General features: G+C 40.4%; 5 protein-coding genes across 19 annotated transcripts; 3 read left to right on the forward strand and 2 right to left on the reverse strand.

Annotated features, from left to right (window-relative positions):
* Positions 1 to 8,851: 8,851 nt before the first annotated feature.
* Positions 8,852 to 55,907, reverse strand: LOC102237661 (nuclear receptor coactivator 3-like). 2 transcript variants are annotated; one of them, XM_023325082.1, is made up of 23 exons: positions 55,830 to 55,907; positions 28,918 to 28,978; positions 26,823 to 26,927; positions 26,530 to 26,690; positions 23,666 to 23,766; positions 23,370 to 23,544; positions 23,080 to 23,271; positions 21,587 to 21,673; positions 21,351 to 21,494; positions 20,053 to 20,200; positions 19,424 to 19,953; positions 18,039 to 18,991; positions 17,841 to 17,964; positions 16,669 to 16,911; positions 15,626 to 15,832; positions 15,289 to 15,406; positions 14,994 to 15,165; positions 13,356 to 13,709; positions 13,132 to 13,242; positions 12,090 to 12,333; positions 11,823 to 12,015; positions 11,549 to 11,735; positions 8,852 to 10,681 (listed from the first exon to the last, which is right to left on the reverse strand). In XM_023325082.1, the coding sequence occupies exons 3-23, from the start codon at positions 26,906 to 26,908 to the stop codon at positions 10,670 to 10,672; spliced, it is 4,542 nt and encodes a 1,513-aa protein (XP_023180850.1). In that variant the 5' UTR covers positions 26,909 to 26,927; positions 28,918 to 28,978; positions 55,830 to 55,907; the 3' UTR covers positions 8,852 to 10,669. The 2 variants fall into 2 exon arrangements, with proteins under 2 accessions (XP_023180850.1, XP_023180851.1); XM_023325083.1 differs by lacking the exon at positions 28,918 to 28,978.
* Positions 55,908 to 57,935: 2,028 nt separating this feature from the next.
* LOC102232803 (protein kinase C-binding protein 1-like) lies at positions 57,936 to 81,355 on the forward strand. 7 transcript variants are annotated; one of them, XM_023325240.1, is made up of 21 exons: positions 57,936 to 58,014; positions 67,192 to 67,265; positions 67,536 to 67,681; positions 69,552 to 69,773; positions 70,891 to 71,004; positions 71,322 to 71,387; positions 71,608 to 71,700; positions 71,862 to 71,949; positions 72,859 to 72,914; positions 73,022 to 73,099; positions 73,191 to 73,306; positions 74,256 to 74,749; positions 75,860 to 75,961; positions 76,154 to 76,309; positions 76,407 to 76,934; positions 77,775 to 78,293; positions 78,368 to 78,561; positions 79,351 to 79,431; positions 79,586 to 79,664; positions 79,775 to 80,014; positions 80,657 to 81,355. In XM_023325240.1, exons 2-21 carry the CDS (start codon positions 67,241 to 67,243, stop codon positions 80,830 to 80,832), a joined length of 3,573 nt encoding a protein of 1,190 aa, XP_023181008.1. In that variant the 5' UTR covers positions 57,936 to 58,014; positions 67,192 to 67,240; the 3' UTR covers positions 80,833 to 81,355. The 7 variants fall into 7 exon arrangements, with proteins under 7 accessions (XP_023181008.1, XP_023181006.1, XP_023181010.1 ...); XM_023325238.1 differs by lacking the exon at positions 57,936 to 58,014 and adding an exon at positions 61,278 to 61,384; XM_023325242.1 differs by lacking the exon at positions 57,936 to 58,014 and adding an exon at positions 61,278 to 61,384 and having other exon boundaries at positions 69,630 to 69,773.
* A 70-nt stretch (positions 81,356 to 81,425) lies between these two features.
* Positions 81,426 to 103,216, forward strand: dido1 (death inducer-obliterator 1). 7 transcript variants are annotated; one of them, XM_023325236.1, is made up of 17 exons: positions 81,426 to 81,512; positions 82,902 to 82,975; positions 84,598 to 85,621; positions 87,270 to 87,669; positions 88,550 to 88,909; positions 92,026 to 92,242; positions 94,433 to 94,979; positions 95,065 to 95,224; positions 95,328 to 95,444; positions 95,926 to 96,075; positions 96,338 to 96,497; positions 96,586 to 96,633; positions 96,727 to 97,108; positions 97,227 to 97,374; positions 97,495 to 97,584; positions 97,682 to 97,877; positions 99,201 to 103,216. In XM_023325236.1, the coding sequence occupies exons 3-17, from the start codon at positions 84,762 to 84,764 to the stop codon at positions 102,638 to 102,640; spliced, it is 7,275 nt and encodes a 2,424-aa protein (XP_023181004.1). In that variant the 5' UTR covers positions 81,426 to 81,512; positions 82,902 to 82,975; positions 84,598 to 84,761; the 3' UTR covers positions 102,641 to 103,216. The 7 variants fall into 7 exon arrangements, with proteins under 7 accessions (XP_023181004.1, XP_023180998.1, XP_023181003.1 ...); XM_023325230.1 differs by having other exon boundaries at positions 96,586 to 97,108; XM_023325235.1 differs by having other exon boundaries at positions 95,926 to 96,027; positions 96,586 to 97,108.
* Positions 103,217 to 104,139: 923 nt separating this feature from the next.
* LOC102233065 (opioid growth factor receptor-like) lies at positions 104,140 to 107,902 on the reverse strand. 2 transcript variants are annotated; one of them, XM_023324540.1, is made up of 9 exons: positions 107,659 to 107,902; positions 107,206 to 107,584; positions 105,928 to 105,990; positions 105,814 to 105,849; positions 105,663 to 105,717; positions 105,343 to 105,421; positions 105,201 to 105,267; positions 104,977 to 105,125; positions 104,140 to 104,878 (listed from the first exon to the last, which is right to left on the reverse strand). In XM_023324540.1, exons 1-9 carry the CDS (start codon positions 107,715 to 107,717, stop codon positions 104,545 to 104,547), a joined length of 1,221 nt encoding a protein of 406 aa, XP_023180308.1. In that variant the 5' UTR covers positions 107,718 to 107,902; the 3' UTR covers positions 104,140 to 104,544. The 2 variants fall into 2 exon arrangements, with proteins under 2 accessions (XP_023180308.1, XP_005800722.2); XM_005800665.3 differs by having other exon boundaries at positions 107,206 to 107,898.
* A 4,495-nt stretch (positions 107,903 to 112,397) lies between these two features.
* Positions 112,398 to 115,308, forward strand: LOC102229718 (potassium channel subfamily K member 15-like). The gene is made up of 2 exons (XM_005816461.2): positions 112,398 to 112,680; positions 113,436 to 115,308. The coding sequence occupies exons 1-2, from the start codon at positions 112,398 to 112,400 to the stop codon at positions 114,341 to 114,343; spliced, it is 1,191 nt and encodes a 396-aa protein (XP_005816518.1). The 3' UTR covers positions 114,344 to 115,308.
* The last annotated feature ends 28,409 nt before the right edge of the window (positions 115,309 to 143,717 follow it).

The raw sequence follows: 143,717 nt of genomic DNA on the forward strand, positions 1-143,717 counted from the left end.
ATACGGCCAATAAGAGCAATTACGTCATGTAAAATATTCAAGGCTTTTATTTTGAAATTATTATTATGCTCCATTTTAAAGTTCCAAACTAATCCCATGTGTAACATTGCTTTGGATGAAAAAGTCATATACGGCCAAAAAGAGCAATTACGTCATGTAAAATATTCAAGGCTTTTATTTTGAAATTTTCAGTATGCTTAATTTTAAAGTTCCAAACTAATCCCATGTGTAACAGTTACTGAGTTCAATCAGTTATATACAGCCCATAGCAGCAGGTAGTTCTAAAGGCCAGTTCTCAGTCCTGATCTGTTTCAACTGAGGATAGATAGAACTACAGCGATGCGTATCTGTAGTCCAAATCAGCAGCCAATAGCCTCTTGAGTTCCGTTGCTATGGTAAATAATGGTCTCAGCAGGTGTGAGCTCTGAGCGCTGAGCTCTCAAACACACAATTGTGTGTTTGAGCAAACACATTTTACTGACAAAAAAGCATTGTAAACAAATCCTTCTTGTTCGGGAACCGTAATACATATTCGAAAAGCGTTTGCAGCGTATGACAGTTCAATGTGTCTTCTGCGATAGTCCCGAGATTCATATCTGTACCTCACTCAGAACATTTACAGCGATGAGAGAAAGAAATGTTGTGCCCAGATCTGAAATTCTATTCAAATACATGGGAGAGAGCCTCAGACAGCCTCAGAAAATCCTGTCGCATGACTTTGCTCTGAAGCACCGTGACAGAAAACCGTACGGTCTAGATAAATTTCGAAAACATTTTACCGGAGCAGACAGGCGTATCAATGTCAGGACCGATTTTGATACTAATCGTGCGATATTTGTGGGCGTGATGGCGATTTCAAAAATGATTTGGGTTGAAAAAGTTGTCTTCATCTCTCACTCTAAGCAGCCAGAAACGCACTCTAACTTGAGCAAAAATGAGAAACTTTGGGTCGCTTAGAGGCAAATTGTGGACAAACCGTAACTGGTATCGACGAGCCGTCTTCACTTTCGAAGAGATCACAGACGTATCTACAAAATGAAATTTGAATGGCATTTCTAGGTGAATTTGTGACGACACAGCAAATCCTCAAAAATAGGGTATTTCTAGGATTTTTCCCATTGAGTTATAATGGGGTTTTTTTCGCAGTTTTTTGCGAATTATGTCGCCACGTTAAGCCCAAATCCCACCAAAAATAATAGCTCCAATGGCGTGAATTTTCTGCACGTTTTGATACCTCATTTGTAGGTGTGCACCCAGCGGTATGAGCCGCATTAACGGTTACGGAAGAAAAATAAAGAATAATACTTAAAGAGACGCTTCTCTCCGACAATAGTAATAGGTTCCTGCCATTGCTTTGCATGGCAGGCCCCAATACTTAAAGAGACGCTTCTCTCCGACAATAGTAATAGGTTCCTGCCATTGCTTTGCATGGCAGGCCCCAACTAGAAAATTTCGGAAGAAATTTAGCAGGGGCCTGCCAAGGCGCGCCCGTCGGGCATGGGCCCGGCGTCGTCGCGCCACAAATCGGCGTCGACGCCAAAGGACGCCGCGACGTGATCAGTGGCACGCGGAGAACCGCAAGAACGTTAAGCGAGGCGGACGTGCACCGTTCGGTACAATTTAAAATGTTGTCAAGGCTTTTATTTTGGAAGTTTTGTTAACCTTCATTTCAAAGGGCCAAACTAATCCCATGCGTAATAGTCCTTGGGTTAAAATAGTTATATAATGCTCAAAACACAAGTAGCTGATGTAAAAATATTCAAGGCTTTTATTTTGAAATTTTCAGTATGCTTCATTTCAAAGGGCCAAACTAATACCACGTGTAACAGTGCTTTGGATGAAAAAGTCAAATAAAGCCAAAAAGAGCAATTACGTCATGTAAAATTATTCAAGGCTTTTATTTTGAAATTTTCAGAATGCTTCATTTCAAAGGGCCAAACTAATACCACGTGTAACAGTGCTTTGGATGAAAAAGTCAAATAAAGCCAAAAAGAGCAATTACCTGATGTAAAAATATTCAAGGCTTTTATTTTGAAATTATTATTATGCTCCATTTTAAAGTTCCAAACTAATCCCATGTGTAACAGTGCTTTGGATGAAAAAGTCATATAAAGCCAAAAACAGCAATTACCTGATGTAAAAATATTCAAGGCTTTTATTTTGAAATTATTATTATTCTCCATTTTAAAGTTCCAAAGTAATCCCATGTGTAACAGTGCTTTGGATGAAAACGTCAAATAAAGCCAAAAACAGCAATTACCTGATGTAAAAATATTCAAGGCTTTTATTTTGAAATTATTATTATGCTCCATTTTAAAGTTCCGAACTAATCCCATGTGTAACATTGCTTTGGATGAAAAAGTCATATACGGCCAAAAAGAGCAATTACTTCATGTAAAATATTCAAGGCTTTTATTTTGAAATTTTCAGTATGCTTCATTTTAAAGTTCTGAACTAATACCACGTGTAAGAGTGCTTTGGATGAAAAAGTCAAATAAAGCCAAAAAGAGCAATTACGTCATGTAAAAATATTCAAGGCTTTTATTTTGAAACTTTTGTTAAGCTTCATTTCAAAGGGCCAAACTAATACCACGTGTAACAGTGCTTTGGATGAAAAAGTCAAATAAAGCCAAAAAGAGCAATTACATGATGTAAAAATATTCAAGGCTTTTATTTTGAAATTTTTGTTAATATTCATTTCAAAGGGCCAAACTAATACCATGTGTAACAGTGCTTTGGATGAAAAAGTCAAATAAAGCCAAAAAGAGCAATTACGTCATGTAAAAATATTCAAGGCTTTTATTTTGAAATTTGCAGGATGCTTCATTTCAAAGGGCCAAACTAATCCCATGCGTAATAGTCCTTCGGTTAAAATAGTTATATAATGCTCAAAACACAAGTAGCTGATGTAAAAATATTCAAGGCTTTTATTTTGAAATTTTCAGTATGCTTCATTTTAAAGGGCCAAACTAATACCATGTGTAACAGTGCTTTGGATGAAAAAGTCAAATAAAGCCAAAAAAGAGCAATTACGTCATGTAAAAATATTCAGGGCTTTTATTGTGAAATTTTCAATATGCTTAATTTTAAAGTGTAAAACTAATCCCATGTGTAACAGTTACTGAGTTAAATCAGTTATATACAGCCCAAAGCAGCAAGTAGTTGTAAAGGCCAGTTCTCAGTCCTGATCTGTTTCAACTGAGGATAGATAGAACTACAACGATGCGTATTCGTAGTCCTAACCAGCAGCCAATAGCCTCTTGAGTTCCGTTGCTATGGCAAATAATGGTCTCAGCAGGTGTGAGCTCTGAGCTGTGAGCTCTCAAACACACAAGTGTGTTTGAGCAAACACACTTTACTGAAAAAAAGCATTGGAAACAAATCCTTCTTGTTCGGGAACCGTAATACATATTCGAAAAGCGTTTTAAGCGTATGACAGTTCAATGTGTCTTCTGCGATAGTCCCGAGATTCATATCTGTACCTCACTCAGAGCATTTACAGTGATGAGAGAAAGAAATGTTGTGCCCAGATATGAACCGAGGTCGGCTGTCACTCTAATATGAGCAAAAATGAGAAACTTTGGGTCGCTTAGAGGCAAATTGTGGACAAACCATAACTGGTATCGACGAGCTGTCTTCACTTTCGAAGAGATCACAGACGTATCTACAAAATGAAATTTGAATGGCATTTCTAGGTGAATTTGTGACGACACAGCAAATCCTCAAAAATAGGGTATTTCTAGGATTTTTCCCATTGAGTTATAATGGGGTTTTTTTCGTAGTTTTTTGCGAATTATGTCGCCACGTTAAGCCCAAATCCCACCACAAATAATAGCTCCAATGGCGTGAATTTTCTGCACGTTTTGATACCTCATTTGTAGGTGTGCACCCAGCGGTACGAGCCGCATTAACGGTTACGGAAGAATAAAGAATATTAAAGAGACGCTTCTCTCCGACAATAGTAATAGGTTCCTGCCATTGCTTTGCATGGCAGGCCCCAATTACCTTTCTCTGGTAATGCTTGTGTTAACTCCCAAACTAACTGTCTAGTTAGTTCTATTCAGTATATTGTATTTTATAATATAAAGATTATATATATTATATTTAGCTTAATTTTATTTTAGCAAAAAAGCACAATGAATTAATTATAATATTTTAAATGGAGAATTAGAAATTTTACAGCCAGGTACAGCTGTGAGCAATGACCAGAAGTATTTGTGTCTAAGTCAAGAGGACTGGAATTCCAGCATGAGAAATATACAAAACAACTGTTATTTGTTTAAATGCTTTTTATTTTTGTCATTAAAAACGATACAAAAAATACAAGAAATAAAACAATTCCACACATATTTACACTAGGCACAGTGGGGGGCTGCGTGTGTGTGTGTATGAGTGGCATGTCCTTGTGTGACTGGCATTTCAGCACTAACTCAGCAGTCTGCACTGTCGGAACATACCTGGCACTGCCAGGGTATGACCCTGGTGCATTTGCCACATGTGTACCTGTAGCAGTCAACGCATCTCACAGTCGCATTATTGGTCTTGCATCGATGGTTGACCTGACACTTCGCCCTTTTGCCTGGGCTGGGTGTGGAGCCGCTTTGCCCCGAACGCGGAAGCTGAGGTGCAAAGAGCTCAACAGTTCAGAGTTTCTCATAAATCCTCTATTGTCACTATTTAAATATCATATTCATTGTTCCAGGTAGGGGAAGCCATGCTTTGCTGCATTTTACAATAAACTTAAGTTTTATATCCAGACTATCAAAGACAGAAAATAGCTATTAAAACAATTGAACTCTGTACTGCTTTGAATGAACAGTTGGGAACCGAAGCCCCGTAACTTTTTCTTCATCTTGAATATATTTATCTGTATTTGTTTTTTTTCTGGAGGCAGAACAAATGTTTCACTCTGTCGTTGTACAGTGTGTCTGTGAATAAAGTTTTAAAAAAAAACATCCCCCCCTCCCCCACACCCAGCAGACTTCTTGTGGCTTTGATGTCATAGTGATGTCACTCATCCTGTCTATGACATCACTGGCGGCTGCCTTTGTCTTGCCAGATTCCACAGAGAAATTCATTTGCAGTCTGAACCAGAGAGCAAAGATGGAAGAGGATAATTTTTTGTTGGCGAAAATAAACAATTTACAGAAGAACCGCAGCAAGCTGCAGGAGGAGAACCAAGAGCTTCAGAAAACCGTAGAAAGTCTGAAGATTAAACTAGAGCGACTTAACAGATCGGACAAGACAATCAACTGGCATGAGGAAAATTGCTTACTTCTAAAATCAAATGCATTTTACAAAAAACAAATCAGAAAAATTAATCTGGACCTGGAGGAAGAAAATGCAACTATACGCCAGCTAAGATGTGATAATGAAGCCAAATTAAGAATAACACTTAAACTGGAAGAGGACCGGAAAAAACAGAGAAACACTGCAGCGGACAAGTTAAGAGCAAAAACAGAAAAACTCGAGTGGCTAGAGAGAGAAAATGAAGAGTTAAATAAACAGATTGTATCTCTGAAGATTAAAAACGACAGAATCGAATCCAGGCTGGCGGAAAAAAGCAAAGATGTCCAGCAAAGGGAAGAACCAGTCAGGGAAAATATCCAGGAAGAGGAACTTTCAGTATGTCAGAAAGTAGGGAGAATTTTTATGCATATGTACGATTCAACGGTGGCGTATTGGGTGCCACCCTGGGCTTTTTTTTAACAGTAAAGGATATTTTGGGTTGCTGGAAACAGGATGTTTGTGGGATAGAGATGCGTTTAAATTAATTACAAATATAAATACTCTTGTTTGCTTTTGGAATTTGTGCCTAGTGAGAGATGCTTGCAGGAAGACATCTAAACGGGTCAAACTGGAAGCTGACACCAGATGGTCTGCAGCAAGAGTGATGACTGACGGATGATTAAGGGTCGAAGTTTATGGACCAGAAACAGAGGAACTGTACATGAGACACGGATGCACAAGACACCTCCTTGTTCTGTGGGTTCATCAGTTCCTGCATCGTTTCTACAGAAGGAAATAAACAAGAACTCTGAATTTTGCATTCTACATTACGGCAGCTTGCAGGTGCAACACACCTGTGACTCAAGAGAACAGAAGAAGCAGCTGCTATGTGATTAACTCAAGATAACCAAATCCAGGGATCTCAAACTCCAGGCCTCGAGGGCCGCAGTCCTGCAGTTTTTAGATGTGCCACAGGTACAAAACACTGGATTGAAATGACTTGATGACCTCCTCCTTGTGTAGATCAGTTCTCCAGAGCCTTAATGACCTAATTATTCTGTTCAGGTGTGGTGCAGCAGAGGCACATCTAAAAGTTGCAGGACTGCGGCCCTCGAGGACTGGAGTTTGAGACCCCTGAATAGGCTCTGTAACTAGGACCGCCCTAAGGAAATAAAAAGAAAGTCTCTGGGAGGAGCTGTTTTAGAGCGGGTAGATTGTAACTAAAGCACGCTGCTGTCCGTTCTCCTTGCAAGTAAATCTAAAACTCACTTGTCTCTCTCTTCTTTTTCAGTTTGAGAATGCTTAGGTAGATGAACCTGACATTAATTTGGTCCTTCCAAGCCGGATCCCAAGATCCTGAAGGAATCCAGCGGGTGAGACCGAATCCAGAAGGACCGTGCGCACGGCTAAACTCTTCAGAATGAGTTTAGATCTTTTTCCGGGACTGGTATTTGGTTTACCAGCTGGAATCTGACGCTTGACGGGACTCCGTTTACTGAGAGTAAATTGTCTTTTAAAAGAAAAGCGTGAATGAGTTGATGGCGTTCGCGTTAAAAGAAATCCTGTGTAAGAAACGCTGTGAATCCTGGGCTCTAACAGCTGAAACTAAACGGCTTTAACTTTATGCTGTTGTGGTGATAATTGGATGGCGGAGTCCAGCGAGCAGCCGCTTAAATCCGTCTTAAAAGTTTCATTCCGTAAAAAAACAGGGCGGCGGAGTCCTGCGTGAAGACGCTTCAGCTCCGGAACTGAAGTGTGACTGGAGGTATAAACACCTTTAGGTATTTTATCTCATTTAAAGTAGCGGGTTTGGAAGGAGCAAACCAATTGTGGATGCAGAGGCAAGAATCCTCCACTCGTAAGAGTCCAAGAAAGGATTACCACGATTGGTATTTTTAATTGTTACCCACTATAAAAAAGAAACCAGTTTTTAGAACAGCCTAGGTGTTGACAAACTGGTCTAAATTGTTTAAAATGGGTAAAAATAGCAGGAAGTGGAGAGAAGTGTTTCAATATGTGTTCGTTTAATTACTTTTATAAATGAATTCATTTAAATTGTCCGCAAAATAACTGCAGTACTGGAGAATACACAGCAGATGGCGGCATAGCAAACTCGCCATTAACAACCATTGAACGAATTACTGCTTTATATTTCAACATTAAATGTAAATCAAAAGATTAACAGCAGTGAAAATATTGGGAGTGTGTTGAAGGGCAGGACCCTGATAAAATAGAAAATATCTGAATAAATGGATCGTAAATTACAGGTTAAAAGGTTAATTAAATACTAAAATAGAACTAGAACTATAGGATAAAATAAAAAACTAAAGAAAGAGCCAAGAGATTAAGGAAACAGAAGATTGTGATAACAGTGTGTTGGCAAATAAATAGATGACTAAATGAAACACTAACTAAATAAATAAATACAGGAATAAGTAGATGAATATAATAAATAAAAAAATATCTGAAAACTGGAACAAAAGTCGTAAAGGAAAACAAGTAACAGACAGGAATGTGAAACACAAGAAAGGGGAATATGAAAGTGTTTTTAAGAAGGAAAAGGATGAGGAAACTTTAAACAGTTAAAGTTTCATAGAAAGAAAAATAATGATGAAAACTACTAGCTCATGGTTTGCAGGAATTAATAAACTGAGTAGTAGGTTTGGTAAGTAGGCATATGTGGTGATTTAGAAATAAGGAGAAAGGCAAGGAGCAAGTGAGTCAAAGTAAGAGAATGGAAAGATGATTTGAACAAATATCAAATAAAATGATTGTTGTGTTCAAGTTGCTCTCATAGCAGTTTGGAAAAATGTAATAACTGGAAATAGAAAATAGATCTTATAGAGAAACAGCTAAAATGCTTTGCATGGTCCAAAGGATGTTTATAAAAATCTGAGTAATAATTATATAGAATTATAAGAATTAAAATATTAGATAAGAATGTTAATTATTCTTTGCGCAGATTAAAAAAAACAAGCTGCAGCTGATTCTGGACATCTTAACATTCTTTTAATAATGAATTGTTTGATTTTTCATTTTATGCAGGATTTAAAAAAAAAAAATTTTTTTGTTGCAGACATCATCATATCTCAAGTTTTGAAAAATACGGCTATACTCAACATAACCATACATGAAGTGCTTAAAAAAACACTCAATGCCTCTTGTCTTAACCACATTATGATTTATTTTTTTCAGTGAAGCGCTTCAGAAAATGCTCCAGAAAGTATTTTTTTTTATATTTTGTCGTCTTGACATCTTAATCAACTGTGTTATTTTTCTTTGAATGTTTATTCAGGACATGAAAATAATGGGTTTGACTAATGAAATGAGAGTAAAAAACTGCTTTTGTAGCTGGGGATAAAATGAACAGATTCAGATTTTTAATATCATTGAAAATAACTCACCATGCTGTCTGGGGAAAAAAGATCATCAATAGGGTTTTAGTTTAGTTTAGTTTTTTTTAATAGACATGGAAGTCACTTTTAATGTGCGGTTTGGCCTCTGAGTCCTACAGACAATCCTAAATCAGCAAAGTTCTCCAAATGTTAGATATTTTACTGTTGTGACACAGGAAGAATAAAAGCAGCAGAGTTCTTCTTTTAAAACAATATTAGACTAACAATGAGAAGGAAACACGTTTTTATTAGATGCACACTAATAAAAACAGATGATTTGCACGCAAATACGAACGCAGAGTCGAGAATGTTTAAATATAAATTTGTATTTACAACAATATCAACATCAACAGAAAAATTTGTAATATACATCCCGTAAAATGTCAGCTTATTCCACCTCCAAACGAAGAAAAACTAAAAACGTTTTGTCTCTTTTGCACTTCATTCGACTCGAAAAGTTCCTTTTTTTTTTTCTTGAAGTAACAAAGTCTGGACAGCTTAAACAAACGCTGCTTCCTGAAAAGTAGAAGAAATATTGATATGTTTCAAAGTGGATGTCATTCCATTGGTATTTCTTGAACACAGCAAATACATGCGTTTTGTTTCATGGAAGGGGGGGGGGAACCAAACAAACGTCCAGCAAGTTCAAAGTTTCAGGTCCTCTTCACTCTGATGAGCCGAGCATTTTCCTCCATTTCCAGAACCGTCCTATGTTGTGTTTTTCCTTTTATTTATTTATTTTTTTATTTATTTAAAACAGATCCATGATATGTACCCATTTACCATTCCAATAATAGATAACACATCTCATAAAAAAATGTACATCAAAAACCTCAAACTATACACAGATGTGGAAAAATATCTTTGGATTGCGCGTGTTGAAAAGGTAGATCCTGCCGGTCGATAACAGTCGAAACAAAGATGGCGTGAACTGAAAAACAAACACACTGCAGCTTGAAGGAGACGGGAGGGGCGGGGGTGTCCTAACCAAATCGACGAACTTGCTCTAACGAGTTCGTGTCTTTTTGTTCCTTCACTTTAACCAACCCTCCGACCGTGTCCGAACCCAGACCTTCAACACAGCAGACGCTCCTCGTTTATTTAAAAAAAGTGCCTTGCTAATAGATGAGAAACACACCCAATAAAGGGGGAAATTAAAATCATTCAGGAAACGACAAGGACAGGAACCCAAATGTGTTGCAAATAGTAAAAAAAACCAACAAAACAAATAAAAATCAACCAAATCAGCTTTGACCTATGGGAGACAAAAATACAACCAGGTCTCTTTTTTTTTTGTGTGTGTGCAAGAACGGGCCTATAAAAAGCAGGGCTGATATATATTTCTCCACTATTTACAATTCATATTCACAGAAGACAGACGAGACATCTAATACTGCAGTACCATTCGTTTTTTTGTTGGGTTTTTTTCTCTTAAAAACATGGATTATGATGCTCAGTTACAGTCGAAAGCTTAGAGGCAAGAATTATTGCTCCAATCTGCATAACATTATTAGTAAACTGTGTGCTTATAAGCTTCCAATGACTTAAGAATGAGGTGCATTTAAAGGCTAAGGAAAAAAAGCAAACAAAACAAACTAAAACTGTTGTAAAGGCATTGAATCTCTAGTAAGGCTGCAAAGATGAAGGAATATTGCATCCACCTTTTTTTTTTTTTTCCACCTCTCGCCCGCCTCCAGAAACAAAAGGGCTTCCTGGTAAAGTGCAGCCGCAGCCAGTCGTACCGTAGTCCTATTCTGTATCCTGGCTGCGGCGCTGAATACTGCCGCCCAAACAGACACGGGTCGATTTTGTGCTTCCAAGGCTCCGACTTGGAATAAAAAGTTTGCACAAAGCAGTCTCTGTGGCCCACTTCCTTTATTGCAGTACAGTCCCAGGTTACCTGACTGTACCCAGGCTTCTGAGTCATCGTTTCTTACTTTCTTTAGCAAGAAGAGGGAGTAGGGGCCGATGGGGGGGATATCTACCGTCTGGGGCGTCCTGGTCCAGCCCACGCTGTCCCAGCTGGAAGAGTCCGCCAGAGGTCCTCAGCAGAACTTCTGCAGAGACAGAGGTCCATCATGACACCATTGTTCATGTCGTAAAGGTGAATACAGTACCGTGTGAAACTTTTTTCTTTTTACCCTTTGTACTGTCATTTGTGCAAACTACAATGACATTGAAATTTTAAAATTGAACACTCCATTAAATCTGACGTTTTGATTTTGAAGAGAGGAATGGGCAAAGAAGTCTGTGTAAAGGCCAGACAACAGATTGCAACAAAAAGTGTCCCTAATGTTAACTGCATGAAAACTCCAAAAGACGCAAACACCCACAAAACAAATGCAACAGAAAAATGCTAGAGTCAAAACACGCTGCAGTTACAGAAAAAAACTCCAATCAATGACAGAAATGCAAATTAAAAATGTTGCAACAAGAAATAAAAGAAGAAAAAATGCAGCAGGTAGCAAAAGAAAAAAAAAGAAGCATAAAACACATCAAACTCGCACCATAAATGGAAGTCCTCCAGGCCACTAGGTGGCGACAAACAGCAAACTGTACTCAGTAAAGCTGGGGTGTTGTATTTTAATGGGATGCCAAGTCAGGGGAAGAAAGAATATTATAAAACAGCAGCATATTTAAGGCGGTAATGTTACCTGCTCTAAACTCCCCCTAGTGGTCTGGAGGATTTTCATTTTGTGGAAAGAGTTTCCAGTGTTTCATATTTGCAGTTGTTTCAGCCATTTGTAGCATTTTATTTTTTTTCTTCTTATTTTCTGTGATTGAGGCATTTTTTTTGAAGGGTTTTTCTGTTGCATTTGTATCTGTTACATTGAAACCCAATAAAATCCACTAAATTCTGTGGTTGCATCAGGATAAAATGTCTAAATGTTTAGAGTTTTGTAGTACTGCAACATCTTATCTACCGGATCGGGTCCCATTGGCAGTCTGTTCATCCCCATTGGGTTCATCCCCATCTGGCCTTGCATCTGAGCCATCTGTCCTGCTGCTGGGCCACTGACTGGTCCGGGTCCACTCATTGTGGGGTTCATCATCATGGGCCCAAACTGGCCCTGGTTGGCCTGCTGTGGGAACTGTTGCTGAGAATAAGGGCTGGATAGAAACAGAAATAGAGTCAAATACAGCAACAAAAAAAAGCAACAACCTTGGAATATCCAATGAATGGATGATGGTACACACTTATTTCTCTGCATTCCTCCCTGTGGCCAGCCTTTCATGTCTCCAGACGGGTACATGTGCCCTCCCTGGGGATTCCCCTGTATCCCCGCCATCATGGCGTTCTGTGGAGGCCCTCCCATTCGGCTTTGCATCATATTTCCTGGCGGGCTGCTGCCGGGAGCCATGAATGTCGAGTCCCCCTGCTGGTTCATCCCTGTAACAACACCAGATATGAAGCTGAAACCTGAGAATCGTTGCAGACGACCGTCTCTGCCTCACTCAGCTCACCGTAGCTACTTCCGTAGTTAAATCCCTGCTGTCCGGGTTGATTCATCGGGGGTCCTCCCATGGGACTCTCCATGCCCCCTGGTGCTGTGACGTTAGGAGGAGGACTGAAGCCTCCTGCCGCCGCTTGACTCTGTTGCTGCTGCTGTTGCTGCTGCTGCTGCTGCATTATCATCATCATCCTCTGCCTCCTCATCATGTTCTCCCTGTTGCGCTGAGCCATCATCTGGGCACTCAGGAAACCCGGCTGCAGACACACAACGACCCATGCAGTCACTGGTTTAAGTAACCGATTAACTCATCCGACTGATTGTGATTCGTTATCATCAAATAATTTAGTAATCGATTAATTGTCAACTAAGCACACAGACTCAAAAAAAAAGGCAATTTGCTGAAAGAGCAACATATTCAGAGCAGTACTTAAGTCAAAACTGTGGGGAAAAAAAGAAAACATTTTCATCTAAGCTAACAATATGTAAATATGTTCTACCCAAAACTCATGTTGATGTTATAAGTATTTTTTAGCTGCAAGTGCTCCCTTTGCTACAAATGACGAAGCATTCACTAAAATGCTTCGTCATTTTGGACAGAACAATATGTTAGTTTTTTCTGTTTGCTTGAATTATTTGGATCTTTGCATCTACTACAAACCTCAAGTAGTTACATAAAAAATCTGCAGAATGTGAAAACTTCTAAAATCCAATTAATCATCAAAATAAATAATTAATCATCAGCGTAATCAATTAATCGTCAGAGTAATTAATTAATCATCAGAGTAATGAATTAATCAATCACCAAAGTAATCAATTAATCATCAGGGTAATCAGTTAATTGTCAGAATAATCGACAGATTAATCGATTAATCGTAAGAGTAACCAATTAGTTGTCAGAGTAATCAATTAATCATCAGAGTAATCAATTAATCGTCAGAATAATCAGTTAATTGTCAGAATGATCGACAGATTAATGGTTTACTAGAATCACTGTTAGTTGCAGCCCTGTAGATCAGTAACCTGAAGCGATATGCATGGTGTTGACTGCATACCTGACCAGTCATCCCTGCTGACTGCATGCCGGGCTGCATGGCTGAGCGCATGGCGGGGTTTCCTCCAGGGACGTTTTCCATTTTCATGCCTTGTCGTGCCTGGTTCATAAACTGCCAAAGAAGACACAAAAACGCTTTTCAATGCGCCTGATGGAAATTTAAGGTTAATGGAAACACAGAAGAAGAATTAATGAAAGACGATTCTCAGGGTTCTGAGTGTTCACCTGCTGTCCCTGTAGTCTCTGCTGCAGCTGCAGTCGGAGAGGCTTGGTGGCGGTCATCATGCGAGGCCGCTGCATGTTTGCGCGGGGGTTGCCCATGGCCCCCATGCCAGGGAAGCCTCCGGTCTGGCCCATCTGATTCATCATGGGGTTGAAGCCGCCAGGCGACTGGGCCTGCATCGAGTTACCTGCATAACCAGGCTGCATTCCCATCGACTGGGGGCCCGGGTAAGCCTGGCCATACATTGGCTTCTGGTCCAAGCTCATCGAGGAGTCAAGGCCTGGAAAGGGTTCTGACGGGAGGCATGGACCCTGGACCGGATCCGGGCACTGCTGGGGGCCTTCGGGTCCCTGGGCCTGCAGGAGATGAAGACAGAAGTTATGGAGGAAAAACTTTACTGGAGCAGCAGGGCAGCATAGCAACACAAAGCAACACTGTTTGCTAGCAGGCTTGCAATGATAACTCATTTTACTAGGCAATAAATTGTTCCAGAAATGAATGCGATAAATGATAATAAGACTGTTATTTTGAAACTATTTTCAAGTGATATACTGATAAAAGCATAATAACGCAGGTTCGCTCTCTCAAAGACTAATGCATTTTTGTCATTTTGTAAAGAACGCAGAACAATGCAACAGGAAGATATTTTAAAGATCCTGTAACACTTTATTTGAAGGGGTGTGCATAAGAATGGCATTACATGAAGGAGTCCACATGACTGCTATGACTGACACTTCTAAAGCAAATTTGCATTAAAAGTTGCATTAAAGGTCCATTAAAAGTGCATTATCTGGGATTATTTTGTAAATAACTACATTTTTATACAAATTTGCATTAAAACGTACATTAAAAATCAAGAAAAAGAGTCAACTTTGCATTAAAAGTGTCATTATTTACTGAATGACACCCAATGACAAGTCATAAACATTCATAAAGACTCCTTCATGTTTATGACAGTGTAATGTCAGTCTTATGCACACCCCTTCAAATAAAGTATTACTGTAATATCCAAAGTAAAATCAGCACAAAACAGTAAATAAAACAGAAATAAAAACCACACACAACTAAAACCATAAATAAAATGGACTATCATTCCCATCAGAATGGAAATGATCAAGCTCGCTTTATTGATTCGTTGCTTATTGTGACAGGCTTTCTTGTATGGTCAGTCTAGTCAAAGCATCAGTTTTATTTATTCACGTCACAAAGACCGTGCTTACTGCTTCGACGTCAGTAGAGTTTCTGTACATGACATTCTTCTCAAGATGGTTCATAGAAACTTTTTAAAATAAAATCTCAAGACTTACAACGCTATAAATGAAAGGTTTTGCTGCACAAACGTTTGGGTCCAATTTCGTTTAATTTGAAGAAAGTGGGGGGGAGGGGCAACTTCACTCAGGTATCCAACATCAGTATCTGACCTCACATATGCATTTCTAGAAAAATAGTTTGAAAATTCCCAAAAATGCCTTCCTAGAAGAGTTGAAACTGTTATAGCAGCAAATCTGATGAAGAGTTGGATGTGTTGATGGATTATGTGTCAAATGGATAAACAATAAAATGGATGTGTGACAAACTACGGGCACGAACATCCAGTAAGTGAATGCAATGCAGATTTTTTGCTCCAAGTTAATCTATACCTGGCCCACTATTTCAGGGATCCCCAGGGCTCGATCTATTTCCTGCAGAGCAATGACATCGGTGGTCTTGAGCAGAGAGTCCAGCTGGTCCAGTAGAGCTCTTTCATCAGTCGGACCATCGTTACTGGGCAGAGTCCCCAGGAGCTCCTCCAGGGGATGAACAAACGTGTCCCTAAGTCAACCAATGACACGAAAACGATTAGGTCTCTGTCAGAGACTACAAAGTGGACAACTTATTAGTGACTTAACTGAACCTGAAAAACCCAAAGGTGTGAAAAAGCAGCAGAATATTCACCTGTTTGTACAATTTTGCGGTCTGTCCATTCCCATGGCGGGGTCAGGCCAGGAGGGAGACTGAGGAGGAGGGCCATTTCCACCAAACGGACTCATGGCCATACCGCCTTCATTATTACCTGCATAAGAGATAGTGGATGTTCTATGAATAAAAAAAACCTAGTGAAACATCCACCATAAAACAGTTTTGATCCACTTCAGTATCTTGAATCTGGTATAATAATGTGCCACGTAAGAGATTTCTGCAACAGCAGTCTGGCTTTCATATTTCTATGTTGCTTTTTTATTTTATTTTTTTACTTCATAAAACCAAACTGATCACTGATCACACGTCATACCCATGTCCATGAGTTGCTGCTGCAGCATCGATCTGGGGTTCGCAGGGACACTGTTGCTGCGGTTCATCATGGGTAACCCCATTTGGCCCGGACGAGCCATGCCCAGGTGTCCCGGTCCGGTCACAGGGTTGCTGTTGGGCCTCTGCATCCCCCACTCCCCTGGAACCGCCATCGGAGGGCGCTGATGGATACCTCTGCCCATTCCTCCTGAACAACAAAGGCCAAATAGTTTCTGGGGCTGCAACGATTGTTTTAATTGATTAATCGCATAAAACAATTCAGACATTCTGTAAATTTTTCATTTAACCACTTAAGCTTATTTTATAGAATATTAGGAATAGTTTAAAAAATGCAAACAAACATAATTTTGTTATTTTTTTAAATAAGAAAATAGAGTTCTTATTGCCTAAAATGAAACAGCATAACATCCCTTTAAAGTATGTTTGATCATTTGTAGCAAAGGATGAATCTGCAGCTAAAAAAAATACTTCTGACATCAATATGTGAAAAGCTCAGCCCTTTCTACTGGACTTATTAATACAGTATAGGATTAATATGTTGAGTATTTTTATATTAATCAATAAATAACTGGATAGAAAAATGTGCTTAACAAGAGATTTTTTTTAAATATATTTTGAACCAGTGAAGCTAAGACAGTGGTATTTGAGGAGTTCTGGGTAGAACATATTTAGAGAAAATGATGGTTTTTCATTTTAAATGCAAAATGTATATCATTTCTGTCCAGTTTTGGCTTGATTATTTCTCTGATTATGTTTTTCAGCAAGTTACCTTTTACTCAGTCCATATACTAATGGTTAACAATTGATCGATTACAAAATTAATAGACGATTATATTAATAAATCAATCACAATTAATTTGACTAATCATTTCAGCCCTAATGGTTTCGAATACAAGCTTTTTCAACTCTGCCAACACAGCACCCTGAAAGTCCCATCTATTTAAGTATTTCGCATTCATTTTTGCACGGTGACTGTCTTGTTTTTATTGTGCGTGTGTAAAGGTTTTGGTGTTTTAAAATTACTTGTTGCGTTTCCTCGGGGTGGACACACGCCCATGCCTCCGGGAAAGCCGTTGGGCACTGGTCCGGCTCGGATGGAAGGATCCATGTTCTCCTGTTTAACCAGCGACGGACAGGGGACGTTCTGTCTCGTTGCCAGTCCTCCACCTCCAGCTGCCGTCTCTCCATCCATGGGCTTAGCATCCAGGGACAAAGCTCTCTGAAAAGGCACGCGCTGCGCTGCCAGGCCTGGGACTCTTTCCCCATCTGAGACACAAATGTCAACAAGATCAGCTCGCATTCAAACACTTAAACTGAGAAAACAATTAACTCTCAGAGGAAACAGAAAAACCCAGCAACAACTAAACAACACTACAAATGGCAGAGCTGGAGTTAACGATTATTTTAGTTGTTGATTAACCTGTTGATTATTCAGATGATTAATTGATTAATTGGATAAAAAATGACTACATTCCTCTGATTTTTCAATTAAACCGTTTTTATACATTATTAGAAATAATTGAAAAGATGCAAATAAACAAATTATGCAAAACACATAACTAAATAAAATTTTCCTTTTGAATATGAAAATGGACATCTTATTGCTGAATTTTGTGAGCTGCATCTGCAGCTTAAGCAGTAATTCTCACATCAACTTTCTGTGAGACTTATTAGTACAGAGTAGAGCTAATGTGTTGAACACTTCATGGAATAACTGATTATTGACTGCATAGCTAAAGCTAAAACTACGTCACTTGGGTACAACATATTTACAAACAAAGTTGTTTTTTTTTTTACCCTAAATAAAAATATGTGTGTATTTTTGTACAGATTTTTCTCAATTACTCCCCTGACTCTGGCTTATTCAATAAATTGCTTTTTTTTTAGTCTGAATACTCTGGTTGACAATTAATCGATTACTAAATTAGTTGACGAATATTTAAATTAATCACAATTAATCGCTTCAGCCCAGATAAATTGATCTGCACAGCCAGATCTCCAAGGGAATCGGCAGCTTAAAAACTGATATTCATAGTTTCTTTGTGTCCTATCTGATGGAGCTCAAATCATTTTACAACATAGAACTAGAAACATTTTCAGTCATGTGCAACGCTGTTAGGGAAGCACCAGAACACCTACATGCATGAATACGTTTTCACGGCACAGAATAATTGTGTTTAATTAAGGTGCCTCACCAAGTAGCGCGTCAGACATGGCCCCCTGCTTGTGTCCCATTTCCTTCCCAGCTCTGGAGTCTGGCTCAGGATAGAATCCGGAGTTGCTCCGCGGAACGCCCAAGATGGTCTCCAGAGTCTCCGTCTGAAGAAAGAGAAATTATTAATTACACTGATTCATTGATTAAATACGTAGGAATGGAACATTCAAAGTCCTACCTCATCAGTCGGCTCCAGCTTCACCTTCCCATCCATGGTGTGAGGGCCCGAGCTGCTGACTCCACCCGCCTTGCTTCCTCTCCTGTCCAAATCCTCCAGCTTTGGTTTGACGTCACCTCCTTCCTTAGAGTCGTCTTTATTGAGAAGGTACTGAAGGAGGGGACGGGGCTTCTCCTTTTTGGGGCTGTGCTGCTCCTTCTTGGGTTCGGGTCCCTTCCCGCCCGCGGCTCCGGCGGCGGGCCCCGGCTCCGGCGTCCCCGCGTCCAAGCTGCCCTTGCCCGTGGCCTCGGCCGTGATGCGGGCCACGTCGTCGGGCGTGTTCCCGTTCTGCAGCAGCTTGTGAAGGATTTTGTGTTTTTCCTGCAGCGACTGGCTTGTTGCCCCGGACGACGTTACGGCGCCGTGATTCCCGTTGGTGGAGGACGACACTCCCGTCGTCGAGGACGGGCTGGTAACTCCGGGGGCCCCGTCCTTGGCGTCGGGCATGGAAGCGGGCGCTGAGCCGAGCGTCTGACTGGGCTGCACCAGTTCGTCTGTTGGAGAGGTCAGAAGCTGCAGGAGCTTCTTGTTGCACTTGTCGGGGGCCCGCCGGTTGGAGTCTCCGGCTCCAAGGCACGCCTGGCTGTCCGGCCGGTCCGGAGGGCCCTCTGCGGTCGGGGTGTGTGGGTGCTGCTGCGACTGCTGATCTCCCCCCAACGAGCTACCTGGGCTCTTGGATTCTGAATAAGGCGGAGGGCCTGCTTTACAGGGGCCGCCTGCTGCCTGATTGGTGGAGTTTATGCTCGGGGAGCTGTCGGGCCTCTGTGGCGGCGATGTGAGAGATGGGGGCATCGGGTTCCCGACGCCCTCGCTGATGGCTTGGAGGGCATTTAAGGAGCTGCTGGAGTAGCTGGCTCCTCCTGTTCCGCCTCCAGAGTTCCCAGTATGGCTGGAGCTCATGGGGGAGTTTAAAGCTGCAACATAGTACAAGACAAATAAACACAAGAAAGCACAACATACTTAAAAGTTGACCCATTATGCATCCTTGAATAGGTTAGGATAGGTCTATGAGCTATACAAAATATTCAGTAAAAAATAATTCTCAGATAATTTAGTCTGAGTAGTTCTGCTTATTTTGTGCTCCTTTCATAAGAACTCAAGGCTCTGTCACTTTTATGCAAATAAGCTGCTACTGGCCACGCCCAAACTCAATGTTTAAACTCACACTTTTCCATCTCCCCTTTGTGCAAATTGACTGTTTTTGAAAAAGCCAGACACCCGAGTGTATAATTAATTTTTTTTGCCAGAGGAAGTTACTTTGAATTTTGCCATTTAAATCGCATAACATTAAAATCCATATTTAGCAAATGTATTAAGTTACAGTTTACTGAAAGTTTCACCGATACCTCCAGGAGAGAAGGGACTGGCGCCCATCTTGGGGCTTCCTCGGACTCTGGGTGAACCCATGACGTTGTGTGGCCCGTTGATCCCTGGACTGGCTTGAGTGGGGCTGGTCATACCCATCCCGAACGCCGCACCTCCATGGAACTGGCTCATCTGTTGCTGCTGGTGCTGCTGCTGGTGCTGCTGCTGCTGCCTGCTGTGATGGCCCATCGCATTCACCTGGTTCACGGACCCCATTTGGTTCATCGTGTTCATCGAATGCATGGAATTCATCTGATTCATCTGACCCATGTTGTTCATCTGGTGCATGGGATTCATGTGGTTCATGTGGTTCATGGGATTCATGCGGCCGCCGACGGAGTAAGGGGGGCCTGCTCTTTGCGGCATGTTGCCGTGCTCCGCCATGCCGTAGCCCCTGTTCATGCCCATGTTCCCCCCTGGACCCATGTTCATCTGCTGGCTGGGGTTGTTCACGCCCATGTTTTGAGGCCTCATGGGGCCGCTCTGTGTTCCGCGATAAGCACTGTGCTCCCTGCAGAGAACCGGCAAATAAAATGAGGAACGAATGTTTTAAGAATATCAACGCTCGGTGCAATTGTGGTTTTCTTTTCCATTGTTAAAGCATTTCTACCTTTGCAGCAGGTGAGTGGAGAGGAAAGAGAGTGGCTCATTCGTGTTGGGATTCCTGCAGAGCTCGGTCCGTGTCCGGGCCGTGACTGGCGTCCCGTCAGAGAGGGAGAAGCGATAGAGAGGCGTCTCTGAGTGTCCGTTATGGAAAGCTAGAGCAGGAAAAAAAAGTGATTAAAAGTCCCATTAAAAAAAAAAAAAAAAAAAAACAGTAACCAAATTTTAAACAGAATGTTAATTTCATGAATCAACAACTACAGTGCCTGACAAAGGTAGATTTGAAGATCTCCTATATTTTGTTACTGTAACACGACAAATGTTTTTGTAAAGTCTTTAATGATGTTTTTGCAAATAGATTGCTTCCAGGCTGTGCATAATTATGAAGAATAGTGATGAATGGGGAATGAAAGCAAGATCAGCATATTTGCAGATTTCAGCAAGTCAAATTTAAGACTTTAAAAAAAAAATTTAATGCCTGTATGAATTATATTTAAGACCATAAAATCTATAAATATAGGGGATGGTTGAGGTATTCTGTTGTATTACAATGAAGCACAGCGGCAGCCTCAACTGCCTTGAGTTGCAGAAAGCAATGAAGATGTCTGTGTGCAACTCAAACTTTTACCTGACAGAAAAGTCCCATGAGAAAAATACCTACATGTACCAGTTTAAATAGTCATTTCACGGCAAAATTTAAGATCTGTGATTAACGTATTAAAGGCTAATTCACATTTTGTAATTTATGTAAGACTTTTTAAGGATCTAATTTTAGATATATTAATTTAAGACTTTTTAAGGTGTTGCAGACACCCTGAGGATGCTTTATACTTTAGTTTTTCTAAATTCAACTTTAAACAGGTGTTCTCACGGTTTTCTCTCAACAATGGCTGGATTCTTCCAGTTCTTCTGCCAACAAGTTTTCCCACCTGACCTTTATTTTATTCCACACCTTTTTCCTCTGGCCCTTCTTGTAAATTCCAGCATACCTGAGGCATCCAAAGATGAATATTCATATCACTAAGGACTAATGGAGTGCTAATGTGGCCCACGTGACAAAAGGTTTTCACACCTCAGTTTAAGCTTTTAAAATGCGAAAAAAAAAGGTTCAAAGTATATAAGAACCATTGGAAAGACATAGATACATATAAGGTATGAAATGTATTGGTCCTCTGTAGAAAAACCCTGCCAACTGCTGTTAAGTTTCAGATTGTAAGCAACATGTAGGCAGCCTTGTTTCGCAAATGCAAAAACATGGAAACATTTTACGTTGATTGCCAATGAGCCAGGAGCCTAAGAACATACCGTCTTGATAGTGGCGTTTGTACGACCACGGCTGTCCTTCACTTCTGTTAAGGAACATTTGCATGCAGCGCCTCACCAGGTCTTCCCACCCTGGAAGCATCGAGGTGTGCAGAGCGCTCTGATGTTCAATTTCAATCAGCTTACCTGCAACAGAAAACACATAGTTAAAAGTTAAACTCTGGCTCGACTTTCAGCAGACGCACGCATGTGTTCGACGCAATACTGTGCACGCTTACCAGAGAGCTCGTGGCGAGTGCTGAACCTCTCCGTCCGCTCAACCGCCGTGATTCGTCGCGCTACGCAGATCATACACGACTGTAAATCTGAGGAAAGAGGCAAGCAAGGTTAGAACCGATTGGACTGAACTGCACCTTGGGGTTCGATGATAACTCCAGGATACGACACAATTTAGATTCCGCAAAAACAGAGCGCCAAAAAGAACAACGCCAAAATTCAGTAATTGAACAAAAATATATGGGTCTAAATAGAAAAGGGTTTCCTCTACATGTAATTGATCGTGGCGTATTGCAACGGCAAAATTAAAGACGACGCACCTTAAGAATGAAGTTTTATTTTTTAAATATATGTTAAAACAATGTAAAGCACATGAGATATACAGCTCTATAAAAATTTAAGAGACCACTTGAACTGATCAGTTTCTATGATTTTACTCTTTACAGGTAAATGTTTGAGTAAAATGAACATTGTTCTTTTATTCTTTGAACTACTGACAACATGCCTCTGAAATTCCAAGCAAAGATTTAGTATTTATTTGCAGAAAATGAGAAATGGACAAAATAACAACAAAGATGCAGCACTTTCAGACATTAAATAATGCAAAAAAACAAGTTCATATTCATATTCATTTAGAAACAACAATACTAATGTTTCAAATTGAAACATTAGTATTGTCGTATTAGTATTTAAAACTTTTAACTAAGGAAGAGTTCAGAAATCAATATTTGGTGGAATAACCATGAGGCTTTCAAAGGGGTTCAGTGCAGTGGGCTCTACATTTTTTCCAGACCTTTTTATAAACACATATTTGTAGCCTGTATTTGCAGACTTATATTAAATATGATCAGTGCTTTAAATTAATTTAAGTATCATGAAATGTTAATTTTGAAGCTGGCTACTGTGCAAAGAGCTGTTCTCTAGAGTGAAGGAAGAATAGAAGTATAGAGACAACAGAAAGGTGAAAGAATAATACCCAAGAAATATTTTTAGCTCAAGCCTTTGAAAACGAACCTAATGTCAACATCTGTTACAAATTTGAACGCCTGTAATAGTTAATTAATACAGTTTAGCCTTCATCGGATATAATATCTGAAATATGATTTAAAGGCTGCATTTGATCATTATTACTTCTTTTTTAAAATTTCTCTTATTTGACATTTATTTATACAGGCTGTCTCATTGCGATCCAAGATTTCATTTGCAAGAGAGACCTGTTTTGATAAAACAAACCAGAAAAGAAATGGCAAACACAGCAACAAGATACACAAGTTAAAAAATTTGGCTTATTTAAACAAAAACATATGACCTAAGAACAAGAGCAAGTTTAATGAGAAGATTTCTCTTTTTGTCTTAAAGGAAATTTGAATTGTCCAGAGTGATGTCAAGAGTTCAGACAGCCCACCACCACTGCTTAAAAAATAAATCCTAGAGGAAACCCTGCAATGCATACTGAATCCACCCTTAGATATTCAAAGCTGGGAACAATAATTACCATCTCCCTCCTCCATCATGGCTCGAGGCTGAGTGAGAGCAAAACACTGCATCGTCTCGTAACGCTGGCTGCCTGGTCTCTCTTCAGGCAACCCATGACTCTGACCATAAACCAGGTTCACCAGCATACGACAGCTAAAGGTTCTGCTTTTCTGTTGGGGCACATCTCCACCCCAAGGTGCCCCGTTTGGTGCTTTGAAGAGAGAGAAAGAGGCAGAAAGTAAAGCGGGTGAGCGTCACTGATCAGGCAACATCCTGCATCCAGCGTCTTCGTGTTGGTAGGTGCCTCACCACTAGACTTGGGCAGGTTCCGGCGAAACTCGTCCCTGTCCTCATCGTGGATGATGTTGTACACGCTGGTGTTGATCAGCTCCTCCTGCTTGTACTGCAGGTATTGCGTCACGTTGTCAGACACGAACACGATGCTGCCCTCTCGGTTGACCACAAACAGAAAGCCGTCCAGCGCCTGAGAACAGCGACGACGAGAACATTTATTCTCAATGACCGCAACTTATTTTAAAACGTGTTGAGCGGGGATCAGCGAGCCCGCCCGTTGCCTCGGGGGGGGATTATCAGCGTCAACTGACCTGCAAGAGCAGGGGCCCCAGATGGTCCTTGTCAATGACCCCCTGACCAGTAGAGGACACATCTGCTTTCTGCACGTCGTCGTCATTGCAAGAGCTCTTTCCTAGAGAGACAGGAGACCCACAAGGAGAACGGTAAAGGTACGATGTTCAATGTCAACCTTTCAAACTAATCATTTGTATTGTTCATCTTGAATGGAACGGTGGGAACTACTTTAATTATTTTATGAAATCCCAAAAGTGGCCACCAGAGGGAAGCACAAGTCCTCTGTGCATGGTCGGCCTGCATGCCTTTCTATTTTTAAAATCACCACATGCTTGAGTCTTTAATAGATACCACCCCATATAGCAGGGTCATCTGTAGAGCATGACTCTACAGCAGATGTGAAGCAGAGCAACACTGCATGTGTCTACATACACACATGCATACATACATATATACATATACATTTGTAGATCTTCCAAAGAGCTAGGATGTGAGCACAGGTGTGTTGAAGAGTCGATAACAAAAATAATACATTTGAAAGAAAAGGGGAGAAATGTCAGCCTGCTTTATTCGGTCACTATGGCAACCTGACTGCACAACAAATTGAGCCTCCGGATGCGATTGCTCACCTTTATCTCCACAGATTCAACCCTAATCAGGGCAATACGTTTAAAAGAGAAGACTTGTCTGTCAATAACGATTTGATGAATTCAGACAAGAAATCAAGATCGGGTCAGTGGCGTATGCTGAGGTTTTGAACCAATACTATTTCTATACCAGCTCCGACACGTGTTCCTATGTTTAAGGTGCCAGAAAGAGTATTCAAGGAACTTTTGTTTGTTTTTCTGGCTGCCCCTTCCTCACTTGTTATTGCACACTGCTGGCCAGCGGGCTGAAAGGTTTCCCTGTCTCACAAGACAAAAACCAAAACAAATAAAAAGTTGCTTGTTATATACACGATAAATTACATTTGTTAAGAATTTCATACTGGCCTGGGTTAACTAGAACTAAAAGCTTTATTGTCCTTGACCAGTAACAAGGTAAATACTGGTCAATACTCTCTTTTTGAGAGGTAACTCTCTCAAAAAGAGAGAGAGAAAGAACTCTCTTTTTTGAGAGAACTGTCTCTTAAAAAAAGTAAATAAATAAATAAAAATCATTGTTCACATCAGTGGACACACCACACTAAGCCCTTCCAGGATGCACATGCAAGCCATGCAGTGTGCTGACCCTGTGGTTGGAAGTGAGGTATTCTTAGCATTTCTGCATAAGAATGAAATACGAGGAAAGATGTAGAAAGCTTCTGAATTTTCTACGATCTGTTGAGATATCTTCATCAGGTTGTATTAGGGAGTTCAGAGTCCTGCAAAGTTGCTCAATTTAATCCCTTTTAGGTTCCAGACTGTCTGCCGTGTAATATGCTGGATTTTTGGAAATCCTACAGTAGAAGTAAGGCTCCACATTCTTGAGAGAACACATACTGAGAATGATGCATCAGCAATGCTAACAGTAGAGTCCTGTGACATGGCCTCTGGTCGCCAAGATAAATAACTAATGATGGCAGGAAAGCTCGAGAATATTTTGAATGCTATCCTTATAGCTTCTTCTAGCATACGAAAAATTAAGATCACCAGGTCAAAGTTGGACAAAAACCAGAGATAAAAAAATGAGTGACAAAGTTCATTTCTAATTCCTAAAATGAAAACAAAATAACATTTGGGTTAAAACAACATATTAGCGTCTCTGTTGTCATTGGTTTTAAAGCGAGAGGCACAGCTTGGCACTACCAGATGCACGCTGTCACCAACAACAGCCTCGGGCCATGACCACCAAGGACTGGTTTCAATTACTGGTGTTCATTTACCCCAGGCAACACAAACAGCCCGACTGGACGCTGCAGTGAAGTGCCCCGGCCATCAACCTCGCACCGCACTTCATCACCGGCGTCATCTGTCCTTAAGCCTAACTTTATCCACTGTTTACAAATCAACTTTTTTCCCTCAGGGTGACTGGCTGGAGACGGCTGTTAAATTCCTCAGACCCGATTTGAAGCCAGAGGAGACCAACTGCACAACGCGCTGCCCTCGCCGTCAAGTTATATTGACAATTTAGATTCTGGAAAGAGGCAGCCGAAGACTGTTTTATTGTTTTTATTATATATTACTAGCTTTGACTTTCTTTCTTCCATTTTTAGTCGTTCACCGATTGCAGTTTTCTGACCAATCCCTAATCTTTAAAAAGCCTAGTCTGCCAATACCAATTTTTTTGTCCAAAAAGTCACTAAAAATAGTGACAAGGTTAATAGTGACAACGTTGCTTAGTCTGCAACATTGCAGTGACCATATCTAACCTCCCATCCCCTATTGACCTTTGCAGAGGTGGATAAGATCAGCTTCACATGCATCAGTATCAGTCGATCGCCCAAAACAAAGGAAATCGGTGCACTGCTGCATATTTATTTTGAACAAACTTCCAGAAAACTGCAATAATGCCGAAACACTGAGTTCCTTTAAATCAAGGCTAAAAACCCACCTGTTTCGAATTGCCTTTGATTAGGCACATCAATACACTTGATGTGAATTTACTTGATGATTTTGATGGTGGCATTTGACAAAATGTAATGTTTATTGCCTGTGTCCTAATTGGTAATTGTCTTATGTCTTTATGGTCTAAACTAAAGCATTTTAAACTACATTGTTGCTGAAATATGTGATACAAATAAACTGGATTTGCCTAAATACACTGTTCTCCCTTGAAATGATACAAAATAAAAACAAAATTTTAAAGAAGAGGGGAAATAAAAGCAAATCACACTTTCTTCATGCGTTTTCTCTCGCTTAAAATGTATATATGCGACTGATTTGTGCAGAGGCGTCTGTACCTTGCTCTTTTATTTGCCTGATCTGCCTCACGGTCTCCTTGAGAATGGCACATTTGTCAGGCTTGACGTTGAAGCTGTCGATGTTGGAGAGGTTGGCGGAGATGAGCTCTGCCAGCTCTTCGATGTATTTGCTCTCCTGCTCCCTCCGACGCTTGTCACACCTGCCGGGGAGGGGAAGGGAGGTTTAGACACATTGCCATGGCGACCTCACCTCCATGTGATGGGGGGGGGGACGACGTTCCGAGAGCGGCGGGCGTTTGGAGCCGTTGCAACGCCGGGGATCTCGCACTCACCCCAGACCCGGCGTGTCGCAGCTGGACAGTTTGCGTTTGCGGTCGGAGCACAGCGGCTCTAACAAGTTGTCTCCTACGCCACTCATCTTCAGCACATATCAGCACCTGGAACGCACACAAACCATGCAATGTGATCAATGAAAACACAAACCAAGCGTGCCGACATGTTTGTTTCACGTGTGGTGCCGTCCAATCACCGTAAATTGGTTGAGATTACTTAGATGTGGTTTTATTTCGGAACATATTGCCTATCAATCAGCTGATTTGTCATGGGAACATTAGATGGTAGTTTTCTACGGTGTTATCCAGACAGACTATCCGTTTAGCAGAGCAGCCTCTCACTCTGTGCTTCCATGTTTGAGGGGAGTGAAATCTCATCTGTTCCACTGTGCGGAGGGACTGATGATGATGTAGTGATTTGAAGCCTCGGGGGAGATGGGTCATCCTGCGTTCAGCCAGCCTACCCGCTACCTCTCTGTTAGCAACAGCGGCGGTGGAGGCACACGTACACTCACACTGCTCACAACAACCACACTCGCAAGAGTCGCTTGCTCAGACATGTCGCTGTACTATGAGGGGGTAGAGAAAACAAAACAAGAAAAAAAAAGAAGAGAAGGCCAGCAACACACACATATTCACCAGCTAGCTTCTTTGTCCAACTTGCTGAGCAATGAACGAGATGTGAAGACTTGAAAGTACCCATAGAGACACTCCAGTTACTAACAAGAAAATATCCCTGCAGTCTGCTTCTACTTTTCCTCCAATAATTTTAACTTCCCTCTCAACTCCTCCCTGCTTCAGGACCCTGCCCTTGTTTTCTTTCTCTGGCATTGCCCTGTGTCTGACCCCACAGAGTTCACATTAGAGGAAACCCCTGTAGCCAGCTACTAAGGTCACCGCTCTTTCCGATTCCCACCCTGAACAGCACACGCACTGCAAAAACACAAGAGTCTTACCAAGTATTTTTGTGGAGTTTCTTGTGCAAATGTTTATGAAACAGAACTAACTTGCAAGAAACTTTTCAGCAAGATATAGGAGCTTGTTTTTGGTCAATTATTCCTTAATATTGATGGAAAATACCAATTTCACCAGCAGATTATTTCACTTATCACATCATTTTCTCATGATATATGGAACTATTGCTTTTTCGTCAACATTAAGGAATTATTGAGTTAAATTAAGCTCCTATATATTTCCTACAGAAAGTAAACAAAAATACTCAGCAAGATTCTGTGTTTTTGCAGTGCAGGGTTGTTGCGTGACACTTTACAAACCCATCGTTCGACATAAAAAAAGAAAAAGAAAGCCTTCCAAAGGTGGATTTCTTTCCGTCTTCGGTGAGTGAGCTCATTCCGGAGAGGAATACTGTAGGATGGATAGGAACTATTATGCAACGCCAGCTCTGTATTTGCAGGCTAGGACATGCCGCCCAGTCACCTACCAGTGCTGCAAATACAACAACTACACCAAGTCTGTCAGACGTGCGCTCCGCGTCATAAATCTGCATCTCCTGCTGCGCGTCTCGTCTACCTTTCAGCGCCCCCACCTCTCTCCCTCTTTCTCTTTCTCTCTAAAAGTCTTTGTCATGTTTTTTGTCTGTGACTCTCGCTGCCCTGCTTTCCGGCCCTCAGCCCACCGATCTTCTCCCTTCCTGGTTTCTGCAGCAGCAGAAAGAGACGACGGCAGCCCTCGGTCAGGCTCACGCGTTCGGGCTTTGACGGCGAGCGTTTCGGAGCGGCGCTATAAGGAAGCGGACTTTGAAAACAGGGTCATGTTTATGAAACAAGTGCAGTCACGGGATCTTGTGTAGGAGATTGTTTGACGTAAAAATAGATCAATTTGCAGCCTCAAGAAAAAGAGAGACAGTGCATGAAAAAAACTTCAACTGGGTCTAAATAGCCTTAACAAGATGGCAGCAATTTTTCTTTTCTTTTTTTTTAACCTAACAGGAATAAAATCTGCTGCATGACAAGCTTCGGGTTAACATAAATCTGGTGCAGATAACGAGTGGATGATCAAAATGGTTTGAAACTCTCATGGGGGCCGAGATCAGAGGTGAGTGATTTGCTCAGTTCAGTACTGACTACAGGCTCACCTCAGGCAGAATGAGTCCCAGTCAAACTCCATTCAGGGCCTGCGTGACTTCTCAACATCTCCTGAGAACAGAAGAACAGATTAAAGTCATGAACTGTGGCGCTATGCGAAGGCCTGGATGCCTCAGTACGTCAGCAGGGCTACAGCTCCACATATATTTATCCATTCAGAGATTCATGGGAAAGCACTCATTTCTAAAATTGCACAGGAAGTCGCAGCAGATAGCATCCTGTTTGCGTTCTCCCCTCAGTGTGTTCCACAGCGTCATCACTTCCCTTTCCTGGAAATGCTGCCACCCATCCACCCCATTTACATATTCTCTTTATCAGTCTGCTTCCCTGCCATTCCTGACCAATACTCCTGCCTAATGTAAAGTGCATTGAAAACGTATTTAAACCCCAACAGTTCTCACACATGCTGTCCTGTAGAAAACCATAAACTTTAATGCATATAATAGTTTCAATATTTTCTCTGTGGGATTAAATTACATACAGATACTTTCTTACTTGCCAGTTAGGTGCCAAGAGCCTACATGCAATTAGTTAAAGTGAATTTTATTAAGGTGCATCAAAGTGAGGCTACATAGATATTTTTATTTTTAAATCATTTACAAACCTAAAATTATTTTTGCTTCCATTTGTTAATTAGTTGCAAGTTTGTGCAAGTCTATCACAACGAAACAAACTGAAACGTGCGGCTGTAGCATTCCTAATGAATATCTGTAAATGTTAATACTTTCACAATGCATTGTGATTCCTATTGGCTGATAATCGGCCCTCATCAGCCAATAGGCCTTGGTGAATGAAGGCCAATCAGCCAGTTGCTTATGATTGGCCCTCATCAGTTAAAAAAAACCCCAAAACAAAACAAAACAACTTTTATGATTTATCTGCCAAAAATAGTTGATAGTTATCTGATTATCAAAACATCATCATTAGACTTTCTGGATATTTTTGAATACATAAAGTTAGAACATTAAAGAGTACTAGAACAAATTAAATATGGTTTTTTGTTTCTGATACAATTTTATTTTATAAGAGCTTTTCAGTGTAACTAATCTCATAGGAAAAGTATAACCATACAATTTTTTGAAAAATCGTAAAGTGGGCGGAGCCACGGAACATTCCCCAAATGTGGGGATGAGAGGAGAAGGTTGAACAGGGGAGTGGTCAAGAAGAGGGACACCACTGTTGCCAACGTAGACTCTGCAGTGCTTTTCAAACCCCTCTAGCTATTTTTCTTCCCCCAAAATAAGAGACCAGCGACAAATCTAGCAACTTCCTTCTCTGTTGTTGGAGAGTTTGGCAAAAACACGTGAGATCACTAACTGCTCTGCAGGTACGGTCCTGACTGAGCGAGAAGCGAATGCTGATGTGAGCACCTTCTGCTTCCTTCGCACGGTAGTCAGTCTCAACGCTGACATCTACTCATCTGTGCAGTTTGTACTCTGAAAGAAAATTCAGCTGCAGTAGTCACCCTTGAACCTGAAGAGGGCAGCACTAAGACAGTTTTAGGTAAAATATTGCAGAATTAAGCTTAAATGAAAATTTGCATAGACAAAGTAAAGGTAGCGCCCACAAGGACCAATTCACGCAGTTTTTCTGTGAAAAAAAGTTGATTTGGGGCTTAGCTACTCTTTAAAGTTGAAAGTCAAGTGCTGGCATAAAACGTGCATCCCAAACTGGTGTCACTTAATTATAGATGTGCCAGGAAATTGGCTAGTGACCAGAACTGGTCAATTATCTACATAAAAAAAAAAATCATTTTCTCTCCCCATCAGTCAATTCTCCACTTTACACTGTTAATGAAGGAAGAAGACTCAATATATATCTGTATCTAGATGTAAACAGAAAGGAAGATGAGGTTAAAGTTGCTCTGTATTATCCCTTTTACCTTTCAACCTGTTAAGGAACATTCTGGAGTTAAGGTAAAGCTTTATAATTCTCTACAATACACAAAAAGAGAATTTTTTGCAATGCTAGTGATGCAAAGTACAAAGGTTGCTAATATAGAATGCTAAATTTATCAATCAAGCTCAATTATTTAATTGTCCTTTGGGATTAAATGAAGTATTTTCGAAGTGAATAGAATTAACTCACTTTAAAATTGTCAACACTTATCTTTTGTCTGTTCTACCACAGTAAAATCCCGTTTAAACAGCGACTGCTCTTTCCCACAAATGGAATGGCATCCCTCTGCTCCAAATCTAAATGATTAATGACTGCTTACCAAAGGACGCCAAGGAAAATATGTTCAATTATGTTTTCAAATTATATTTATTGAAACAAAATATGCATTAGCTTAGATCAGTAGGTTTAAGCTTTTTCTAAAGAACAAAGATCATAAAATGGCGCGCAAAATTCCAAATATGCATCTCCGCTTTGGGTTGTTACTTTAAACCTTAGATGAAACCAAAATAGTTGGGTTTCATCATGAACTTGAATAATTTTGACCTAAAGGCAGAGTTCTAAAAATATACCTACAATAGAGTCACTTTAACAATGCAAGTACAAAAATAAGACAATGACCTTTTAACATTCCTGCCAAAGTAACAGCTATATATAAATTACAGTAGGAACCAAAAAGAGAGGAAAAATCCTCGTGACGTAACCATTTGGTTTTAGCCTCAATATTCGCTTCGCAGCCGTCGTAGCCAGATGGAGTGTGAATTACAAGCTGCTTCCACCCTCAGTGTGTGTGTGTGTGTGTGTGTGTGTCTAAGTGTGATTCCCCCCCCCCACCAACCAACCACAGACCACTGATCACATCAGCCCTAAACACAAGGCTGCAACCGAGCTAATGCTGCTGTTGAATAATTAAAAAAAAAAAAAAACACACACACACACACACACACACAGAAAAGCATCACACACACCCTTTCTCCGTTCCCTTTCTATCATATGTCCAAACACTATTTGGTTCGTACTCACACACATTATTATTATTATTTTATTTTATTTTATTTCCTTTATTTAACCAGGTAAACCCCGTTGAGATCTAGATCTCATTTGATCAGTGATGGTGTCCTGACAGAGATACACAGTCAACATGCATTAGTAAGCTCTAGAACTGAAGTGTAATTCAGACCAGGAGGTTTGAGCACTGTGTGATTATGCAGCGCAGGAGGGAGAGGAGGAGTCCAGCTGACTGGTTAGAATAAAAAAAAAAAATTAAATAAAACAAGAGGGAGGAGGGAGAGACAGGTAGGGGGAGGGGCAGAGAAAGGAGACACTGCACTGAGCTCATCGCTATTCAAGAAAACCACCTTAATAAGGAAACTGAAGCTGCTATATTGAAAGACCGCAGAACATGAAAAAACATTTTACTGATAGAAGCTCATTATGCTGTAGATTATTACATCTTGTACAAAAATAGCCCTTTGAAATGTTAGATCCTCTCATTTAAAGAGTAAAACATAAAAATGTTGTTTAAATTTGCGCCACAATTCATGTATACCGAGCCACAAAACAATCCTTTTTAGTTTGGATTTCTCCAAGCCTTTGCTGCTTGATACCGCTCCAAAAAGATCAAATCAAACGGTTTCATTTCTGACCAAAAAAAAGCCTCAGGTTATTTTCTACATAAATACATAAATATTGAAGCATGTCTTTTCAGTAAAATGTAGCTACTTGTTGTCTACATTGTTGTTTTTCCCTTCGAGGTTTGAGGAAGCGGGACGATTTCCAGTAATGCTACCGTACGATGACTCAGCAAAACAGTGCACAACTGTGTACACCAGCAGAACCGGCAGTAAAGTTCATCAACACCGGTGAAACCAGTCCGACCAATCTCCCTCTGGTCAGCCATCGTTTGTGATTGGCGTGTTAGACACTGAGAAATCTGACAAAAGGCGTTGCTCTTTTTAGTCTATAAACTTAATGCACTACAATAGAGTTCTTTTTAGATGAATAAAAATTATAATAAGGATATGGGTAAATGTTTTGATGGAAAAATTGGAAACATTTTATAATTCTCTGCTAAATTTAAAAACTAGTGCCTCCATCAAAAGTGCTTGTGACGCTTAATTTGTGTTTCACACCTTGGAAAAATAAATCAGAATTGGTCAAAGCTGGAATAGGTCAGGTTTCAAAGTAAAAGAGAACTCGGTACACTAAACTCAAAGTTAAACAAAACTCTAAAGGTCATAGTGGTGATGACACCTGGGATTTGTCTAGTCTACACTACACGCAGCGAAAAACATTATGAGGAAAACTTGAATTTACCAGGTACCAACTGATTTTTCATCACTTCAGTGGAATCTGTGACAGTAAAAATTGATTCTAAGAATTTTCATATGAGCTCTGCTACATTACACCAGAATGTGCATTTAGATTGTAGCAGATTGGTGCCATGCCAAGCAAATTGTGCTGTATGTTTTCTAGGTTTAGCTGTCAGTTAGCTTGTTACAATATGATGGTTCTAACAACTGAGAAAATGTATTAAATACTCCCATTTAAACCCTTTATTGACCATACAAGCTAGTGTTTACATTTCCATCCTGATCACCATCTTTATTTATATGTATTTTGATACAACTTCATACGGGAGCTTTCTTTGACAAGAGGTTTCATCTTTTTTCTTGACACTTCTTCCAAAAGATTTTGTGGCTTGGTTTTCCATTACTACACTGACTGGGTGGTCAAACTGTAAACTAAGTTTTGTACTTGTTTTTTAATTGGTTTCAAATATCCAAATGTAGAGACAGACCAATGCCATTTGGTGCCTTGGCTGATTTCAAAGGGGCTGCATGCTGAGCGCATTACTGACTCACCTTTAGCTCATTATTTTCTGAGCAGCAAGCAGATTGGTAAACCACTAGACATCATTTGGGTGCTAAAATATTTCCAATTCAACAAATGGCAATCAGCCAAATTTATTAGCTAGCCAGTATTTTTGGCCCAGTTTGACAGCTAGCTGGTTAACATACAATCACAACTTGCCGTTTTTAAGGTCTACATAGCATTGGTATTTCTCTTAACCTGACAAGGATGAACAAAATTCAGATGCTGCACATCAAAATATTGTTACAGAATGGTCCGATTTGATTTTTAGTCATTTGGCCAAAGGCCAGAGCAGCAAGAGTTTGAGTCAGTCAGGACGAGAATAGAAAGAAGGACATTCCTGAAGAGCCTTAAATAAAGCCTGCAATCTGAGCTTCCCCAGGACAAAGAGAGGCAGGCCCAACAATAAACACTGGCCCACCCAAAACAAAGCTCACACAAACTGGGGAACACATATATGACTCAATCCCCTCAATAATGAACATTCAGCTTATGTATTAAGTTCTTTGTTTTAAAAATTATACCCCAAAACAAAGGTATATTTGCAGCCCATACTAAATTATAAGCCATCTGGCCTACTTTAATAGTCTAGTATCATGTATTTACCACAACCACCACCACACACAGGGAGAACCCAGACAAGGTAATAAAACAACAACAAAATAAAAGGCGCTAACTGGAGTCTGAGAGATCAAGTGCAAAAAGCCAACAAAAGAAAAGAATGACTTCCTCTTTTCTTCAAAGAACTTCTCCACCTTCTGCGGAACATAAAACCATCCAGACTCTGAACAAAGGGCCTCCACAGACCCCCAGCCTCCACCTTGGCTAGCAGGGACATTTTACTTTGATTCCAGGTTCTGCTGAAGTCAAACTGCAACGTTGAGTTTCCGTTGGTTGGCCGACTTGTTGGAGTTATATTTGCAGGGCTATCATCCTTTACTTTACAGCTCGTACAATAAATAGGGACCAATATGTTGGACTGTAACGGACTAAAAGAAGAATGGTGCTTCAAACTTTGAGAACGACTGAACCAGTTTTCTACACTTGACCAGGAACAAAAGCGGATCCAGTTTTAACAAATGAGAAAATAAGTAGTTTTATAATCATGAACTAATAAAAGAATAAACATGGCTAATTTAAAATAGACTTGAATTTAAAATTTTACAAGAAGCAATTCTGACCAGTAAGAGCAAGAAGATAATAGCTTTCCTACTGAATCTTGTGCGACTATCTGTATCATTTACAGAGAAGTGATCTAAATTAAACTCAGTTGTGTTGTTGTACAGTCTGCTGTTGTCTTAAATCTTTAACTTATAAGTCGACAAACACAATGGACAACCATTCTGAATCTTTTGTAGCTTTAGTGCGTGCATCAGCAGAGCAACCGTGATAAGATGCAGTTTCGCATTTTCAACTGAAACGCGTCAAGTTTCCGTGTCCTTCCACTGGTAGAAAAATTACCACACTGATTTAGAAATACGACGCACAAAATTATGTCTGCTTATGGGGTTTTCCTCTAGTGATGTGCATCTTTTGTTGGAAAGCAGACAATAACTGGTGCAAGAGGAGGAGGAAGAAGAGGAGGATGGGTAGGACATGCGCCACAAACGAGAAGAACAAGTCAAAGATGGCAGATGTGGTAAAAAATACCTTTTTCCACAGCGTTACCGGACCCCGAATCTGACTTGTCTCGGAGGAGTAGCTTCAAAAACTACAAGTGACGTTTGTTTCAAAACAATTACAGATGTCATTTACCTTAAAGTGCTATTGTAAATATAATATGTAAAATTATATGTAAAGGTTTATACATCTCGTCGATATTTTGGAGTCTAGATATTAAATTCTTAGCACAGTTGAACTTCCTCATTGTCAATATAGTTACTTTATAACAGTAATACTGGTGCTAGTTTACAATAGAAGTGAATGTTTAAAAAGTTATAAAGCAAATGTCATAAAAAAAACTTTGTGAAGGGTAATTTTATGTTTTGTTAGGAAGAATATAGAAAATGCTGTTCATTGCTAACTGCTGAGACGCTGATTGATTGTTGAGTACATCTGTTTGCTGCTTGGCAGCAATAAGTCTCACTTTTTTTCGGTTACAAGTCATGTCCAATAAAAGTGCACTGTTAGACAAGAAAGGTCATTATTTTATCAAGTTAGCTCAGCTGGCTAATATTATACTTTGTTTATTCTGATAAATCACTGAATCGCATTGCATCAAAACAGAGGAGTGAATCGCATAGCCTTGTTGGAGCTTTTTTCTCCTCTCTGTGTGTCTGAAAGGAACTGGGTCCTTGTCAGTGGATGATATGAATCGAACCAGCTGCAAACCGGAAAAGACACAGTGTCCGCTGCAAAACTCCAAACAATGTGGAATTTGTTAATATGAGGATGAGAGCTCACAGATGTGGGTTTTATCTAAAAAATAAAACCACAAGTTTTAGGGTAAGAGTTAGGGCTAGGGCTAGTGTAGGTCAGTAACAGGAAAGTCACAGATGGAAACCAATTTTCTATAATTTAATTAACCAGTAGAAATGTCTGCCCGTGTCTTCGGTCACCTTAAATTCACCTCAACCTCAGGAAAACATCAAATGAATCACCAGTTACAAAAATACAGCAAGGAAACATGCTAGTGTTAGCGCGCTGCTAGCGTGGCAAAGATCCTCTATGGAAGTGAGATGACAGTTTACAGCACATTTTTTGTAGCCATATGAACCTGGCCAAATATTACTCTGGTGAAGATTCAGGTGAAGATTACATCAGAAGAAAACCCTACCACTAATTAAACGAATAAGACAAGAGTAAATATCTAAATGCTGCTGTTGACAAGTTTACGTGTGACTGTGTTGTTTAATACATACAATATTATACACATCTCAGGCAAAACAAAAAGCTCTCTGCTCCTTAAATATATAATTAAGAGAAAGAGAGAGTGATTTCAAGCTCAGTGAGAAGATCTAAATTATAATTGACATATACCAACAACTATTTTATTCAAATTCAGCCACAACTGCAGAACGACATATAATTGCTAGATAAGAAACTTAGCTATCGTTACCATACTTGTTGTGCCGTACCTGCTGTGACAGCATACTAGGTTGTTTTTCCTGCCGTTCCTACTTTTAATAACCACAGAAAAATCTGAGAAAAATCACAAATGTTGCTTTGTTGGAGAGTTTAAATGTTTGCTTGACAAATCTGAATAAATAGAAAAACTATTAAACAGCACCAAAAAAAAGCTGAAAGGACAAAGCAAAGGTACAGTGTCAACATTTTTAACTAAATCTATTCTCAAAAACACTAATAAACATGAGTCAAAGTGCACAGTATACAATAAAATGCATAACATCTAGCTTCTTCAGGGATTTTTATGTAATGTTTTTAGTTATAGATAAAGTTTTACGTTTCTCAGAAAGCTTGACGGCTTGAGGAGTTTCTGAAATGCATCAGGATGATGTGAGCTTCATCACCTGATTTTCGAGGTGAAACACTTGTAAAGTTGTTTTTGTTCATGAACATTTATAATCTTTGACTTAAGACTTTGTCATGGAAAAACAGCAATTGGTCACTATGGTTAACAGAACTAAACGGTACGATAAAGAAAAACATTTAGTCACCTGACATTAGGTTTATGGGTTTTTTTTTCTAAGGTTTTGTTGGCTCTAGTTGCCTTTATTTGAAAGTAGCCTGACAGGAAAGAGGGTAATGAGAGAGGGGGAAGACATGCGGCAAATGTCGCCAGACCAGGAATCGAACCTGTGACTACCGCCTTGAGGACTAAGGCCGCCATGTGGGGGTCATGCTTTACCCCTGCACCACCATTTAGCTTCTCCTGCTTCAGATTTATTAAAGAAATGGTATGCAATTGCATTTTAGGCAGTAAAATTTCTTTTTTTTTTTATCTAAAAAAGGGAATTGAATTATTTGTTTATGTGCATCTTCTGATGCATTTCTAAAATGAAAGGCTTTAAATGTAAATTCTGCAGAATGTGGCTTTTTTTTTTGTCCGACTAATCGATAAATCGTCAGAATAATCGGTAGATTAATCAAATACTAAAATAATCGTTAGTTGAAGCCCTACACAAAATAAAGACAACTTTTTAAAAAGATCTTTATAAAAGCTGTGTATAAGAAAAGGCTTATATTCAGAGGCATGGCTGAGTGACTTCTGCAGACTGAGGGAGCTATGGGAATTGAGTTTCACTTAATGCTAAGCCTGTGACGCAAATGGAAGAAGAGGATGGGAATGTAGAGCGATTTGCTCTACAACACAACTAGAGTCAATTGTAGAAAAACTACAGACAATAGGAATAACAAGGAAATTTGTTAGTGATCTCTAGAAAAAGGTGGCGAGACAGAAGATATACTTCAAAGCAAAGAAAGTGTCTTCCTAAGACTCTTGTTTCCTTGCTGAACACACACAAGGGCTTTGACAGCCTGTTTTGCATTTCTCCGTTTTTTCCCCCTCCCACAAACTGCAAGGTGTGGAAAACCTAGGGAAAATAAAATGAAGATGAAAACAGAGACATTGCAGATTCTTCATAGGGTGTCTAAGAATGTGCCACGTGTGCACTGCCAACTATCCATTGTAAAAATCAACAACAAGAAGCAAAAAAAAGAACGAAATGGGGCAAACAGCACTGCAGGTTAACCTAGCTAACACAACCGTACAGCTAAATCACTAATAATCCTTTAACACAAGCTTGACACGCTGAGATGTATAGCGGATGTGAAGACTACCATCCAAAGTAGACCAAAACAAAACAATTTAGGAAAAAATGCAGTGTGCTGTGATGGCACAAAGCTAATATTATGGAAATGAGTTCATTAATCAATGGGGAAACAGCTTTTTATCGGAGGAGCCTGGGTCTGATCAGCACTCCAAGCTGCCCACTCTGATAACATACAGGCCTCCTCTTCTAGAAACTACATCAGCTGCAGTGATCCAACAAATCTCGTGTAAGTGTGAACACATTTTCAGCCTCTGCAATTAAACTGAAAATATTTTTAGCTGTGGAGCAGAGAAACAAAAGGATTCTGTTTTGTACACGTTTTAGCTGCGCTACTGTCATAGTTTCCCCCCACCCCTCTTTCCTCTCCTCTTTCTCGCTTGTGCCTTTCTCTTTTCCCCTCCCCCTTTTCTCTTCCTCCTGTTCTCCCCTCCGTCCCTGTTGGATTGGTGGAGTAAACACAGGAAGAGAGCAGGCTCTGTTCCACCACGCCGGAGCAGAGCCTGGGCGTTCCTGCAGTGCCGCTGCGCCGGGGTCAAAAGTTTACCGTGGTTTTCATTTCACCTTTCCTCAGCCAATCACAGCGCCAACACTGCAGCGCCTGAACTCTGACCCCGGCAAAGAATTCCACTCAAAAGATGGTCTGACGCCAGTTTCACAACTTCGGCCCCTCCCAGCTTCCCGCTCCCTCCTCCCTGTACTACTCCTTTTCTTTTCTTTCAACTGGCCAGTATCGTGTGTTGACAGAGCCTAGGTGAAACAGAATCCACAATCGAGTTATAAGGGGAAACAGAGAGCAGCAGCTGAAAAGCGGCTTTCATGTCCTGCTGGCTTTCGCCGGGCCATGGGAGATTTTTGCAGTTTTCGAAACGCCAAAGAGGAGGAAACATACGGAAAATTTTACTCGTCACGTGCTGATGTTTTACAGCCCGTTACATAAGGAATGACAGCATTTTAGCTCGTTTCCATTCCAACTGGGCCAATTTTACAAGCATGACTGTATACAAAGAGTTTAAAAATTAACAGATTAAGCAAGAACGCTCCCCTCCCCCAGCTGTTGCTGCATACTGCCAATCAAGTGACGTACGGAGGGCCACTACACCTTTCCTTCCCTCCGACAGTAAAGACAAAAAGGACAGATTGAATGCAATATCTGGCAGAATGTGATATTTCTGGCGCCTCGCATTAAAAAGCTGCTTGGATGAACGTCACTGTCCTTTATATGCCAACATCTGACCTACAGCTCAGATACAAAAGGGAAAGTGGCTGAGACACCATGATTTAAAAAAAATACATACATACAAACTTGTAATTTTTGATTTAGTAAAGTCATTTTTGAATAACTAAAAATACGTCTGTCACAATAATCAATAAATCAATTAATTGAATGATAAATTAAAACAAACTCAATAATCTCCATTGGTATAATGTATCGTTTATCTCTTTTGTTTCTCTCTTTTTACCAAAAAGTGGATGTCTTCAGTTCGGTGCTTTGGTCTCAACAAGTCCTTTTTTTGAAAGACAATTTTATTTAAAAGACTTGAAAATTTATTTTATTTGTTGTTTTGTTTATTTATTTTTGGTTTATTTAAGGTTTACCGATGTGTTAGAATATTCTCTTGCATTATTATTTTTGCCATGGCTGTTATATCACTTAAAAATGGCCATGAAACAACAATATCATCGGTTTTCGCAATAACTTCTGGAACAATTTATCGTTCAGCAGAATTTGTTATCGTGACAGGCCTAGTAATAAATAAAGAAAACATACAACTTTTGGATGAGTATGGATACATTTTGTGTTAAACTATGTTTTGCTTTGTTTTTTTGAAAAATAAAAAAATAAAGAGTTTCCAACCGGATGACAGAAAACATATCTAAAAGTTTATTTCTGGTACTTGTAGAATAATTCTGTAGAGGAAATTCAGTGAAAATAATAATTAAAAAAAAACACTTTTTTTTAACATATCTGTATTGGTCCGATAAATAAAACTGGATCTATATTAACAACCGATACTTATTTCCCTCGCGTTACCATTTGGTTTTGGAGGAGAGGAGGTTGTGGTATTTGTTTGGTCATCTGACAGTGATGCAGGACAGGATTGTGGGGAGTTAACTGAAGCAGATACACAGTGGTGAAGTCGTCGAATGGTGGTAGTACAATCTACATGACATATTATATTGGTTAAAATCAGTTATCAGCCATAACAGCAATATTTATGTCAGATATCAATTATGGATGCACAGATATGAAAATTTAGGCCGATATTGTAATCCGATAATAATAATGCTGTTATGGCCGATAACCAATATTTACCGATATTCACATTTCTCTACCATTTTGACACCTTTGGGGAGAAAAACAACCAGGCAAAAATAAATATCGGTTGCTCATATCTGCCAAGTTTTATTTTATGTAAAGAAATTACTAATAATTATTATTAGCTGAAACCAATGTTAGTGCTCATATATCGTTCATCCATAACATCAATATCTGCTCAAATTTTCATATATGTGCTTCCCTTGTTACAATATTTCTAAATATAATAGAAATGTGTCTATATCTTTACTTCAGTATATGCATCAAAGCCAAAATAACAAACTAGCATGATACACAGAAAACATTAGCAACATTATCAATAAGTTGCTTTTTTGGGCAGCAGAATAAAGAGAAATTCCTTTTAAGTTTTCAATTTTGGTTTTTAATTTTTTGCTGCATACACCATTTTATTTTTCCTCAAGGTTATCATACAATGACAATCTCATACCAGGCTCATCATGCCTAGATGCAACATAAACCTATGTTTAGTAAGTTTTTACAGTAACATACAAAAACTACCATTTTTGTATGTTACTGCATCGACAATATTTCACACAAAAAAGAGTGGCCAGATGTAGGGTTACCAACAGAAGACTTAGGAATCTAGAATCTCTTGAGAGAGTACCCTGCGTCTCCTGGGAATGTGTTTAAGCGTTGAATCAGAGCTGCTCAGATCGACTGGACACAAACACACTCGTACGGCACGTGTACAAGCAGACACACGCGCGCCATAATCCAAGTGTGGGTTTGTTTTTGTCTTTGTGACACTGTACTCTGTTCCATCTGCTGAGTGATTAAGCCTACCTCTAATCAACCCGTTTGCGCTTGTGGGGGAAGAGGCAAAGGACAACGCAGAGCCAGAACACACTGAACAACAAGACAAAGTCTTACTCCTGACAGTTGTCAAGCTTTATACTTTTCATTCACATTTTTATTTTTTCAGAAGCAAGTTATGTGTGTGTGGAAGGTGCTAGGAAAGAATGCAGTTAAACATTTAAAGTTTAATTTATTATTAATACAGCTACCACAGAACCCGTCGGTGTGCATGTCCCATTTCTGCTGAAAGATGTCAAAAATGTTGCTTCTTCCTCGTAATGATAAGTGATAGGAAGAGTAGCAATACATTATACATTTTAACCAAGGCCACCTGAAAGTTAAAAAAAAAGACACATTTGGAGACAGTATAAGAATTAAAAGAGAAGAGGATAAAACTATTCAAATTTTGACTGAAGGATGATCAGACATTTGCAATTCAACCAAATACCCACAGTTTGATGTCATCTACATCAGAAGGCTAAAATACTTTGAATGCACTTCTTGGACATAGAAATGGCCAAAATTTCAGGCAAAATATCTGAAACTGGTCAGACCATCTCTAATAAAGCTGAGGGGAAAAAAAACACAAACAAACAATACAACTATGAATAAAACACTCCGGTTCACATAATTTTCTCATTTTAATTGAAATATTTTTTTTGAATGGCCCGATGGTTAGGCATCCAGAAATAAGCAATAAATCGCATAATAAATTAAAAAGGAACTCGATCATTGCCATTTTAATGTTTTCCCTTCTCTCTCTCTTTCTACCAAAGACTGGATATAAAAGTCTTCGGTCTGGTGCATCGGTCTCACCTGGCCTTCTTTTTTTGAAGGACAAGTTTGCTTACACAGGGTTCTGTATTTATTTTATTGCTGCTGTTTTGAGTGTTTGTTTATTTTGGATAAATTTAAAATGTCCTTAAGGTTCCAATGTCAAATGTTCACAAGAAATTTAAGTTTATTGATCTTGTATTGTAATGGTATTACACCATCTCAAAAGCTTACTTGAAAATGGTCTCAAAACAATATTGTCATTTATCGCAGTAACATCCTGGACAATCTATCGTCCAGCAAAATGTGTTTTTGTGAAAATCCTACCAACGACACTGAAATTTTTAAAACGTGTTTCCACCTAAACAAATTTCAGAAATAAATCCCTACCACAACAACAAAAAAATAGCAGATACACTAACAAAGCAACCGGATGATGAATTAGGTTCGTTTGTCTCTTTAAATAATGGCGTTTTTGGGTGGCAGTGACCTGCTGATTTAATAGCTTCACTGTAATCAAAAGTAGCTTAAAGGTAAATGAGCTCAAATCAAAAGAAGCTCAATAAGTAAACAGCTCCAATGATATAATTTAGACTGAGGACTGTGTTTCATTTAGTGGTTGTGTGTGATGTGAAGAAGAGTTATAAACAAAGAATGCAGATCAGCTGAAATCTCAGTTTCAATCTATTAGTGTTTGGGTGTATTGATCATGATCCCAAATTTTGGAAAGACCAACAGAATTAATAAAATAATTGGTCTGAAATGTTTGCACTTGTAAATATCAAAACAGGTCAAAAATGTGTGCATTGGATGACCTTTACTTAAACATTAAAAAAAAAAATCTATTCGACAAGATAGCCAGAATGCGCAGGTGAAACCTTAAAAAGACTTTTATAGAGGTGCCAATTGTATCAAAACCCGCAATAATGCAGCGGCATTAGCAATAATGCCGCTGCATTGCTATTGCTATGGAGAATAGTTTTTTCTGCGAGGCAACAGCAAACACTCATGTAGAGCAAAATAAGCCTGACGGAAACGGTAACGACAAGCAGTTGTGAAAGTTGGGCCACCTCTCTCTTAAACCAAAAAAAAAAGATTTATGTCGGACGTTTGCGAGTGTTGTTTGCTACTAACTCAAAATGATTTCAAGTTGCGTTGCGATGTCGCAATGTCAAGAAGCGAATGTTTGCTATTCTATTTTGGGGACAACAGCGAGCTCCGGAGCAGCAACCTCTTGATGCGAAGGTTGCCGTAACAACAAGCCTCATCAACAGTGGTGACTTCACCAGGCAAGCAGAAGAACAGCTTAAAAAGAGAGAGAGTTACATTTTCCACTTCATCCAGAGTGAAAATTAAAAACAGCCCAATCAAGAAACAAGTGCTGTAAATTATGAGATATATATTGCCTCGCCTGTGTTGACATGCTGTAATGCTTCTGGAGCCTTAAATGATGCTGTAGAGGCCCCTGTCATTTATGACCTAACTTTTCTATGAACTCAAGCCTGCAATAAAGCAAATCTGCAGAAAAACATTAAAAAAAACATAAAATTTTTTTTTTTTTTTTTTTTTAAACCCACAAAGCTGAGCTGAGAGCGAATGTCTGCACGGTCACAGCGACCCTGGAGTTGTTTCCGAAATGAAAGGAGAGTTTGAGTTGTGGATGAACCAGGAGACGGTGTCCGTACCGTCCACGCTTGCACACTTGCATATCCTCTTACAAACACGCCGCTGCGTCGCTGTGCCAACGGCAGCTGCTATACAAATCCTGACTCAGCCAGAGACCGCACCCCCACCGCCACAGAAATTCGACTGAATGCTTCATTTTGGAGATGCAGAAAGAGGAACGAAATGTAAACAAGACCAGGGAGCGTTTTGACGCCGGGACATTCTGAGGACAGTGAACGAAACATTTTCCGACACCCTCCAACTAATTCAGCTCGACGTCAAACCTGAACTGTGTCAACAGTCTCGATTTGTGTGATTTTCTTACCGGTTTTTAACTATCCCCAGCCAAGACATTCTCCTTGAACTTTTTCATATTTTGAACTTGCAACTAGCGTTTATTTTAGCAAACGATTATTCTATCAATTGTTTCAGTTCTCCACTAATAAAAATGGAGTTTAAAGAAAATTTTACATGGTTTTTATATGACTTTTTAAAAAAATAATTAACGATCTGAAAAGTGTGACCTACGTTTGTATTTAGCAATGCTAAGTCAATACTTTGCTGTAATTACAGCTACTTGGGGTTGTTTCTCTAACAAATTCATTTTTCAGTTCACTCAAAGTTCCCTCAGACTAGATGGAAAGCTTCTAAACAGCAGTTATCAAGTCTGGGCTTTGACTGGGCCAGTCAAACACATGAATATTAGCCCTGCTGATATGCCGAGTGTTCTGCTGAAACAGAACACTTAAATTCCAAACAAGCACACTCAGAAATTTTACTTCTGAAGGTAATTTGTTGTGCAGAATTGAGTTTTGGTCGATTGGAGTAAAGGATGGCCAACAAAACAAAACACACACACACACCAGACTTCTCCAGATCTTTCTTTATGAAGATAATCAAGACCATGTTTTATGCTATATGCATTACTTCTATGTTTATCGTATAAAAACTGCCAACAAAATCAAATAAATTATGGTTTGGGTTGAAATATGGAGAGTGCCAAATTACAACAGATAACTTAAGTACTTATTTAAAATATAATTTATTAAAACAGGAAGATGGGAATCATTTATTAAGAACAAAATTATATAAGACTCAATTAAACGTATTGACTTCATTTTAAAAACTATATATAATTAGTTTATGATTTAATAGACTGTATGTTCCTGCACTGAAGCACATCATGGATTAATTAATTAAGACTGTCTTCTATAGAAACCCTGACATCTGATTGGCTGCTTAAACAGCAAGTCGAGACAACTTCTTCCAAGTCTGCTATGACTGTGGAAAGTATATCAATAACTTCAATAGCATAATTAATTAAATAATTAATGATTAATTATTTAATTAAATAATTAAGTAGTTGAAATGTATTCATCACAAACTCTGGATGAGCAACTCCAGTCTCTATATCTCTAATTTGGTCTGAAATATCTCTAATAAGTTCACGAGAAAGAGCTAGCCGGCGTTAGCTAATGGGCGGGGCCAAGCGTTTATCCTGTCTGTGGGAGCTTCCTCCACGCTGGATTGCAGTGAGCTCCCTCATTAACTTATCGGAGATATTTCAGACCAAACTAGAGTGACAGAGGCTCACTAAGAGTTTGTAGTAAATAAATTACAGCAATTTATTGAAGTTATTTTCACACTTCCAGTGACAATATTGACCCAGAGTCCTAGGAAGATTCCTGAGTCCTGGGAAGATGTTGTCTTGACCTGCTGTTTGAAGCAGCCAATCAGACATCAGGATTTTTATAGAAGCTGTCCTAGTCCCGCCCACTGACTTTGATAGGTTAAGTTTACCGTTTATATTATTCCATGATGTGCTTGAGCATAGGAACATGAAATAATTAAACCATGAATTATATATAGTCTTTAAAATTAAAGCACTATGTTTAACCAACACACACATAGCAGGTTATTTCTGAATTTATGACATTTAAGTAATTCTTCAAGTTATTTATTTATTGTAATTTGGCACTGTTCATTAAAAATATACACTTTTGTAAGGCAGTGTACATTTCACCACCCCTGAGAAAACAATAACCCAAGTTTGGAAGTGCCATGTCATCCTGGGGCATCTCTTCAACCGGCTGTACTTTACCTTATTTCCCATTCTTACAATGTGAGGAGTGAGAGGACCATTAGGAAGAAACTCTTAGCTGTAACAATAACTGTCAATCTCAATTTAGAAAACTTTTTTCAAATCCTTTTTTAATAATAATAATAAAAAAACAACTTAATGTGTGAAGGATATTTCAGAGTTAAGAAAAAGTTCAAAGAACAGTTCATCCAGAATACAATCCTTTTTTCTGTCCTTGCTCACCAGGCTCTTTTTCTTTAAGTTAAAAAACAGACAGAGAGAGCATCTGGTAGCAGTTATCTCACAAACCAAACTTTTTTTTTTCCGGCCCTGCTGTCCTTCCCCAAAGCATTTTCTTATAAAAAAAAAAAAGAAGAAAAAAAAGGGGGGTCTCCTAAACAAAACACAAACAAGGCCCTGCTAACATTCTACAATACTACCCAAACTCAGAGAGGTTCACCACCCCCACTGGCTTGTTCAGGTGAACCCGCTTTACGAGCATTCTTCAGATTGGTGTGGGAGGGGGGTGGCAAAGTTAAAGGGGGAGTTGAAGTTAAAGAGGAAGGGCAAAAAAGGGAGGGATGGAGGGTGGAGGGGGGGACAATGATGTTGACACTCCCTTTCCTAATAAACCGTTTCCCCTCATCCAATCGATGAGGACTCGAGCCCGAACCGTTCCAGCTCCTCGCTGGTTATAAACTGGAATTGGCTCCAATGATTGCTTCAGGCTGCCTGTTTGGTTTATAGGAGCGAGCGAGCGCGGCTCACATATGGCTCAGCTGGCCTAGCACTTTTTTACCCCACAGTTGAAGGAGAGGTTACCAGGAGGGGCGGGGGAAACAAATGAGATGCGACTTCTAAAACAGTCAAAAGTGCAAACTAACCCCGCTTGACTTTTGTCTGACCAAGCCGAGGCTCTGGTCTCAGTTGGTTGCAAGCTCATATACTCTCTTGTTTTGGGTAACGCGGCGAAATACTGTAGTTGAGCGGTGGAAACGTGAATGTCTTGTTTCTATATTTAGCCCCAGAGAGGTAGGCAGGAAAAAAAAAAAAAGCCAACCAACCTGTTGAGTTTCACCCAACCGACGCGCAGCACTGTTCGGATGCTTACGGCTGCACAACTGACCTTCACGCGAGTTGGGTAAATACAACATGCGAGCTGACTGCAAGAAACAAAGTTAATCTGCACTTGGTTTAAGGTAATAATCCAACCAACAATGTGAAGACACAGCGAGTACCTAGGGAAGCTTATCTGTCAGCAGAAACCGCTTCCCTTTGACTAGCCGTGCGCTGCCAGGACTAGTGCCTGACAGGAACAGCATCAAGACCAGGGAGTCATATTTCAACTTGGGGGGGTGGGGTGGGGGGAACAATCAGGCTGTCCTTTCAGCTCCATGACATCAGGAGCACTCTCACAGCCACCGTTCAGCCATCGGGCTATTCATTTCCAACTTAAGTCGCGCCGCACGACGACATGATGGATCGACAGACCAGACAGACGGACGCTCAAAACTAAAACTATTATTTCTGCTGCACGGTTTCTCTTAGGGCACACTGAGGCTCGGACTGATGAAACATTTAAAGAATGCGTTCTATTCAGAAAGCTGAGGCAAAAAAAAAAAAAAGAAAAAAGCCACTCGACAAAGACGGGGCAGTCATCAAAAAGGCATGCAAAAGACGAGCTCCCCAGCCGTTTATCTTCAAGTCATGAAGGCACATTGGTGTTTTTAGAAGGATGTGGTATAGCAAAAGTAGTGAAAATGTTTTAAATATCTAAAACAAACTTTCAGCAGAATTGGCAATTATCGCAATGTTTAGAGTCATCAAGAAAAATAAGTATCATGATAAGAATAGTGATTTATTGTGATAATACTAAACACCATGATAAAATAAAAAATAAAAATCTACCCATGTGGTTGGGTGTGGTTATTCTTTGAAACATATCTGAGGGCTGCATGATGTTAAAAAAAACAACAAGGTTAAATTAGGGCTGCAACTAACAATTACTTTAGAAATTGATTATTCTAGCAATTCATTGGGTAAAAAAATGAATTTACGGATTTTTCATTTAACCACTAAATACCTTTATGACAATATTAGAAATATGTCAAAAGATGCAAATAAAAACTAGTGTTACTTTTTTGAAAAGTAACACTAGAGTGCCTAAAATGCAATAATATAGCATTTCGTTAGTGAATTTGAACTGTGTGAAGCCAAAACTGGGTAAAACATAAGTACAGACAATTGTGTTTTTATCTTAAATTATATAATTTTGTAAAGTTTTGTCTTAATTACTAGTCTGACTGTGTTGTTCTTTCAGCACTTGGAAACTGTTTTGGGTCTGTGTACTCAAGTTAATGATAAATCAATTACTAAATTGATTGTTGATCATTTTGATAATCAATTTATCACAATTAATCATTCAGCCCTACATTTTTAACAAAGAAATTCTTGCATTTGACCCAGATTTCTGTCACTTTTTTCATCCTTGCGCTGTGACTAAGCTTTAGCATCTTTAGCAATAGGTGGACCGTCCTCACAAAAGAAAGTAAAACTCCTTCTAAGTGGCGTCATATTCAACAGATTAGAAAATGTGTTCTCCTGGGTCATATTCAACAGATTAGAAAATGTGTTCTCCTGGGTCTTGTCGGATTAAAGTTACATTTTAAAAATAACTTTTAAGCAAGTAACAAACACACACACTTTTCATTAAGCACACATTTCTGCATTAAAATGTTTAACTGGTCTAATGTAATATTTTAGTTTTTAATGTGTTTTCATTGAATGCAAGTGGAATGTCATCATTATTAATAGAAAGACAAGCTTTCTGTTAACTCTTCTACATAATGTGCTTTACTTAGTGAACTGCCTTCAGTGGCAGTTTTTGATATCGGCAGTTGCCCAGGGTGACATCAGAAAGGGGCAGGCGATCCAAAAGCTAGAAAATAAAATACGTTACCTGTCAATAGTATTCCAATGAACATTTCTGTACAGGGTTTCCCCCAGTGTATTATAGGCCTGGCGGCCCACCATGCTATACTAGAACCACCGCCAGGCTAAGCATTTCTTGTTAATGTTTTTAAGAAAATTAAAAAAATTATTTTTTTCATTTATATATATATATATATATATATATATATATATATATAAATTTTAAGCTGGATTGTAAGTGTCTCTGTTGCTCTGAGCATTTCACTGGAGGAGCAGATTTATTCCTAAAAGATATGTTTATAGAAGATAGGTTTATAGTTTATGCATTTAAAGCCAGACCAATCACACCGCTGGCGCTTCTGCGCTTTGCAGCAGCTGGATGTCTTAAGTTTACCTTAGCGCGGATCCCGCGGGCCTCCTTTCACTCAAACTGGACACAGGTTGACCTGTATGGATATTTACATCAACCCGCTGTGAGGAATTCTGTTTCTTTCCAGAGTTTTTGATCAAGGTTAGAGTTTAAACCCCACCCCGTTAGCTCTGGGTGTGCAGCTTTACGTGAACCGCAGGAATAACTTGTAGTCGCACTTTCAGAGGTGCGTGTTGAGCGAGCGGTGAGAATGATTTATATTTGTGGACAAAGAATTTTGTGTGGCGTTTCCATCTCAACACGCTGCCCAGCACACGGCTCTGTCTTCCCTGTAAAGTTTATGTTTGCGGTCCCGGTTGGCCGGAGCCTTAATGGTTAACGAATCAGCACTAACCTCATTATGCAGGTTCAGCCCAGTGAGGAGCTTTCGCGCTCTCCTCGCAGTCACGCATCACACTGGTTTTATATTATTTTATTATGTGGTTAGTGTTATTTTTCCGGTTACACTATGCATAAAACTATATCAAATGCTTTGTGCACTTAGACAGAGTTAATGTGCGCAGCCGCGCGGAGATCTGAGTAACTCGTCCCATAAACTCGACCAACCAAAATAGTTTCTGTGTTCCTTTGTTAAAAACTCAACAGACACAAAATGGAAGAGCTACTAAAGCCACATTCGCAGCATTGAATTAAATCTCCCGTTTGTTGCGCATCTCTGCACAGTGCAGCAAGTTTAACTCATCATGCAGGGCCAGCCCAAGGCGGTATGAGGCCTTGAGCAGAATTTGACTTAGGGGCCCCTTTTGTTGCTAAAAACATCAGCACCTCTAACAGCTTCTGTGTTAGACTCAGTGAAATCTAGGACAGGGAGAGTAGTTTAATGAATAGTTTATACGACCATCCATTTCCATTTAATTAAAACAACTGTCCTCTCACTAGGAAGCAAAACTGGTGCCAGTTCTTCTCTGCTATAAAAGTTGACAGATGATTGATCATTTTTTTTGTTTTTTTTTATCCAATATTAGCCCATTTCAGAATGACTTCTGCTTATTGCAATAGTTTGAAACACTTGGAGTAAAGGTTTTCTTTATGGCCACATGAACAGGTGATGTGGACTTTAGGACAAAAAGTGTCCTAAAGTGTCCAGTTGACACTTAAGAAAATTGTGTCCAGTTGAGGACACAATTTTTTCATTTTTGTAAAAGTTAGGCGTTTGATACTATCAGAAGCAATTTCCTGATTCAACCAGTGTTTCAAAACTCATACTCAGCAAGTACAGGCAACAACTGAAGATTTTGAAAATGATGAAGGATAATTACAGAGCACAAAAACTGATGATTAGATTGGAATTGTTACTTTTTAAGTTTAAACAGATCCCTCTGCTGTTGGTTTTAATGAGAGATTAAATAAATTCTCCATTTCTGTTGGAATAGATGACTGAACACAATATTATGTAGTCTTAAGGAGCAGAGTTGCACCACCTCATTTTAATGGTGTAGTAAAGTATGAATTTTTTTTAACCGCAATATTTTTACTTGGAAGGCTCTTGCTGTATTAAGGGTTAGATTTCCAGCCAATTAGACAATGCCACTTTTTTTAACACTATTACAATAACTATATATACCTTAACTGTTTCATTTGGAAGCATTTGGACTTCATGGCTCCGCTTGTTAACAAGGAGCTCTTTAGCGCTCTAACGACAGAAAAACAACCTTTTTGATGTTTTTGAAAAAAATCTAAAACTTCCTGAAAAACAGTGAATTTCCTTATTAAGACAGAAATATGAAAAATAGCTGTCACAGTTTTAAGCTAAATTTGAATCAGGCTGTGCTTCTGTCTTCTAACGTGAATAAGTTCATTTCTTACATTTTACAGTAATCCTAACGTTTCCCTACGTCAGCACTTCAAGGTGCTTCGTTTTATTTTTGTCACATTCCCCATGAATATCTCTAGGGAAAGAAAAAAAACAAACCTTCTGTTCCATCCAACCCACAGTAGGAAAAACCCTTTCCAATACGCATGCAATACGTATGGCTAAAAGTTGCCACCAGAAAGTTAGTGAAAGTAAAATGTTATGCCCTTTCCAACTCTTCTGGTAAGCTAAAATAAGTAGTAGAGATGAAAATTTTGCACAAATATGTGGAAAAGTTATATACATTTTTTAAAAGGAAAGAGCTGACAAAGCTGACAAGTAAGTAATGTTCACAGTTTTAAAAAAGCGTCACTGGGGCGTGCCGTGATGGCTTTAGGGGATAGCGCAACCCATGTTTGGAGGCCTTGAGTCCTCAACGCGGCCGTCGCGGGTTCGACTCCTGGACCCGACGATATTTGCCTCATGTCTTCCCCCCTTTCCTGTCAGCCTACTTTCATATAAGGGACACTAGAGCCCACAAAAGACACCATGGAGGGGTAAAAAAAAAAACAAAGTTACCGAGTTAAGTGTAAAAGTGCACGTTGTTTTTCTTTTTCTCTTTTGGGAATCACAGAGACTCAGAAGTCTTGATTAAATATTACAAACTGAGTTAATAAACACAACCTCAAACTTGTTCTAAGACTTAAGATAATAAAATCAGCTGCAAAATTTGAGCTTTTTGCAGCCAACTGCATTAATCTGTTTTCATAAATCAAGTGATGGAATGCTTATACCAGTACAGATAAATAATTAAGTATGACCAGACTCGCAATAATATTTCAACTCAGTTTAGTTTAATTTAACTTCAGTGCGAGGAAAAAAAGTGTGTGTGTGTCTTTTTATTAAATGTGTGAAATATCTGGTTTAAAGTGTAATCAATGCTTTCAGACGTTAATCAACGTCTGAAAGCAGCTTGAATATTATTTCCAAACCTTGAAAAACATCTAATGCAAATTCAAGCATTCTAAAGGTGTTCAAGCACCTATATAAATGGAGAAATGGAGGATTAACCCTTCATTCCACAACAGGGCACTGTAACCCAAACTGTGCTGGTTCTCTTTATCAAGTCAGTCTGAGCAAAGCAGTTTTATCCTCAGTAAGTAGCATGATCCAGGGTATTATAAGCCTGGCGGGCCACCAGGCTTTACTTGCTCCCCCCACCAGGCCAAGTGTTGTTTGTTTATTTCAAGTAGGGTTCTTCATACACCAGCAGCAGCGACGATAAAGACAGATTAAGTCAGGTTTATAGTTGACGCATTGACTAAGCGCAACCAATGTGCACCAATTGTGCCATCCCTGTACCTGTGCGTTGGCCTAATGCTATTATTTCCTAAGTATGGTTAACACAAAAACACGCAAAAAACAGCTATTTTCTTCACAGGATGTCATCACAGGATAACTACACAACACACTACTGGTGGCAATTTTGTTTTAATATTGTTTCTTTAAGTCACTAAATACCTCTTCTAAACATAATTTACTGAAATAAGCAGCCCTTCCAAGAGCTATTTCTAAACCCAGTTACAGCAATACATTCAACGCAATCATACATATGTGGTAGGATATTAAACCGATTATCTCATTATAATGTAATACCGCTAACATTATGGTAATTGCATAATCAATCATGTGACATAAGATCGGGATCTGCCACCATAGAGAGGACCTCTCCCAGACCCATGAGAAAAAGTGATAAGTTAATGAATTATTGCAAACACAGGGGATGGCAGACAAAGAGCGAGAGCCACGGATCGCGGTCACTTCTGCACCCCATCTGCAGTCAAAGAATCCCCCCCAAAAGATTGATTCATTGTTAACGCAGCCTGACACCCTGTGTGAGGGAGAAAGAAAGTGGTAGATAAAGGAACAGAGAATAGGGAACAGGGGGCTCCATTTGCCAAAGAGAAGGAGCAGAAGCAATTCACTGGACAGGTTCCCACAGTGGATATTCATTCCATTTAGAAAACGACATACCTTCGCTTGAGTAATGGTGTTTTGTGAGAGTCAAAGTGAAAAGACAGGTAAGCTCATTTGGCAGTTGAAGACTGCAATCAGTAGTCATGCTTTTTAACTATTGAAGAACTGAACTATGTTCTAGTATCCAGAAAAAAACAGAACAAAACACACAAAACAAAAACATCAGGATCATTTAAGAGAGTCCTTCATGCGAAGAGGCATCAAGATGTAGGTGTCTGCAAGTATTGGCAGGGATGGCCCCAGGGCAGCGGGCCCAACAACACACCTAAACCACAGCCATTTCAGGGGAATGACTAACACACTACCTCATATGAGTACGCTTTCCAAGAATGCCCTCTTACAACCTCAGCCTAACACCTTGTTAAGCTCACAGGGAGTAAGAACCCGAGACTGTACGAAACTCCGGCTGCTGTTCAACCTCCTTCAAAAATGAAACAAAACTTGTAGATGTTTTGTTTCGCCTTTTTTAATAAACAAAACCGGGATTTAATCGTGTGATGGGGCCGTTATAAGCATGGATTGCCTAATCTCGCCACAGTAAACAGATAAATAACAGATGGATTTACCCGAGCGGACACTCCAAACAGCTCGGGTCAAGTTTGGCAGTCGTTTTCTGTTTTTATGGAACTCCATGTGACATAACAGGTTGCCCAAATAAGTATAAAGCCGATTGGATGGCATACTGGATGGCACTGGCTGCAACGTCCCCTAGAAGAGCTGGATTTTATTTGCAGTTGTGTGTTGGCGTTTTCACAATCCCTGCTGATGATGTAGACTAAATGCACTCAGAACTTAACTTGTTCTCCATGTACTTCTAATTGGGAAAATAGCCAGGCCACAAACTCAAACTTTCGGTCGAACAATGGGACGTTAGAATTATACGAAGGAGAATAGAATTTTATAAACCAACATCCTACCTGGTCATATTATCAACCAACTGTTCTAATAAGTGAGCACAAGGTTCAATCAAAAAAATCTGCGTCCATGTCAAAAGTACAAAAAAAAAACGAAGTGTGTTAGCCAGTTCTACAACAACACTCATTGCACATCTGCACTTTCTAAATAGATGTTTCATTATTGATTTAATTAGCAATATAGAATTCAGTCCAGCTAAGATTGTTGGTAATGTAATTGCATTTGGGTTTTCATAGTTTTTAATAGATAGATAATGTCATCATGTCTGCATAACTGTCTTTAGATGAAATTCTTCTTGGCGGAAGAGCCCTTCACAATGCCTAAAGATTAGTTTAAATGCTCTGATAAATCAAGCCATTTGCTCTGACATAAAACTATTTTGTAGAAGTAACAACACAACAAGCCTAGTAGCTTTGAGTTAGACCAGTTTTAATTAGTCAATTTTATATATCCAATCAAAAAGAGATAGTTATTTCATACTGTGGGCTGCAGTTTGAACAATTTTTGATCAAGAAAAGAAAACGTCCCAGGATACCATTTGCTATTTATTCTTTTCAACAACATGGCTAGAGTTATAGCTCAAGTTCAGATGATATTTTGTTCCAATTGCTAGATTCACTGTGCCATCCCCATGCCCTTTAATTTGATATTGCTGGTAGAAGTTTCAAAAATTTCCACTGATAAAGTGAACACAAACAGAATTCAAATCATGTATTTATTTACGTCACAATGTCAAACTTTTTAGTTCAACACCGTGCTTGATTCACATGAGTATGTTTAAAAAAATGACTTAATAGCTCTTTCCAAGTCAAGCTGAATGTTTAATTTTACAACTTACATCAATGAACACTTACTGCTCAATGGCAAGATTTAAAAGAAAGAACAAAAACAACAAAAGATGAAATGTTGTCATTCTTTAAATTAATATTCTGTTTTGGGTCTCAGCCTTCCAGGCGTTTTAATAAAACATAAAACATTAGAATCTCACATTTGAAAGTGCTGTAACCTGATCTTGGTATGGCTTTAAAGACTCACAGCCCCTGTGGAGGGAGACAGATGATTCCTCCAGCAGCAGACGAACTACAACTGGTCCCTCTCGAAGCGGACCGACTTCCCGAAGCTATCCGGCTACGTTGCGTTCAATGAATGGGGTCAACTCAACTGTAGAGTTTCAAAGAATGCAAATACGTAACAAACAACGGCCCGTAAGCACTGAAAAGCAGACTTTCCTGCCGGGTTGAGGAGGAAGACTACTGCACCCCAGCGAATCAAAGTCAATGTCTCGTAAAACTTTGTGGCTAGCGGAATATGGAAACGGCTATAAACGCGAAAACCAATAGAAATAACAAACTATCAACTGAAGTTCGAGGTTTATTACTGTCACATTCACGGCGCCGGCCGTCTCAATGTTATTATTACACGACTAAAATCCCACAACAAATTTACAGTGTTAAGGTGGCTCGTTTTAACACGGTAGCTTAAAAACCACAGCCTGCTCGGAAGCGAAGCAGCACCAACTGCTTCTGCAACAACAACAAAAAGACATCACGCTCAGGCAACCTAGTGCCGGTTGTTCAACACTTGTTTGTGACCGAATCACAAACCACTTAGCAGGGGTAAAAAAAAAAAAAAAAAAACTTACCGGCTTCGACGCTTTCATTGACTGCACCAGCTTCTTTAAAGCCTCTACAAACTCTCCGCCATCTTCGGCAATACCGTGTTTGTTTAAATGGGAAACACTCCCAGAGCGGAGGGAGCCAGCTTGTAGCAGAACGAAATGCCCTCTGGGTAATGTAGTTGTGTTCCATTTTGAACTGAATCAAAAATGTTTGGCACTTTCTGAAAATGAACTACACGCACACTAGTACCCTTAGGTAACATGACCAGTAGTCACTGATATTATTTGGGGAGAGAGAGACTTCAAATTTTATTTTTAGACGCAGAAGCACTTATTTTAATTGCTTTTCTACATAGCATTGCATTGTCTTGGGCTACACTTTTTTGTAAGACAATTGATTTATTTAAAAATTCTTTCTTTAAAACTCTTGTTTTTAAATATTTATAAGCACTCTGGTGTGCATTTGAAATTTATTGTGGTGGTAACACAAGTATTGCGTAGCAACAGTATTCACACGCCTTTAATTGTGTTACAGACTGCATCTAATTCGGCTACTGCGATATGGCACCCAAAAGTAACCTGCATAAATTAATGAAGATACATTCTGAGTTGCTGCAGGAACAGGACAATGAACATTTCATCTATTTTGTGGAAATGTTTTAAGCATCTCTGTTTTTATCATATTCATACGTAATGACTTTTCACGCTGAGATAACCAAGACACTATGTTGCTTTGTTCTTCTTATTCAATTTAATGATAACAAACAAATTCAACTTGATAACAGATCTACAAAACCGTCACTGTGAGTTTTACCTGATGTCATCAAACAGAACACTCCATGTACCTCCTCACAGAATTTTACTTTGGCGGATACCCAAAAGGTTGCAAATACACTATCACATAAAATGAAGACGCTTTTTGCGTCTTCATTTAAAACAAACATCAAGCTATACGGTTTGCCACATCATCGTTGTGTAGGCTCACATTATATAAGCAACTTTCTCAGTGGCGATCTGTCAAGCAGGCCAGTTTGCAACTGGTGTGAAAGGAGTGAAGGCCAAGGTTGGCCTGAGAGCAACAGGACAAGTGTGAGGTTAAAGGGCGTCGGGGACTAGAGGGTTGAATAGATGAATGTTCTTTACTTGCTCTTTGCTGCGAGGAGAAAATGCTATCTGCCGCCTCACTATGAAAACAGAAGTGAGGTGTGCTAAATTGCGAATATACAATGATGAAACGTGCTAATCGCCACCAAAATGGAAGTAAAACAAAATATTAAAATAAACATTTGTTCGGTTTTGTCACGGTTGTCCACAAAAGGACTTATGATTCATAAGTTCATATAGTAACCAAATAGAAAAGACTGAACTTTTTGTTTGCATGTTGTAGGTTTGTCTGGGAAGAGAGAGTCAGGCACATTCCTAGAGTCCCATGGAGTGTGTTTGTGTCCCTTCCCCCACTAAACATGCTAACCTACACCCCCCCTGTACCCCTTCAGTAAGTGTGAGACACTTTATCCCATTCTCCCTCCCTACTTGCCCTCTCTCCACTTTAAAAGGACAGGAGATAACAGTTTGAAAGGACAGGAGATAGCCCCATAATCATTAATGTATTCAGACTGGTTTACCTGCAAACAGCCAACAACAAGGCTTTCTTTGCACTAACCAATCAGCCCCCACCCCTCTTCTCAGACTTTATGCTGTGAACCTCAAAAGCGTTTTAAATCTGCCTTTAATTCAAATTCATTACATTTTTAGATTCAATTATTCACATTTTTTTTGTTTCCTCTACATGTAGAATGCGTCGTTGTGTGTCAGACGTACAAAACATACCATTAGGTAAACAAAAACAGCAGACTAATTAGTCATATTAATATAATTCCGCACAAAATGATTAATTTTGAAATGATTAGTGTGATTGGCCGTACACATTTCTGGTTTGAGGGTATACAGACTTCAAGACGAAGCAAGCAAGAACAAAAGAGGGGGAAGGGAGGGGTTATAGTAAAACGAAATCTGATCAACTTTACCCTCACATGAAGATTATCCGCACTTTAACTAAACTTAGAGTGTCGCGTCCTCTTGGCTGAGCTCTCGTCAGAGTAAGAGACTGAAGCTTGGGCGCCATCTTGGGGAATGCTGGGCTCATCACCAGTCGGACTACAATTGGAGATTCGTTTTGAGCTTACTGGTACAAACTGGACACCAAACGGTACTGTGGGAAACGATGAGTGTGCTACAAGTGTAATTTTGTCTGTGGGGTGTAACTGTAGTGGGAATATGTTCTCAGTTTTTCTCGTCAAAATGTAGACAAAGCATTTTCGGGAGGTTGTTTGTCGTTTCTCGGGAGGCTCATGTTGCTCTTCTCCTGACTGGCATAACGGAAAATTCCTCTTCGGAAATGTACTCTAATTAGAGAAATGTTAACGTTAACATGTAAATGTTAACTTGAACTGTTCAAGTCAACTTGAAGAGGGTAATATATATTCACTCTTCTTTCAATTGTGGGTTTTAAACGCGTTGGTTTGTAGAGGAAGAAGGTCCCCACAAAACAAATGCACACACACACACACACACATACAGTATATATACATATGCTCTATGTACGCACCGTAACAACTTTTCAAATGTAAAAACGTATTAACAAAAATCTTCCGAGCTAAACACATATTTTAAAAACTACTCAACATCCAACTAAAAAAAATAACTATTAACATTCTGTTTTCTTATGTTAAAAGGATAGATCATATTAACATTAAGATCTATCTTAATTTTACATGGCATGAATTTAGACATATGTTGGTAATTTTACTTTGGGATTATGGTCCATTATTGACAAAACGACACAATGCAGCTGCTTCAGATCAGCTACCTAGCTGGCTGGATGAATATTCTTTACACAACTCTCCTTTTTCGCCACTTGCAAAGGTGTTCAGTGGGACTCTTTTGGTTGCTCTAGGGGCTATTGAGGAACAGTGAACTGACTGTGATGTTGAACAAATGCGTTTGAGATGATTTGAGCTTTTTGACGGATTATGGAAGTAACCATCAGACCAAGGGTACACTGTGGTCATAAAGGGATGGAGGTGGTCAGTAACAATCTTCAGATTGGCTGTGGAGTTCGAGGAAAGATCAGTCAGAATTAAGGGCCTTAATTTAATTTAGGAAACTTTAAAAGTCACCTGAATCCATTTTCTCTTGCCATTGTGATGCTCAGTTTGAACTTCACTAAGTCATCACTATCTTTAGATCCCTAAAAGCGTTGAGATTCTGCCTACTGATTGGCCAAGTCGCAGTTTTTTTTTGGTTGTTGTTTTTTTTAAAAGATTTTATTGGCTCTAGTGACCTTTATTTGACAGTGAATTGACAGGAAAGAGGGTAATGAGAGAAGGGGGAAGACATGTGGCAAAGGTCGCCAGGCCGGGAATCGAACCTGCGACAGCCGTGTCAAGGACTAAGGGTTATATGTGGGTTGTGCTTAACCCCTGCGCCACCACAGCACACCCCAAGTTGCAGGTTTTCAATTGAAGACATTTAACTTAACTAATAAAATAGTCATTGACTGAAAGCATAAGTTCTAAAATTAAGTGGTTAACAAATTTACTGCTCCATAATAATGCATCTTGTATCAAACTCACTAAAGCAACTAAAAATAGATTCCACATTCTGTGACTGCATTTTGAATTAATTTGTACATGTATAAACACTGCTTGATTTTCATCATATTTAAGATAGTACTAGATAACAAAACAGGATTGTCTTGTGTCTTTCCAGTTTTAATTGTGGTTGAACACAAGAGGTCAGTAATGTCTTTCCTCCTGTTGAAGATATGAGTCACCCATTTACTTTGCAAGGAATAACCTACAGCAAATCATTTTTGACCTGCAGTAAAACTACATCTGATGCACAATGTAAAATTTGGAGATTGCAAATTAGTCCAAAAATAAAGTTTTGGTTTAAGAATTGGGATGATACATGAAATAAGTATTTGGACACACAGAAATTTATTGAATACTTTGTGGAAAATACTTTTTTGCTGTAATGAGAACTTCAAGATACCTCTTGCACTATTGTTTTGCTTGGAAATTCATAGTTGTTTACTGGTTACATTTCTCAATTCATCCTCCCTTCAATGATATGAAGTTTGTCAGTATCACTGCTGTAAAACAACCCATATCATGGTGTTTCCATTTGCAAGCTTGTCTTTTGGTATGGTGTTTGGAGGGACCAGGTCATAGTGTCTGTGATCTGTATTCCCAGGAGCTTAATGCTGCTGACCTGCTCCACTGAGGCATCATTTATTAGGAGAGGGGTGTGACTTGGCGATTTTTTTTTTTCCTGAAGTCAACAATAATTTCTTTTGCTTTGTTGAGGATGAGATTGTTTGGATCCATCAGTCAGACTCTCTGTAGGCCGGTTCATTGTTGTCCCTGATGAGACCCACCGCTGTCGTACTGTCCGCATACTTAACGATGTGATTGGTACTGAACATGGCCTGGCAGTCCTGGGTCATCAGGGAGAAGAGCAGTGGGCTCAGTACACAGTCCTTTGGGGAGCCAGTGCTGAGGGAGATTTCCCTTGACATATTTTTACCAACAAGTCTCTGAGGGTTATCCTTTGACAAATTTTGTGCCCTTTACTAACAACAACCAATAGAAGATCAGTTTTTGCAGTGTAGATCATGTTTGCTTAACATGTAAAGGGTCTGTGGTTTGAAACTATACAAAGTTTTTTCATGTGCCTTCAATGCAGGCAATTTTGAAATGACCGCTCCTTCAAGCCTTCAACTACTCTGTTGTGTACGGTTGTTTGTCCTCTGTGTCTCTTAGCTTTCCTGTGATGTACTAGAGATCTGTTCAGGGTTTACTTTACCACTCACCTAATGAACAGTGTAGATAGGCACCAGTCCCCCTGTAACCATAGGCAATGGAAGTTAGAGTAGTAGGTAAAGGGAAATTTCAATTCTTGTCATTGGTTTAGGAATCTTTCCTAAATCGATGAGGTCAGATTTTATTATCTGAGGTTAATCACACACCGTAAATTTCTGTCTTTGTTTTAATTTTTAAACACTGGTCTGTCAATGTACAATTCAACAAGTGCCTGATCGTTATTGTTACCGTGGTGGTTAGTTTAGTTTTCAGGAGGAAACCTGTGGGTCATAACCTTTCAAATAAAATACAGGCTTGTTCCCAACATAACAGCTAACTTCTCTTCCCAATTGCACCAAAGATTGACTTTGTAGTAAGTCTATGAAAAAGAATAGCGTTGTCTTTTAAATTGTTCTGTATGCATATGGTGGCTTATCAGAGAGTTTTGGGCCTAGGCTGTCTTGCTGTGTCTCAACTCACTTGTGCTGAACAAAAGACAAGCAGCCCGGAAATGCACCAGCCAATCAGCAGCTGTGTTGCATTTGCTCTGAGTGCGCGGCCAGTCTCGGCATGGCTTTTATCAGAACAGTGAAGTCAGACAGCTTGGAGAGTCGTGGCTGTGCTCTAAGCTGAGTGAGGGCTGACAGGGCTGTCCTCCATGTTTTAATAAGTACTGACATATCACACAGAATTTTTAGCCATGCAGCCACAGAGGTAAGCCCTACTTTCATTCTCTCACATATATTGATTTGCTAAAAGAGCACCAGTTGGATATGTGCCTGCCTGGTGTTATAAGTTTGCTTGACAGATAGGTTGAGGGGGTAAAATTTTATTGGAACCCCCAAGCATATGAGTGCCGCCTGGAGTGAGGACATAGTGAGTTCAGTAATGCAGCTGATACTGATGCTAAAAGCCTGTTTTCCAGTAATTTTGAAGAGAATACGGTATCACAGCTGTGTCTGGCCTTGGCTGTCAAAATGACCTACCCTCTGAGTGAATCAGGCAGGATGGAAGAGACAGGCAGCAATGCAGAGGGGTGTTCCCAAAGGAATTAACAGATGGGGAAACTGACAGCACAGCAAGTTTAATTTAGGCCTTATACTAGAATGAGACCAAGACAGCAGGGTAGTTAATTGTTTGCCAGACTAACATAGCCTTGAAGAACAGACTTCAATTGGCTTATTTTTCTGTAATTCACCTGATACCTTGTTGATTTCAAATCATGCCCATTTTTACTGGCAAACTGAAATAAAACATAATTTTCAATGGTCCGATTTAGTAATCTCTCTGTTAGTTAAGAAACCAATCATCTGTACTAGATGGTAGGAATTGGTGGAGCATATTGACCTACACTACCCCTAAAACCCCCACCCTCCAGCGTTATTCTTGACTGCTGAATGTCAGCCATTTTAAAAGGCTTCCCCTTTCTGTCCCTCTGCTCGAAACACACTGGTGATTTGTATGTAAGAGAGAAGAAAAGAAGGTGGGAAGGACTTCCTCTGGAAGCTTTTCACACAAAGATTTCACTTGGAGAGGCTTGAGAATCTGTGTGGAATTTGACCTATGATATCCAAATACATTTTCCAATAAACTTGTTTTTATAGTTTATTAGACATGGTAAGTGGGAATTGTTATACATTAAGGCAATGTTTAAGTATTGTCATTTACTGCGATTATTTTGAATATAACTGAGGAAACTGTGGTGTGGCAACTTTAACAAAATGCTGCTTAAGCTTGGGTTAGTGTTTAGTGTTACGTTGCCCAGGAATGTGTTTAATCCCCTCATTCCAGGACTGGTGTGGCTAACCCTTCAGTATAAAAGCACACACAGCCTATTTGGTTTGATATCTGTGTACCATCTAAAGTCCTTTCTAAAAATGGATTCATTTTATGTAATTATATATAAGAATGATATGTTTTTAACACTAATATTCCAATATTTATTCTCAACTTCTTGGTAAAAAAAAAAAATTATGATATAGCCGCTATACCCTATTCGTCACAAAAAATTTCAAATGTAGGGTCACTCTTGAAAATGTACATATATTGATTAAATAAGTAGCATGGATATGTTGGAGAAAAAGGAGTCTTAAAACTGACAAATGGAGCTTTACACCAATGGTATCAAAGAAAGAAACTGCCCTTCAAACCTCAGATTCATGTACTGGCCAGTGTGGTCCAGTTAAGGGAGTCCAAGGAGTTTTGGTTTGTGGATTTGGAAAATACTTTTTTTTTCCTGGGGATTGTTGGGAGTATGGGGTGCCAGAGATGATTTTATGTGTTGTCCGGTCTTTTAATAATCAAAGAAAGAGCTGTGTTTAGACAGCTAGGATTGTCAGTGAAACCCTTGCCACGGTGGTCCGGTTTGGGAATCTCGAGGTTGCAACTCCTCTATTTGTGGATGATAGGGCTCTTCTGTTGGCATTTTTAGTGTATAGAAGGCTTTGCAAGTGGCAAATCAAAATGCATAATGGCCAAAAGGTCAAGATTTTGGCCATTATGTCTGACATCCTGCGGTAACTTATAGTAAAGCCACCTGTCTTCCACATGAAAAGTAGTCTGTTCAGTTGGGGCAAAAATCAGGTTCGTCTTACGTACTTTCTGGCAAGGAAAGCCCTGGAATCCCAAGGAATGTGCCTGGGAGAGGGATTTATGGGTTCCATACCCGAACCTGTTCCAACTGAAGTCTGAACTCGGATAAGTGGAAAACATCGACTGGATGGACATAGTGGGCAGATACTCTCTTCATTGAGTTTAGAGAAGGGATTAGACTTTCAACACATTATAGATTCTCTATCTTGACAAAACATTGCAGATTGGATTATATTGATCATTTTTGTGTATTCTAATACAGAAGCCAAGAGTGGATGCTTTCTGCATATTCCTTTTCCTGGAGATTTTCTCAAGATTGTGAGTTAATTTCCCAGTGGGTTCTCAAGATACATTTCCCATTTTTCAAGCATACTTTTTCCCCGATGGTTTCCTCGAGATAACGATTTAATCTTCTATATTATACGTATTCTTTTTTTCCCCAGTGGTTTTTTGAGATAACGAGATGATTGGTGTGTGTGTGTGTGTTAAACCTGATTCCACCACTTAAATGCATGCCGTTGTGCCAGGCATTTGGAGGATAATATCAGGTTTTCTCAAGATTGTCTCGTTATCTTGAGAAAATCATTGGGAAGAAGTGTGTGCAGAAAAATGTCTTCTCTAGGTTTCCGTATTCTAATTTAGTGTAATTTTAATGCAATAAAATGCAAAACAAAAGAGGCTCTATTTGTTATCAAAGTCCAATTTCCAGTCAGGTATTGAGTAGATATGACTTTACAGAATAAAGGAGAGGTATTATTTAGAGATTACCGTTATGCATTCCTACTGTCTCAGCTGTCTGGCCCTGTGACATTTCCAGGCCATTTTTTTGGCCCAGAGTTACATGTCCACATGCTGAGGCACATAATAAACCGCATGTGGTCCTTTACAGACAATTTGCATGGTGCTGTGTGTGTGCAGTGGTGATAGAGAGAGACAGAGGGAGAGAGAGAGAAAGAGAGAGACTGTTTCTTCAAAATGGATGCCACACACATACACTGATTGAGAGTGCCGTGAGGGGGAGATCTGATCCTCTTTCTCTGTCAAAGCTCTTAGTGGTAAAGCTAACACGTCTGTTCTAAGACTGGTACCCTGTGGACCTCTATATGATGGTTTCAAGGGGAAATTTTGTAGCCGTAGTACGGATCAGTCCTCTCTGCATTGCAGCAGTGTGGTTGAGGAAAGCAGGGAGCAGAGAGCCCGTGTTGCACACCGAGCCCCGGCACCCAATCAGGTACCTCCGTCTGCTACCCGAGCCAATCGGTGGCTCGCAGCCGAGGTTAAAGATTGACAATTGCAGGAGAGAACAGCAGGGAGAGAAGGCCTTCTGGGAAACCTGGACCCATCTTTTTCTCCCACCCCATCATTCCCTGGCGTTCTCAGTTATTGATAAAGATAAAAGAGCAGGCCGAAGATTCTGCGAGTGAGGGAGGAGAGAAGGTATGCTGATCCTTTCCTTCACTTGAGGCATGATTGTTGTGGAAGAGGTGGGTGTGGACAGGGATGTATCAATAAGTTGGCTGCATTAGATTCTCTGATATTTGAAATGTTGTGTCAGACTGTGCAGCTCTGTGTCTTCTGTTGCGTGTTGTTTCTATTTTCCGTGGCCTTCTGAGGGTGTTGTTGTGAAGTGCATAGAACTGTCCAGACAGGTTAGACACGGAGGTCAGCAGAGGCACTTCCTTGCACTGTCTCACGTCCGCTGTCTCTGATTTTTCTTCGTCAGCTTGAAGAGGCAGAGGAGGTCAGAGAGGGTCTGTACCAAAATGTAGTTCTTTTGTTTTGACTGGAAGAAAGAAATGCGCTAGATGTGTTTTATGGCTGTGGATAATAACAAAAATAATTAAATCCAAAAGCGTCTGAACAGCTTGAACATTGCAGTTCACTCAGAATATCCTTAGTGGTATAAACAATAGGCTTCAAATCAGGTTGAGGCATGTTTGAGTGAAAATAGGGGGGAAAAAACTTGTTGGGCAAATCTTTGATAAAGATGGTTGAGAGCATGTTTGGGCTTGCATTTTGAGGATTTTCACAAGTACAATGTGTTTTTATTAATTAAAAAAATATATATTTTGGTAGATGTTGGACAGGTCAGATTCGACTGGAATATTTTCTCTATGCTTAATCATAAATACCTGGAAGTGCCGCTGTGTAATTGCACCATAACAAACTGCTTCTCAACCATTTCCTCATTTTTATTGAACTCAGCATTTGTAAATTGCTGAAGTTGTTGTATTTAATTTCCATATCATCTCAATTATTTTTTCATCACAATGCATCTTGAGAAGCAAGACATACAGTATATTCGATAACTAGAGATAGAGATAAGAGATAAATCTTTATTGTCATTGTCACAAGAACAACGAAATTCAAAAGGTGCCATCAGTCAGTGCACATGCCCAAAAACAAAAAATAACTGTCTCACAATTCACACACAATGCAAGAATCAACAACAACTGGCAAACCCCCCCCAAAAAAACAACAACAAAAAAACGCAATACTTCCTCTCAGTCTTTATGCAGTATCATGTTAAATCGGTTTGCTTTGGGACAATTGAAATTTTCCATCAGATATTTTTGTCATCGGCTAACATTGCTGTTTTATTGGGTTTTTTTTTTTTACAATCTGTATCCTTGTATCCCTTTTTTTTCTTCACTGCTTTCTAAAAATATATTTCAGTTTAAAATTTTTTTAATGTTTTAAGATATATCTCGATATTAGACATACGTTATGAAATTTAAGTATGATGAATTTTGTAAGCATAGATCCTGATTTTCTATGTTATAATTTTCTTAAAATGTCTTAAAAGTATACTGTTGGGTCTAAATGACCTAAACACAGACACAAAGAAGAGACAAGAGTCAGAATTTAGTTTTACCTGCAGGGAGAACACAGCTGAAACCCAGTTACAGATTTCTGCCTATGCTCTGAAGCTTCAACTGAGTCTTACCCTGCTTTTATTAGAATTAGGAACACCCTAGTTACATGACAGTGTGCAGCCCTGAAGGGAGGGGGAGCAGAAAACAGCTGCACACTCACATGAACACAACTCATTCATACAATCTTCAAAAGTATATTTCATAAGATAAGACTATAGGTTTACAGTTCCTCTGGGCAATCAACGCCGGAATGTCTCGTTCATGGTATTCTCCTTTTTCACTCCTCAGCAGGCCGCTTCCAGAGTTTCTGCAAACACTTGAAAACACTCAAAGCACTTCAAAACACTCAAAGCACATCATTAAAATGTAAATTCAAAGGTGAATAAAATGGATTATTTTATAAAATAAAGGTAAAGCAAATAAATGATAATTAACTATAAAATTCTTCCAACATATACAAAAATGTAGCTGTCAGTTAATTTGCTATCATAAATGCAACGACTAACATTATTATGATGATGTGACAACTGTATTTTGTTAATTAAATCACCAAAAAATGTCAATGTACAGATTCTTATGTTTTTATGAGCAAAAAGAAAATTAACTGTAAACTTTCTTAAATGTCTTAAATATGTGTTTTTGAAGTTCATAGTGCCAAATATTTACACTTAAGTCCATTACTGTAAAGATTTGTAGGACGTTGTGTCTCAATTCATCTGCTGAATTGATGCTTTTGACAAAGTAGAAACTTGTTAGACTGGCTGACACAAAACTAAAAACTCATAGTTTTTTTTAGAAGCCCAGTCAATCTCAATGCTCAGGTGGGCAAAATTAGCTTGGCTAAGGAATCTGCAAATCTATACTATATTATGATTTTTATCTACACATCGTTTGTATGCTGAACATTATTTAGTTGTAATCCAGTCATACGTTTTGATTAATGTACTGTCTTCTTTACAGCACAGTGTACTACTTTCATAAAAATAAGTAAAAGAATAGGACACAGAAGGGATAAAACACAAGCATATACTGAAGGTTATCTTTGTGTGTCAGTGTTATAAAGGAGGAGGGGAAAACGGAAAACTACACTGAAGCAGAAGAAATGGAGATCTCCACAAGATCCAAAGGTAAGTACAGCGAATTGGCCAAATGTAGCTGAAAGATGTGGCATTCTCAGAAAACATGATTTAAAAACTAAAAGAAACCTTTAAGTTGCCCAGATACAGAAGCAGTTTTTGATGTGAAGTGCTTTTGGGTTTTTTTGCATTTTCCTTAAACATATATTCTTTTTGATTTTCTTGTGTACTTTCCAACTTAACATGAACTGTGGACTGTTTGTCCACAGTTTGAGAACACACTGACTTAGCCTGATCCAGTCTAAACTCTTCTTGTTTCAGATGCAGGATCAACAGAGAGGCTGGCCCAGAAGAGGAAAATCCCTAGTCCTTCAAACTCATCCAGTGGCCACTCCCCTGCTGAAAGCTCACCCTGCCCAGTGAAAAAGAAGAAAAAACCCGGAGCTGGTAGCAGCACCAAGGACCAGGTATCATCTCACTCTGCCAAATGGGAATTAAAAAACAAACAAAATGTAGAAGCTGGGTCTTGAGTCTGTGTGCAGAAAAACGATTTAGTTCATCTTAGTTGTATATTCATTTCATTTTCCACGGTTTAATTAATCTAAATTACGCAACAATGGGACTTTATCAGTGCGCTGGCGTAGAGAACATCTATATATACACGAGCAGCTTTAAAAAAAGCTCAAAACTGGACGTTCTGTCAACAGTCACGTCTGTTTGTTTTTGCTTGGCTCACTGAGCGTCAATGCCGTACAGACAGAACATGCAGCTCCACATCCTGAAGGTTTTACACAAGCAAAATCTGCAAGATGCATGAGCAAGTGCAAGTCAGTATTGTTAGAAACTAACAAAAATTGAAAATAATAAAAGGGGGAGGGGACATATGATTTAAGTTAGTGGAATGTATTTACCATAAAAAAAATACAGTTTTTTTTCTCTGTTTGTAAATGACAATAAAAGTCACATTTTTGGGATGCCTTGTTTCTTCTTACAATATCAATAAACCCACCAATTCTTAGGTTATTGCTTTTAAGCTTTTAGGAGATGTTGACATTTTATACTTGTCTCAATTATTCCTTCTCAACAACCTATGTGAACAATATATGTGACATCATTTAAGAAGAATCAGAATAAATGAACAATGTTATTGATCTTTTGTTGCCCAAAGTGTTTGGTAAGCTGTCTGTGGCACATTTACCAGTGGATTCCATCAGGCATTACAAATAAAATTGTTTCTTGATATGTTACTGTGCACATGTCAAAAGTATCGTATTTAAAATTGTTTAAAATGGGAGACGTTTAACATAATGCTTTGTCCCCTGTTTTGATCCGAGAGTTAAAATCAATTTCTTGCTGACACCTGTTAATATTAAAGTGAAACAAATTAATTCCATATTTTTTCTTAAAAACCCAACGGCTTTGCAGTTGAGTAAATGAGTCACTTTTCATGAGTATCACATGCTCTGCATGAGAATTGTGACGCAGTTACATTCAATGCATTCTGATTTCTCTTGACGGCAAAGAATATTTTGGCTTTACTACAGTGTCTGGATGGCAGCCTCGATACACTGCTCCAGCACAGGTTAACTGGATATAATATGTCAGATAAAACACGCATGTACATTATCATTTGTTCTTACAGAGACATCTGACTTAACACATGCAGCTCCAATTTTCAATAAATGGCTATATGGGTCCTTGCTAATTGTGTTTTAATGAGTAGTTTGCTGAAATGCTAGGCTACCACTAGCAGGGTAACTCTTTGTTTTTATATGACTTTTTGATCATTTGGATTTAATGTATTTTAGGTTAATTGTGCACAGCCTAACCTTAGGGAAGAAACTGTTCCCCTTGTCAGTTTTTTAGATTGCGTATCAGTGTTTTGAGTTTAACCTTTGCCTTGAGTGCGACTGTCGTTTCATAGTCTTAGGGGAAACACGCTGTCTACCATATGTATTGCTGTATTTGGAAATGTTTTTTTTTTTTTAGCTTACACACACAGCTGGAGCATACACACACATACCTGCTGAGTATCACATAGGCTTAAAGATTTTGGGTGACATCCCTTAGAGAAGGAGTAGCATTGAGAATAAGAGCTATCGATCAGTTCCTCATCTCCAGTTCCTCTTGGCTCATCTTTAAGGTGAACTAAGTTGAAGCTTCAGCACTTCAACGATGACAGATTCTCTGTACTGTGACATTTTGCTTATAGTTGATTGAGAATTAGTTCAGTAGATATACTTTATGCTGATGCACTGCATGCCTCCTTGGCTTCTTTAATTGTCACCCTGATTTTGACCTTTCCCCAACTTTGTCTTTCTTTTGCCTGCGTTCCAGTCTGAGCTAAGACACGGTCCCTTTTACTATGCCAAGCAGCCATCACTCACCACAGACCCTGTTGATGTTGTACCGCAGGACGGCAGGAACGACTTTTACTGCTGGCTGTGCCACCGCGAGGGCCAGGTGCTCTGCTGTGAGCTCTGCCCCAGGGTGTACCACGCCAAGTGTCTCAAACTGCCAGCTGAGCCCGAGGGCGACTGGTTCTGTCCAGAATGTGAGGTACTGAACCCGGGATCTGAACAGCTTCTTAATGTTGTAAACAGCTTGTTGAAATCTGCTACATGACTTTAGATGCAGCCATCCAAAAGTACTCGTACCTCTTGGAATGTTTTTTTTTTCCCATTTTGGCACATTACAACCACAAACTTTCAAATAGTACATTGAGCTTTTATGTTTTAGACCAACACAAGAGGACAATCCCCTTAAAAACTCTTACACTATGAAAAAACATTTCTACAAAAAAAATCTCAAAATGTGGTATGCATGCATCCTCAACCCCTTTACGCTGATGCATTTAAATTAGTTGTGCACCAATTGCAGTTTTCTGGCCGACCAAGAATTTTTATAGTTTCAATTGTCGATTCCAATTTTGATTGATACCGATTTATTTATTTATTTGAAAAAGTTGCTATCTCTGCCCTGCTCCACTCAAGTACCAGCTAAGATAGGATCCTTTCAATCACACATACCAGTTGATTTGCACCTGACTCACCCTGTTGTCACAACAAGTGACAAGATGGAGCTGGAACATGTGAAACAAAAGCTAAAAATGGAAAAAGATACTCTGCTTACTTAATGGTGGTCTAAAAACAAAAGCAGTAAAATCGTAGCTAAAATAATATGTCTGGTCTACTTCAAGCTATAAATAAAGTTAATTAGTTGGGTTGGATCGGGCTCACATTATGGCCCCGGGTTGGGTCTAGTTGGATTTTTTTAGGCCCGATGGAGCTAAATAACAAAACCTGTTAGACTAAAAGAAATAAGAGTTGAGTCACAATTTTCATATTTATTTTTGTGTAAATATTGACAAACATCCATCATTTCCCATGTGCTACTTTGTCATGGTCCATCACATAAAATACAAATACACTGAGGTGAGTAGTTGTAATCTGACAAAATGAGGAAAATATGCAAGAGGTTGAGTTTATTGTTTCACCACATTTTTGTTGTAAATTGCAACCTCCTCCCCTCCCCCCCCCAAAAAACAGTAAAAAACAAAATTACAGCAAGAGAGGTTATTGACAACACAAATAGCAAAAACTTCAGAGCGTCTGTGTGCTGCATCTCGTAAAAAGCCACGAATGAAATGTTGATTTCTTTTTCTGTCGCCCTTCAGAAAATAACTGTTGCTGAGTGTATAGAGACGCAGAGCAAGGCCATGATGATGCTCACTACAGACCAACTTTCTTATCTACTTAAGTTTGCTTTGCAGAAGATGAAGCAACCAGGTGTAAGTATTTTTTCTAACAGGAGCCATTCCTTCTTAATAGGATTGTCTTTACGTTTACCTGAATTTAGGCACGCATTCTTTCGCTTACACAACCAAGCGACGGTCTGCGCCTTTCGGTAGTGCCAAATCTGCAACTTTACTGTTCACCTTTCAACCCGGTTTTTCACGCAACTATGAAAAAGTTTGCATGATGAACTTTGCTGTAACAGAACTAACAGTCACGTGAAGTGTTTTCTAATGGGCCTGTCATGGCTTGAAAGGCGGTGAACATGCTAGCTGGTGGTGAGGATACAGCTGCCCCTCTCATTCTCTTTCAGGATCATCCGCGCTTGTCATCTCGCTCCCCACATGCAGCTTCCTCGCAGAGAAAGACTTTTAATTGGGTAATCAATCACATCACTAACAAGACCCCATCATGATTTGTTACTTCACTGCTTCTTTCTCTTGTTTTTTTTTGTTTTGTTTTGTGTGTGAAGAGCTTCTTTTAGAGCTTAGACCAGTATGTGGGTAGCATGTTAGGGGAGAAAATACTTGTGAATCCTCAGTATTTGTTTACCTTCACTCTTTTCTTTGTTTTGTTTTCTTCTTTACTCAATTTTGCAGACTGAACCTTTCCAAAAACCAGTGTCTCTTGAACAGCATCCGGATTACGCAGAGTATATATTTCATCCGATGGATCTTTGCACACTTGAGAAGGTATATTTGAGTTACTAACATGTTTGTGTTGCAATTTGACCACAGCCTCTTCATTAAGAGATCCGTGACTTGCTGGTTTTTTTACTTTAGAATCGTATCATTGATCATCAAACTATTGCTGTTCAGACAGTTTTTTTTGTGTCTTTTTTTATGTGCCACAGAATATCAAAAAGAAAATGTACGGCTGCACGGAGGCCTTTCTGGCAGATGTTAAATGGATTTTGCACAATTGCATTATCTACAATGGAGGTATGTTGCTGATTTTATTATTAACATGAACACAATTTATGGATATTTATAACAGGTTGTAAGGAATGCAATGAACTTACAACCTGTATGAATAATTTTTAGGAAGTAAAAAAAGGTATTCAGAACTCTTATGGAAAAAAAAGCATTCATACGACTTCACACTTTGTCCTATTAAGACCACAGATTTTCACTGGATGTTTATGCAGCAGGCTAACGCGAAGTGGAACGCTATAGGGAAGCGGAAGGAAAATGGCACGTTTTAAAAATTTATTTTTCAAAGAAAAATCCAAAAAAGTGTGCATGCATTTATGTTAATATTTCGTTAGTTTAATGCCTCTAAATAAATTCTGTCTTTACCAGTCACTTAATTAAGAAATAGGGTGGAGCAGCAGGTTATAAAACAATATGAACAACTCGGTGCTGAACTGAGCATTAATCAGCAAAGCAGCCATCCATGATAACACCAGGGGGAGCTGTAGAGGTCCACAGCTCAGGCGGGAGAATCTGTCGGCACCACACAATCTGGCTATTCTAATCTGGCTGTGATTAGAAAGCCATTGTTCAAAGAAAACCAAAAACAGCAATAGTCTAAAGCTTTGCTTCAGAAATCCAATGAAGAATCTGTGGCCAGACCTGAAAAGTATTCACAAATGCTTTTTGTTCGGTTTATTATTCACATATCTGACTGTGCTTGAGCTATTTTACACACAAGAAACTGCAAAAATGTCAGCCTCTGTGTGTGCAAAGTTCTACTGCAAAGTAGAAGTAACTAAATATAGATATACATGAAAATCAACCCAATGATCTTATTGTATTTGTAGCTACAATGTGCATTCTGGTTAGATTAGAATAGTACTGTACCTGTAATACACTTAAAGTGTTCACAAATAATTCGTGTTATTCTTTCAGGCAATCACAAGCTCACAGCTACAGCTAAAGTGATAGTAAAAATCTGTGAACACGAGGTAAGCATGAAGTTTGGGTTACATATCTTTCTGTACAAACGGTGCTTCGCTCAAAGCATGAAACTTATTCCCGTGTCTTTTATTTTTGTTTGCCTTGTTTTTTGCAGATGTATGAGATTGAAGTGTGTCCTGAGTGTTACCTGTCCGCCTGCCAAAAGAGAGAAAACTGGTTCTGTGAGCCATGCGTAAGCTAGCTGACTTTCCTGATGTTTCGTGACGCCATCCTGTTGTTCATCGGCAGCTCTGTAGTCCCAGTCTGTTACTGTCTGTCTGCAGAGCCACCCGCACCCTCTCGTATGGGCCAAATTGAAAGGATTTCCGTTCTGGCCTGCTAAAGCGTTACGGGACAAAGACGGACAGGTGGACGCTCGCTTCTTTGGCCAACATGACAGGTATTGGTTGTTGTCGCTTCATTTACATTAGGGCTGCCCTAATCCAATACTGATATTGAAAATTGGTCCGATATCAGCCAAAAAATTTTATATTGTATTATACCGACCCACATCTAAAATTTTGGACAGAAGCAAACTGTTATAAACACTCCTCTTGATCAAGTCTTTTCTGCGCCGATTCAATAGTAATATCTGTATCAGTCCCAATGTTGAAAAAAAATTCTAGATATCTAGATATGGGTAGTATACTTCTATAAAACTAGACTATAGAAGTATAGTCTAGTTCTATACTTTGTCCTCTGAGTCATTTCATGCTTTATTATTTATTTTGCATTATATGTAGAATTCATAATTGCACTTTTGAAACCATTTGAAAAAAGATTTGTTGCCGATTATTTTTTACATATTTGACCAACGTAGTCGACCTATTGTTTTTTTGGGGGGGGTTTTGTCAGTTTCAGTTTCTATATTATTTATTTCACATTTATCTGTTATACTAATAAATTGCAGCAAGTGAACAAATTAAAGTTGTGTTGTTTTTCTGTGTTTAATCAAGCTTGTGAAGTTGAGAGTGTATTTAAGTGAGCTGGACTGGTGCAGAGTTATCATATAAATTTGCAATTCAGTACATTTATGTCTGTGTTTAAAAAAAGAAAGCTTTTAAGTCAACTAAGCTGTTTGTCAGTATCGGATCAATATTGGTTGATACTGAACTTCAGATATTGATATCTGTATCGGAAATGAAAAAAAGTGGATCGGTGCATCCCTAAAAACAGTGTATGATTGGAGCGGATATCTTATTGGGTCAATATCAGTATTGACCAATACTCAAAGCTGCAATATCGTATCAGAAGTGAAAAAGTTGCACCGGGATTTACATGGACCTATAGCGTTATATTTACTTTTTTTTTCTTCCAATAGTGGATCAGTTCTGGAATTTATCTTGCAGGGCCTGGGTTCCTCTGAACAACTGCTACCTCATGTCCAAAGAGATTCCCTTTTCTGTGAAGAAGACCAAAAGCATTTTCAACAGTGCCATGCAAGAGATGGAGGTCTATGTGGAGAACATGAGAAAGAAGTTTGGCGTGTTTAACTATGCCCTCTTCAGGACGCCGTACACCCCTGACAATAGCTTCCAGCTGCTTCTCGACCCTTCAAATCCCTCGTCCACCGCCGTAAAACCCGAGAAACCGGAGAAGATAAAGCTGAGCATCGATATGTTGGCGTCGCCCAAGATCACCCTGACCAGGGCGGTGCTGTCAGGACTGGGAGGAAGCACAACGGGACAGCGGCATCCTCTCGGAGACGGGCAGCGGTCCCCCATGAGCACCAACTCCTCTGCACATGGTGGCTCCGATGGGGAGCAGGAAACGGCAGACAGGACGCAGACCAAATCTGCAAACAGCCAGTCCAGTGCAGGAGAAGAGTCCACTGACTGCACAGGTACCAACACAGCTGCATTTTGTGGTGTTGAATCATTTCTATCTCTATGTAGATTTGTACAAAACAAATGCATCTTCACTAATCTCCACAAAAAATAAGTCCCCAAATAAATGTTAAACAAAACTGCAGCTATGCATCTTTTTAATCTGACAGTTAGTTGGCTGACAATAAGAGCTGGCCTGTGTTGCCTGCACAAAATTAAGTTCTTTACCAGGGTCCCAGTTTATGATCACTTGGCTACAATTTGTTTTAGGAGACTAGACTAGACTTTACAACAAGTTATTTTTTGTTTTTGAAAAGTACCAGATGTTTAATTTTAGTCACTCTTCAGCTTAAACATGAATTATTGCCTTATGTTTTGTAACAGATCAATAGGAATTATAACACTTCCTACGTTAACAGTAGGTAAGGTAGGACGAGAGGTAGGACAAAATATGTCAAGAATCATCAACTTTTAGAATGCTTATTGTCACTTTCATTCACTATTCAATAATTGTTACACTTGTTTAGCACAAATGCTGCCTCATACCTTCTGATTTTTAGTCGGCCATGAGGTCTTTAGGGTGCTACAGCAGTGTGATTCACAGCAGGGCTGCTGGATGGTTCCTTCTGTCTTTTTCTTGTCAGAAACTTGTCCATTTCATGCTTGTTGTGCTAGCTGGAGATAAGAAAGATTAGATTTTTTTAAAAAGCATTAAAAATCTGCAATGAAAAAATTTATTTGATTGATTTTTTTTTTATTTTTTTGCTTTCTGAATCCCTCCTACTGCCAAACATGTCAAAGGAAAACAATTTAAAAAGCTGCCATAATCTGATTGCACAAGTGAGCAAACTTTAAAGCTGCTTCTTCAGTCTAACCTTTTTTAGTCTATATATAGTGTCACATCTTGACTTGGGACTATTTTCTCACTCTATCTTTCAAAAGGTCTTTAAGATCATTTGAGTGTAAAGACTTTAATTTTTTTTTAAATCAGTTGTAGATGTTCTTTTGCTAATTTGGATGTATGCGCCCAGTAGAGCTTTGCATATTTTTTTAGCTGAATTGTAGAGAATGTTTATCATACAAAAGGTATTCTTCCATACAATCTTTCCATTTTTTGGTTTTTACAGGAAATTCCCTAGACAGCTCGAAACCACCCCACTCTCAGACTCCTGACACATCCAAGCAGGAAAAGGCGCCACAGACCGGAAGTATTCTAAACCTTAATCTAGGTGAATCTTTTACGCATTTTTTGTTAAATGCGTAAATATTTAATATATCTTAAATATTTAAGATATATTTGATATCTTAAATATTAAGATATGACATTAATATTTAAACATGATGGCTAAAATATGGATACTTCATCCAAATCTCTCAGTTTTGGTTTATGCAGTTACGGCGATTGTTTTGTGTCTTTTCAGATCGAAGTAAAGCAGAAATGGATCTAAAGGAGCTCAGTGAGACGGTTCAGCAGAAACAGGGAGCCGCTCCGGCCCTCACCTCTCCAAAAAGACAGATCAAGAGCCGCTTCCAGCTAAACTTGGACAAGACAATTGAGAGCTGCAAGGCACAGTTGGGTTAGTATGGAAACCTGGACATTTGTCACATGGACTACTCTTAATTAAATATTATGGTTCCCTGGACTGGACAGTCGTCTCTGTCTTTGCTTTGTAGGTATTGATGAAATCTCGGTGGACGTTTATAAAGGTGTGGAGCACAGCGACTCTGAAGACTCTGACAAATCCGACTCCAGCGAGAGCGAGTACGCCACAGATGAAGAGTCAAAGTCTAAGCCTGGCCAAGACTCTGCCGCCAAAAGGGAGCCGCAGAAGGAGCCCACTAGGAGTAAAGCGAAAGAGCAACCTTCTGTAAGCCAGACGGAGAAAGACAAAGCCGACCCACTTGTGCCAAACACCATGGATGATTCCAGTGCGTCTGTGTCTGATGGCGAAACTGAACAGAAAACGAGCACCGGTTTGGGTAAAGAGAACCCAGATATGACTGAAGCAGCTCTAGAAGCCCCGGTGTCCAAGGAAAAGTGTCAGGTGAAACTAAAGGAGGCAAAGCAGACAGTTCCCACCGAGGACTCTGACTCAGAGAAGGAGCTGGTTATCGATCTTGGGGAAGAACAGCAGGGCAAGGAGAAAAAGAGAAGCAGAAAAGACAGCACTGTCAAAGAGTCAACTGTTGGGAAATCTGAAGGTGAGAAGGGGCTTCCCCTTTTTGGTCTACTGTGAAGTAATCATACAGTGCCAGTCAGATGGTCTTAACCATTTTGGACTTTTAATAAGACAATCTTTTTAAAACTCTAAAACAATTTGGCAATTCTTAAAGTTAAATTAAAATAATTGGTTTCCTGGTTTCCTCGTTAGTACAGTGGTGAGTATCCCCGCCTGTCACGCGGGAGACCGGGGTTCAATTCCCCAACGGGGAGTGAAGTTTGTTTCAGGTCCCTCTTGAAAATGAGATCTAGATCTCAACGGGGTTTACCTGATTAAATAAAGGAATATTATTATAAATCAAGGTTAGTATAGAGCCATTCCAGTAGCTTAATGTTAGCTTCCTTTATCAACTCTAAAACCAGCTCTGATGTGTGTCTGGAATAATTTTCTCACTGAGACTCAACTTTGTCCAAGCTTCAGCCATTCTGTTCATTTGAGGTGAAGTTAAAGGACATGGAGCTGGTCCTTATTCGTTAGTTTATCCCGTAACATATCAATGAAACTCATTTTGTCCATATGTGATACAGTCGTAAGCATTTTGTTATTAGATACTCAGTCTTCAGACATACCTGACATGTTGCGACCTTGTACTTCTGTCTTCATTAGAGGTGTCACCACCTTTGAGAACAACAGCCGTGACACCTCTAAAGAAAATTTAACAACGTCGAAACATGTCAGGTATGTCTGAAGAGACATTGAATAACTCGGTGTCTAATAACAAAAGAATCTTCAAAACCGTTATTTTATCCACCACTTTGGAGCAGGTGTATCTTTTTTTGGGGGGGGGGGGTTAAAATTTCCTTTTCGTTGTCGTACGTAGGAAAAGCTTTGACCACATCAGGGCTCCCGTCGTCAAACTCCACCGCCACTTCCACATCCTCCGGCGTTTCCACGCAGTCTCTGATGGCCCTTCCTGTCACTATGGTCACATTCACTACTTCCTCTCCCGCCACAGTCAGCCACTCGTCCGTCTCCAGCGCCGCCACAACGCCGTCATCTTCCTCATCGGTTTCAGCTGCACCAGCTTTGAAGAAACAGCGCCCTCTGCTGCCCAGAGAGACGGTGCCGGTGGTTCAGCGAGCCGTCGTGTGGAGTCCCGCTGCAAAGTTTCAGACGTCCTCCCAGAAGTGGCACATGCAGAAGGTGCAGCGGCAGCAGCAAACCCAGCAGCTCGTCGTAGCCCCACAAACGCAGGCATCCTCGCCCAGACACAGCCAGGCCCAGGTTCTGACCCAGACACAAGTAGCGGGAAATGGCTCTGCGGCGGTTCCTTCGTCGTCGTCCTCAGCGCAGCAGTCCTCACAAAGCTCTCGCTATCAGACGAGACAGGCTGCCAAGAGTGAGTCGCACAGTTTCCGTCTTGAGCTTCGTTCTGCTTGTCCATAATATTGATGCTTGTGTTCTTAATTTTAGCTGTTCAACAAAAAGACCCATCCATCAGCACGTCCACACCTGCTGGTACTCTGGTACCTAGCAGTCCAGCTTCTGTTACCATGGTAGCTCCTTCAGGTTTGGGCACACCTGCGTCATCGCTGGCTGGAACAGACCCGTATATTCCCACTGCCTCGGCAGATGTGGCTGCAGACATTGCAAAATATACAAATAAAGTTAGTATCTTTTTTTTTTCCTTAATTTTTGATTAACCTAATTCGCAAGACTTAAAGGGGACCTGTTATGCAAAGTTAGCATTTTCCACATTCTTGTTCTTCCATTTGGGTCTCAACAGCCCAAGCACTTAAAAAAAAAAAAACAACAGTTCTCTGGCAATAAGTTTATCTGAAAAACTAGCCATTTTAAAATCCTCCATTGCTTTGTTACCTCAGCCACTGACCTAGCAACCCAAGCTGAGCTCCAGCACATTTGGGCAGCTGGTTTAAGCGCTGTTCAACATCTCCTGGAAAAAGACAAATGTTTTGACTTACCATTCAGAAACCACTTGCTACATTTTTGTTGCTTGTGCAGGAGGCTCCACTTCTGCTTTTCAAAGATGTGCAGTTGGATAATTGCGCCTCTGTTTGCCGTCATTTTCCTTACTTGTGGGCGTGGCCAGCATTAGCTTATTTGGATTTAAAGTGACAAGATGCCCTAAAGGAGGAGTTCAAAATAGGCAGAACTGACCAGACTAAAATCACATTATCTAGATGATTTTGCGCAAAAAATTTAATGAGCACATTTTGTATAGCTCATATACCTATCCTAACTTGCTTAAAGGAACCAATATGGACCAGGTAATTGCTTCCTTCTAGAGGGGATATCTGATGTTAAATAAATGAAATGAAATAAGCTGTTTCAGTTCATTACAATATTAGTAGCCTTCCTGACAGTTAATTTGAAATCCAGAACATCAAACGCATGTTTTCCCACACATTTAATGAAATTATCTTTTTTTTTTTCAGATAATGGATGCAATTAAAGGCACAATGACTGAGATGTACAATGACCTCTCTAAAGGTTCTTCAGGGAACACAATAGGAGAGGTAAGTGTTTACTCTGGGCTGTGGAGAGACTAACTACATTTCAAGTGATAAAAATTTCGGAGTTGTAACCTGAAAAATATGAAAAATTTCAAGGTGGATGAACACTTTTCCTATAAAGAATTGTACATAATACCCCTTGATGTATTTCCTGCAGATAAAACGGCTGAGAATTGAAATAGAAAAACTACAATGGCTACATCAGCAGGAGTTGTCTGAAATGAAGCACAATCTCGGTGAGGTCCTCATTCATTTTCTCCTAGTTGCCTCAGTACGTTGTCTTAATTATCACAACGACGTTCCTTTTTTCCTTTTTGTTTGGTTCTTCTTTTGCTCTCCGATGCAGAGCTGACGATGGCAGAAATGAGACAGAGTCTGGAGCAGGAGAGGGAAAGGTTAATGGCCGAAGTGAAGAAGCAGATGGAGCTGGAGAAGCAGCAGGCTGTGGATGAGACCAAGAAAAAACAGTGGTGCGCAAACTGCAGGAAGGAGGCCATCTTCTACTGCTGCTGGAACACCAGCTACTGTGATTACCCATGTCAGCAAGCCCACTGGCCAGAACACATGAAGTCCTGCACTCAGTCAGGTAATGACATAGAGCCAGAATCAAGGCTAAGGATTATAACAACAAAAACAACAGCTACACTGCAGAACACAAAATCTTACCAAGTATTTTTGGGCTAGTTTCTAGTGGAAACATCTTATTACACTTGAAATAAGACAAACCTAACTTTTGGACGTAGTTTTTGGAGCGTACAGTTCAGATCAGAAGTTTACCTACATCCAACATAAGCACAAGTCTCTTTAGTGAATTGGGCTCTTTACGATTTACTGGAAACATTATGTTTTCTTAGTTGACCGATAATACCAAACAACTTCAATCATTTCACTTTTTCAGCCAACAATTGAATGCGGGAACGTGAGGGAACATGTATATAATAGATTCTTTGTATCTAATTTTGACCCTGTGTGAATTAGAGAAAATTCACAATAAATTCACATTTACCCATCCAGTTCTTGTTTTCAAAATTCACTGAAATTGTATGTTTTGTAATCACTCTACCATGTAAAATAGTGACATGAATAGATTGGTATTAGTGCAGAGTAAGTATGATTTGTGTCCATGATGAGTATATGTAAAACATCTGGTAATAACATTTATCCATTTTCCATAATAACTGTACATTCTTTACATTTATGACAATTTTTTTTACTTGTGTTCTTGTAGCAACCGCCCCACAGCAAGAACCTGAGGCTGAGCCAAAGGCAGAAGTGCCAAACAAAGGTGCAGGGCAGACAAGCAGTGGCCCTAATACCCACAGAGATGCCCCAGTGTCTGGCTCTTCAGACAAAGACTGTGACACAGAAAAAAGTACTGAAAATGTTGCTGTGACCTTGTCATAACCCAACATGAAAATGTAAAATTATGTATGTTTTACTACTATGTTGTGTCTGAGCTGTTTTATGTTGGATGCCTTTCCAAAATTAAGACTTAGTTTACCGTTATTTATGGACTTTTCAAAAACATGTTTGCTGCTCTATACATTAAGCTGTTAGTGTAAATGATCTAAGAGCATGCATTGGTCTCACAAAACAGAAATATGCATATAGCTCAATGGAAAGCCTTTATACAGTTATAAAATATAGCCTATGTTAATGAATCTTAATGAATCATAAGTGTAGATTGTACAGACTGGGTGGCAAAAAAATTCAATTGTTTTTGTAATCTTTGTTATTCAGCTCTTATTTGATGTGTTATTCTAAACGTCAATGAGTATGCTAGGGTATTTTCAGTTACTGTATGATGATCAAACGGGTTTTTTTTTATTCTGCATTTAAATACAATTTCTATTCATACCTTAAGTTCCAAAGAAATATATCATGCTAATCGCTAGCTTGTTGAAATAAAAAAGCACAATATTCTGCATCAGCCCAGTTCTCCTCCAGACCAATGGGTGGCGCTGTAACCGAAAGCTTTTTGTGTAAACCGTCAGCCATCTGCCGCAGTCAGTTAGATCCAACGGGATTGGAAAATGGAGGATTGATAGAAATGAGGGCATAGCGTCGGTATTTCTAACATGTAGGTGAGTACATTAAAGACATTTCAGACTCATATTAGTAATTATTTAACGTTTTTATGATATTCTCGAGTGTTACTGGTTTCAATAATTCTACTTGAAGGCAGCATTGAGACTGAATAAAGATGCCTCTTACGTTAGCCAAACCCGTTTTAGCTGTGGATAAGGTAACTGCGTCAATTAAATGTAGGTTGGTATTTGACGATTTTAGCGTATAGAATTTAATAAGGATGCCTTTCGGCTGGTGTGTATTTGCGTTGTTTGTTCGAGGGAGACATAAATGCTGGGGAATTAAAACCCATTAGCCGCTATAAAGGTTAGCTTAGCGTGTTGGCTTGCGAGTGCACGTTCTGCAGCGTTCACCTCCACGTTGCGAGACCACAATACAAATTAGGACCAAAGAGATAACAGCAAATGCAGTCTGTAAGTATTATGGGGTGCAGTGAGGTCGCTCTTTTATGTTTCTTTTACGTTTTTACTTATTGGTGGTGCTTCAGATGGCGAGGCCCGGATTATCGCTAGCTAACGCCACAAAAAAGGTTTTGGCGGAGTGTTTTTTTTTTTTTTTTTTTTTTTTTTACAATCATCGTTATGTAACGTGGGGTAAAATAACATACGGGGTCTAGAGACTTTAATATTAGTTCCTGGTTGTACTCAGTCCTACTATAAGCTCTGCTAGCGTCAAATTTTTATGAACATAGCATCTGTTCGTATATAACGTTACGATCAGGCATCTGTAATGCGCTCGTGCAGAAGGCCGTGTGCAGCCCTCCGGTTTGGGTGGCGCTTGGAAACAGCTCGTCCTGTTTACCGTGTGCTCCAGTCAACAGCTCGTTATCACTACCGATATCACTTCAACTCGTCGAAGGTGATTTAACATGAGAATATAGTTACTATTGTGTGTGATTTACTTTCTTTTTTGGACGAGCCCCTCCCATCTCTCCTGGCTACTGTTTGTCCTTTCGTTCACGTGGCTCGGAGTCGTGACCGCATCTGATTCAACGCCGTGCTACGCTTTAAACGCAACAAATACAAACGCTTAAAGCATTATATGACTCATGCTTTGAGTAAAAAAAATATGTGTTTATTACCTATTTTAATATTGTAATTTTTAAAATTGACTTCCTATTAAGGGCTCTGGTGTTTATCCTCCACATTCATATTTGTAAATATGGTTATTTAATAATCCCTTATGTAGTTAAGAGACTGTCAGAGTAATTTAAATGGATTGGATAATCGATATCAGTCCTGTTCATTCTGGTGTATTTGAGAAGGATCAATCTGATTTATTTTTCTAATTTTGTCACATCGTTGTATCCGAGTCCCTGTGACTGTGTGTGTGGGTGAGACTAACTGCTTTGTTTCTAAATCGTTTTTTCTTTTTTTCTCTGATAGAACCTTCAACCTGACACTGACGATAATTAATCTGATGTCCTTTAGCTTGACAAGTCATCACTACTGACGTGCAGGTATGGATTATAATGGATAATAATAACATTGTCTTTATTTTTAAGCAGCACTGTTTTTCATTTATATTATAGAAGGGAGAAAAATTAAAATAAAATTCTGAAATTGGTTAACAGTAGTAAAAGGAATGATGGTCAAAATTAAGTTTCAACTTTAGAATTCAGTCATTATTTAAAATACTACAAGACACTTTTTTATTGTCTTTTATATTTGTGACAAAATTAATGAAGAAGCAGTGGTTCTGTTTGAGGGCAGATGTGATATTTCACTTAAAAAAAAATCAAGCCATGAAAGTGTTTCTTAAATCTGCTTGCTTACCATGGTGATGCCTTTCAAAATACCCTTTAACACTACCGGAGTACTAGGTTTTTGATTTCTCCCCATACTTACTGATACAGGGCCAAAAGACCCTGAGTCCAAACTGACGACTCTGATGGCTCAAATTAGCATCCATTCTTCTATTCTTCTATTGTACATGTGGTCGTTGACCGTCAGGCCAGAAGGTAGGAGTGTGAATAGTCCATGTTGGGGGTGGGTATCTATGATGCCAACAGGAGATCAGATCTCCTGTAGGTAATGCTCTTCAGTCTAGTTTTGAAGCATACATGAAGTGTTTTTGGAGAGATGTGACCTTTTGCAGCTGATGTTGTGCTGCATTATCCAGTCTAAGTCAAAGTCTAAGTCTAAGGAACAATTGTGCAACTGTGAGATGCGTTGAGGCCATTACCAAGGTACTTAAGGGTACTTATAATCCTTCAGGCCATTTGGACAATCTCTAGACTGCATAGGAGTGTTGTCTACGTGGACTAACTCCAGCACTTCTAGTGTATGACTTTATATTGAATTTTAACAAAATTGCTCAATTTTATAATGCAAAATGTAATGATCTCTGCATGTTATGCAGTGTGTAAACCAATGAACAAATCATATTTTGGACAAAATAATTAATATACCTTAGGAACGAAAATGATCCTTTGAGGCATATATAAAAATACTTAAAATTTGTACTCTTATCTTTAAGCAGAATGCCTTTTGATTTAATCTTTTCCTCTTAACTTTTCCTTTTATTTTTAGGACATGGGAACTATTTATATTTTTTGAAAATGTTGATGGTACCTGTGTTTTCAAGTTGAGTGTTTTCTCAACTTGAAAACACTGCCCCCTAGAGGACATAGTGCAGGCTGCTATACTACAATGATCTAAATCTATTTGTTTCATAGTAACTTTAGTAATAACTTAAATGTCTTGAGTCTTCTTACAGATAGCATTACATTAAGGAGACTTTTATTAAAACAAAAATGGTTATATAAAAAAAGCAGTGTCAGAGTCATATCGTATCAACAGTGTGTGGAAGTGTAATAGAAAAACTTAACAGTTTATAGGCACTACGGTTTCCCAGCATTACCGCTAATGGACAGCCATCAGTATTTCAGTGACCCATAGTCATTCTATCGAGGTTTTATTTACTTCTATTGTTGAGGGTACAAATTAGATTATGTTTATAGCAATTTTAAGTTAAATGCATGGTAAACAATTTCTTTCTTTTTTTTTAACTATGCAGGTTTTTTTTGTGGCATTGTTGCCATAGTACACCTAGGTGATTGTCTGTTGTTGCTGTTTGCAGGCTCTCAAGAAGCAGAAAGCAGACTAAAGCGACCGTTTCAAATGACTTGGAGAGTCTGGCTACAGAGTTGCTAAAGCAACCAGCTGCAGCACTGAAGGCCACAACGTGAAGTAAAAAAAACCAAAACATTCAAACTTCCTGTTTTTCCACTGCAGTAGAGCACAATGCCAGTGGAGGCAACAACAGACAGTCCTGAGAGCCGCTGTCCGGTGCGGCGCAGCGGACGGCAGCCCAAACGAACGGACAAACTGGAGGAGTTCCTCATGACGACAAAGCGGGGCTCTAGGAAAAGCGCCCCTCCGAGCGTTGAAAGCGGAGATCCTCCTTCCCAAACGCCAACGGACGCCGAAACGGCGTCCGAAGCCAGTTTTGATGGGAACGCTGAGTCCAGGGCGGCGGAGGACAAAGCGGAGTCTCCGGAGAGGAGGACAAGAAGCAGCACCAGGAAGCAGGCGCAGAAGAAAACCCAAGGAGGCCGGCAGACGAGATCCTCAGGGAGAGCTGCGGTCCAGGACGAGGGGAGCTCTGAGAACGAGGAAGACAGTAAAGATGAAGGTCAGTCACAAGATAACAGCGAGGAGACGAAAGATGCAAAACCCGAACCTTGCGCTAAGACAACAGAGGGTGCCGAGAAGAAGGTTACCGAGGAGACGAATGAACCTGAAGGTGAAACAGAAAAGGAGACAGATGACGAGGACGCAGACACACCTGCAGTAATGACTCGCAGACCAGTCCGGACTTACGTCAATAAGAAGAAGATAGCTAAGAAGAGCCCCACACCGGCTAAAGCTCCTGCAGCTCTAAGCAGAAACATGGCTCCTATGAAGAAGGAAACAAAACCCACAGCAGCCGGGAAGATGAGCAAGCATGAGACGACGGAAGATGAAGATGACGACGACGATGATGAGTCCTTTACTTCTTCGTCTTCATCTACGTCTTCAGATGAGGAGTCTGACGATGGAGGCTATGACCCCAACGCTCTATACTGTATCTGTCGGCAGAAACACAACAAACGGTTTGTTCAGTATGTTGTCATTATGTCTGCTACCTCTTCCAGTTGGCTAATCAGAAATCGACATGTTCAGTGCCTTGAGAATTGAGCTTTCTCTTTGAACTTGTTCATGTTTTTATGTAATTATCAGAAACATTAATGTGTTTTATTGGGATTTTATGCGGTTGTCCAACGCAAAGTAGCACTTAATTTTGAAGTAGGATGAAAAGTCTTTCAAAATGTTACCCAGATCAAGATAACTATCCACACTGGAAAAATAACAGTCCGCTCATCATTGTATCTCCTAAAACAAGCTTATTGCTTTTTTATTCGCTTTGATTGTGATTTGACCTGTTTTCTTTTTGCTGTATGTTTGGTTCCACCATTTGAATGGGAGTATTGTGTTTGCTGTAGGGATGCTGAGTCAGAACATTCAAGTTTAAGTTTAGGAATAGAACAATATGTATTAGTGAACATTTATATGTAAATATATGAGATTATAACCAGGTGACTAATTTCTATTTCTAGTCCCAATTGGCAGGTTGATCTTAAAACAAATAAGATGCATAACAAGAAATGCATAAACAAACCTTAAAGTCTGAACATCTTTGCATATAATCAATATTGACATTGACAATATTAAGATTTTTTTATATATAATAAGTGAAAAGTCCCTTATTTTACTTGGAATTGTACTCCAAGTATGTGAAGCACTATTGGAAAAAGTAGCGTGACCACACAGCATTTTTCCTAAGTGGTATTGAACAGTCACCCCTAGGACCGGCCTGCATGCAGAAGCCTGCAGAGCTCTGTGGTAGAGCAGAGTGGGAGGAATGCATTAGGCTTGGAGCGTGACCTTCTTCCATCCGCTACGTGTCTAAAGTCAGTTTTTTTTTGTGTGTAACATCTGAAATATCTTTTTTCATTATTGCCTTGGTTTAGCTTCATTCATCCCCTTTGACCAACGGCCACGTTACCTTTATAATAAGTGTTTCGTAGTTGTTGATTATGGGTTGTGTTCATTTTTTTTGCCAGAATGACCAGATTGTTGCTGTCTTCCCTAAATGAGTTGTGATAAACTGCAGTGGCACTTTTTATGGCATCCAGAAAAAGGACCTTCCTCTTAATTCTCTTCCATAAAGGCCACATTTAGTCAGTAAACCATGTCATGGTAAATTTTCAGATGATTGATCGAAGAGTGAACTTTCAAAGCTTGTGATATTGTTTTATAACCCAACTCCACTTTAAACTTTATATTTATTTAGATGTTTTAAAAATGTAAAACTAATTATTGTTTGTTTTTTCCCCCCACTTGATAAGTGTGTGCTTTACTGGTGTGGTTCTTGGTTTTCGTAATGCTGTCTGTTCTCTAGTGAGGCCTTCATAGAACAGTTGGATTTCTACTGGCAGTAATTTACACACAGGCCAAGTCTGCACACTAGATAGGCAACTTCTGAAATCATTTAAGTATCTGCTACTTTATATACGTCTGACATAAAATCCCGATAAAATATGCTATTTACAAAACGTAAAATAGTTGAATTGGAGTATGACTGCAGTCCACCAATTTCCATTATTTCTGGTTTGCCTCTACATTAATTTCGTAAATATAAGGTTAACCATTCATTTCTGTTCGTAGCTATGTGAGAGTGAGGTTTGTATTCCGCATGTTGCTCCGTAGGTTTATGATCTGCTGCGACCGCTGCGAGGAATGGTTCCACGGCGACTGCGTTGGCATCACCGAGGCCCGCGGGCGTCTGATGGAGAGAAACGGAGAAGACTACATCTGCCCCAACTGCACCGCGAAGAAGAACCAGGTGGTCCGGCCCGCCATGGCCGTTCTCCCCACGAGCGCAGAGGCGAACAAACCCAGAGCAGACATTGCTTCTCAGGTTACCGCCTCAGCTTCCTCCGTATCTGCTGAGAAACTCTCAGCCGGCGGGGCGGGGCTAAGTCCATCAGCTTTTCAAGGGCTGGCTGCGTTTTCCACAGCGACCGGGACGGAAGATCAGGGCATCAAAGGCAGGATAGAGAAAGCGACTAATCCATCTGGGAAGAAGAAGATAAAGATCTTCCAGCCGGTAGGTGACTGCAGCTGGAAACCTTTCATATTGTCATCAGAGTAAGCTTTACGAAATATACACCTCATCATCCAGCTGTTTTCATCCTTAGCTTCTTTTCTTGTAGGGCTGCAACTAAATTTGATTATTTTTTTAATGATTAATCAATTAGTTTGACGATTAATCGATTAGTTGGATGATTAACTGATTGGTCTGACAATTAATTAATTGGATTAAAAAAATGGGCACATGGGCGTGCCGTGGTGGCGTAGCGCGACCCATGTTTGGAGGCCTTGAGTCCTCGTCGCGGGTTCGACTCCCGGACCCGGCGATATTTGCCGCATGTCTGCCGCAAGGGACACTAGAGCCCACAAAAGACCCCCTGGAGGGGTTAAAAAAAAAAAAAAGGCACATTGTGCAGATTTTTTATTTTATTTAACATTGTTTTATACAATGTTAGAAACATAATAGATTCAAATAAAACAAGTCAATTCATTTCTAAATAAAATATAATAATTTTATTGCCTAAAATTTAAAAGCAGCATTCCATTACTGAATCTGATCCAGTGAAGCTGAAACTGCCACTAGAGGAGTTCTAGGTAAAATGGATTTGCAGAAAAATAGATTTTTTTTCATAATTGTATGTGTATTTTGTACAGTTTTGGCTTAATCATGGCTCTGAATGTTACATTTTCAGCAAATGGCCTTTTTTGAGGCCATATAGTCCAGTTAACAATCGATTATTAAATTTGTTGACCATCTTGTAAATGGAGTCATCGTTTCAGTCCTGTTTTCTTGACAAATTTATTCACTGTATTCACACAGTTATAGCTTAGGGCAGACCTGCAATATGAAATGATCCATGTATTTGTTAATCTCGTTCCACGCCGATTTAAATCAGGCTATTCATCAGCCAGCCGAGCCCAAAGCAGACCAAAAGGCGGCGTCGGCTGTGGAGCCGAAGGTTCCGTCGGCAGCAGAGCAGAAAGCCCCACCTGAACCAGAGCAGAGGGTGGAGACGACGGTCGAGGTGAACACCACGCCGGCCGAGGAGGCGGCCAAGCAGAGGGCGGAGGATGACTCCTCCCTGCCTAAATGCATCGGTCCCGGCTGCGAGAGCATCGCCCAGCCGGACTCCGTGTACTGTGGCGACGACTGCATCTTGAAGCACGCCGCTGCAGCCATGAAGTCCATCACTGACATCAAAGAGCCCAAACAGAAGGACAAGAGCATGCCTCAGAAAAACAAGTCCACAGCAAAGGTAACCCGGACTGCCTGAAACAGTTTCCCCTGAAAGCACTGGTTATGTCCAATAAGGGTTGAGAAACAGTTTTTTTTTTTAATATATGATGTGGATAACTGCAGATCTGTGGCAGGAATATTAAACTTACAATGTTTACCTGTCAGAATCAGAGGGGGGTTTATAGCTGAGCACCAATGAATGCTTTAGTGTTTGGGCTGTTTTAAATTTAGGACTTGTTTTATATTTATCACAGTGTTCTTCCAACCAGAGTTTGATTTCAGAAGGAAAAAGGTTTTTCACGACGGTGTCAAATTGCTTGTTGTACTCGCCCTCTGCATTTTTAATCGTGCTTTAATTAAACTGAAAAAGGGTGTGCTATGAATGTGAAATATGTGTGGTCTTGGATCTTTTTAGCTCCAAAAAGCTCCACAGTTTAATGGTAACTGATTTCAGAATATGAACATGTTTAAATGTCGTTTTGCATTTCATCACAATCTGTCACTTTGTTGGGGAACACCAAATGACTCTTCATCCTGTGGAAAGCAGCTCCTAATGTTTCTGCAGCTGCACACCATATCAAGTCAAAATCTCCGTCACAGTACGAGTGCCGTGTAGCGATCACAAAAGACTGCTGGGATGCCACGGTTGGTAGGATATCGATGCTATGCAGGCAAATTCTGCATGCCAGTGATTTATTCGGCTTGTTAGGTTGAACTTTGTCGTCAAGACCCACATCGGACGTATATTTGTTGTGGCTGGGAGGTTAAAGTTTGCAAAATGTGGTGGGAGCATTCAGATTAAAGAACAATTGATATCTAACTGTATTCAGCAACAGTTTTGCAATTGCATGTTTTTTTTTTTAATATAGTGCATCTGCAAATGTCCACTATCTAATAATTGTGTCAAAGACAAAAGAAAAAAAAAATCATCTGACCGTTTTTAATAAGATTAGGACTTTTATGTCATTATAGGTCATCTTCTGAAGGTGTAAAATGTTGCAACTTTAAAAGAAATCTTAAATGTTTATGATCATCAAAATGAATACTACTTAATATCTTATCTATACAACTTTTAAAAAGATTTTTAATCTCACACAACAGAATGGGATGTTGAAGTTTCTGTTCACTGCTTCCTGTTAAATCTCTTGGGATGTTAAATATCAACGGTAATCTGCCTTTACAGGACAATTGCATTTGCCGCATAATATTTCAGAAATATTATGCGATATTTGATTTTCTTGAACGTTGAACGCATATTTCTTTCTACAGCTTTGACCAGGTGATGGACTTGTTCTTGGAGCCGCTCCAGATCTGATTCAGCTTTTTAACTCATAAATTACAAACTAAATTTCTCCACAGCTTGTGAAGCTGACAGGCATCCATTCTTCTATGTTCTCGTTCCTTTAAACTTGTATCTTTGACCTAAATTAGTGTTTGTGAGGACTTTTAGTGCAAGACCTCAAAGTAGATATTGTGTGTGTGGCCTGTTTTCTTGCAAACCAATGTTTTTCATATCGCCTGCTAAGTTTCTGAACTCTATTGTGAAACGGCTTTCTAAGAAATGACTTTTTTTTATAATTTACAAATGCATACTGGTGAAATACATTCAGCATGTTTCATTGTGTAAAAATGTAGCTGTTGAATCATAATAAGCAACAACAAAAGTACGTATATATCGTCCAGTCCCCTAGAGCTACTGTCCTGCAACCTTTAGATGCGTCTTTAATCCAACACGCCTGAATCTAATGGAACAGCTCGTTACCAGGCCTATGCAGAGTTGAATGACTTTAACCAACTGATTTATGTGTTGGGTCAGATGCATCTGAATTTTGCCGGATTGTAACCATGGAGGAGTCTCCTAATAAACATTTCTAAGCAGTGTGATTAGCTATTTAAATATTTTAGATTCAAGTACACCGAGTCTGACCATGCTGCAAACTTAAAAATGCACTTTCTTTCAAATTCAACACTACATTAGACTGTTTGTACATGAAAGTTGGTTTATGTGGCTAAATGAAACGGAGGAAAACAGAACTGATGTCCTTCGGCTCAGCTGGAACGTCGGTGAATAAAGTGTCCGTCATAGATGATGCCATATTTATGCGTTTTGTCACAAGGTCAATAATAATAAGGTCAATAATGAATTATTGTGATCTAGTGTCATCTTATTGCTCCAGATCTGAAATGATGTTTGCAAGCTAAAATAACTTGTTTTATTCAGACAGATGGGATTAATGTGAAGTAACAATTGTTTAATGAGAGCGAGAGCGACATGGGAGCCATTTTGCTTTACCACAGGTTGTGTTAAAGTCCAGTTTTGGAGGGCAACCGTCCAGAACCTTTTAGAGGCATCTCTGCATGAACACACCTGGATCAAATAATGATCATTTACCAGGACTTAGTAAAACTTGATTGCATGCCCAGGAGGTAATTAACCCATTTATTTGGGGTGTGTTGAACTTGGGACACATTTAACGGTGAAGGAAACAAGCTGTTGTGGATTAGAGATGGGGTCCCTTGACTGAACACCCAGTTTTTCAGACTGTTTTATTTTGACAAAAGCTGAATAGATTTTATGGATCTTTTTTTTTCTTCTGTTTTTTGTTTTTAATTTCTTTTTTTATTAGTTGTCGCTACTTCCCCTTAACACTACCAAAGTCACTCCATCCTTTGGACTAGCAGAGGATTAATACTACTAAATCCAGTTTCCCCTCATGTAGAGCTGATGGACACATTTTGAAAGTGTTCTGATTCCAAACCAGGTGACCTAAACTGGGGAGGAATGTGTTACAGGGCTTGTGTAGCTAATAATTGTTAGCTTAGTCTCTCACCTTAAGCAAATCCCTCTAGTTTTCTCAGCTGCCTCTCATCTCTGGTGTGAACTCTTTCCTCAATCCAAGTTTGTGGTTTCTGTGACGGTGTTGGCTTACTAAAGAGTTCTAATGTTGAGTTAGAACTCTTAATGTGTTGCTAATGGTGATGAACTGCCTATATTCTCTGACCGCAAGGCCTAATAGATGCATTTCTCACCAACAGAGTTTGTAGAATTTCCTTGAGTCTTTGTAGCCAGTCTGAATTCATGTGGTGGAGAATTTTCTCTGACTTGTGAATCTGCTTCTCTCCTCTCCTGTCCAGAAGGGTGGAGCCGGCGGGAAGGCACAGAAGAAGACCCAGAGGGCGTCGGACAGCGACGAAGACTTCAGCCCCGACCTGGATGAGGACGACGAAGACGAATACGCCGAGGAACAGCGGCCTCCGCCGTCCACTGCCTCCTGGTCCAGTGACCATAATTACATTGCAGTAACACCAGAAAAGACTACACCCATATCACCAACAGTGTTAAACAAAAAGTGTATGTATCTCCTTGAAGGTCTAGTGCTGCTGTTTTTAAACTGCATCAGTTGTTTTCCTGCTCTGTGTGTGGTTCCTGTGACGCTAACCTCATTCAGAAAGCGTCCCGTGTTTCTGGGGGACAACATGAACTGATCTGTGCAGGAGAAATATGATCTAAATAACGCAGAGACTTTTTTTATATAATGAATGGTTTTCAGTGTTGCAGCAGGTAAGTGTGAGGAGTAATGGCGACCAAAAATGAAGGAGTTTTACATTAAAAGGCACTCCTCATACAACACTGGTGGCTCAGGAGGAGATTAAACTGATGCTGTAAGGGATTGGCAGCTTTAAATTAAACACTTGAATCTCTCTGTGTATATATACTTATATATATATATATAATAAAGGTGGGCGTTAACCAAGTTAGGAATGTACCGGTCTGAAATAGGTTAACGGTTTTGAAGGCTAAAGCTTCGTTTCTGGATCAGATCATAATGAACTAGACATTTCGATGCCTTTGGGATAATTCCCCAACATTTGGGAGACACCAGGGATCACTTTTTAGAGAATCAGTTTGAGGTGGACTGAATGAAGTGGATTTATTAGGTGCTATCGTTGGGTTTTTTTCCCCCCAAATGACCTTCCTGATTTCCCTCCACAACAAGCCTCATCACATCCCACTGCTGTGCCTCAAAGGTCCTTCCTGCTGCAGGTAGGTGGGAATTTCTAAGAACGGCTCATGTTGAGCTGTTGCTATTAGTAAACATTTTACTTACCTGCCCTTCATGTTTGGGGGTGATGAGATGTTTCATTCATATTGAATGTGGTGCACCACTTATTTTTCCTAAGTGACTGGCTTTAAAATAAAAGGTGATAAACAGATTTTTGGATGCCTCCATTAATTTCAAGCGTTGTTGGCTTGCTGTCGGATGTCTTGACCAAGTTCAGCTGACACCAGAAACGTCGATGTAAGAAGTTAACGTCCACACTGTTTTTACGGAAGCAGTCGGGAGCGGCGAACGCAGCGGTGGGGGGGGGGAAGAGACATGTCTGCGAAGACGAGACCCTGAAGACGAGCGGTGAAGATCCTCCAGCTTCAGAAGGAGATGGAAGACTGAAGATTTCCTGTCTCTTCCTGGAATGGATTTGATGCATATGAAGGACAACATTACGAGATAAGCTCCCACTTGTGATCAACTGGAAGGAGTGAAGGTTATATAAGCATATGGAAAAAGTTGTGTTCAGCTGTTTTTGGTTAACCAGACCAAAGTGTAGAAAATTTGATTAGTTTCGTTGCCATTTTATGTAATGTTACAAAATCCCTAGAAAACACTACTACATTGGCGGCTTTGCATAAAATACTGTGGTTTTCTAGAGTTACCGGATGTACATTACTCTAAGTGTGCAGCTGTTGACTACAATTTAAATGAAAGCTACAGTAACCCTGAAAATGGAAGGTGTAATTTTGGGAATTTTGCAAAATTGACCACCTGTGGATTTTTGTTTGTTCCTGCACAATCCATGAGTAGGACTTCACCCAAATTCACCTTAAGAGGTTGAGTTTTGTGCTTTAGATACTTGTTTCAAGTATGTCGCTCACCCATTGATGAAATTAAAACATTAACTATTACCAAATTATTATTTAAATTTAAATGAGCCTGTCCAAGCAGTAGATGTGGGTTGAACACAGTGGTTAAAGCTGCTGTTCTAGAAAATATTCAAGTAACAGAAAATAGTAGATTGAGATGTTAGCTGCTTAGATGCTGCTGCTAATAGACCAGCAATTTGAACTTGAACAGGCAGTAATGCTAGATCACTCTGATCTTTTTTGCTTATTGTATTTGGGTTTGGAGAGTTTGGATATTGCTTTTTTTTTTAACTCGTATTTCTTTTCTCCCATTTTAAAATAGGTTTTATTAATACCAAAATGTACCAGCTTTCACAGCCATAAATAAAATGTTTGTTTTTTTTGTCTTCTTTTCCCACGTTTTTAAATAGCTTTCAGTATATTCTATTCTTTCTGATGTGACTGATTTATGGTTCCTGATTTTGAAATTCTTAAATTGTCATATTAATTTGAGGGTGATTTTATTGTGACGTATTAATAGACTGCTTCACAACTGCTGCTATTCAGAGGAACAAATTTTGCCTACTTTTTTTAAAATAAACATTTGGTTTATAAACATTGGGCTTTGTTCTTGGCTTACAGCTCCTCCCAAAGAAGAAAAGACTGAGAAGGAACGGAGCCTGTCACCCGAGAAATCCACCAGAATATCCTCAAATCTACGCAAAGGAAAGAAGAAGTCCCCTCCACAAAAATCCACTGCGGTTTCATCGAAGAGCAAGAAGTCTTCTCCGCAAGCTAGCAGCTCCAAGGTCTCCAAGAAACAGGCGACCACCCCAGCTAAAACCACAGAGAAGTACAAGAAACCCGGCCAGGCGCCGGCCCACAACCCATCTCCATTCCCCGCAGGTCCAATTCACGTCACAGGGGCCCTCAGAGTCACAAAGTCCAACTTCACCATTCCTAAGAAGCAACCTCAACAGAAAGACTCCCCTTCCCAGAGTCAGCCAGACTCTTCTTCCTCTCGAGTCCCATCCTCTCCAGTATCTTCAACGTCATCCAGCCGCTCCTCGTCTTCCAGGCATTCCCATCCACCTGGATCATCCTCCCACTCGTCCCCCGTGAGACCACCAGCCAACAACCAGATGAGGCAGAACATCCGGCGCTCACTCACTGACATTCTCTTCAAAAGGTGGGTTCCTCTCATCTCCAGGTGTGACAATTTTACTTTTTCTTTTATCCTTATTGACCGTTGAGAATGTATTTTCCTCCGACAGGGTGAGCGACAGCGATGATCTGAAAATGACAGAAAGTGAGGTGGGGAAACTTGCATACGCTATCGAGAAGGAGATGTTTAACCTCTGCCTGAGTACTGACAGCAAATACAAGAACAAATACAGGACCCTGATGTTCAACCTGAAGGACCCTAAAAACAAAGTGAGTCGGTCAAGAGCACATGGTACACGTGCAGGGAAGTTTTAAACGTTATTCAAGCCAACAAGGTTTTGAGGATGTTTGATGGACGGTGTGTGTGTTGCAGGGTTTGTTCTACAGGGTGATTGGTGGACAAGTTACTCCCTTCAGACTGGTGAGACTAAGTGCGGAAGAGCTGCTCTCCAAAGAAATATCCGAGTGGAGAAAGTTTGAAAGTTCAGAGGTAAAAATTCCTACTGCTTTTACGAATCAGATTTCCTTTAACGCGTGACCCTTTTCACAGTTTGGCAAATGGAATTGCAAAGTGGAAGGAAATTGAAATGTTTTTGTGTTGTTGTTTTTTTTACAGATCTGAGTATTTTGCGCTTTTGTTTTCTGCCCCCATTACTCAGACACTTTTAAATAAAATTGAGGGCAACAGATTTATTTTAGAGGGCCATTAATGTCGCCTACCAGTCCAAACACACCATTTCATTGGTGGAACATGATGGTGGCTACATCATGCTGTGGGTATTCATTAGAGATGGGTGGAGCTTGAAAACACGGTTTTTATTAAATTTTTTTTGCTAAAACTAGCAAAATCCACTCTCACTTTTTCTGTTGTACTATGTTTCTATTTAGAAAAAAAAAGTCAAATTATTGATAAATTCTTTTTGACCTGGAACAATTAGCAGTGAGGCACATCTTTGAATTTCCGTCCTCAGGGTCACTCTCGGGGTCGTTCGGGGCATTCCAGACATGGAAGCAGGCACGACACGGGCTCCCACAGCGTAGACATGGACGATGCTCCCCCATCCGACGCAGATGTATGTATTTCTGCTACTGCGCCGTCTTCTCGCTTGGGTTCTGCGGCAGTAAGTGGTGGCGAGCTTCTCTTCTGCATCTTCCTTCAGCCTGCATGAAGCTTGTGCATGAGGAAATCTGACAAGTAGCCAATAAATATTAACAAATAGAAATATATTTTTATTTAGTTGGCCGTCTTTGCAATTTCTGTCTTCATTTTGCTTAGGATGACTTGCAAAAAAAAAAAAAAAAAAGTGTCATAAGATGGGAGAATTGTGTTTTGTTTTATTCTTACATTTAAAATTTGATGGGATTCCTCTTGCGTTTCCTCAGGACCAAGACGAGGCTTGCTCAACTCCATCAGCGACCGCCCAACCCTCTGCTGACGGCAACACTGGCAGCAACATGGTGGATGTTTTCAGCAGCATGCTTAAAGACACCACTTCTGAACACAAGACTCATCTGTTTGACCTCAACTGCAAAATATGCACAGGTAATACAGGTTCACGGTAGTATGATGCTATTATGTTTACTCCAGTGTTTTTATTTCCATATCCATGCTTCAAAAATGTGTCTTCTAGGACAAAAGACAGAAGATGAACTTGCATCCAAAAAGGCCAGAGTCTCCAGTAAGCCTGACGTCAAACCACCCAGACACGAGTCAAGGTCATCCAGGTCTGGGGATTCACCTTCTGTCAATGCCGCGGCCTACCCTCCCCTAGATCCCTTATCGTCCCATCCGCCGGTTGCTCCACCCTACCACTCCAACGCGGGACCAGTTGTTCCAGAAACTCCGCCACAGCTCTACCAGGAGGATCCGAACACGATGGTGCCTCCCGCTCCAACCCTTCCGCTCGTCGCCCCCGCCGTCTCTTCCGTCAGCATCTCTCGGAGAGACCCTCGCATGGCCCGCCACGGCTCCGCCGTGAGCGTCGTGCCACCGGCCATTGAAAAACCCGCCAGTAACACAGCAGAACCCGTCCTGGCTCCTATCACAGCTTCTGTTGCTGCTCCGATGGACTCTGGAGTTAAAGTACCTCTGCCACTTCCACTGCCACCAGCGCCACCTCCACTAGTGGCTACGTCCAAATCTACGAAAAAAAGGTGTTCAGTCTTTCTGCTACAGTACTATCAAGAATAACTCAAAATATTGAATTGAGACCTACTTTTTAAAGTGTTGCATCAACTTATCTAACAGGAGGGTGTTTTTGATTTATTACAGCTCAGCTGAACCTCCTCCGGAGGGGGAAACGGCAATCTTCTTGTACGGTCAGGAGACGATATGGAAAGGATTTGTTAATATGCAATCAGTTGCTAAGTTTGTGACCAAAGCTTATCTGGTGTCAGGCTCCTTTGAACACCTGAAAGAGGTAGTTTCACCAAACCAAATTTTGGTTATACATTGTTTTCTTACATAAATCAAGTAGATTTTCTGTTTACTTCAATTCACATAGACATTCAACCTATTTCTCTTTGTCAATGTGGTTCAGGATTTACCTGACACTATCCACATCGGAGGCAGGATTTCTCCCAACACCGTATGGGACTATGTTGGGAAGCTGAAAACGTCGCTCTCCAAGGTTGGTTTAGAGAAAGATTAACTGGTAGAATAGCTGCGATTTCCTCTTCAAACGTCTTGTATCAAATTCTATTTTTCCCCCTCTTTGTGTTTTTTAGGAGCTGTGTCTGATCCGTTTCCAGCCAGCCACAGAGGAAGAAGAGGTAGCATATGTGTCTCTCTTCTCTTACTTCAGCAGCAGAAAGAAATTTGGCGTGGTAGCTAACAACAACCGGCGCATCAAAGACCTCTATCTCATCCCACTCGGCTCAAAAGACCCTTTACCCTCTAGGCTATTACCGTTTGACGGGCCAGGTAAGCATTTAGAAGGGATTATAGAAATACTGCTGCTATTTAAGTGTTGTGTGGTATTTGTTAATTTCCTGTCAAACTGTGATTTATTTATGTTTTTCAAACATACGGTAAGTATATTTTCTTTGTTCAGACTGGAATGAGAGCTTTTTTCTAACTGTAGGGGGTGCTCATGTTTCTTTTTGAGTCTCCCAACATGCTTGTATTATCTTCTGTATTCTTTTCTGTGTATTTGAAATTGTACGGCACATTTTCAATAAAGTTTGCTTTGCAGATTGGTGCCACATCATCCAGTCTCAATCTGTTGTTTCTCAAGACTTGGCTCAGTATATGTGTTAAATACACATATGATTAATAAATCTGTTTCAAGTCAGCCTTCAGTCAAGCTTTCTTTTAAAATGGCAACCATACAGTGACTTGCTTCAACTCTACCACGGAATCAAGTTGGATTCAAACACATTTCTGCTTATAAAAGACCAGCACTTTAAGTTTCTGAGACCGGTGGTTGAATAAAGGTGATCCAACAAGTCTGTATAGAGGTCAGGTTTTTCACCAAATCATGAAAAAATTAGGGTCTGTGAACAGATTTTAAATTAACTCAATCAGTTTAAAAGGAAAATATGTTCCAGTCTATGTATATATGTTGCATAATCTTTTTAGTACTGTATTCTGTTTATGTGTTGCATCTATTAAAAGACCTGCAAAGACCCTTATTTGCTTGTCTAAGCTCCTAACAAATGTCAGCAAGTTCATTGGCAGTAGCAACGCATCATTGGCAGAAACCAGTTAAGTTTCTCTAAGGTCTGATCTGATTATTTAATTGGAAGATTTGAACCCAACAGAAAATTAAGGAATTACACTTTATTTTTTAACCATTCATTCACTGGATTGTCCCTGGTTAAATTCTCTCGAGGGAGAGACTTGGCCAAATCAATCCTAATTATGCATTTAAGCTCATGTCTTCAGTCTATCAGATTTCTATTGAACATAAAAATGCATGAAACTACCTACTGCTGATTTTAGACTGAAAGACCTTAATTTTTACGTATTTAATGAAGAGGGTTAAAGGCAAATTTGTAGCATTTAAGTTCTCTATAGGATTTTGGCTGTTCTGATCTCTGGCCAATTGTTTTAATGCAAGACTGTATGTCTTCATTATAGCGAGAGGTTCTCTTTGATACCTTTGTTGTAGTCTGAAGCAGTCTTTTAGCTCTCATTCCAGTATTTTTTGTTTTGTACCTCAGCATTGTTATTGTTTGCTTTTAAATGTTTAATTTTTATGGATTTTGAAGTTCTTTCTCTGGTTCCTGTGTGTTTGCATCTCAGGACTTGAACCAGCTCGCCCCAACCTCCTCCTGGGATTGCTGATCTGCCAGAAGGACCGAAAGCGAGTTGGTGCGCCGCTTGAAACGGACGACAAACGGTCCAAAATTCAAACCAAAGACGCAGATGAAACCGGACTCCCAAAACCCGCTCCCGCAGTCAAGGCAGAGAGAAGCGCACGGCAGAGTCTTGAAATCCCCTTCAGCACGACTCCGCCAGGTTCACCTCCATCTAACTCTTCTGAGACTCCCAGCAGCAGCACCGCAAACACCGCTGTCTCAGTCCTTTCCTTGTTATCGGCTGTCAATGCTCCAGTCACATCCGCTACCCTTGGCAAGGATTCCACATCCGGAAGCTCTGCATCAGCCGCCACGCCTCTTCAAACCATTCTCAACACGATCTTTAGGAACAAAAAGCTGGACTCAGACGCTTCTAACTCTCCATCTGATCAAACTAGGGAACTTCCTGCCACCGCTACAATGTTAGACCCCATTGTCCAACAGTTTACCCAAAATCCAAAAGAGACATTGGAAGAAGAAGATGAAGACGACAGACCATATGATCCCGAAGAAGAGTATGACCCAAGTCTGGTCTTTAATGTGACAAAGAAGGCTGCTGACGAGATAATCAAACCTGAGGTCTGTAAGTCGACTGAGGTGGAAGCAGCTGAAACTGACGATGTGGAGTACGATCCTGAAGATGATTCGATTTTTGATGATGTAAAAACTGTGATACCGGCCCAAACTAAGCCCGTAGCTGAAAATGTGCCTGATGCAAAGATGATCCTGGAAAATCTTCGAAGAATTGGCGATCAAGCACTGCAGAAGCAGGCAGAACAGCAGACGTTGTCCACAGAGACAGCCGCCGCAGCTTTGTTACTTCCAGACACACTTGCCAGCAGTCACTTACTCCAACTTGGCAAGAAAGTTGAAGAACTAGTCAAGTCGTCAACGGTTGCTCCGCTTATCAACCAGAGAAGAGATCCAAGACAGAGCAGGGATCCTCGCCAGTCTGTGGGTGAACAGAAACAGTCTGAACCGGAACAAAAAGAGGAGCCGTCGTCTCCTCCTCCTTTAACCGAACCATCTCCTACCTCTGCACCTCTGGCACAAGAGCAATCTCCACCTAAAGTAGAAGAACATGCTGATGCCCCACAAGGTCCTGAGACTTCACTGGCTCAGGAGGAGGAAAAAAGTGAGACGGCGCTTCCTTTCATGGACTCGGACAATGAAGAGGTTTCAATTCCTTTACTGGGAGAGGAGGTGGAACATAATATGGAGGTCAGCTACATGACCGATAGAAAAAGGAAAAGAGACGAAGACGACAAAGAGGAAACTGAAGTGGACAAATACAGCATTTGGCCAAATGCTGCCAGTATCTTAAAAGCTGGCGATGATTTAAAGTACGAGGAAAACAGCCAAGATGTCCCATCTTCGCGGTATCGCAGAGAGTCTGCAGACATCTCCACGGTAACGTCCGCCATCCCAGTACTCACTCAAAGCACGGTGGCCGATGCTCACTCGCATCACATGCCGCACCACATGGCCTCCTTCGATAATGAATACCGACCGCCAGTCGATGTTCCACCACAGTCCAGCTTTGTCCCTCCCCACCCCATGCAAGGTCAGAACCTGATAATGAGGCCTCCGCCACAGTCTATGCTGCAACCCATGCAAGGTCCTCCTCTAATGTCCGGTCCTCCTTCGATGCAGGGGCCTCCCCCAGCTATCCACGTTCCTCCCTCTGTTCATGGTCCTCCCCCACGTCAAGTGGATGGCAGTCAGCAGTACGGCCCAACTCCGACATCCTACCCACCCTATCAAAACCAGAACCAGTGGCCGAACAACCAGCACCAACATAAGCAGCCACCTCCTCGACCACCAATACAAAACATCCTGCCGCCTAGGGGACCCCCTCTTCAGTTCCCTCCAGTTTCTCAGAGAGCACCCCCTCCACAAATATTTGATCCCTCCATGACCCCTCAACACATTGGACTACAAGGCCCACCTCCAAATATTCACCCACCTCCAAACTTTGAAGGACAGAACAACTTACTGCCACCAAGATTCTCTAGTCCTCTACCTCCTTTTAATTTCCCTGCTAACAGAGGTCCTCCTCCATCTTTCACAGGACCCCCACCATCTGCTCACTTTGATACCAGGCACCCTCCTCCTGCTCTCTTCCCAGGCCCCAGGGGTCCCCCACCAAATCAGCATTACAACAAAGACACTCCCAGTAACTCCTTCAATCCCAGTTTGGACCAGAATCCAAATCCTCCCCAATATTATAAAGAGAATCTTGGTCCTCCAGCACCTTCCGCTTATCGTGGACCTCCGCTCGACCAGTACGAGGATAGGAGAGGACTGCCTCCTAGCACGGAGTTGAGTGGACAGCTCTTCCAACCACATAACCAGTATGGCGGTTCAAGGCCACCGCCATCTTCACCGCTAGAGAGACGGTCTTTCGATGAACCCCGAGGACTCCCGGCTCAGGAAAATAGGCCGCATCTTTCTCAGATTTCAGAACGCTACCGTTTTGATTGGCATTCGGACGATCCCAGACCTGTTCGCCACGGCATGCCGCTTCTGCCACCATCTGTAGACGGACTACACGGCCCTCCCAGTCGCCACGGAGGCCAAAGTCCAGACCTACCGAGGGAGGACCACTGGCGGCGTCTTTCTCCGGAAATGAGAAGGAGGAGTAGTGCCACCCATGATGATTTAGAGCCTCGCTCCGGAGAACGTGGAGAGCGTGGAGAGCGTTTGAGTCGCTTTGACATACCACACAGAGAACTCAGTTCTGGCTCCTCACAGTCCTTAGAGGAGAGGCAGAGAGAGCTCTCTGAAGACCATAGAAGGGAGAGAGAGAAGGAAAGTCCTCATGGTGGCAGGCCCCCCTGGGATAGGGGGATAGGCAAGCGCTGGAGTCGGGAACAAGAGTGGGATAGAGGAAGGGAGAGGGAGCGGGAACCAGAGCGTGGAAGAGAAGGAGACCGGAGCAGGGGGAGGGACAGTGAGAAGACCAGGGACGCAGAGGGAGAGAGACACAGGGATCAAGACTCTGAGAAAAGGAGGGAGAGAGACAAGGAGAAAGAAAGGGAGAGAGACAGGGATAAGGATAAAGACAGGCCTCGGGAATCTGACCGGAAAGACTATGACCGCGACAGAGCGAGAAACCGAGACAGGGAGCGGGAACGAGACCGAAGACGAGATCGATCAAGAAGCAGAGACCGCGACCGTGGAAAAGACCGGGGAAGAGAGAGGGAACGAGAAAAACAGCGAGACAGAGAGCGGGACCGGGATCGCGAAAGAGAGAGAGATCGAGATCGTGACAGAGATCAAGACAAGAGGAGCAAAGAAAAGAAAGAGGACAAGAGAGAGAGTAAACGCGATTCATCCAAGGAGAAAACTAAGAGTACAGACAATGACAAGCACTCTTCCTAGGCTCTGTTTTATAGACATTACATCTTCCTTGCTCCTAAATCTTCATCCAAACATCACTGTAAATGTGTATGAGCAGTATTTTGTTGAATTTCCATTTTCAAACGGTTCTCTGGAAAAAACTCTAAACAGACAATGTTTGTACTCTTTGTCACCTTACGATTTCTACGTTTGTTTCTTTATTCCCTCGAGTTACTTGAGTACAACACATTGTGTAGGCTTCCAGTCCTGACAAATGAACTTTTCTCTGGTTGCAATGTGTTTTTTTTGTTTTTGTTTTTTGTGTTTCTTGTTTTTTTCTGAATAAAACAAAATAATGTAACTGATTAACACACCATTTACAAAATGTAAATATGCACATATTTCTGTATATACTGATGTTTTTATCCAGACTTTTCTAAGTGCAGAAAATAAAAGCCATATATATGAGGTGGATAATGTGAAGCTTAAGGCAGCGCTGTGGACACGTGTCCAGCTACTTTGAACTAAGCTTTTTATCAACAGTGTACATCCCATAGTGTTGAGAAAAATGTCCAGTTTGTCTCAACTCAACCAATTAAAAATGTCTCCTAAAGTTTATTTGTTATGGTCTCGGTTTTTTCTCCTTATTTAAACAAGAGTGGCGTACAGCGTCACATGGCGGTGTGCAAAGTGCAGTTGTTTAGCATTTATGTACCAGATTTAGGTAACAAAACTAATTCTTAACTTGTTAAAAGCTACAATTACAGTGATTCAAGAAAAGTGTTTGAATTTACTCTTGAGTTTATGTGAACTTCTGGGTGCTAGAAAGAGACGGCTAAAGGTACGACGCAACAGATAAAGCAAATGTTTTTAGAGGAACAGTGTAGTCATAAAATCCTGCTTTTTATGGGTTTTTTTTATCAACATACAGCATCTGTAATAATTGAAATAACCCTTTTATGATCCAAAAACTGGAGTAGTGTCATGCGTTACTGACTAGCTCACGAGGAGCCATATTGAAAGCAAACAGACCCTCAGATCAGTGGTTACTAAACTTCCTAGCTTTTGACCCACAAAACAAATGTGTAAGAGCCTTGTGACCTCGACTCCTTGAGTGTACAAACATTTTTACTGAATTAGAAAGTGATTTAATAAAATCGTAACAGGACTTTATTGGAGTCCTGTTTTGTCGTTTACAAAATAGAATACAATTCTCATTTGTATTTTTGATATACGTGGGTTATGTTCTCAAGAGTGTCTAAACACTCAGACATTTATATTTGTGACCCCAGCTTTATCTTATCTCAAATATGATGGAAGCAACATCCTACTTGCTGTGTCCTCTACCAACTTTAAACACGACATCTTGTAGGTTTGCTTTTTTTGTTTTTAAAGCTCATTTCTTGCCATTGTTCCATGAAGGAAAGATTCATGGAGTCCCTAACTAAAGCAAAGCATACATCATCAGAAAAACGTGCAGAAACACTGCACGTTTTTTTCACTACGGTCCTGGATTTCAATTCAAATGACTCAGGTTATGGAGTACAATTTTATTGTTTTAATGAAGAAAAGGTGTGAATTACGATTCAAGAACTGTAGACATTTCAATTCTGAAAATCAAACCAAGAAACGATAGATATATTTAAAAACAAAAATCCAGTTTATGCCCACCTTTTTGCTTAACTACTGTAAAGTACTTTATTTGTCTGAGTTATTGAAGCCACTTAGTGCAAAACACACATTCAGTGCATAAGAGCAGTAAGAATAAGTAAACAACTGGAAAAACTGCAAACATGAGTAATAGGTGTTAAACATCAACAAAAACTGCCTTCAACTCAATCTTCACTTTACAGTGGAGATTAATAAACTCTAAACTCCAATACTTCACAGACATCAATCTTTTCAACAAGTGCTTTAACAGGTTGTGCATTACATTTTTTTTCTTACTACCAGCCATTCCCTTCTAAATTAAACTGGTCCTGTTGCTGCCGAGCTCTTGACCATGCGTCCTGGATTTTCTTCGGGCACCACACAAACGGTTCTCTGTCGTCGTGGTGGTCGTAGTGATCGTAGGCGAACTTGAGAAGCTTCCTGCGTTCTTGCTTATCGAGAACAGCAAACACGAAGTAGCTCAGGGCGCTGTCTTTGACCTCCTGAAGTTCACGTTTGACCAGAGTCTCTTCCAGGAAGAACCGAACCAGAGGGACTTGGTAGTGACGGTAACCAAGAGTTCCCAGGCACTTCAGGATGCGGGTGATGCGCAAGTTGTTGTGTGTGTGACTAAAAAAAAAAAAAAAGGTCAAAGGATTACAATTTTTATGAAATTGTAGCTAAAATGCACAGATTTTTGTTTTTGGTCAAATGCGTAAATTGCTCACTTGTTTAGATTCTGGAACCTGTCAATCCAGTGCTCTGCTCTCGCTACCTCTCCTGTTTCCTCATTTTCTAACTTAATGCCATAAAAATCCAACATGAGCTTGTAAGACTTCAGTAGATTCTCCCTTGCAGTTGTATTACCAAGAAAATCCTGAAGGAAATGCAAAAACTATGTGAAAACCTGTGTGACACGTTTGTTCAAATAGTATATTTTATTAAGCATTACCTGAATTTCCTGCTTTGTTAGTGTTTTTGCTTCATAGTTTACCCCGGGTTCCTGCAGAGGAAACAGCCTTTCAAAGACAAATTTAATTACAAAATGGAACTTCAGGTCTTCCTTCCAATCTTTACATCATATAGTACCTTACCACTGAATATAGCTGTGCGTGCGCTCCAGTTTGGCATACTTTCCTTTCCAGTCATTGTGGAACTGACCAATGTAGATCCCTGATAACAAACACTAAGGTTAGCAAACAGAAATCAGTATTTATATAAGCTTTAAAAAAAAGGCCACATAAATATTTCATTTATTATGAGAAAATATCCAGACCAGTGTGAAAAAGTAATCGGCCTCCTTGTTAAACCATGAATTGTCTTTGACTAAACACACTTTTGGTTTCACTACTGACACAACTCAACAATTAAGAAATCACTTCAACAGCCACATCAGGTGTTAGTGGAGGCCTACCGTCTGGTAAAGATGGTGTTTCCCCGAGGTAGAAGCTCAGATTGGGGTTTTCATCCTATTCAGGAAAGACACATTTTGTTTTGGAATGCTTTTTCACAAAACAAAAAGTAAAAGGAGTCACTTTTAAAACAGGCGAAGGCGTGTTACGTACATTTTCTTCCTCATAGCGTCGTGTCCGGTGAAGGTTCTGTGGGGGAAAAATAAGTTGGAGCTAATTGTAGAAGTACAACAATGCTGTCTGTGGCTTTATGCGTGTTACACTCACTGGGTAGTCATGCCTGTAGTTCTGCATGTCTTTTGCAGCATTTTCAAACCTGATGAACTTGTACTGCAGAAGAAAACACAGTCATGTCATTGAATTAACCCTTGGCTCAGCTCTCAGTATTTAACAAAAATACATAATCGCTGTAAAAAAAATTTTTTTAGAGTGTTACATATTAACTGTTAAAGTTATTTGGTATTTTTTAAATCAGGCATGTTATAATATAATGCTGCTCAGTAGCAAATAAATTGCATCAAATTATTAAGTGGTTATAATTTAACTGAAATGACGGTTTAGTTAGCAGTTATTCTAAAGATTTCCACAAAGAGTAGTAAGAAGGACATATTTTTATGAATTGTGAAATAAACGAATATAAATTTAGCAAAAGTTAAAAACGGCTATAAGACCAAGGAAAACATGCTGGAACGACAATCTAATGTTATATTCACAGCGCTAATGCTAACGTCAAACTAGCTAGCATGCGGCGCTTCTTATCTACGCATCTTAGCTGCGGTTGTCAGGGCAAAGCTTGACCTTTGACCTTGCTAGATAAGATTTAAAATGCTCGGCACTATTTCAAAAGATATTTATGCCTTATTTACATAATTTATCACTGGAGGACGAAGCCTTGAGAAGAATGATCTGAGTGATAAATGTAAGATTTCTCTGAATTTCAGTTACATTTGAGATTTTTTTGACACCCGATTAAAAATAAATTATAACAAAAATACCAGCTTTATTACTGAACATCTACATGGCTGAATAATGACGCCTACATTTTTAAAAATTCTTTTGGTTCAATCTTTGTAGATTTTTTTTTCTCAGCACAATGGTAAAAACTGTGTCCCTTTATTTTATTGATACAAATTGTGGCTCCAAAACAATAATCACGCCCCGATTCCTCAGGCAAACCACAGAGCAAACATTTATAAATAAAAGTACAGGAATAAAAATTAGATTTGGGCATGCAAAGTAATTTATAAGGCCTAAAATCAGGAATATTAAATAAGATTTCTGTATGACTAGTTCAACTGAACTCATTCTTTTAGACACCTCTTAAAATATTTATTAAAGTGTTTTATAATATCTTCCCATCAAAAACGTGCATTAAAATCTACAGTAACAAAATGCTTGCGAACTGTTCCAGCACCTTCAGTAGGTTGAGTCGAGCAGTTTGTTTTTATGAGTGCAGGAAATTGAACGCGGAGCAGAAGACCTGACGTGACACTGCAGCTGAAAGGAGCTGCATAATAAATAAAGTTGTAGACAAGTTAAACTCACAGCTCTGTTCCTTCTAGTCTGGTAGGCCTTATTTCTTGGGGGCCCCTCATTCTCAGGCTCATGTTCCCAAGTTGAATCATATTCGCAGTAGAAATCATCCGTTTCGTCGACTCGATATTCATTTCCGGTGAACTCACCCTCTACCTTAACCTCTGGAGGCTTGTTCAGTGTTTCGGGGGCCTCGCAGTTTGGAGCCCTACTGTAGGGACCCCCCCTGCTCCCCTCCTCCTCATCCGAAGAATACCTGCTCCTCGACTGGTTGCTCTCACTCGGCTCATTTCTGCTGCCTCGCCAAGTCAACGCGGTGAGGTTTTGGACTCTTGCGCACCACAATCGAGCTCGTCTGCAGAGGAACTCGATACCCGGTATCCGCAAAATCCTGTTCCACAGTGGAGGCAGAGGTTGAAATAACCACCTGAGGAAAACACAACACAGGTCGAAAAAGTTGGAGACCTTGCGTCGAGCGCGACGGTACATGTTTGACAAGCTCTCCATGCCAGCCGGCAGCACATCGGTTTCGCTTTCTCCCACAGTTCACTTTGCAGAAATCGAAACTGAACTTTCTAACAACTCCCACAAATGAACCCGTCGTGTGTGTGGCATGGCTTCACTTAGTGTGACAAATTAAATTACTTAAAAGTCCAGTTGGTTTTTTGTCGAATTGCAAAAGGTTTTTAGACATTAAAATGTTTCCCAGGTGCATCTAATTGAATTAGAATATTTACTATCAAAATGTGGTTAAAGTCTTAAGATTTGAATTTTAGGTGGGCAGTGAGCGTCTGACGAGGACTGCCGACTAGAATCACAGCAGAAATGATGTCCGTTCTTGCGTAATATCCCTTTTCAAGCAACAAAGAATCATGATTGTCCGTGAACTACCCTCCATGTGCATGTGACACGAATCATCTCCAAATCGAAATCAGCTAATTCACTAGGGATACTCAGGGCCAAGGCCTAAAAGAAAATCAGCACCGGTTTGTCTCCAAAAGAGAAGTAAATCTAAACTCAAAGTTTAGTTGTGCTTTCACAAAAAAAAGAAATATGCTAGAAATATAACACTGTCTGGTGAAGTATTATATATATATATATATATATATATATATATATATATATATATATATATATATATATATTACAAAGCTAGAGTATTCAGTTGAATAATCTCCTGCTTGATTTTGTATTGATTGTAAATCCCTATCCATCAATTAGTTAACCTCCAAAACAGCTCACCCTCGCGAATACCAAGCTATATTAAAACATTTATTTGAAGTACCTTCTTCTAATGAATTATAATACAGTTAGTTTACTTAATGAGCACTAGCTGTAAATTGATACCAGGCATCTAACAATTCTAATGAATTAAGTAGGCAAAACTCTTAGCACCCATTTGCACAAAATGACCCCATTTTGGAGATTGTTTAGATAAAATGTCATGATGACTATTTGCTGTTTCATAAGATACGGGCAGTCCACTGTCACTTAAGAAAACCCAAGTGACGCTAACTTTTGCATCGAAGAGAAATTTACCTGCAAAGCCAATGCACACTTTTTACACCATCGTGCCGCAGCTTTATCTACGAGACAAAGATATTTTTGCCTCCACATGCTTTATGATCCTCATTACCGCCTGTCTTATCTCGCGCGCTGTCCCCAGGTGCTATCTATGTCAAGATAGCATCATGTTCACAGTAGGCCTCGCTGCCTCATTTTCCATAAAAAATGGCACACGGAGGGAAGAGCGTGGAGGCTTCAGTCAGTGAACATCCTGCTCTTAATGTCTTCCTGTGGAAGATAAAGGGCTGGTCGAACTCTGCCGCGGAGCAGAGAGATACCAGATAACGCAGCGTCATCGCTTCATCAATACAGCTGCAGGCTCTTTGTGGTTATAGCTTCAGCTACGCAGATCAAAAATCACCTGGCTACCTCTGGGCAAAAAAAACAAACAACAAACACCACAACTTTAATGTGGGATTTTTGTTTTAAAGGGGCAGAATTATTGATTTGAGCTTTACCTGACGACATAATGTTAATCCCACATCAAAAACATACCTAGAGTGTTACTTTGATTCTTTCATGCATGTTTAAGAACTCTTGTAATCTCCCACGGCAACAATTCAGCTGTGCAAAAACGCCTGGGTGGACCTAGCCCCGCCTTCAAGGCGTAGCTCCTCCTCGGAGCTGCAGTTTTCACTCTTCTGCCTCAGAGAGCCTCTGTGCTAGATTTGTGCCAAAACACATTTGAAGTTGGTTTACTTCGGCATGTTTTTGGAAATGTGAAATAAAAACGTGTCTGTTTTATTTTGGTCAGCACCTGGTTGGCCTTGAAACTCTCCCCTGGATGCCATTTTGGTGTCTCTAGCTGTGCTTCCGTTAACCGTGTCATTGCACAATTTGGCATTTGGAAAATAAATTTGCATAATGGAAACGTGCCAATTAAGAAAAAAAAAAGTTTTTTGATAAAAAGCTTTGGATAAGGTGGCCATTTGGCCATATTGGAGCTGCTTTATTTTGCAAAACTGCATTGGTAGCACTTGTTTGTTTTCTTTCAAACTAGTCAAACGATCAGCAACCGGATGTTGCCACTGGCGCAAACCACGAAGAAGAAGTTGACAGGAAGTGATTGGAGGATGATGGGTTGGTACGTTTTTTAATCACTTATCCCGGGAACAAGCTTATTGACATGTGACTTTAATTACGTCTCTTATTTAATGGAATCACCGCAATTGCGAAATTGTGTTTTTTCGACATTAGCCTAGAAAACTGACAAAGTTTTGTTTTTGTTTGTAATGGAAACGCAGATACTGTTTAGTCGTTGAATCGTTAACACCGACCAGAAGCAAGGCCTGCGGTGCTTCAGGTGTCGTCCTGCTTCGGTGACCTGCGGGATAAATCGTTGAAGTGCTCTTAGAGAAATTTGGTTGGCCGGCTGCTCGAGGGTTCACCACAAATCTGTTTCTCTCCGTTAGCGGTTATTGTCTCTTTGTAACCCTTTCTGGACGGATCAAACAGATGTCAGCGACTGCTTCTCATCTATTTCTTTAGATTGTGTTGCTTTTTGAGACCTTTTAGCCTGCTTCATGTTGCTGTTGAAGTTATTTTTTATCCTTCAGGTCTGGCTCTAATCAGGCTTGGGTGCAGCTAGTGAAACTCCACCAAAAATTTGGTGAAGTCTCAATTTAACAAGGAGTGCACTTACTTTTTCACACAGAACCAGATCGGTGTAGGTATTTTGTCCCCCCCTATTAAATTAAATCATTATTAAAAAAAGACAGAATTTTGTATTTACTCTAGTTATTTTTGTCTGACAATCGGTAAAATTAAGTGTGAGAGCAAATAGTCTAACAAGAGGCAAATACTTTTACATTGTTCCGACAATTGAGTTGAGATCTATAAACAGTTTGGTTTCCCAACAGGACAATGATTTCAAACACACAGGAATAAGGAAGGCTAGCATAAACTTTCTTGAATGGCCTAAACTTTGAACCTATTGAAAACTGATGAGGTATGCTTAAAAGCTGAGTCACATCAGGAAACCTACCAACTGATAGGAACTTTTACCCGATTGGACTGTTTTCCTAAAATAGACAAAGACGGTACAAGTGGAAGAACTTGCAGGATGGACCTACGGCACTTATTTCTGTGTGTCTTATCAGCATGGCGCAGAGGAAAACTCCCGACACTTGGAGCAGCCGAGAAGCCCCCGTGGTTTCTCCTGATGTCCACACACTCGGCCCTGTGTGCTGGATTCCCGACATTAGGAATCCTGGATCGCTCCGTGGCTAAGTGCGCTTGAGAAAGGTCATCGTTGTGCCACCAGCCTCTGTGCCTCGTCGCTCAGTGGTAGCACTTTGGCTGAAAGTGGAGGCAACCGTCCCACATGAGTGCTTCATGAGGAGGGCCAAAGCTGCCCAGAAAGGGCAGCCGCTCCAGCTGCAGCTCTGTGAGGCAGGCAGCCGCAGACAGACACAACACACACACAGACACTTTGACACTTGTGTATTTAAGATCCCTCAAGGCAGGGTCACTGATTAACGGCCGCACTCGTGCTCCGAAATGTGTGCACGCATTGCTGCGCAAAGACGAATAAACCATCTCCGTTTGGTTTTCATGAGTAGAGAAAACAATATTTTCTTCTTCTTTTTTGGGGGGCGTGGGGTTAGCATTCCTCTGTTTAACAAACTGATGAATGTTCGCAGTGGTTAAAGTAAGCTAATCTCTGATATGAAATGATGTTTTCACATCAGCAGCCGCTCACTTTAGGAGATTCCATAACACAGCAGAGGGGGGAAGTGACAAAGGCTCCAGAAGAGCTAATGACCGGTGAGTAGATGCAGCTGGGAAGGGGAGCAGAGCTGAGAGAAAGATGACAGATAAACATGACTAATACTAACACATGGTACGTCGGTTTTGATATGCTTGTTTTCGTGTTTGCGCCTTTATGACTGCCTTTGTTATTTTAATGTCTGTGACACTTGCTTACAAAGGAGAGAACTAAAAAATAAAACCTCAAACTGAGATAACAATGAGAAACACAGAGGAAACAAGTGCAAAGCACAAACAATGTGAATAAATGAACTAACACGAGGGGAAAATACAAAATGGGGAGATATAGTCAACAAATTAGGAGCGTAAATGTAAAAGCAAAGTACAGATGGTGACACTGTGTCTTCATTTCCCCAGTAATTCAGAGTTATGCGCTATTTTGTGTTCATAAAATCCCACAAAATCTGCGACTGGTATGTAACAAAAAGTTTTTAAAAAATAAAAAAATCCAAGGTGTGTAAATACTTTTACAATACGTTGTGTCTGTCTGTAGTGTCTGTCGTCGGCTTTTATGACACCACCTACACTATAGATTTTAAAAATATATATATTTACAAATTTAACAAATAAAACAGTCTAATCCATTTATCCAATGTTTTTTTTTCCTTTTCTTAGTGTAAATGGGAAGACAACCGCGGCAGACATCAGTGTTCCTGAAGAGGCTCAGTGAATGATGATAGCAGGCCAGACAAGCATCCTGTGAAGCTCAGAGGTGGTTGTCTGCCTGCCTGCCCTCTCCACCTGCTGTTGGAGCAAGTTTCACAGTTTGCAGTGCCTGCTCTTAATCCCCCCCCACTCCAAGCACTTGAACCCTGCAGGATGGGGCTCTCCCTCTGAGCACCATCATCCTCAGCAGCAGCAGCAGCACGATGAAGGCGCAAAACGTCAGGACTCTCTTCCTCATCCTCTCCGTTGTTTTCTACCTGCTCGTCGGAGCCGCCGTGTTCGACGCGCTGGAGACGGAGAGCGAGAGCTCCCGGAAGAAGGCCCTGGAGCAGAAACTGGGCGAGCTGAAGAGAAAGTACGGCTTCCTGGAGGAGGACTACCGGGAGGTGGAGAGAGTCGTCCTGCAGTCGGAGCCGCACCGCGGCGGCAGGCAGTGGAAGTTCTCCGGCTCTTTTTACTTCGCCATCACGGTCGTCACCACGATAGGTAAGAACGCGGTTCCGGTTCTTTACGTCTCTGCGGCCGGTGAACACGACGACATGACTTTTGTTTTGAGGCGCACGATTTGTTGCAAAAGTTTCTGTGAAACAGTGGCGGTACATAAAAAAAAAAAAAAAATCTCTTTTTATATTAGCTAAAGTTTTCTGAGGCACATAGCAGTTTTTTTTTTGGTGCTTTTACTGCAACCAGTAATAAACTACATGAAAGCTAAGTCAAGCATTTAATAGCTAAAAAAATAACTCATTAATCAAATAACGAAAAGAAATAATCTACCTTCACGTCGACGAAACCGCTTTAAAACCAAAACAAGAAACAAACAACTTCAACGAATGAACAAATTAAATAATAAAAAGAAAGAAGAAACATGCTTTCAAGAATATACTTTTAAACTTTGTAAAATAAAATAAAAAGACTTTCAAGCCAAATTCAGTCGAGATTTAGCGGATTAATCCTTATTGCTGCCAAAAGTGACTGGACCATAACTTACGGTCCTTTTTTTTTAAGCAACACATTTTCTATATTTATGTATTTGTTATGTTACCAGCGCTGCAAAACCTGTCTGCCAGAAATGTAGGAATATCGCTTTAAAATGGATGCAAATTGGATGCCACGATGGATGTGAAGCAACAGAAACCAGAGACTGGATTAATCATTGGAATCCGATCTTGAGCCCCTCGCTATATCACCATCAGCACCGCGGCCGTAAGTGCTTAACCCGCAGTGCCTTTGTGACGTTTCAGGTTACGGCCACGTCGTTCCTCGCACCGACGCCGGCAAGACCTTCTGCATGTTCTACGCGGTCCTGGGAATCCCTCTGACTCTGGTCATGTTCCAGAGCCTGGGGGAGAGGATCAACACGCTGGTCCGCTGCCTCCTGCGCAGAGCCAAGCGGGGCCTGGGCCTCAGGGAGACCGAGGTCTCCATGGGGAACATGGTGCTGGTGGGGCTGCTGTCCTGCGTCGGCACCCTGTGCGTCGGGGCCGCCGCCTTCTCGCACTTCGAGGACTGGACCTTCTTCAACGCCTACTACTACTGCTTCGTCACGCTCACCACCATCGGCTTCGGGGACTTGGTCGCCCTGAAGAAGAAGGACGCCCTGCAGAGGCGGCCGCCCTACGTGGCTTTTTGCTTCGCGTACATTCTGGTCGGACTGACGGTCACGGGAGCTTTCCTCAACCTGGTGGTGTTGAGGTTTCTCACCGTGAGCTCTGACGTGAGGACCGCCGAGCGGGAGGACGAGCAACTTTTGAAGGAGGAGGACGAGTCGGATGCTGCGGACGGAGGAAGCGGCCGGTTCACTCTTCCGGTGGAGGAGGAGGATGGCGGCAGCTGCGTGAGTCTGGTCTCCTCTAATTCAGACGACCTCAGACTCATCGAACCGGAGCCTTCCGAGCTTCCCAAACCCAACAGACTCGGGGATCTGATCTGCTGCTGGTGGTGCCGTGGGCTGGCGGTGTGCGGCAGCAGCTCTGACCTGCAGCAGGAACACACGGGCGGCCATAGCAACCCCGTGTTTTACACCTCCATCTCCTACAGGGTGGACCGGGTCTCCCGCAGCTCCCACGCTGCCTCACCACATGCCTCCCCCAGCTCCGTCGCTCTCTGCTGGGAGAGGAACTATCGTCGCAGCAGACGGAGGTCCCTCTGACACAGGAGCTTTTTGTGACAGATGAAACCATCAAAGGCTCAGACTTCCTTTGCTTCCAAGTGTAGCACTAAGTGACCTGAGAAATATTTTCCTACACTGAACAGTTTGAATGCTAAGGCATGTGTGACACTTCGAAGAGTTCTTTCTGCGTTTGTCTTTTCTTTTTATTTTTGTTAAACTTTTCAAATGATCATTTCATTTGCACAAGAAAAACATAACTCGGCCTGGCCTGAAGTGAAAAAGCAATCGCTCCCCAATCCTACCCTTAATTTAGTCTTTTACTTAATTTCTGAGAAATTTTGGTCGACTCTTTCCAGAAAACTTACATTCAAGCCGAGTTGGAGGGCTTCTATCATAAATAGTCTGCTTAAGCCTTAGTGTCACGCTGCAACATTTCGGCTTTAAGTCCAGACTGGACAGACTTACTCCAAAACCTCTGTTTGACCTGCTAGTGCACTTTGGACCCTGTCCCACAGCATAACCTAAACAGCTCAAGGTCAGAAAGGAATGGCTTTGAATTTTCTTGTGGAATAGTGCAGAAATATCCTTTATTGTCACACGATGGGAAAATTCACAAAACAGACAAAAAAAAGAGACTTTACAACATAAGAAAACAATACTGCACAGTTATTCAATTCAACATTGCACTCTACAACTGAGTAGGGTCATTTAAAAAAAAAGTGTGCCAAATGTGCATTCATAGTGGAGCATTAAAAGGGCAGTAGCACAGTGAAGTAACTATGTTGCCTTCAGTTTTTACAAGAATGCTGTACATATCAGATGTGACCTAGAAGAAATTTGAATTTGTAATTTAACACCTTGAAGTTGTGCCTGTCTCTTTAAAAACTCCTGCTCTTTCTGTAACTCCTCCTCTATTATATGGCTCCCCTCTTAACCCTCTTAACAACATTTTTACCAGCCCAGAAGCTTAGAAACTGCAGCTCAGAGGAGGAGAGCCGTCCTCGAAGGCGGGGCTAGGTCCACCCGGGCGTTTCACACAGCTGAATGGTTGCCATGGGAGATTAAAGCATTTCTCAAACACGCATGAAGGGATCAAGGCAACGCTCCAGGTCTGTTTCTGATGAGAGAATAACGTAAAAGCACGATGTAATGCTCAAAAATGTTCATTTTGCACAATATTGCGCCTTTATAAACAACAACCAACTATTTACAAGAAATGGAAAAAGAGCAAATAATCACAGTGATGTAAACAGTTGTGGAGCTTGTTAGGAGGAGTGATGGTTCTGAAGGTCTCTGGGAGGAAGGACCTAAAGTAGTGGTCCTCTTTGCACCAAGGAAGAAAAAGTTTGTGAAGGAGCTGTTGTCCAGTTGTAGTTTTAGGATTTTGTGCTGCACAGCAGAATTCTTGGTTTCTGATCCCTAAGCAGCCAAAAAAACAACAACAAAACAAAAAACAACAGATCACCATACTATTTACACCTCGCTCAACTCTCAGTATGTTTTTCTTTATTCTGAAATGCTGTCCATATTTCCTCCTTAATAAATGAAATCATCTTTTGAGAACTGTTTTTGTATTTGTTCAGCTTAACTTCGTCTGACATGGCAATTTCTTGGATGAACTGAACCATCACGGCGCTGTACGGTATATCTTTTTGTCTTTGCTGCCCTGCTGCGTAATAAAAGGTACAGAATGTGTCATCAAGCTGCAGATGCTGCGCCACGCCTCAGTAAGTTGAAGTTATCTTTAAGAAAATCAGAGTCTTCAGACTCTCAGCAGTGCCGTCACTTGTGACCTTCAGTTCTTTCCAGTCAGTAATCATCACTGCTCTCTATTAGGAACATTCCCTCCGCTGCTCTGGCTGGTTCCCAAGGTAACGCCCTTAGCCCTGTTGCTCAATGTGGCAGAAACTGAGGGCAGACAGACAGACACACACACACACTATGTATGTAGTTAGTGGTATTTTTCTGAAGTCACCATCCTGTCAAAACTGGGGCTTTCAGTTTAAACAAGAAACCAGTAGACCAACAAAGGATGGGAAAACAGGAAGTGACATCATAACGGCAACATTTGGAAACAAGTTCCCATTGATTTCCTATGTGTAAAATGTATAAAACTAAATTTGATCTTATTTTTATGGAAGCTAATAATGTAAGTGGGAAATTAATTGTATTTATTATGGAATATTCAAAACCTGTGAACTTTTTTTTACATTTTGTGACATTACAACCACAGTTTTACTGTAATTGCACGATGGACAAAAAACATTCTGGAAAAAAGGAAATGTAAATGTATGTTTCATAATAATAATAATAATAAATAATAATTCACTTTCAATTGAAACTTCGACGTTAATTATTTTACTCATGGAAATGATCTCTAGTCTGACAGGTGCAAACTTTTGGATGCTGTTGTTTTCCTTGTTCCAATTTCAACCACCAGAGGGCAGCATTGGTTAATTTAAACAACAACAACAAAACAGAACAGCTGACCTCTTTGAGGTTTCCTGGACACAATGTTGCTGTCAAGCTCAACCAAAACTCTGCTATAAATACAACCTCGCGTCCTCTGCGCATGAGTTGCAGAGCCTGTTTGATATCACGTCCCTTACAGCTGGGATGCTGTCGTTTCTGTAAGTTCCTCTGTAGCTAAAAGTTGAAATTAGATCACAGCTTGTTGTGAGTGAGAATAGCTGTTCGGCTGTGTAGGCGCTTCAGTCAAGTACCCAGACGTGGATCAGCTTTCAGCACGATCAACTGAGAGGGGGGGGAAACCCCAACAAAACAAAACAATACTTGAACCAGCAGAAGGAGCAATCTGTTGCATAAATACAAAAAAATAAATAAATAAATCTCCATCTCCAGAGTACCCTGTTGAATTTTTGTGGCTAGTGAAATTTTATTGCGGGTTTTATTTCTCTTTGTTGTGCTATGATGTATTGTGCAAACGGCAACATTGATATAATGGCGTAACTTGAACGGAAGCGGGTGATTTAGTCTGGATCAACGCTTCGTGTGTTGTATACAATCTTGCACGTTCATTGTCTCGTCCGTGACTGTTAAGAAGAGCCCACACCTCTGCTCGGGTGATTTTTATTAATCTTCTTTTACGGCTCCATCAGAGGCGGACGGTCCAGCAGTTTCATTACAAAAAATAAAATAAAAACTGCTGAATAATACAGCGTGTTATGTGCAGATAATACACTTTACAAGTGGTGAGCTGCAGGTGGAGAGATGAGGGGGATTTTAAATTGTACATTTTTCTGACTCACAAGATTTCTCATAACGGAGCACGGCTGTGCTTAAATGTATCTTCCGCTTAAATGTGTTTCAACTCATTTTACGTCCATGTATTCCGTTTTTAAGACACTTTGCTTCTAGTGTTTCGGAAAATGCCTGCAGATCAACAGCTACGTGCAAATGTTTTCAAACACATTCACATTATGTCACATTGCAACTCCAACACCTTTTCAGTGTTGTTTGTAAGGAATAATAATAATAATAAAAAGACTCAACAGACATTTTTCTATTTGGATATTTAGACGATCCAGTTTACAAGATGTACTTGAATGCAACTGAAGGACATGTCACAACAGTCTCAGTGGGTTGTTGCATTTTAAACACTATGCGACCCTTTGGACTGGTTGAGTGATCCAGGCAGCTGGATTTGGACTTTAGCTTAATGTCCTCCAGTACCAGCAATGCTTACAGCTTACAGCTTGATGTTTCTTCAGGTGAATAGTTCAGCTACATACATTTTCGCTGTTGAAAGATGCTTACACTCAGGGTTTCCCCCAGTGCATTATAAGCCTGGCGGGCCACCAGGATTTACTTGTGCCCCACCATGTCTTCCAAAACCGTGTTATTATCCTTCCACTTGAGAATTACACATTTGCTTGTGTCGGTCTGTTGCATACATTCTAATAAAATAGTCGTGGCTGTGAAGGGACAAAATGCGATGAACCTTTTCCAGACACTGGATTCACCAACTAATGTAAAATATCCACATTCACACACATCAATCCTTAATTCTCTTTCAAGAGACCAACACAAAGCAAACAGAAGCTTCCATTAACCCCGGCGTTCAGAGAGACGAGCGTCGAGCCCAATCATCAAAGTGTGTGTGTGAATCCTCAGCTGAACTTAAAAAGAGGTTCTGGACTGAGAGGCTAAATAATTCATTTTATTTTTAGATGTTTTTTTATTTATTTTTTTTCTTTGTGAACACATTCTGTTAAGTCATTACAGTTGCAACGCCGGTCTTTCATGTGCAGTCAAAAGGAAGGCCAGACTACAAGTTGCCGGTTCAAGCTGAGTGCAGCGCAGCTGATTTGAAAGGCAGAAATGCATCCCAGTCGCATCTGCATTTATGAATGAATAAATAAACGTAGCAAACGGCGCTAGAAAAAGGTTTTAACTAAGAAAAAAATAGCGAGGGAGAGGAAAGTAATTCAGTTGTGCTAGCTTGACTTTGATAACCATAAAGTGTAGATGTGATGTGGCATTCTGTGTGTTTTGGTATAAAACACAATATAAAACAAGGTGACCCACACAAAAACTCTGACAAATCATCACCAGAGCAGGTGTTTAAATTAGCTAATAGCTGTTGTATCTAATCTATTATCACTTATTAATAATCGCACATAAACATAAAGCCTATAAACTAGGGATCGATCGGCACACCTCTACTAAAAAAGTAACACTGTAACGGACTGAATGTTCTGTTCTTTGTGTGGGAAATGCTTGAGTGCTTTGTTTTGGTTGCTGAATCCTGATACATTAGTGGCGTTGTTGTCAGTCGTTATGGTAACGAGTCTGCGCAGGGGCGGAGCGTTTGGGAGGTTTGGCCCGGATGGGAGACAGAATATGACTTCCTTTTATCACGTCTGAAGGCGGGCCCTCTCCTGTTGAGTATGATTATATAGTATGGTGTCCCAGTCATTGCTAAAAAATTTACAAGACTGACTGATTTTAGTGACGTAGTGGGTGTAAAATATTGAATAAAATGTTGTGCTACATGACTGGCTTTATTTACATTTAACTTTATGACATACAAATTTACAAGCGGATCCTCCATATTGTCTCCAAGTGTATTCTGGGTAAAACTTGTCACCAGCCGTCCACCAGCGTCATCATCAGTCACTAGGCAACAGATGGCAAACTAGCTGGAGCATTTCTACGGTTAACACGAGTGGAGCTCCACGGAGCGGCAACGTGAAAAGGATGGAAAAAAAGAGGGCAAGGAAAAGACAAAAACTGGACACATATTTTGTTCCTGTCTTTGAGATGAGCCGGACTTTTTTGTTGGCAGAGATTCAGACCCGCCACAACTGCCAACCCAGCGAAGGAGCCGGACTAGTTACTCCTTCGCTGGAGTAACTAGCATGTCATGTACACTGAATGCTCCGTGTACGTCCACGGAGCATTCAGGAATATATGAGTTGTTTCCTAGAAAATGCTGCATCTGGAAAACAAAACATATATATAGAGAGAAAGCATTTTACACGACTCACGGTGTCCATGATAAAAAGGCGGGAAAATAAAGACGATGAATTAAATCAGTAAAAAAAAGAAAGAAAAAAAAGCTAGGATTCATTTGCAAATCAGTAAGACAACAGACATCAATAGAGGTAAATTGGCGGGATAATTGCTCATTAACTTAAAATTTTAGTCAATTTGCACTTTGGTCGGAGTGAGAAGCCCGTTTTGATTCAACCCCTGTCGTCGTCTTCCATCATACAACGTGTCTGGCACGCCGCGTCTCCTTGACATTTCGTGTCAAAGGGATCACGCCGCTTGCCGAATTACAGTTTGAATTAAACCACAAATGAGACTTTGAGGCATCTGCCTGCGCGAGCGGGATACAGGTCTGTGACGACGACGTTCACAGGGGCTGACAAGAGGGTAGAAAACAAATTGGGTGAATCGTTTCCGTTGGAGCAAATGGCACATTTTTAAGCCAGTGCAACAAACGGCGGGTCTACCTTGGATCTTAGTGTGGAGTGATGATTATTGATGCCCCACTGCAGCTAAGAGCGAGGGCTTTAGTGCTGTTGTGCTTTCACAGCATTTCGAGTTACTCTTCAGGGAGCGCTGCTTAAGAAATGTTTACAGCCCAGCGGCTCCGCTGATGAAATATTTTGGCTTATTGATAAATCGCTTTGGTCCAGACTGAAATCTCTCAACAAGTATTTGACTTTCTGTAAATAATGTTGTGATCTCCACTGGATAAAAAAAAAAAAATACTACTGCCTGGCTGAGATTGTGACTTTCTGAGCAACACCCCAACATGACTCCATTGAACCGCCATAGTTTGGGAATGAAAGATGAATTCTCCATCTCTACTCGTAGTTAAATACCAAAGGTGTCCAGAGAAAATATCTCCAGGAATTGGTAGTTCATCTCAGTCATACAATAAAATAGTGAAGCAGACGTTAAAACTAACACCTGAATTCATCTGGGATCTTCTATGTTCCACACTGGGTCAGAGTTTTACATACACCTTCAAAGACGTACATCTTCGCTTGACATTAGGGCTGCAACTAATGTTTGCTTTAGTCACCGATTATTCTGATGATTAATTGGATAGAAACATTGGCACACTCTGCAGATTTTTAACAATTTTTTAAATACAATATTAGTAATGCATTAAAAGATGCAAAAAAAAACCCCAAATAATTTAGTTCGCTTTTCTTTTTAAAACATGAAAATAAAAGATTTTATTGCCTAAAATGAAAATGAAATAGCGCGCCGTTCTTTCATGTGAAGCAACGGATGCATCTGCAGCTACAAAAAGCTTCTAACATCAGCATGTGAAAAGTTCAGGCCTTTCTGCTTGACTTAGCGTATTTGAACTGGGTGAAGCTAAAGCTATACCACACGGGAAGATTTAAAGACAAGCTGTACGTATATTTCGTACAGTTTTGTCTTAATTACTGCTCTGGATATGTTGTTCTTTCACCAAACGGCCTTCTTATTGAGCCTGTACTCTCCAGTTAACAACTGATCGATTGCTGAATGAGTTGACGATTGTCTCAATAATCGATTCATCGCGATTAATTGTTTAATCTCCAACGGATATTTCGTCAATACAAAACCGCGCACCCTCTGCAGCCGACAGACAACTCATCTCAGAAATGATTGTAGGGGTTATTTAAACTGAGTCAGTGGCTGAAAAGTTTTAAGGTTGGACAAAAAAATGGTAACGTCAAAGTGAAGCGTTCCACCTTCACCGTTGGAACCAACAGGGATGAGGAAGGAGGAATTCCTCAGACTTCAAGTCAAATTAACGACTACATGGTTAAAATATTGGAAAAAAAACCCAACAGATCAATGATCCAAAACACTTATCAATGCTGGTTTTAGTTTGGGTTGCTACCAGAAAACATTTCTTAATATTTTCTGTTAGGAATAATCATTTATCCAGCAATATTCATGCCAGAAGCTTATGAGGGAGGTTTTCTCCAAGTATCGGTGGTGATAAACGTTTACATTCCAGCCTGAATGTATATCATGTTACCCGAGCGTGGATTCAATAAAATAATGCAATAAATGTGCCAAATGAATACGGCGTTCCTGTTGTTTCTGGCTGGAACTGAACATGCTTGCTTGGTAGTTCTTGTTCCCGCTGTTGGACATTCGTTTTATGACCTGTCTCCTTCATCTTTGGCTAACATAACGACTACTTGACTCTCATTTGGCAAACTTGGCACATCAAATGAGTCATGTTGGGCTCTTTCTTCCCCAGAAGGCCGTAGAATTGTAAAAGAGGCCTAATGTCTCCCTCCAGCAGCAGAGGCAGAGAGCGGCTGTTGCGGTGAATCACTCTCCACGGTTCGCTTTTTTCCTCTGAGACAGCGGACAAAGAAATGATCAAAGTTGTCTGTCAGTCATTCTCGGCTCTGTCGTGCCAGTAAACAAAACAACAGCTTCTTTGAACACGACATTCTTTCACAACAGCGGAGAAGAAGCAAAAGCCTGGAAAAAGACGAACAAAGTAACAGGTGGCGAAGTGAAGTGCTTTGTTCCTTTGTGAAACTGAAAATATATATAAACGTTTTTCTTTTCTTTAAAAAAAAAGACATTTTACAAATAAAAATCTGAAACGTGTTTTGTGAATTTATATCCAGGCCCCTAAGAGAACCACTCTAGTCTTTTGGGTTTACGTTTCCAGCCGGTTTGGACAGATTTTTTTCTCTGTTCTTTGTACTACATGTCAGAGCAGATGGAGACTGCAACTACAACGTCCAAAAATCTGAACTTGGACTAGGCCAGGAGACCTCAAATTGAGTCCTTTAACTTCAGAAGTCTAGCTGCTTCAACACACTCTTCCGTGTACGTCTTATAAAATAAATATGCTTCCACCACAGCTCACCGCAGTTGTCGTGAGGAGCGGCCATTTCGAAATGCGAAGTCGGCCTTTCAAGTCGTAACTGGGGGTAGTCGCATTCCAGTTGATGTTTCCGACTGGGAATTTGGAATTTCCCACTTTCGACGACAAAAGGAACGCGCCACAAGACCTTGAGGTCTACTTAAACTCCTCCACCTGGGGCAGGAAATCGTCCCACTGTGGTCGTGACGTGACAAAAACAGGGAAACGTTCAATATCTGAGGTTGTGTCAGGAACGACAGTGTCTACACCGGGTCTGAGAGCTCCTCTGGAAAAGTTCAGGCAAAAGTCGCCGCCTCGGCCGCGAGACGGGCGTCAGCGTTTGTTCAAACCTGTGGCCGGACTTTAGTCTCGGCAAGAAACTTTTTACGAAATCGTTTCCTCCTCCTGTTAGTTGGATAGATTCAGAAGTTGCTGCCGGAGCAGAATTTGAATGAGTGAGATAAGGAGAAAGAAAAAGAGAAAATGCAGCACAATGGCCCTTATGGCTGTAGATAACAAATGCATCTCCGTTTCCCTCCCCTTCTTCTTATTTTTAGACGCTCTGCAAAGGGAAGAAAGGAGAAGAAGACCGTCATGAAGAATGGTTCCCACTGGAGATATGAAACCCAATTTATTCATGCTTCTTTAGCTCGGCGGAGACTGACAACAGAGTGATGTGGCACATCTGTTAATCTTTCTAAATGAGCAACTTGTCAGATCTTTGCTACGGCCCCTGCACTAAATAATTTACTGCACTTCAGTTTTTACTCCGTTTTTCGTCAACTGTGAGAAGCCCAAATTATTGCTACTGTGTCATGCCTCCCTTCGTACGGCGCCACGCTCATTAAAACGCCGCCTTTTGGGAAAAAGACAAACAGAAACACCAGGAAAGAAAACTTTTCATTTCACAATTGAAGCCATCATTCATGTTCGTGACATAAAAGGGAATCATTTATATGTGATAGCTGCTTCAGAGTGACAGTATTTCCTATTAGGGGCTCGGCGAGCTTCAGAGCAAATTATTCATCGGGATCAGAGGAGTGCTTTTATTGCTTGTTGCAGATTTTACTATGAGAGACGACGAGTTTCAGAAATAAAGAAATCATTAGTTATTTCTACATCATGTTAAAGAATAAAGACAATAATCCATCAATGCATTTTTAACACTGAAATAATCAATGTAGAATTTTTTAGTGGCCATCACAGCGTTAACAAAGACTATAGTGAAAAAATGTAATGCAGGGGTCTCAAACTCGCGGCCCGCGGGCCAACTGCGGCCCTCGGGACGATAGTTTGTGGCCCCCGCCTTAATATGAAAGTTTAATGTTAGTGCGGCCCGCGAGTTTGATATAATTGGCAATTTTCAGTGTTGTGTGCGGAGCTGAACGAACTTACCAATCACGGTGGAGTATATTGCTCTTGGGGGCGGGACATCGGCCAGGCCTATTTGCATTTTCTATTTGTCATTATTTGCATGCCGTACATGCGCAATTTCCGCGGCCGCTCCCGCTTCACGTGCTTCAGCATCCAGTCTAGACCCGGAAGTTGCTGATCAGTGTAACGTAACTAAGGTTAGGCGCTGTAACGCTTGGGTTGTGTTTAAGGGAGGAGAGGAGGCGGCAGATTCGTCAGGACGGTCAAAAACTCATAACCACACTGGTACTGGGAATTCCCCAGTGTTGTCCTTTAATAAACTCTCTTCACCAACCTTACAAAGCCGGTTGAACGGCTGCTATATTATCAGACATGAAAATTGAGCAGCGTCCAAACAACCCGTAACATTACTAAAAAGTTAGGGAGCTAACATGTCCGTCTATCACGTTTTTCCCACGCTCTCTACAGAGAAGCCGTGGCGCATACTTCTGACATCATTAGCAATACTAGAGTATCTTAAAGAGACACTACACAAGTACGGCTGTTACAGCGCCTGACTACGGCCAAATATGGTAATAGGCAATCAGAAAGGTTCGGCTGAGGAGACCGTGTGTGTGAATGTGGCCCAGACTCTACCTCCAGCGGCCCCCGGGTAAATTGAGTTTGAGACCCCTGATGTAATGGGTAAGTTCGAATTTGTAATCTGCTGGAACATGTGTCCATGAAATAGTCCAATAAATGCTCAAAATATTTGTGAAAATACTAAATTCTGTTCATCTGTTCAGCTTTAGTAAATTGTTAATATATTTGTTTAGCAGTTTTTTCATCATGATTCAAGATGCAAAAATGTTGCTAATTTTTCATAATTAGCAAAATTTTTTCATCTTGGGAATCATAATTAAATGTTTCAAGGGAATCATTTAAGTATTTCCGGCAACTCACTTTAATTTCCATAAACCAGTTAGTCTGCAATTAACAGAGAACATCATGAAAGGATAAATTGTTTTAGCTCCGACTGTTAATACAGTCTCTTTAAGTTAATACACTTAAAGAGACATAAGGAGATTTTTATATTTTCTCAGGAATAGTACTTATTAAAAGGCAAACAAATCAACATGAAACTAAAAATATCTAAGAATTTGATTTAAAAAAAACAGCCACTAAATCAAGTCTGCTATTCCTAAATATTAATTAACGCAAAATAACCTACTTATCAGTGCAAGATTAATAATAGTAAAAAAAAGCATTCAAATTACATTGTTTAAAGCTGGTTTACCTAAAAGTTTCCAGAAATTATTTATTCTGTAGACGTGGCCTGAGATGCCAGTAAATGTGGAAATGGTAATTTTGCTATGTTTTTCTCAACCACATTTTATCCCACCAGACTAATCTAGTCAAATTAAAGGATGGATAATTTTATTGAGATAAATGATAAATATCTCTTCAAGCTTTCCAAACATGTGCCAATACCCGTGGAGGGAACTGTAAAAGATTCAGTAAAATGAGCGGACTTTGAGAGCAACCAGCTAGCAGGGAACCTGACACATACACTAAGGCTGTCAATACTGCTTTAGTTAGCTTTAGCATTTAGCTAGTTTTAGTTTTTACATCCATTTTTTTTCACTCTTCATGGAGCTTGTTTATGTAGGTCAACATGCTAGTGCTAGCCTCGATGCTAGCATTGGTATTTCAGCTAGGGGTAACTTTTTTGCTAATTTTAGCTTTTACATTGTTTTTTCACACTGCATGGGGGTATTTTACTGTAGGTCAACATGCAAGTGATAGCCTATATGCTAGCGGACATTAGTATGTTATTTAGTTTCTAGATAAGAAACTAGTTTTAGTTTCTTATCTCATTTTTAGCTTTTACATCTGTCACACTGCAGGAAGTATGATCCTGGTCAACATGCTAATGCTAGTCTAGATGCTAGCATTGGTATTTTAGCTAGCGTTACCTTTTTAGCTAATTTTAGTTTTTACTTAGTTTTGTTTTCACACTGCATGGGGTATGCACTGTAGGTCAACTTGCTAGCAATAGCTTATATGCTAGCTCACATTAGAAAGTCAGTTAGTTTTAGCTTCTTGGCTCATTTTATCTTACAGTTTAGCATTGAAAGCAGTGTTTCTAATAGTCTTTGACTGAAAGTTTTCACTCGTCTTCAACAGTTGTATAGGTGTTTTGTTGACTTTTGCTTTTTCGTCTGCTGCTTCTGCTCGTTTCCTACATTTTTGCACGTCTTCTGCAGTTGACTTCAAATCTTTCTGCAATTCTCACCCGGAAATTCAGCTCACAGCATTCACACTGCATTTTCCAAGACCATTTTTAGAAGAAGGATCAAAATGAAAATTTTTCAGTTACCTCCATAAGGAACAACTCGTGACAAAAGAAGCCTGACAAAATGAGACCTTTCTCACCAGTCCTTGCTTGTTCATCTTGAGATTCTTTCACTCTTTTGAAGCTCTTGCGTTTTTCATTTTCTTGATATAATAATTTTAATATTCCATCGAGTGTGTCTTTGCTGGTCTGCTGAGCAGGAAGAAGACGTATCCATCAGCAGAGCTGCGTCTGACATCTATCATCAAAGGTCTGCCTGGCAAACACACACGCACACACACACACACCCCAACACACGCATCTGCATCTGCTTGGTATGCCAACTGGGTGAACATTCACATCATCCTACCTGCACTGTTGTTTTTGATTAGCATATAATGCATCAATTACTTCACTTTCACTAAACAAAAGCCACCACAAGTTTTTGTTACCAAGGCAACAGTGGAGAGCGCTGGCGGCTGGAGCAAATGGGTTTGGCAGGAAAAGTTGCGTTCTGACGGCGGGAGCCAAATGTGGGGCAACAGCCATTGTCCGTCAGATCCGATCCCAACGTGTGGACGGTGACGGCGAAGTGAGCGGCTCAGCTCTGCAAAAAGAGCAAACAAAACGCAAACGCTGTCGCTCAGCGAGTGGAGACAGCCTCTCGACGAGAGCGAGAAATACGAAATCTCTCCACACCGTACACACCTAAAGCGCAAACAGACAGACTCACAATCACACTAGCAGTCAACTTAGGTATCATCTTGACATTTGCGCAATTTAAAATGTCAGAGAGTTTATTGCAGTACATCAGACCCACTTCATCAGTTCAGTAAAGAATATGAGTCGCAGGCTGTTTATTCCCCACAGCTTTCCTCACATAAGGACAAGCTGTATATAATTACTCCCCAGAAATGCTTCCCATATATTTCAAAATGTCACAGGATCTAATTATGATATTTGTGTGGAGAAAAGAATAAAAGGGATGTAAAGTTATGGGCATGTTTGAATAAACTTGCTTCAGGATACAGGTCCAACAAGTTACTGTGGTCGGACCTTCTGGTTCGGCTCATTCTTATGATATTCACACCCATAAATTAAGCTTTTATGATCCAACTTATTATTCATCTAGGTTTTCCATATCCAGATTATACGAGTAATCTTAAAAGTTATATTTACATTTTGAATGTTATTTTTTCACATTCAGTTTTGTATTGGGGTGTAACATATTTACATATATTCAGCTCTCCAAAAATCTTACTTTGTTTGCAGTTGTTATAAACTGCTACATATTTGTTTTTAGGCTGTGCAAAGACAATTTTTTTTCTAATATTTAACATTTGTACATGTGCTATGGAAGTATTCTTTCTGTTGCGAATTGATTCAAAACATCGATACTGAGACGGTATCGGATCCATACTAGCATGGCAGTAAGATCGATACGATATCTTCAGATTCGCTCTTGAAATTTTACTTTTTGTATTGCAGTTTCCCAACTCTACCTCAGGGTAGAAGGCGACATCTTGGCTCAGTAACGTTACTTTTTCTTATAGTACTTATTTTCCCAGTATTAGGGTCATGCTAAGAAAATAATAATGATAGAAAATACAAGGATAAAGTCATAGAAAAATGAAATACATAATATTACAACTTTATTCTCGTGCGACTTTATTCATGACTTAATATAGTATGGCCCTAATATTCTGTTGTAATGACTTCAGAAAATACCTTTAATTTGATTGAGCAATTATACAACTTCAAAGGCATTTCCAGGCAAACAGTTCATACTGAAATAATTTATTTTAGGAAGAACTTTTGGTAAATATTAAATGGATAAAGCCAAACCTTGAAGTTTTTGGTGGAGTGGAAGAGATTATCTGGTTCTTGCACGATAGTTTAAAAAGTTGAACAGATTAATGATGTGACATGCTCATGCTGTGAGGCGTGTTTAATTCTTTACATCTGCATAGAGGAGCTGTTGAATGTAGCGTATCGTTAGCTTACACACTAGACTATTGTCAACTCCATATATTTCCCTCATTCCTCCGGGAAACATATGGAGCCTGCCTGATAAGTAAAGGGAATCCCAGTGTTAGCTGCATTTATCTGGAACTGAGTAATAACATTTTCGCTATTACTTCTGCTTCACTGTTTTCTTTTTCGTTTCGTTTGATCAGATTTCCTGTGTATTTTAAAGAAGACCATTTATTTCTCTTGTCATTTCCCCTTCTGTGAATCTTCTGTTTGTTTATGCGATGAACTAAGCGGTCAAGGACAAGAGAGCACCAGAGAAAGTCTGAAAAGGGGATTTTATTTCTAAAAAAAAAAAAAAAGCAACAGTACAAATACTGTAAGTATGAGACGAAGCTCGAACTCGAGCAGGTCCAGGCACGCGTTGGTAACGGTCAGCGATCGATTAAAATCGTAATGAAGTCAGACAAAACATAAAGCAGAAAACAGCTTTCATGACTCAACGCCTACAAAACGGTCACCTCATCTCCCAAAATTACTGCAAATGACTCACAGCGTGCCAACCTGAGCCGGCCTGGTCCATCAGCAGGCGTTGGTCGCCGGGGGAGGCGGGTCATTTTCCTGAGGTTATCAGCAAACCGTGACTACAGGATCACAGCTCTCTTCATCGCTCCTTGTCAAATCTCTGTATAAATATAAATCTTCATGTCGTTTTAAAATGACTGCTGCTGTAGGAGCTGCTCTACATGTTGTCTTGATCACAGGAAGCCTCTGGGCTAAACTCTCATGGGGATCTTGAGCACGTGCTCTGCTGTTTTCTGTATCCGTTTTGAATTTTTGTTCCTTTTTATTAAAGCCTGTGTACTAACTAATATTCTACAACCAAAACTACAAAAAAAGAAACAAATGGAACGTATTGAAAATAGGTGCTTACTAGAGAGATCAGGCCTTTAAGCCATTGTGTATCCATTCATATTATTTACAGGTAGGTATTTTTTATTAGTATAGAGATGGGGAAAAAATGTTCAAATCCTTCAGAAAGCTGAATTTGACTGCACATTTTTTGACCTTCTGTAAAATTTGTGAAGGAAGTTTGTTGAAATTTGTTGAAACATATAATTTGTTTCTTGAATGGGTTGTCCGGACATAATTCAGATGATTTAATGGCATAAATTTGCTCCATTAAACAATTCACATTCTAAGGAGCAGAGATTTTGGTTTCATCCTGCTATTTGTGCTTTCGGGTTAAGACGCATTAATGTAGTAAAAATGTCATAAATCCACATTTTTCTAACTTTTCCATTTCAAGTTGTTTTCACTAGTCAGGATAGACAGATATTTTCCACAGTCGAGAAAAACTGGGGGGGGGGGCTGTGAAAGACGGAGAGCTCAAGACTGCTAAAAGTGAAGAGAGACGGTGTTACATACAGAACACTGCCGTCAATGCATAACACATTGGGCATACAAGGCTGAAATATCTATTGCAAAGTCTTCAGCTTGAATCTGAGTTCACAAGGAGCGGACTGAGAAGGAGGAGGTCAGGAGAAATGAGAACAGTAGTTTGAAGACCTGATAGAAGACCGGCCTCCGTCCCAGGGATTTAAAAGTACTCTGTTGTGAGTCTGTTCTACCTACAATTGACACTAGTGGCGCATGATGATCGCTGGTGACAGAAGTGGTGAACATAAAACCTAAAAACTGGCCAGCATTTAGATAGACGTAGTCTCTGCTCTGGTTCTGACCAGCTCTCCTTGTCCCACCATTTTCACCAGTCTCACCCGCTTTCTAGTATAGAGACCTGCTGGGCCAGTAAAAGTTCTCCTTCAGTTATTTTCTGTGCAGCCACTAGAGGGCCACACCCTGTGTTGGTACGAACTGTGAATGCTTTACGCAGGCTTTGTACACAAAAGACCTAAACCCTTAACATCTGTAGAACCACCTGTAGTTCACTGTAAGCATCCCCTGGGTGTGCGTGCGTGTGTGTGTGTACGTGTGTGTGAAGCGCAGCAACAATCAATCGGCTCAGAACGAAACCACACGCACGCAGCCTGCTTACCAGTCTGTCCGACTCTTTGTTGAGTCATCTTGTTTAAGGCTGTCCCCATTATCAGCCCCTGCACAGTGCACTGGCAACAGCTGTCACATCAGCTGCTAACATTCGCCATAATAAACCATTTGCTGGAAATGATTAGGCCCATTCTTCCACTGGGAAAGCAGGCTGATGGTTTAATGATTGGGAGCATCTTTTTTCTTTTGTGTGTGTGTGTGTGTGTGTGTGTGTCTGTGCCGTCCATTAAAAAGGAACGCTACACAGCTCACAAAAAAGATTCCCGTTATTTTGACATCTCAGATTTTGTCACCACAAGCCTAAAAATATACATTACAGGGTTTTTTTCTTTGTTTGGATAAACCAAAACTATAAGTGGTGCTCAATTGAGAAGCGGAACAAGGGTTCAGGGTTTTCATTCCTGTTTGGAATTACAATTATGATATGTGGTGCACAATTCTACTGACATGCACTAAAACAAAGTCTTTCTGACATATTTTCTACCAGCTTAGCAACATCTAGAAACATAAATTTCAAGATTTCCACAGATTTTTTAGGGTTTAGATGGTAACTTTGACTGGGCCATTCTAGCGCATGAATATATACTGCTCAAAAAAATAAAGGGAACACTTTAAGTGTTAAACACCTGTTTAAGTGTTCCCTTTACTTTTTTGAGCAGTGTACTTTCATCTATCAACTCTTAACAGGTTAACTCTTTAGTTCCCTCCTCCATTCCATCAACTCTGACCATCTTTCTTGTCTTTGCTTAGGAAAAGCCTCCCCACAGTATAATGCTACCGCCACCATGTTTCACTGTGGGGAAAGGTGTTGTACTACCACAGCGCATTAGGGCCACTGTAGATAGAAAAAGAAGAGAGAGTAAATTTCTGAGACAGATCTCAGAAATTCTGAGTTTAAACTCAGAAATGTTCTAGCAAAAGAACTCAGAAATTTCTGAGTGCTTTCTAGAAAATTTCTCAGCCTGATTTCAGATTTTCTGAGTTAAAAAATGTTGAGAATGTGCAAGGAAAAAACTGAGAAATTCAGAGATTGATCTCACTAATTTTCCTTGAGAAAAATTTCAGAAATTATTCTGAAATTTTCTCAGATATTGAATCTTTTTTTGTCCTACATACAATTACCCTAATACGCCGTCATAATTGAATATACATCTTATCTAATCAGAACATTTTTTTCTTAGAGATGCAACATGCAGTTGAGAGTATTTTTAATTACCACTCTTCCGTAATTTCAGGTTTATCTCAGCATGTAAGTTGCTCTGATAGCTGTGGGTCTCTGGTGATTAACCTGCCCGAAAAATAAAAGTAAAATCTTGCCAAATCACTAAAATAACGTATTTTAGTTTAAAATAACTAAAATACGTTACAATTTGTGGGCGTTAAACATCAATGTGGAGCTTTTCTTTTCCTTCAGGAAAAATATATCCGGTAGCCACTAGATGGCAATATTTCATTCCCTTTATAAGGTTTAACTGTTGCTGACAAAGTCGTTCTCTTAAACATTAGGTTATAATGGCGTTCACCGTTCAACACTTATATTTCCCTTTACTCATTAAGCACCCAGTCTGCTCGGTGACCCTGTATCATCGACTTCGCTGTGAATAATCAATCAATCAATCAATCAATCAATCAAAAAAAAAAAAAAAGCCCAGAAGAAGAAAGCCAAACCGGGGTCTCTTTCTGGTTGTGTGGGAACCAGGGCGTCTATGTTCGACGGCAGCGGGGACTCAGGTAAGGCCTCGGCCCTTGTGTCTCGGCCCAATCCAATATTTTTCCTGGTAATCCCCCCTTCCGCTCCTCAGCCCTGCTGCTCTTTTCCGAGTTAAGTCCACATAAGCTCCCACTTGAGTGCCAGAGGCAGAGCGGCGCCAGGGATGGTGCGGTTGCCTAGCGACGCCTCAGTCGCTGCACCTGAGGGTGTTGGGTAAACACCGCGAGCCTGCCAAAGGGAAAAGGAAGCGAGTGACATCACCAGCCCGACACCCTCGCCTCCTCCCTCCGTGACATTCATCGCAAAGGGCTTTTATTTAGCGTCTTACACTCAGTGTCGCTGTTTCTGCTTTCACCCCGGGGTGAGATCATTAATGAGTCTCATGCAAGTTCAAATGTGTGCACGTGCGTGCGTGCGTGTGTGTGTTCTTCTCAGTTGTCACTTATGTCAGATTCCAAGATGGGATTTGACTGATGTGATAGTTCCTCTCAGTGGGGCGTTTCTGCTGCACTTCCACGATAAGCCTCTAATCTAAAACAATCTTCTTTTGTTTACTCTCACAGAGAAGCTCATCGCGGTTTGCACTTTAACTCTGATTACGGCACGATCCCTATAGCTTTGTAAATACTAAAACTCAGATCATATTTTAGTGCGATGTTATCTTTGGAAGCCGGTGAATTAAACAAAAAAATCCATTTGCACTCGCGTCGCATTCATGCTGTGAGACAAATGCATTGGTAGTCGCTAAATTGTTTTATTCCTTTCAACACCTCCTTGCCTAATGTTGATTAAGCCAGGGGCTTATGAATAAAAAATCTGCTGGAAGGAGTTCCGAGGAGGGAATATGATTGAGGTGAACTGATGTGGCACAATGTGATTCAGTCGGCATGCTTTATCTTCCATTTGGATGCACAAATCCAGCAGCCCGGAACCACTTTTATTCCCCAAACGAAATTAAATGAAATCATTTGGAGCCCACCGACAGGAATTAAACCCCGAAACATAAAACCGAGCAACAGTTCATTAGCTCCCGCGTCCTCACCACTCTGTCTCTTGTTCCGTTTCTGGCCTCTGGCCCACCCGGGTTAATGTCGACTTCAGGACTCTTTTGTTACGAGGCCGACCGGAGCTCACCGCTCTGGCCAGGAGATGCTATAATAAGGCCGGTGTTTATGACTGGCTGCTGGAATGGGGTTTGGGAGCGTCGCTGAACCTGTGAGGTATTGATGCTGGGGTTAATAGCCTGTTGGCCTCTTTAATGGAGCTGATTCAGGCCAAGCAGCACACAGTTTCGGGCCCAGAGGACGAAAACGTCTCCTCTTTCAAAGTCATCTGTCGAGCGATGCGGGTCAGACTCCAAAAATGCGCTGTGCCCCCAGCAGACTGAACGTACTGTGCTCTGTTGTTTGCATTTCACATGATTCCTGCTAAAAACGTTACATATTAAGTGGACAACGTAAACAACGGAAAGTATAACTGCTTAATGGACAGAAAATGATACACAGTTTTCAAAGTTTTTTACAAACAAAAATTTGAAAACAACGGGCAGCATTGGCATTTAGCCCTTCAACATACACTGCAGTAGCTAATGTCTGTGTCCTGATTGTATCATGACTATCTGCATTTCTCTTATAGATGTGCGCAAAACTTTGTCAACGTTCTGCTAATGTAAAAAAACACAGCAATTTCACAATTGAGAAGGAACGCACTTAAAATCTGACACGAATAAGTTTGTTCACGTGATTAAGTCATTAAAATAATGTGGCGCCATCGTCATCCAACTACTTCCTGTCGTCTTGTTCTTCGTGGTTTGCGCCAGAGGCAACAGACGGTTGTTGATCACGTGACTCTTTGGATGTGAAATAAAGTGGTTCAATTGCAGTTTTGCGAAATAAACCAATTTCGATACGACCAAAAACAACACCTCATCCTAGCGCCAAAACTTATCAAAAGATGAATTTTTCTTTTATCTTTTTAAATTGACATGCCTCCATTGAGCAAATTTTACTTTTTAAATGTCAAATTGCACACTTATATGGTCAAAGGAAGCACAGATAATGTTGTGGCTACTTTTGCATTTCTGTCTGTTGTTTCTTGTCTTCTCTGGCTACAAAACAAATTCCCTCTTGGGAAAAATAAAATTGATCTTGACTTAAAAAAAAGATAGATTTTTTTGTCTAATCTGGCCCTCAAACACCTTCTTCTAAATGTTTCCTGTGTCTCCCACATGCTTTATGGCCAACTGCAAATGGAAATTCCTGTTTGCTTTCCCCCTAACAATAGCTTTCTTCCTGCCAATTTCCCCATAATGGACAGATTTATGGAATACACAACGAAAAGCTATCCTGTTAAACGATTCTCTCACTTGAACTCTGGATCTCTCCAGGTCCAACCAGAGCTACCATGGCACTTCGTGGCTGCTCCTTCTTGCCTGGTCTTTCTGTTTTGCTGCACGGTCACAAAAAATCCCAATAAAGCACAATGAATAAAGCGGTCAAAAAAGTTCAAGAGATGTGAGTACTTTTAAAAAGGTCACTAGCTGGCCTCTTTTTTTGTCTGAATGTGAATGATCGCTGCTACTCAGATTAGACGGCTGATCCTCCTGGGTTATAGACAGAGGGACAGACGAGAATGGAAGCTCGATTGTACCTTCAACACCATTAAAGAAGCTCTCCTATGCAAAGAAATAATCTCTTAGCATTAATTGAATATGTGCAGCACTTTTCCCAGCAGGAGGGGAGTTATGCTAGGCCAACATGCTTGTGCTTGCTGTATAGAAGAAAGAGAGTATCCAGGGAAAACCCCCAAATGGACAGGAAGAACATTAGCTTGTCCCCTTGTTCTGCTTCGTACAGAGGATCTGGACTTTGGGCTTTTGAGAAGCAATTGCTTGCTTGAGGCGTAAACCCTGTTGAAGGTTTACATTCTACTCAATCGTTAACATTTGCCTGTGGGGTGACGTATGTAATGCGCCAGCTTAATGCTATGAAGCTTACCGTAAATTGCCCTGCTCTGTAAACAACCATGTTAATTCAATATTTGGTAACGTGGCCGACTCGGACTGGACGGCTTTGTTCACTTCCTCTGTTGCCGTTGCTAAAACTACAGGCAGACTACAATTCTAAAACAGCAAAGAAAATCGACGTCATCGCTCACAATTTCTCCTTCTGTTCGCTGACTGGCCTGGTTGAATTTCTACTGGAAGAATCCTTGTTAATGGGAGAAAGCCCAGACTGAGAACTGAATGGAGATTAGAATCGAGTGGAGCTGCATAGGAGAGCAATGGCCAAGATAGGAGAAGATGCTAACTCAACACAAAAGTTTGCATGTTCAAGAATCAAGGATCTCTTTAAACCTTCAAAGATCGGTGCCACTGTGAAGTCTGGATGTTACTTCTAAAAAACACAACATACCTTCAGAAGGTACTCTAAAGGTTCTAGATACACTTTAGAATATGTTTCAAGTAAAAATGTCATGAATCTCATTCGGTTATGACAAACAGGTAAACAGTTTCTAATACTTACAATGAGATCCACTGATGCATTCGAAATGGAATGAAAACACCGTTCATTTTCTGTGCCCCTTTCTGTGGTGTGTGTTCAGGTTGCAGAGTTGATCCTGCCGATCTTCAACAGTCTACTGATGAGAGGCGGGACAGGAAAAAAAAATTGCTACACACAAAGTCAAACATAGAAAGAATCTCAAATTAACCCAAACCCGCTTGTTAGGGATTGTTAGCGAAAACTGGAGAACCTGTCAACAAAAACAAACAAACAAAAAATCCCACACATAATGGGAGAACATACAAACTCAACTCAGAACGGTCCTAAGAGAAAACCTCTGATTTCTGCAACAAAAGCGCTAACTGCTCAGTGGGAATGTTATTACAAATATTTCCAGTCATGAAAATGTAATGTCAGAGTCCACCTTTCTTTCTGGCACATTTTTCACTTCAGCAGATATGTAAAAAATAAAAAATAAAAATTCACAATAAAAGCACAACTGGGCCCAAAACTCAAAACTGATACAAAAAATGCTGCATATTGTATCCATGTAAGCCGATGATATAGTTTATGAATAACATGCAGACTGCTTTATGGAGAAATTTGGAGCAAAGTCTGTTGCATTTATGTTTTGGTGCCAGTGGCAATCGTCTCTCAGTGGGTTTATATGTAAAGGCGTTTTTGATTTATTTCATGTTGCAGACATAGGGGCTCCATGCATCTTTAATGCAAAAACACTATGTGAAGAAGTCTATTGCACAGCATTTCAAATCATCTGATTAATTATGCATAACTCACCGACGTATATCAAGACTGGAGTTTTGCCTTCTAGACAGTTCTGCACAGTGAGCGAATGCTGTTGTAGAACTCATACATTGTGAGGTCGACTAAAGTCCGATTGGTATGGGACCAATTATTATCACTAACTTGTTGATAATTGATTTTTCTTCTCATAAAAACAAACCACAAATGCTTAGAAAGGATATTTGAGGAATGTGTCTGCCAAATAGGCGTCTACCTTGTAAAAACTTTTAAAAAAGGCAGGCGGTATTGTGTATTTTCCAGGCACAAAAATCATATTACCTTCAGTTGTTGCATATCAGACATTACTTAAAAGAAAACTGACGTTGCAAATTATTGCACTTGGACCGCATAAAGACCTCCTAAAGAGGTCGCTGTCTCTTTAAGAAGCTCCTGGTCTTTCCGACCCTCCGCGCTCAGGAAGCCGTCACAACATTTCTTCCTTTAACATCGTTTTTACCAGTTTTTTTTCTTTAGTATCGTTTGTTTTTAACGTCCTCAGAAAACTGTGTATCGTTTTACTTCCACTCCAAAAATATCCACCATTCGTCACACGAAACCGCAGTGAAATACATAATAAAAAATAATAATACATTTTATTTGTAGACACCTTGTATAATTTGACATCAAAAACAAACACAAAATTGAAATGTATAGTGAAAATGTGTAAAAAAAAAAAACAAAAAAAAACAAGATTTAAAAAGACGACACGATCGCAATCAAAGAGCGTAAGCTACTTGAAACGGATGGGTTTCGGGTTTGGACTTGAAGTGCGCCAAAGAGTCGACGTCACGGAGATCAGGTGGGCGTTCAGCCGCTCTGCTCCCCATAGTAACAAGACGGACAGGGGGAAGAGTGAGATGACCAGAAGAAGAGGATCTGAGGGTTTGGATCGGTGTAGCAATGTGAAGGAGGTCCAAAAGATACGGGGGGACGAGGAGGTTGTGAACCGATTTGAAAGTGTGAGATGGGAAGCCAATGGAGCTGTTGGAGAACAGGTTTGATGATACGAGCGGCTGAATTTTCAACTGATTGTAATTTATGGAGAGCTTTTCTGTGGCGGACCAAAGAGAAGACAATTACAGTAACCTAAACTAGAAGTGACCAGACTGTGGACCAGAACAGCAGTGAGAGAAGGACGGAGACGCTGAATATTTCGGAGATGAAACTGACCGAGTGACATTATTGATATGGGAGGCAAAGGAAGAGGGTGACATCCAGACTCTTAACCTGAGGGGAGGGAAAAATGGAGGAGTTATTAAGTTTATTTAGTGTTGATTTAGTACCAATTAAGAGAAGTTCAGTTTTATTCCAATTTACATTGAACGTTGCGGTTTTTAAAAGTATTTTCAATAGCCTAACCTGATGTTTTGGGGGGAGCAGATTATCTCCACTGCGTCCACATCATAAATAACTCGTCAGGCGGCAGATACTTTCTCCGGGAGGAACATGAAATCCATTCTGGTGCTTTGATCTCATTGCAGACAGACTCCTGAAATATAGCAGAAGAAAGCTGAGAACGGTGTCAGCAAAAAAAAAAACACACACACAAAAAAAACACTCAGCCAGCAGAGCCTGTTCTTCTGTGGAATAACAACATAAACACTAAAACCACCAGCGGTTGATCACGCAGCCGGCGTCCCGGCCAACATCACCACTGTGGTGTTTTTCAAATTGAACTGGTCTCTGGACCAGCCCAGGAGACTCCGGAGAGGAAATGGAGAAAGAAAGAAAAAGCCAGGACATGTTTGAAGAGAACTTTATTTACAACACAGAAGGCTCAGGCTGCAAGCCAGCAGCAAAACTCCTTTCTCAAGAAGAAGGGCGGAGAGGAGGGGGGTTTATGAGGGGTAACTGGAGCTTCCTCTCCTCCGCCACCAGGAAAAAGAAATTTCACCTAAGCCCATCAAAGAGCCCGTCCTTGAACTTAATATTCTTTTCTGCTGACAGCTTGCGACTGAGATGACTTCTTCCCGGTTTGATTATAATTTCAGACCTTCCCACCTCCGCTGGCGCTCCTATTAACACAGGTCCACAATCCTGCGCAAGAGTTCATTATTTTACAACCATAAAGGTTAAGTTAGGTTTATTAGTCGTTAGCCGGACACTCGGGGAATTAAATCACCTCTCATTAAGAACTTCGGAGTTTTTCTTCTTCTTCTTCTTTTATTGAGTCCTTGCTCACACCTGCTTTTTTTTTTTAAATTTGTTTTTTTCATCGCTCAGGTTTCTAATTTTTTTCCCCCTGAGAAAAAAAGTGAGCAGAGAAAATATCTCTCCTCTCCCTTCCCCTCCAGGTGAGCTTTTCCTCCAAAGCACTCTCTAAATGTTATGCATTGCTCCCGCTGCGCTCGGTTTTCCTTCCCTCTGTTGACCCCTCTCCCCCGTCCCACTAATCACCTCTCCACACGGCCTACCTGCACCACGCCACACAGCCTCATTTTTCTCCCTCTCTCTCCTGCCCGTCTTCCTGCCTTCCCTCTCCGGGCGTCTCATTAAAGGCGCTCTATCTAATGAGATTACGCCGTGGGGATTAATGGTGTGGCTAATTGATAGACACACAGCCGGAGAGGATTAAATCCCCTCTAAGTCCCCAGCGGGCCTTTTTTTTTTTTTTCTTTTTTTGCGGGGCGTTTCGGCTGACTAATTGAAATCACAAGGAACGGACACAAACACACTTGCTGACCTGCGGTGCTCCGCCGCAGAGGGCCTCACTCCCTCGGCGACGGTAAAGGCGCCCATGAAAAAAGGTGAGCTGTTCCAAAACGAAGACGGTATAAAAACAAACAAACAAAGGAGTCACACATTAAGAGCATAATTTGCTCCCACCTCTAACTAACTACGTCATTTTACCACGGGAAAAGAAATAGTGCACGTGCAAAAAGGAAGTGGTGATGTCATAAAACGAATAGGAGAGGAAAACATGGTGAGATTCAATTTTTAAGTTGGTAAACCTTTTTTGTGTTAACACCTTTAAAGTAAGTTCATGTTTTAATTGAAGTAGCATACTCTCATACTTTTAAGCTGTTTGTTTTCTATTGGCCCTTTGCACGTGACGTCACTCACTTCGAAACTCGGCCCGCTCCGCCATGACGGACGTGAAAAAAACAACATATCAATTATCGCATTATGGCGAAGGTACACATGTAACCATCAGTAATCATGGAAACAAGACAGCACTGTCATGTAGCCTAGCATGTACGGGGAGAAAAAACTGTTAGCATCTCGTCTGTTGTTCCTTCTTAAGGCTGCTCCGGTTTAAGGGGAGACGCTGTTTATGACATAGTGACATAAATCATGTGGGGTGAATTCAGGTAAAGTGGGTAATTTTATCAACACGTCAGGAGGGAGGAGGTACGGGTCAGTTTCTAAGCTAGCTATTTCAAGCTTCTGTAAATACCGCCGTCTATGAGCCACAACCAGGTGTGTTACGCTCAAAAACAAATTAGTTTGACTAGAAGAAGTAAATGCCATGAATAAACTTACAAGAATAACTTGGGAAAACAACTTGCGTTGCTCAGATCAATACTCCCGACCCTCACTTCCCACCTCCATCATGGTGCCTCGAACAATTAAGTGATGTAGTTGCAAAGGGTCAATACAAGGGCCGTTGTAAAAGAATACTTTAGTAATCGAGTACATTGTAAACCCTATGGAATATTTTTACGATTATCTGAGGAATTGTCTCTCTCTCTTAGACTTGGACTGACTTTATTGTCATTTTGCATGCACAGGGTGTATACAGAACGAAATTTCGTTGCATACGGCTCAGGACAGTGTTTTGAGCTTCCAATGTTGTGAGGTTACTCCAGAATAAAATAAAATACAGTATAAAATATGAATATAAATATAAATATAAAATATAAAGTGCAGGAGTTATTTAGCTCTGTACATGTGCAAGGTATAAAGTGGAGACCAGTTTTTGAGTGCAGTCCAGTTAAGAGTTCAGCAGTCTGATGGCAAGTGGGAAAAAGCTGTTTCAGAACCTGGTGGACCTGCACCGGATGCTGCGGAACCTCTTTCCAGAGGGCAGCAGGGAGAACAGTCCATGGTGGGGGTGTGAGGGGTCACTGACGATGTTTCGGCCTCGGGACACGTAGCGCTGGGATGAAATGTCCTGAATGGAGGGAAGGGGGCCCTTCTTCCTCCTTCTCTCTGTGCCATTCCTACCGTTTGCTCCAAAACAGTGACGACGCGATTCCAACGCCACAAAAGCTGTTGTAGTTCAACCATCGCACCGCAAACTTCAACAATCCTTATTTCTCTCCCAAACCGGCAAACAATTCAACACCACGCTGCTAGCACTTCACAACAACTCATAGGCAGAAGTAAGAGCGCTGCCCACCACAAATCATCATCCGGCCAGAACTGGTGCGCTACATAATAATACATAATTTAACGAAGCTTCGAGTCAGATCAATTTTCCTCGATGAATTTTAATAATGGAGGTACTCAAATCATTCGAGGAATCGTTTCAGCTCTAGTCAATACTACCATGTATGTAAGAATGTCAAAATATAGTATTTTGCATTGGCCTTAATATGAGACTTTGAAGCAGATTTGGTGGGTCGTTAAGTCCTGTCTCATTTTTACAGTGCACTATATTGCCAAAAGTGATTGCTTGTCTGAGTTTTCGCACATCCAGTGAGACTGCATTCTAAATCCATAATATGATAAAGTCCCACCCTCTGCAGCCATTGGAGTTTGAAGATTTCAGGGAAGACTTTCTACAAAGCTAAGGAGTGTTTGTGGCAACTTTTGTGCATTCTGTGACAGATTTGGGACGAGAAGGCCTGACTCCCAATCACCACTCTTACAACAAAAGCGTTCTGCCAGGTCGAGTTCATGGTTCTGCATAAATCAGTCAAGTTCTTCCTCACCAGACTCGCTCCATCTACATGGGAATATATACCTGGAGACTACATGAAGTTTGGAGGTCAGTAACTACTGACTCTGCAGAAAGTAGGTGACCTCTGTGTAGCTGAGCATCTGCCGTCTCTCCCTCTGTTATTTTATCTCACCTACCACATTGTATCTGAGCTGCTCTCATTCCCAATCTCTTCAAGTCTGTTGTAAATGCACTTACAGTTAACTCTAGATAGAATAAGTAGTAAAGGGAAATTCACGGTTGAAACTAGTCCACTTTGGAATTCTGATATCCTGAGAGCGACCCGTTCTGGTCTGCATGCCTGGTTGTCGGATTACATACACTTGTAATGGAAGTAATTGAAACACCTGAATTTAATGAATTGGATGGGTGAGGAAATACTTTTGATCCATCATTATTTTTTTATATTTAAGTGTCAACTGAATGTGTAGGAATGAGTTTTTTATTTTTTTGCAGAATCATTCAGAAAATAGGTTATGCTGTCAGTTTCACTTTCAGTTTTAAGCACCAAACATTTTTTGAGACCTGTTGTCTGCAGAGTTTTTTACCCAAATCTGTAGCTTCTGGCTTACCTGGTGATGAAATTACACATGCTGCAATGTTAAATGGAATAGAAGTTGGAGGAAGTTTACTTAGGGCAGGGAATCTTCCTGTCATTGCGATGCAAGGCAGGGATGCATTAATGTGAGTGGAAGGATTTATTCTCTACATTTTTGGGTTGATCAGAGTTTCTACCGAACGTCTTAATAGGAATCGATGACATTCTGCATGCCTGGGGTAGAAATATGGCAAGATAGTGTCATGAGATGTAGTAGCTGGAGACAAAAATACAGTCAGGAGGGACAAAAAATTAACCAAAAGGAAAACCTACTGTATGTTGTCCAGCCCAACAGTTCTTACAAATCTGTGGAGTGGCAAGAAAAAAAAAGGTGGAAAAAAACCCAGAGTAAAACATCAGCAGGCTACAGAGGATTCTGACAAATGATTGAAAAGAATCAGGTGAATAACTGAGGAGGAGGGATTACTGGGATAAGGAACAGGTGTGTGTGATTACACCGATGCATAACATCTAGGATGGGAACAGTGGCGACTGAAGGAGGGTGATGACATGAACAAGCACTGAGAATAACGTCTAAACAAAATAAGCTCAGTGCTAAACAAGTAAAGACAAAAATCACAACGGCTAAACAGCAGAATGTGCTAAAACATAAAATAAACTCCTTGAACAATGTTCATGTCCCAACAACTCCACTCTGTGGATTGTTCTGGCAAGAAATGAAGAATAGCTGCGTGGAAAGGCACTTCGGGACCAGTAATAATTATGGTGGAGGATGTGAGATGCGTCGGGTCTGCTTCTCTATCAGAGACCGAGGAGGCCGCCCGCCGTGGCTGGACAACAGAGGGTGTGGAATAGTTTGAGGGACATCAAATGTATGTTAATAAGTAAAACAGGATATAAAATATCTGCTCCGCTTGTCTTTAAACTGGACAGTTTTCAATGTTTTCCGGCGACACTAATGTCCTGCTAGCAATAGTTAGAAATAGTTTCAGCTCAGAGCTAGATGAAGCTAAAGCTTCACATATTCTGCGATAATAAAGCTCCGTTTGTCTTGTGACGCATTAACAGTCAAAACCTTTGCAGACCGACTTACTCAGCTGCAGCAGACTGATGGGAAATCCATCCATGCCAGCAAGACACATGCTTGGTTTGTGAGACTAGTCAGATCAACTCCCGGGATCAAAACCATGGAAACGTCCGTCAACATCTCTGATTTTCATGAAGACGCTAGTGGAAGACAAAATAATAAAATGTCTTCCAAGTTGGAGAAATTCAAAAAGCATGCAATTGTCTACGATGGGGTTGTGCCACCGTCGATCTTGTTAAGAACATTTATTTCATAATTTTCCCTGTCCGCCACATTAAAGTTTGGATTTTTTCTCGTTTTGTGCGTGAGAGAGAGATTATGCTACTGCCATAAAAGATTACTTTTCCACATCTTTACCAGAGGTGCCAATGATGTTTCCGGAGCTGCAAGAGGAGATGGATTCAAAAAAAAAAAAAAAAAAAAAAACTGCATCCAAACACGATCGTATAGGCTCGTAGAAATTCAAAGCTTTGAGCAACACTCTGTGAGAAATGACCAGCGTTGAATAAACAAGGCCATTATACATAATTCAGCATCAACCCTGAAGGTGATGCGTGGAGGGAATATTCAAAAAGAAAAAAAAAAGATGGCACATTTTCAAAACATGTGTTGTTTATTTCCTGAAGCGCACATCCAGTATCGAGATGAATAAATAAAAGAACTCCAGTACCTTGAATAATATAATATCAGCAGGCATGGCTAATGAGTCGTCCCAAGGCAAGAAGCCGACCGAGGGAACGCGTCTGTCAGAGGCAGACGATAGGGCATGT

Source organism: Xiphophorus maculatus, chromosome 20 (assembly GCF_002775205.1).
Source record: "Xiphophorus maculatus strain JP 163 A chromosome 20, X_maculatus-5.0-male, whole genome shotgun sequence".
Taxonomy (NCBI): Eukaryota; Metazoa; Chordata; class Actinopteri; order Cyprinodontiformes; family Poeciliidae; genus Xiphophorus; species Xiphophorus maculatus.

Bases quoted from the DNA above. Each gene is read 5' to 3' on its own strand.
- LOC102237661 (XM_023325083.1), bottom strand. From the start codon at position 26,908: ATGAGTGGCGTAGGAGACAACTTGTTAGAGCCGCTGTGCTCCGACCGC. The intron at 12,334-13,131 runs GTATGCAGTCAA...GTGTGTCTGCAG, and splicing joins CAGCAGGGATGACTGGTCAG to CCGGGTTTCCTGAGTGCCCA. The intron at 12,016-12,089 runs GTGAGCTGAGTG...GTGTTGTTACAG, and splicing joins TAACTACGGAAGTAGCTACG to GGATGAACCAGCAGGGGGAC.
- LOC102232803 (XM_023325238.1), top strand. The intron at 75,962-76,153 runs GTGAATCTTTTA...GTGTCTTTTCAG, and splicing joins TATTCTAAACCTTAATCTAG to ATCGAAGTAAAGCAGAAATG. The intron at 78,562-79,350 runs GTTAGTATCTTT...TTTTTTTTTCAG, and splicing joins TTGCAAAATATACAAATAAA to ATAATGGATGCAATTAAAGG.
- dido1 (XM_023325230.1), top strand. From the start codon at position 84,762: ATGCCAGTGGAGGCAACAACAGACAGTCCTGAGAGCCGCTGTCCGGTG. The intron at 92,243-94,432 runs GTATGTATCTCC...CTTGGCTTACAG, and splicing joins AACAGTGTTAAACAAAAAGT to CTCCTCCCAAAGAAGAAAAG. The intron at 97,375-97,494 runs GTAGTTTCACCA...AATGTGGTTCAG, and splicing joins CCTTTGAACACCTGAAAGAG to GATTTACCTGACACTATCCA.
- LOC102233065 (XM_005800665.3), bottom strand. From the start codon at position 107,700: ATGGAGAGCTTGTCAAACATGTACCGTCGCGCTCGACGCAAGGTCTCC. The intron at 105,991-107,205 runs GTGAGTTTAACT...TTTCTTCTGCAG, and splicing joins AGACTAGAAGGAACAGAGCT to TACAAGTTCATCAGGTTTGA. The intron at 105,268-105,342 runs GTAAGGTACTAT...TGTCTTTGAAAG, and splicing joins ACGCACAGCTATATTCAGTG to GCTGTTTCCTCTGCAGGAAC.
- LOC102229718 (XM_005816461.2), top strand. From the start codon at position 112,398: ATGAAGGCGCAAAACGTCAGGACTCTCTTCCTCATCCTCTCCGTTGTT. The intron at 112,681-113,435 runs GTAAGAACGCGG...GTGACGTTTCAG, and splicing joins CACGGTCGTCACCACGATAG to GTTACGGCCACGTCGTTCCT.